The sequence below is a fragment of the Pocillopora damicornis genome, chromosome 13, assembly GCF_964200805.1.
Source record: "Pocillopora damicornis chromosome 13, jaPocDami1.2, whole genome shotgun sequence".
Lineage (NCBI taxonomy): Eukaryota > Metazoa > Cnidaria > Anthozoa > Scleractinia > Pocilloporidae > Pocillopora > Pocillopora damicornis.
This window is the reverse complement of record NC_142682.1, coordinates 18,173,225-18,281,365: the sequence shown is the minus strand read 5'-3', so window position 1 is coordinate 18,281,365 and position 108,141 is coordinate 18,173,225. Positions and strand designations below refer to the sequence as shown.

Here is a 108,141-nt window from a genome sequence, read left to right as displayed (position 1 = left end):
TTTCAGTACCGCTGTTCCGTCTGTTCTCGTTGGTACCCTGTGACACTTCCTTTCAGGTCTCTTGGATGGCGAAATAACTACGCGTTTGGCTCTACAACCTCGGTCAAAATGCGCTTTTTGGGCCGGCCATGGGGTCGATATTAGTGACTACCACAACAGACTTAGTGGTAAAAAAAAAAAGGGAAGAGAAAGAGAACCACAAATAATCTTTACTTTGAAGAGAAATTGGTGCAACGAAACAAGCAAATTTCCTGAAACGCAGAAAAACGTGGGTGACTAAGTCACTATTGGTTTTCGTTTTGCGTTAGATTGGTTGAAAGAATAGCGTGCGATTTCTGGCACATTCACAGAGCGAGGTAAAGTGAAGGCAAAGTAGCAGCTGATTACACTTATCACTGAATTAAAAATTTCTCCAGGGTTTTTTCATTCGCAAGAGTGATTTATAATCAGGTTGAGGGAGTAAAGACTGGCTCCATTACCAGCTGCTGTTCAGGAAATGATCCCGCTTCAAGAGACTCCATGAGCTCACACCCGTCTCCTGAAGAGATATTTTTATCGGAGAGGAACGAAGGACGAATTTGAGTTCAAGAGAATGACGAAAATCGAGCGCAAGGAATAGATGGAGTGCTTTTAAAACAATATTTCAATGTGTGAGAGGGTTTTAACTACAAAGGAGACAAGTTTTTTTTTAATTTTTAATTTTTTTTTTTTGCCATCCGTCTCAAGTTTGAACTGATACGTTTCCAGTTCATCTGCTCTTTAGGTCAACTTAAAGCCTAATTGTCGATCGCGAGATTTCAAGGATCCCCAGCTTTGAATACTATTGCTCTAAACAGGAATAGGATAACGCCACATCACAGTGTGTCAGTCAAATTTCCATGTCTGAACAGGCAGGAAAGCAAAGCCATCAGAATGAGTGCGGTTTAAGAAATTTTGTTTTTAGAAACATCGATATGCGTAAACTGAGTTATTCTTAACAGTTGATTTCCCAGCGACAGACTACCGAAGGCAACGCCCATCCTAAAAATTTCCTGTTCCAGTATAAAACGGAAAACGATTTAATTTATCGTTGTCGATAATGAATAATTATGCTCTATTACCACGGCCAGCCGTTTGGATATTTCAAGCCTTCTTTTTTTACAAGGAATGAAGTTAAACCATGCTAGTGAAAGGATCTCTGTTGATGGAGACATTTAGAAAGCACTCTGCATTGCTTCCAACTGTGTTCAAACGTGTTGAAAAGTTAGGTTGTTAGTTTTGCCTTCAGCTTCTGAGAAAGATGTAGATTTCTTGATTTCTGACATCCTTCCGTCGAAATATGGGTGAAAAAAAAAAGAATATATAGATTGATAAATAAACAAATAACAGAGTTATTTTGTCAAAATTGACAAATATCTAAGTTTTGGTGAATGTGATTTGTTAATTTGCTTCTATATTACAAGACGAAGATGTAAACTTGTCTACCAATCGCCCCAACCCCCACACCTGTTAAAAGAAAGTGTGCTAGCCAGACGAACCGTACAATAAAATTCAGAATGACTGGGTCTTTCGGTGTTTGTAACGATTTAAAGCCGACGCCATAAAATCCAAATCAAACCTCTCCAACGCTCCGAGAGTGGTAAAATTGGACTATGCTACGTGGCTAAGCCGGATCAGCTGATGTTATGTATATTAAGCGTTTTTAGTGTATAATTTTAGACCTTATTGTATAGTCGTCAAGCTGTGGTACTTCAGTCGCGGCGTGACGATTTAAGTTATTACAATAATTCAAGTCCTTATATCACTTGTACGGGTATCATGAAAGCGCATATCAATATGTTTTCGAGATATTTGGTTGGTTCATTTGCATAATATTTCAGAGGGAAAAAGTCAACGACAAATTAACACAATAAGATAAACAAGATACGTGTTGTGATTAGAATATACAAATGTTGATGTTCAAGTGAATGATGACTTTACCTATTTCAAGTTAACGGTACAGATCTTTTTCGTATTAGTTTGAAATACATGACTCCAGTTAATTTTTGTAATAAAGACGAGAGTAACTACAGAGTCGTTATAAATAAGTCGTATTATATACATAAATTTAATGGATGGCGTCTTTGGGTAATATTTACGTGGCTTTTAACGAGCGCATTGTTCTTTCAAAGAGAGCACGATTGACCTATCGCACCTGTTAGTTTTTTCCGGATCAAAATACTTTTTGTTTCAGAAACAATAAAAGATATTTGTCTTCAGAGTTCAAAGATAGAAAGTAGTGGTGATTTTTCGGTTTAAATGAGAAACATTTTATAATTGATATTTGTTTAGTTATATCGAAATAGGAATGGCCATGAATTTAGGTGAGTAGTTATGGAAACGTGAAGTTTTACCTGGAATGCATAGAAATTGTTTGGTTGGTTGATTTAGGTCTTTGAGCAGTTTCGGTTTGACAGATGAGGAAACTAATTCTTTTTGAAAAAAAATGAATATTAATGATAGGGAAAAAAATAACATCGAGGGAAATTGTAAGCCACGAAATCATATTTGTTAGCAAGAGGTTTCTTAAGCTGAAGAAATCTTTGTCAATCGAAAAGTGTTCAGTATTTTGATTAATGGACAACTGTCGCGTCTTACTGTACTAAAATTGTTCCAAAGGGGCTAAGGTTGCCTGGAAGCATTGGTATGAAAACAATAGATGTGAATTCACCATCAGGATATACTTTCTGAGCTTCGCAGAGTGTGGAGTGCATTCGGTATCAAACTGGTCTTAGACAGCAATTCTCGCTCGGAGTATATTTCGGTAAATTTATCAGATGGATGAAGTTCGTATGCCTTACCACATTGTTAATTTCTGGCTTTTAGACTTGACAGCAAGTTTCCTTGTATTTATGAGCGCGTGGTACGGCAAAATAAAACGGCGAAGGATACCAACAGATGAAGTTGGCGATTATGTTATCACTGTAGTCAAAGAAAAGAAAGTAGGCGAAGGAGAAGAAACATCGGAGTCACTTTGTCAGGGATCATTACGTCGGCTTTTTCTGTATACGACGTATTTTGTAATGATGGCTGCCTCTGTTGTTCTCTTTGATTGTTATCCTTATTTTATGATATTTTTCCAACACGTAACAGTGATTTTCTGCATTTTGATAACATTTTTTCAATGGTTTCAACCTCGGTTGGCGATGTTTATAGGAGGGACTTTCTCTACACTCTGGCTTTTGAGCGGGGCCACGACATTTCGTTGGGTCCTAAATGATATTATAATCGCTTTTTTCGGGCTGCTTGTTGGATACTTGCACTTTAAAAATTTCCCATCGCTTCAGATGTTTCTGTGGCTGGCAGTGGTCTATGATGTCTGTCTGGTGAAAAACGTATATCTAGGTGTCCCTTCTCTGTTTAGCGCAGGGAAAGGGGAGACAAACTGTGAAACGGTTTTTTGCAAGGCGTTCGAACTCAGTCAAGCTTGGGAATTGCCAACTATTTTCACATTCAAATTAGGCCCGCGGGAGGAACACGTCTATCTTGGAGCTGGTGATATAATTATCGGCTGCATGGTGTCGAACTTCTCTCAGATGTTTTTCAGGTCTTCAAAATACTTGTCTGCAACAGTTTTGACATACGCAGTAGCCATTGCTTTACTGAGCCAAGTCGGCGACGAGCCGTATCCAGCTCTTGTTACAATTGTTCCTCTGTGCAGCCTTCAGTTGGTCTTGTCCGCCATTCTTTCCCACAAAACCAGGAGTTTGTTTTCCTTAAAGTGCTTGGATAGCGAAAGAGAGCGGGAAGGACATGACATGAATATTCTTCTTTGAATCTACAAGGCATTAACAGCCTAAGGTACTTACGTCAGAATACTTTGACAATCGGCTTTCAAATAATACCGAATACGAATATGAAATAATTGCTTGCAAGGGTACGAGGAACTAATTGTGTGAGAATATGCGACAAAAATAAAAAAACACCACCCAAGGGAAGATTTGAGATGAGTCGTGAAAAGGTTTGCCGCGGGTTTAATAAATGCTAAACCCCTTGCAGACCTCGCGGTGGCTAGCGTTGATCAATTAAGGCATGATACTTTCCCGCGGGCCATCAGATGCTCCTGCCGAAGCCCTTACAATAGGAGTGTGCTCTCTGGCTAAGAAGAAAACCTCTACACAAAATGATTAGGTTGTTGTAAACTCACGGTCAATAGGGAGAGAGAAAAGGTTACTTGTAGGGAGAACGTTCGTGCGCTCTTTTGCTCGTATTTCATGACGGACTAAAAAGGTTTTTAAAATCTTCAGAGTAAACAACTTGTGGGTTTGACTCTGTGGTAATCTTAATGTGTCACATTTCATTTTCTTCACACAAATTAATTTTTTTAACAGAACACAAACAAATTTGATTTTCCCAGCTTCTCAAGTGACAGCTGATTGATGGGATTTCATTCTAATGACGACTTCTGATTTCACGGGACGATTAGCACTTGTAAACTTTCGGAAAATTCAAATAAAACTTTGACAAAGTGGCACGTACTAGTTATATTTATTAAGGGAAAAATTGGGAAAAATTATCTGCTGGTTGAAAAACCACCCAAATGAGAAAAACCTTAGAGCTGTCAGGGATAAACTATGGGGAAATAGTTTTACTTAGGGGTAGAGCGAGTTGAAGTAGCTGAAATGAGCAAGCCTTCTCCTTCGCATGTAGTCGTTCTTTGGAATGCCATGAAACGCGCCACTCAACAAAACGCTTACGTCCAAACCACAAGCCACATCTCCTTTCCCGATCATGGCCAGGGTTACATGTTTAAGAAATCCTGGGGTCTCTGGCATGGGAGAGGAGGGAGAGGGGGTGATTTGCGTGACATCCCATCAATCGCTGGCTACGAAGAAGACCATTGAAATCTCTTTCTCTTACCCAAAATGTTTCACTCCGAAGAAATTCATTCTCCCTTCCCAGCCACATGCTTTTTCGACGTTAACCAATAATTGCTTGGGTTCGATATGCAAGACACCATTTGCGCCAAATTCTTTAATTTCTGGCGGAGCGGAGGGGTGGGGGCGGGGAAGGGAGGTAAGAGTGATTTGATAGACATTTCGAAAAACGGCGGCAAAAAAGACTATCAAAATGGAGGCCTTTCTCATGCATGATTTTGACAGTGCTTGCATTGCTCGCGTGGCTATTTGATCTCTGACACTGTTTCAGCGTATTGCCCTATCGTTCCTGTGGGAGTTAACCTTATTAGGATGTTCGAAAATGAAAGTTATTTGACACCCAGCTGAATACCGTTGATGATTAACTTAGCGCAGAATACATTTCGGTTATACGTGTTTTGAAACCTGTTAGCTATTAACATAAATCAGCTATGTTCGTCCCCGAAGCAAGATAATTTGTAGACGCAGAATGTCAAGCTTTGTGATGTTGTTTTCAAACACACAGTAGGGAACAAATAATCAAGATTTCTGCCTGGATTTCTGTGAACTGAAGGATAAGGATTCTCAGCCATCAAGCTATCGGGCAGAAATTATGAACTCTGTAAACACAATCCTTCTCCTGATCGTGTACTTGATTCAGGTCTCTTTGGCGAATCGGTTTTTGTTGCCGTCTTTATCTTTACGACAGAGAACCCGAGGTAAGATACGATCCTTTTCCTCTTTTTTTAATGGAAAAAATTGTGAATTTAATCATGGCATTTGAAGGCGATTTTGGCGGAAAGTTTAGCATAAAGCCAGCAAAAGATTTGCTCTGCAGTTAAAAGCAAACAATCAGTTTATTGTATATGTATTTTAATTACTTATTCATTAGAATGGAATCATAGAGACTCCACAAAGAAGCTATAAAACGTTGTTATGTGTAGAGCAGTTACAACCTGACATTACTTGCGTGACGTGTAACTTGGGGTGGTGGATTTGCGTCACTCTTACATAATGTCATTCCCTCGTACGCGCGTAGGTGATTAAATTTTGAAAGACGATTTTCGTGAGGGAAAGTAAGTAAGGGGCGAGCAAACTTTTCCCCTCTGTTACGTTTCACGCTGATTCTTACACTCACTTGTCTTACTAACACCCTAAGTCGCTCTCACCTTGTTGGAACTGCGCGAAGAAGAACAGTAACTTAGGCTAAATGGGCAACAAAGTCCCGTAGATTGTTAAAAACAGGTCGAAAATACATCAGAAAACAGAGACAAGACAGGCGATTTGATCGGCTTCACCCTCAGCATGCCGATCGGCCCAGTGATATGATATAAGAGGATACAATCGAATTTCGATTTCTTAGTCCAATCGTTAATTTCTCGAAACTCCCGTTCCGTACAATTGTCTTTTTCTTCAGAATTTTCACTTAATATATATTCATTTGAAAAGTATACAAAAACTCATTAATGTGAAAGTGTTCAATAAACCTGAAAAAAAGAGAAACTCTGGATGAGGTTGTCACAAATTCATCACTTGGTCCTTCCTCAGTTAAAAAAGGCCCTCAATTGAAACAGATTGGGAAGAGAGATTTATTTCCACTGTCGAAAGCCGAGCCTGAAACGTTGCGTTTCGAAACCATGTTTCAAATATGGCATTTTTATTCATACTTCCTGACTATCACGAATCAAATCGCCACTAAGGTCTCGGATATTTGTTCCTCATTACAAAAAGAAAAACAAAACACACCTTTCAAGTTTTGATCACAAATTGCGTATCACAAAATTATTTAGTGTTTTGTTAGTTGATAAGTTAGTTAATTTAGAATTAATTCGTTGATTGGCCTGGATCTTATATCTGTCATTCATCTGTCTTATCTATTTACCCAATTTTTTCTTTTTGGCATAATCGTGATGCAAGATTTAGCATTTACAGCATGAAAATGTTTTTCCTCCTTTTGTGAGCTTTCCTCTTCCTGTGATTGTTGTTCTGGTTGTTCTTCTCATTCTTTTCGTTATTATGATTGTTATTGTTATTATTATTATTATTATTATTATTATTATTATTATTATCGTCACTATTATCATTATTATGGGGATAGTATCACAGATTAGCTGGACAATTTCCAGTGACATCAACTGTTCAACTGTGACATCAATTATTACTTATAGTATTTAATGTTTACACAATATTTAATATTTATATTTAATTGATATCTAAAATAGTTCTATGTATGCATAATGTAGAAGTATTTGTAAATTATGACCCGCCTTGTAATTCAGTTTCTACTGCAAGAAGGCTGAATAAACGATCATCATCATCATCATCAAGCCCCATCTTATGGACTTTTTTGTCTTAACTCTTTGACTCTTCTTTCTTCTTGTCAGATGTGTTAACATTTTCTTTAGAGTTTTTACCCCAGTAATTACATGTACTAGAGTAATATTTGTTCTCCTCGTCATTTCAAATCCTTCTGTACAGGTTTTGATGCTTCTCTCTTCTTTTCTATCAACATTTTAATTATTATTATTAGTATTATTATCATTATTATTTTTATTAATTTAATTATTATCGTGGGCCTTGTCATTTGTTATTATAATTGCCCTTGTCACCATCATGATTGTAATTTTTCATTATTTTTATCGTTATTGTTATTATTATCATAATTATTATTATTATTATTATTATGGGCTTTGTCATTTGTTATTATAATTGCCCTTGTCACCATCATAATTAAAATTTTTCATTCTTTTTATTATTATTATTATTATTATTATCATCATCATCATCTCGTTCCAATCCTCTAAGGGAGCGCCCCGACAGGAGCCAGAGGACCGCTGACACCTCACTCAATTCAGATTACTGATTGTCTGTAAACTGTTAATAAGACAGTTTTCTAGTTGGGCTCCAATTTCCTTTCTTCACAGGGAAAAAACGGCGATAGTAAGTTCATTTGCAGTGCTCGTAGGCTCGATCTTACTGATTATACTGAGTTTCTTAGGAGTGGGAGTAAACAATATAGAAAAGACGAGCAAAATTACTCACCCACGCTCAATTTATTAAGAAAAAATAGAAAGAGTTCCTTAGGGAGATTTCAGGCGACCATTGATTAGTCCGCGACGTCATCGCACGGACCTACGGGCATACGTGGGATTTACGAAAACGAGTTTACACCCACGTATGCACAGAGACAATCGTGGGTGGGATAAATTTTGCTGTGAACCAGCTGCTAATGGCCTGAATTGCTACTCCTGTGTGGTATGAAAACTTACACACGTTCGATTTTACTGTCCATTCAAGTTACTGACATAGCTAAGTAAGCCACGACTCACTCTAAATTTCACGATTAAAGATTGACCGTAAAGTTGAAATGCTCTTTTTAAATTATAGCTTCGCGTATGTTCATGCACTAATTTACGGTTTCTCTAAACGATCAGGAAAACCTTGTGGTACTGATAATTGTCGTTAATTCAAAGCGGTGTTCGGTCCGCTGGATTTAATCGATCAAATTCCGTAATTTATTACTCAGTTGTGCCATGAAAACTTTCATAAAACCTTCATACGCTATTGATGACGCAATCCAACACCTCGCAAAAACTTGAAAATTAGCAAGTATTATATCTAGCAATTTACCATAATCTTCTTTCATAAGTGTGAAAGTCGAATGATGTCTTTTTTGTGCAGAAAAGAAATAAAACCGTTGCTTGGAAATGTTCAGCTTGTGTAGATTTTTGACCGACCGGTTTTTCCAGTTTTGTTCTTTGTTTGGCGAAGAAGCGCAAATTTACGTTGCTACTTATTAAGTAAGATAGAGAGGTTCTAATGATTTCTCGACATGAAAATGTTTTTCGTAAGAAAACGAGATACCTATAAATATATCTTCGAGATTAAAGGCCAGATTTCTTTGCTTAAGACGAGTACTAATTGCAGAAGTTGAAAATTAAATCGTTTCTTACTTACCACTCTCCAAGGGATGTGGCACCATTTTTTGTTCGCATGACGTCTCTCTCTTTGATTTTTCCGATTTTAAACTTGAGGATATGCTTAAGTATTGCACTCATTTCTTAAACTTTGATATTACTTGAAGTGATTTACATCGAAAATGATTTTTTTGACACCCAACTTCAAGATGAAATGTAAACAATTGGGGCTAAATGAAGAAAAAATGGTTAAAATTGCTTCATCATAGGTTTGCCAATATGAGATTTTACCATAAGATTTACACACACGCTTGTACTATCAACTTAATTTTTGACCAATTTTGATGTGATTTTAATGAACTAAAAGAGTAGATCTGCGAATCTCCCCCTTTTTTCTTTGCTTCTTTTTTCTTTACATGTTTTTTACAACTGATATTTTCCCAGTTGGTTATAAAGACTCCTTCTTCAAAGCTGTTTTTTTTTACTGAAGGTTTCCAGGCGGTTTTCGGAGAGGATTTTGTCGCAGTGATATTTTATCTTAAATCATTATTCTTTACCCAAATAAAGCAAGAGTTTAACAATATGTTATCGATGAGGAAACGTCACCGCTGATGCAGCTATGAGCAACTGTTTAAACTTTGCGGCATATTTGCACAAATTGTTTTTCCTCGACACATTTTGGACCACTTTTCAAGTATTGATTATAACCAGTCATAATTAATGCTCTGTGTCAAATATCAGTGATGGAAAATTTTACGCTGCAATATTGCTAAGTTAGTGTTGTAAGCAGGAGGTGCATTACATTGGTTTTGGAAAAAACCTTGTGAAACGCAGAAGTAAATCCCTTAAGTTTACGCAGATTATTGCCGAAATTTTTTTACTCTCCATCCGCTCCTTCGAAACACGGGCGATTGAATTTACACGTCAAACAAATGGGATTGTTTTCATGTTTTGTTATGCAAATGAATTCGGATCAAAATTAGCATCAAAGAGGGAATTTGTAAATTTGAGGCCTTGTAGGCGCTTCGAGAAGATTTAAACGGAGCAAAGGGTTGTTTTGAAACGTTTTCTCTTGACGTTTGACGTCGATGGAATTATGTGGAAAGGTTCTAGGATCTCGCTTGTTTTATTATGTTCATGTTCAATGTTGTTGCCGGTTTTAACGAACGAGGGGCTATTCGGAAAGAAGTCTCCGTTGAAAGCGGGTAAGTTGAGTAAAGGCACAGAGAACTGCCTAAACACGTTCGTCTACGACTTATTTGAAAGTTCTAATTGTGAACATTCTTGATCTTAGGACAAGGATTTTACGACGAAAACCAGTATGATGATGGGTATGCTGAGTATACAGGTAAGAAATAAATTTTACAGTACATGTTGGATGATATTTGGGATGGAAGAAATAGGCAACAATCAGTAGTTATAACTCAGTGTTCTAATTGCATTCGTGCTCAAGATCAAACCAAGTTGAGATCAATGTATTTCACCTCCCTTCCGTGATCAAAAGATTTGAATAATTCTCAAGACTTTTTATTACATCCCAAATCTTTTGATAGGGAACTGGCTAGTTCTAATGAGAGAGGGAGAATTTGCATTTTACTAATATAAAAGCGAGCGGCTCCAGTGCAAACTTTATGCATGATTTATCCCGTCGCTACATCGTCAGTTCTTGCCCGCCGGATTCGAACTGATCTCCATCCCCTACGGAAACATTAGAGTTGTTAGAAGTACTCTTTGTAAGCTTACGTAGGCCCTTTTGTGAAGCTTCTAAGTTGCCTTACAGTATTTTACCGCAAAGACAGGAAATAGAGGCAAAATGTTTTGAGTTGTCGAGTTCATTTGCATCGGTTTTGTATGCAGCTGCCTTGCTGCGTTTTGTGATGAGAAGAATCGTATTTTGTTAATAATTAAAACATCAACTTTGGTGTTTTTTGCTTTCTCGGTGGTGTACAAAACTATCACAACGAGGCAACTGAATGTGTTTTCTTGCATTTATTCAGGTTGTTTCGAAACCAAAAAATATGCCTTCGTTTGATTTCGGCGTGTGAAGATCATTTTATCTTAAGGTTGAACGTACGTGTTATTCTGAAAGCGATCGTTTGTTAGAATTGATGGGGCCCAAGTGTGAAATTTCCGAGTATTTTCTTCGTCGAAGGACGAAAATTACAAACAATTCATTCCGCGAATCCCTGCCGGTTGCTCTGAAAACAGTACATCGGAGCGATTCAAAATCGAGATATTAATTTCCTTCGTGTTTCCATGCCTAACATTTCTCTTTCTTGCTTGTATCCCTCTGGGGCGAGACGCAAATGTTCATAAATTTTCCCTTTGTAAAGCGTAGTATGTTTAGCGACGTCAATGCATATTTTCCGCGTTTTACTTTCACCAATCTAAAGGCGGGTGATGCAAATTATAAGTTTAGACCAAAAGCTAAAATTTTGTACTGTGAATTCTTTTTTTAATTTTTCTCGTCTATTAATTTGATGCTTACAAGTCGTGTGGTCAACATGTTAAATTGTGGAAATTATTCGCTACAATCATGGCTCCAATTTCTATAGTTTTCAAATTCAGTGGTTTGCGTGGTTTTAAGTAATTTTAAGTTCTTAGTTGCATAAGGAACAAAGGAAGTAATCAGTCTGTTTTTTCTTTTATTCATCAACCGAGCAGCTTTTTCTGGAATTCATCTGCAATTCATTCAGACATGAACATCATATTTATGTCATGAAAATTCTTAAATTTTAATAAAAGTGCCATTTTTGCCTTCTTTGTATTTCTAAAGACGGGAAAAGGTCTCGCTGTATATGTGTATGGACTCATAATTTTGCCCGACCGGATAAAGGATTGCTCAGGATACTACTTATGAAAACGTTTTATAAGTTTTCACCTTTACGAGCACCGTTTAACTGTTATAAGCATAGGCCAAAGTATGAGTGCTAAAGGTTTATGTTCTTAATAAGTAAGATTTATCAACGTCTTAGACAGAGAAAGCCACGGGCTTGATTTATTTATAAACATGGACTTACAGACAAAATAGTCACCCCCTTGTGTTATGGCAAATAAAGAATTTCGTTTTTCAGTTAATCATTTCAGCCGTCAACATATTTCGATCGTTTCCTAACTTTGGCGTCAGATATATCAATCTATATTTCCGGACTCCCTACCTTAAATTTGAGATGAGACGATCTTTTACGATCGGAACTCTCCTTTGTCGGCGGAAAAAGTGTTTAGGCGATTTATCATAGTCGCGCAGCTACAATCTACATAATCAGAGGCGAACTGCTCTTAACACTGCTTAAAAAAAAGTGAAATATGATGGAAAATAATAATTAATTAGGCTTGCTGTTATCCCAACTACAGTCAAGAAACGCTCTGTACGCTTCATGGTTTCGTTTAAAAGGAAACTGCGCAAAAATATCACCATATTACAACAAAGGTTTTTACCTTTTTACGTCTTCCGCTATTTATTATCGCTTCCTTCTTTATCAGAGCACACGACGGTTCCTCTCGCAGATGTTTCGGTTCTGACCGACTTGAAGAAAATTTTTGTTAATAGGTCTCGCTAACTAGACATCAAAAGGAATAGAAAGCGCCATGTAAGCTTGCAAAGCTAATAGCATAGTATAGGCGCGAAAAGCCAAATTATCAAAAACAATTTGTTCTGTACGTGCTTTTTTTTATTAGCTATAATGTTGTTTATTTACACGACAAAACTATCTTAGGAAGATCGCGGGTCCTATGGGAATCTAAAACCAGTGTATTCGGAAAAATTTTTTAGGGCAAGCAAAGTGTGTTAAAGGTAAATCTCGTTAACACCCAAGCTTTTTTCTATAGTTAATCTAAGAGATCACAGAAGGGTCTGTGAACAGACATTGAGTGTGAAGTAAATCTGAGAATACTGAATTACGTTCGAACTGGAGCAACTTTTCTCCTTTTTTATGTTTCTCGATTAAGATATGGATAAGATTTGGGCGTGAAAAGGGGGTTTATGTGATTATTATTTAAACTTCGAGCAGTCACTCTTCTTTGGTGAAGTCCGTGGTAGGAGTTAAAAAAAAAAAATCGGTGAAAAAACAGTGATGCTAGCGCGCCAGACCCGCACGGAGCGCTAACATCATTTTCTGAACCCACAGTTTGAAAATAGCATATTGCATTTTTGTTTTGTTTTAATGGATTTAAAAAACCCCATTACCTTCATCTACATCTGTAGAGGGTCATGTATCGTGAACTACAACAGTAAATTGAAATTCATGCGTTTAATTCACAGGGGCTGAAAAACGGACTTATTCCGCAATGCAGCGGCGTCGAATGCAGATTCAAAATGTGATGCAAGACGAACCACTAGAGAGGAAGGAAAGCATAGAGGATGTTTTATTACGGGAGTTAACCAGAGGAGAACATGATAATCAGGGTAAATACTATCCTTTATCGCATGGAAATAGACCTGCGTAGATAGTATAATTATCTAGTGAGTCTCCTATTGGGATTTTCTTCCTATTTAAGCGGCTTATTGGTTCAGTATATAGCAACCCGTGAGAGCTGCTTCAGTGGTCCTTGCTCCATCAATCTGATGCCTAGTGTGAAATATGATTACACAAAAGTGAGGCATTCTCAATTTCTCAGCTAAACTTTTTTTATTGCAAGAACTTTTTCACATGCCGTGATGGACTTTGATTCTTAAACTCTTAAACAGTTTAACTTCCATTTTGCAGAAACTTACGATGAAGAATATGCTAACAAGATAGAGAAGAGCGATGGAAGATTTTCAGACTTTGATAATGAAAGAAGAAAGGAGAGTTTTGATCAATTGCCAAAGAGAACATTCCTGTCTGATGAATTGAAAGGTAAGCGCATGACTCTGAATGCAGGCCACAGGTTAAAAAAAATATTGAAAAGATCAAACCCATTCTTTGGTTTGTCAAACCACCTATAGGCGACAGCAGTTGAAATCTCATTGCGTCGTTTTGCGGAGCCGCATGTACAGTTTGGCATTCCTTTGTCAAAGCACACTGAGGTGTCCACTCCATTCTGCAAATTCGCTTTTGATTTGTTTATTTTCACTCACCACTGCTCCATTCTTGAAAAGCGATGCAATCAAGGAAATACGTTATATATATAATTATGATCTATTTTATAAGACATGAGGTTAATTAAAAGCTTGGCAGGGCGTATTGCCCAGAATTAAGCATTTTTTCAGTATTCATGCTCATGTAATCCATTTGCAAAATCCACAAGGACATTTCTAGGGGAGGAGGGGGGGGGGGGGGTTTGGGGATTGGTGGTCGAAAATATAAGGTTGTATGGTTTCCTATGACAGTACTGTAGAACTGATCAGAATCTGCTTAACTGAGAAGTCAATTTGATAATATAAACAAATAGTTTACCAAGGTGTGAAGTAATTACTGTATGTTGTTGATTTGCGGTTTGATGGAACCATCTATGGTAAATATATATGAAGTACGTTTCCATTTCCTTCACTCGTTATTCCGTACCTTTGTTAAATCCTTACCGGATCTTTTTTTTTTTTTAACAGAGCAAATTGAAGAAGGGGTTGGAGACGCCATTGATGATTTGGCTTTAAAGAGAGAAGAGGAGAAACTTAAAAAAGGACAGAAGAAGAGAAACTTTGATCATTTACCAGCTAATGGAGGTGGGCATTCATTGTAATTTTTGCAACATTTCATGTTCAAATACAAATTAGTTAGAATTGTTTTGCTAGTTTTCAGAAAGACTCTGCTTTGTCGCTTACTCGTTTTGGAAATGGTGCAAATCGATGTAACTTTAGAGGTGCCACTTTCAGCTAAAATATGGGCAAAGAATGTCGAAAAGACGACTTGTTTCCAGTTATGCAGATTGTTTAAATTTCAAATTTCTGTCCTCTTTTGTGTAATATCAAATATTTTACCAAAGGTCTAAAGTAATAATCCTATTGCCACTGTCGATGTTCACAGTCGGTGTTTAGCGATTATTCCAGATACCGAAAGGGGCAGCATTTATTGCAACATATGACATGCATGCAACATAGGAAATGCAAAGTCATCTTGTGATGGCTTTGCCCACTGTCTCACTTTTCAGTCACTGTTAGCGATTTCTTCACGGATTTTTCCCGTGTTTTCTCGCAGACCTTTTCGAAGAGGACATCGTCATGGACCGTCGCTTGCGTTCATGGGTGACTGGTCAGGTTGACAAGAGAGACGCCATCAATGACGTGTTTTATTTGTGGCCTACAACTATACAGGGTGGTAAAAGAATCGTTAGAGTACCCTACATGAAATCAGAAGAATTTAGCCTAGGTAAGAACAAAGTTTGGAGCCTTTTTGTAAATAAGTGAATTAACAGTTGATGCTTGGAGACCGCAGTTTTACGGTTTAGCTGTAATTAGTAAGCACTATGTGGTGTCTGTCATAAAAACATTCTCCTCCTTTCATCACGGAGGTTTTGAAAAAAATAAAAAGTGCTTGCTGGTGAAATTTGGAACGCTGTTGGAGATTTCGGGCAACCCTTCGTGTTACTCTCGAGATAAAACCTACAATTCTCTCAAACGATTTTAATCAGTCAGTCTCGAAGAGGCGATCTATACTTACAACTGTATGCTGCGCATCAGCGCTGAATTTTTCTTGAAGCTTCGTTAAAGAAATTAATTGTAGCTGTAAGTCATTATTTTCAAACTATTCGAATACAGTCTATACGTGCCTCATTTTTACTTTAAAAATGTTTTTTTTTAATTTCGCAGACCCTACCAAGATGGAATGCTTAAATAACGCAATTAATTCTTTCAACAAGTATACTTGTATACGTTACGAACCTCTGGCAGAGGACGCAAATGCAGACGAAGTGGATCACGCGCATTTTATAATAAATCAGACCATGTAAGCTAACTTATTCTTAAACTTAAACGTATCTATACAATAACTTCGTTTCATCGAGAAATTTCGATTCAATTTTGTGAAGGTCTCAATAATTATCTGTTAACATCTCAAAGATTGTTGACTGGGCTGAGAGTGACAGACGTTATTCTCTTTCTCTCTTCAGGTGTTACTCAAGTGTTGGAAGGCAAGGCGGGAGGCAGGACATATCCATTGGAAACGGATGCGAAAGGGTCGGAACTTGCATTCACGAGATGATGCACACGATAGGCTTCATTCACGAACAGTCTCGACCCGACAGAGATAAATATGTCAGGGTCTACTATGACCACATAAAGCCAGGTGAGTGCGTTGACTATATTGACTAAGTTGAGGTGACGCAATGTTTGCCACGCCGGGTTCTGAATCGGGAGGTCTGGGCAGGGGCGCTAAGCGGATCGCTGTGTCGCTTTCTTGCGTAATAAATACAATGACACACACTTTCCACCAAAGATTATATAAATGGGTACCAGCGAACTGCCGGGTTAACGTGGTAAGAATCTTCACCAGAAATTGCTATCAAGTGTTCACTGGCTTGTACTCAGCTGGCGGAGATTTCGCGTGGGAAATAGAAGTTATTTTAAGGGTTCCTGTTCTACCTTATGCATCCTTTTCAAGAAAAAGTATTACTTACTGAGAGAATCTTTGGCTGAACATCGGCACTGTTTTCCTTACTAGGTTTAGAACATAACTTTGAGAAGTATACAGTAAGGGAAGTAAGGACGTTGCCTACAAATAGAGATTACTACGACTATGATGTAAGTTGAGTAATTTTATATCATCAGCTGAGTTGATAACGTAAATTGGCCACCGTAAAGAGTTTCAAAGCTAACGCTTCGAGCGTTAGCAAAAGCGAAGGGCCCTTCGCCCTGAAGAAGAGCTAACGCTCGAAACGTCAGCTTTCAAACTCTTAACAGTGGCCAATTTACGAAATCAACTCAGTTGATAATACCATATTACCTTGTTTTAATCTCCTACCGACCCAGCACCATCTAAGGATCTTTAGAAACTTACCCCCTTTATGTTGTAAATTGGTTTTAACATTGTTTCAGCCAATTAAGGTTTTGTTTGTTTTTGGATTAAGCTCTATCATGTGCTTTGATTTTGAGCTATGCTGGAAAATTTTCTGAGTTCATAACACTGATGATGCGTATGATGCGCGTACAATGTGTAGGATGCGCGTACAATACGAATTGACCGTGATAAAAGTCCCAAAATCTGCGAGTAAACTTCATTCAGACTAATTAAGTTTACTCCAGAGGAATTTCTGTCACGATTTGGTACCAGAAGCGTCTTTCGGTTTACACAACAGTAGAATAAGCTATTAAAAAGATCTCAATTTAAACAGTGGGTTTAAAATTTTCGGAAACGAGAAAACCAGAACATTCTTATTATAATAATAAGAATTATAATAATAAGAATGTTCTGGTTTTCTCGTTTCCGAAAATTTTAAACCAACTGTTTAAATTGAGATCTTTGTATCCGAATATCTTGAACAGTTTTCTTGTTTAATTTTTTAATGTGTACACTCTTGTGATGCAGATCAAGTTCAAGGAAATATTTTGACAACTGTTTTGGCATAGTTGTCGCCGAATTTTTCGATCTGTGTCACCGTTTGAGAAGTCAAACTTTTCAAGAATGATTGATGAGTGAACGATTAAACATTTTGTTTGTGTTGAAGTCAGGCCAAGGTAGTCAGCTAAGTGTCATTCACGTTTTATATTACTCGTTTTTTTTCTTTTTTCAGTCTGTTCTGCATTACAATAATCACGCATTTTCTAAGGACTACCATGATACGATTGAATCGAAAGAGGACCCAAACAGGAGGTTTGGTCAACGGGAAAGCTTCAGCAGACATGATATAAAACAAATTAATCAGTTGTATGGATGCGACGTTAAAAATCTTAACAATCTTCTCCAAGATGTTCCATTTAATTAGACAACTACTTCCGCAAAACGATCCTTCAAGTTCTTGATAACCTTGTAACTCTCAAGGTCTCACAAGTTATTCTCTTCTTTCACTCTCCTACAATTTTCCTTAATGTAGTTGAGCCAATTTAGTGCTAGATATCCACCATGCGTTTTTCTATTCTTATAACCTGTGCGCTGGATATTGCATTACAAATTCGAAGCTGTTAGAGCAGTTTTTAATTACAATTTAGTGTCGAAACCGCAGAAGCAATGTAACTACAACTACCAATGAGAACTCAAAACAAGCAACTTGATTGAAGCGCGGGAAAATGCGAGTGACCAAGTTGTTTGTTTTGCGTTTGATTGGTTGAGAAGTTGGCGCGAGTTTTCTAGACCAATCACAGAGTGAATTAAAGCAAAACCTAAGCAAAATCAGGATCACCTTTGATGCTTCATTGAAAACTGGTCTAACATGTTCGTGATTTATGGGAGTCAAAAGTTTAAACAGGTCAGACGTCGCAATTTTCATGTGCTTAACTTAAATAACAATTGGGGTCGACCCAGTTAATAAAGATTAAATCATTTACTCAATCTTTCAACTTAACAACTCAAATTTTTACTTTGGTCAAAGTGCAACGTACAAATACAAATCTAATAAATTGAACAGATATTCGGCACATGGAAAGTTCGAGGTTTGAATCAAATTCGCTCCACGGTCGAACTTCCCGTGAGCACATGTCAAGCTAGAAGCTAGAGCTGGGCCTTAAACGACTTGAAGGACCGTTTTTGCTCTTATAGAAACCCAGGCCTGATACACATACTCATCGATCATGTGACTCTGTAACGCTTGTCACGTAATTTTAAATTTATTTTCAGAGTAAAGGGAATTTAAATAGTTTTTTACGGCTAACGAATATTAAGCTACTGGTTATGTATGTAGAAGGTACACTGGATTTTTGTCACCGGTGCTCGATATCCTTGCGTAGTGTTTTCTTCGTTTCCAGATTTAAACGTGAATAATTACTGCAAAATGTGATCATTTGTACTCGAAAGGCGACTGAGAATTTATGAAGATTTACGGAAACTTTCTTATGGTACAAAGGTTGCATTTTGTTTATTTGTTATTGTTTTTTTTTTCGGTGCTAGGTTAAAACTCTCCGATACGTTCCTTCTAATTAATACGGTAAATGTTAGCTGCCAGAAACAATCGATTCTCCTTAAATGGAGAATGATGTATCTGATGCTAATGAAAATCAAACAGGAAAAGAGAAGGAAAAATATGAAATGCAAGTGGCAATGTCTAATTGCTACTAATGTAGTCACAAAGACGTTTATTTGCGGCTTTGTTGACTTTATTTTCAAGCAAGAGTTAGTTGCTAGGAGTATGTCACCCTGAGGGTAACATGATATTTCATCGAATTCACTGGCTCGTAAAAAAGTCTTTCACAAACGGGTTATCTAAATTTAACACACCAATATGGCTGACGTTTCACTGTTGAGGTCAATCAATATATATATGTGATAATTCAGTGATGGCTGTCTGTCTTTTATGACAGCAGCTGTGTTCAGATAGATAATAAAGACAGAGTTTCTTCATTACTCAGTCTCACATCATTGCTTACTTTTTACATTTCCCGCGAAAGAACAATTTCTCCGGCAAATTTTCTTTACAAAACCTCCTTGGCAATGGAGATAAAAAAAAATAAATAAATAAAAAAAAAAAAACAGAACAAGTTGAGCCAGTTTTCCAACAAAGCATACTGCAATTTGCGATTCATGGTAGTAATACGCCCACCAACCTAATTTCAGTTTGAATTATCATCGATATAAATTTCTCTAATTATGTCCAAAACCTGCTTTTGTGTGTATTGTTGATAAAGATCGGGTAAACCTGTGCTTTTAGGAAATATAATGTTTTTTTTCCAGCAGTTTCTGCTGATGTCATACAACATCACAAACATTACGCCCTCAATCCCTTGTTTTGTAACTATTTTCTCTATTGGTGGGCGGTGGGCACATGAACTTGCGTTCGTACAAGCAGTTGGTAAAATAGAAACGTAGCACGTAACATGTTTGAAGTTTCTCAAGCGAAGAAACCCGAACGCACGTTGCATTGCTGCATGACTGCAGCCTTGAAATTCCAGCTCTGAGTTTGACTTCCGATTGTTTACTGTCAGAAATACTGTCATAAAAATATTGTGGAAGTACACAATTGTTCATTGATGGATAATGTGTTTGATTTCCGACTGTTGCATGGTAACAAAGATAACCCTACTCTTATCCTGGCAGTATAAGAACAGAAAACTTCTTAAATTAGGGAAGATAACATTATGATAACAATCAAAACGGATTATTTGCACATTGCTACTCGAACTCTCAGTGTTCAAATGGATAACATTAAGCTTCGTGTCACTTTGGAGATTTTCATAGAACACCCCGCATATCTGAGTGAACAGTTCTCTTAAATTGTTCTTTTAAAGATCACGAAATAGCACGTTGAAGACCTCGGTTGACTGAGAACTTCCCAAAGTGAAGCTCTGCGTAATTATACTGACCGAGCACAAAAACACTTCAGCTGAACCAGGTACCACTTTTCAGTCTCTGTAAGCCTGTTTAAATTGTTATAATTACAAAGAGATGTTTTTTCAAGAAACCTCATTTCTGTTCGCAGCCTGTAGTAGCACATATATTGAAAATTCTTTTGGGCTTTCGTGAACGGATTGAGCAAGTTGATTCAACATTTGTTATTCTCGCATACTGCAACCTGGTGTTTTATACAAAAGTAAAATAATTCAATGGTTCCTCCGAGTTTTAGTATATTCTTAAACGGTTTGATCAGTGCAACCATAATTGACATAAGATAATTATATCAGGCGGTCTCTATCGATCGAACTATTGTATTGTGTAAATTCCGATAAAAAGGTTGGCTCTCCTCTCTTTGGAATGACAAGTAAACGTAAATTTTTTTCGATTACAGAGTTCCCGTCTACCGCTTTTACTGTTAAAAGTAGGTTTTTTTTTCCTGCTCGGTCCGTCATTTCCAAGCGTTCGTTTGTGAACATTCAATATATTTACTGCCTCCTTAGTACACAGAACTACAGCTTAAAGTTACGTAGATCATTAGCCACCAGCTTATGAAAACTGTCCTTTGAAAGACAAAGTCCACTTAAACGAAAGGCATTTCATGCGCCCGCACATTATCAGTGAGCGTCATCCATCATTAGGCCATCGGCATGATCGCTATTTTATGGACTGTCCGAAAGTTCTTCCTCAGTTTGTCAGACCCTCAGGGTGTAATCAGGACACTGTATTATACAAGGATAATATCTCTCGTTACTTTGAAAATGAATACTACCTTAGAAGAACTGTATTCAGAATTAAAATTAACTTAAAACCTTGTCCAAGCGAGTGAAACTAAACTATAGTGTTAAAAAAGAATTCCAATTTGGTCTGTTGCCATTTTTTACTGTTGAAGAAAAGTGCACGGTGCTAATTGGGTGGAGTTTTTGACGCTATTATCAAACCGCGAACTATTAGTGTAAACTTATATTTCTGTCAGCTGTAATCACATTGTGACCGTCAGATTCATCTTGATGAGTGCACGACACAAACGGAAATGTTATGATTACGAATTTAAGTTGTATTCGACCCTATAAGAGGCTGAATGATTACCGCGACTAAAGCTATTTATTTCAAAATTGTGTAGTTTTCCGCTGCACCAGCAGTTTGCTAATATTTTTGCTTCGAATTCCTCGATGTGGAACATTCAACATATCTCTAGGTCTGGCCGAATTAACCTTGACATCGCTGGTGACCTTAACGATATCCAACATTTCTATTCTTAACTTTAATATAAAACAAATTTTTAAATCCATGCCTGAATCACATGACTAAATGATCACGATGAATTTCGGCTAAGCGCACGCAACTGCGTCACTTCGTGACAATCTGTTTGCATGTTAAGGGTTGATTACGGGATTCTAGACAGTGTGCAATATATCTTACTTATCCAACAGTCGAGATCACATACACGATAGCGAAAGAGATCACGAAACAGCCATTAAGCGATTATGTAAACGTTCACGGCCATTATCAGGATTGCCATACCTTGTTAGTAGTGACCGCTATCACCTAAATGAATACTTTTTATGTCTATCCTCGCCAGGTTGAATCTTCAGGGTCTCTCCTCCACACTCCTGAAAAGAGAGAGAGGGAGGCATTAGGAACGAGTTTGTCTTTGTTCCTCTAACCTGAGCGGAACGGGGATGCAAGTGATCAAAAGAGAATATGTCCCATCATTTTTTCTTCACGTGATACAAATTATCGTGACGTGCTGTATTTGCTTGAGAATATAATCAGTCCTCTCCAAAGTTAAGGTGATTCCTCACTATTGGACTGCGCATCGTGTACTGCACATACAAACCACGAACTCAGGGGAATGAGCGCGCGCGCATTCCAAGAACACTGTATTGTTTCCTACTAAATGGACCAGGTAAAGAGGTACCATGCCCTTTGGCTCTTGAACGAGTACGGTGTCGTACATTTTGTATTGCATAATTTTGGTGTACAAAATATCCCCTTTAAATAAGGGAAATTAAAAAAAGCCATGGTGCATGAAGCCTGTTACTCGATGGTGCAAATTATGACCTTTAAAGCAACGACTCGAGGAACGTTTGGAGTTGATGTCGTCTCAATTATATATCAGATTATTGTTCCATACTCTTGAGACGTTCAACCTATAAATTTTTTTCAAGTGTTACTTTAAAACATCCTTGCTTTCACCTTTCTTAAAATGTATTTTGAATCGATGAAGTGACGCGCGTGATTAATTCCAGCACAGGCATAAATAGGGTAAGTTTGGCCTATCATATATCCTAAACAAGCTCGGTGACCTATCTTTTTAATTGCATTTTTCAAAACAGACATTCATAGGGAATATTTAAGGGGAGTTTGAAAAAAAAATTTTGGAAATTTTTTTTTTTTATGGAATCACCTTAAAACACTTGCAGCTGCTCAAAGTTTGTCTTTGAAAGGATGCTATCGATACGCAACTGACCTATTTGTCATTATTCGTCTTTTTAAAAGAAATGTTAGCCTAAGTGCGATTTTTTCCATAAATTTACCGCAAATTTAAGACGTGTATCTTATGATTCAGTTTTGATACTGAAAAAAAAAACGGAGAAACAAAGGTTTCTTAGATATGACCCACATATTAATCTGAAGTGTTTATAATATGAAAGCTGATTTTCGGTGGTTTTTCTTTTTTTTTTTTTTTCGCTTCGGACAAAGGAAAAATGAAGATGTTCGGTTTTGAGGTCATGGAGAAGAAAGAAAGCTTCGAAAAACTGAATTAACATGTTGCAAAACGGCTGCTGTCAGAATTAAAAAATAAATTTTCCGTTTTCGTGCTAAAAGCCGGCAAGTTTTGTTGATGTTTGTTGAGATAATTATCACGGTAAAAGATGACTGCTCTACCTTCTAGTCAGAGACTTAGTTACCTGGGTGGCAGCTGTATCTGTTTCATTCCAAATAAGATTCTTAATACTAGCCAGTTTTGATAAAAACTTGACCATTTGGCAAAATACACCTTAGTTTTATTTTGGCTCTTTGTCTTAATATGAGCGCTAACCGAACTAATCTGCCAACTTAATGCAAATCACTTCGGTCGGTTTTAAACGTAATATCTTTTCTTTCCAGTAATACAACGTTGAATTGGTATTCTTTTGTTTAAAAAAGAAAACAAAGAATAAAAGGAAAAACGGGCTTTTTTTTTTTTGCAATATTCAAAGAACGTTGTAAAAATTAGTTTTACTTTTAGGAAGAGCAAAGTTTGCTTTCGTTTTATGTAAAAATTTGTTTTAAAAGTCTGTAATTAGCTCAGCTCCTCATTTGCACGTTGCCAGACATAAAAAGAAATACATTTTTTGTTTTTGAGTACTTTTTATGACTTCTTTGAGGGGTTTCATGTCATAAGGCATAAGGATTAAAGTTACGGTAGCAGACACTAAGTGGAAATTAATAAATCTTTTGGCAACGACCAAAACGACCAAACGACCAAACGAGAAATACGCAAATATTTTTTCTGGTTTTACTGAAGTGTGGAGAATGATTAAAAATGACTTCTTAAGCAAGTGAAAAGATCAAAAGTTTGATGCAATATCCGCTTAATTTTTTTTTTTTTTTTTTATCCGCTTAATAAAAATGACTCTTATAAGTAACATTCATCCCTAAATTCGTGCTTTTTCTCCATAGTTACTCTCCCCTGGACTCAGCGCTTTTTCAGAGTTGTGACCATGGAAATAGTTCGACTTGATCGATCTAATCAAAGTAACCAATTTAATTTGTTGCCTTGCAAGTTATTGATCGCTGCCTTTTAGAGAGTTTCTCTTTTAACCCGCAGCTGATAAAATGCAACAATCATGAGATCAAGTCAAGTATTCCAAAAAGCTTTTGTAACCGCCGACTGACAGATGGAAAACTTATAACGACAGATGATTCGTGCACCTTTATTTGGAGTTTTTCTTTCAATTTTAATTTGTAACAATTGAGTATTGTTTTCACGCTCTGTCGCCACTGAAAAATGTTGAAATTTTAATGGGGAACACGCGGAGACTTTGTAAAGTCAGAAGGGCTATTTCATGAAAAATAAAGCTATTAAGTTTCGTTGTGAAAATAACTTTTTGTTTCAGACATCGAAATCTACGGCACAACTCGAACAGTTTGATTAAAAAATTGCAAATTTACTGATTGAAGTTACCCACTGAAGACCGTCTCGAAATATATCATTGTTTTTTTATTCATTCATTAAAAACCTTAGCCTCATTTATAGCCGTCCATAAAAATTTTTTAGTCGCTGCAATGGCAAAAGAGGGTTGGGAAAAGGAACTCAGTCCCTGCTCTCTTAGGGCAGTAATAAGAGGAGTGCTGGTGAACGATATTTTGTTTACCTAAAGTCCCGACAAAACAAACGAGACGGAAAAAAAAGTTTACATATTTGGCGCACATCTGTGCCAGGAAAATTCATCTCAATGCGGACGCAGTTTTCCGCGCGATCTCTCGATTAATGTTCATGTTAACCTCCTTTACAATTTCCGCTATCTTTTAAAATCTTCTAGAATGAAATTTTATCCTTACTAAATTACCAGAGGTGTGAGAAGACAAAACTAATTAAACAGGTTTTCACATCAAATTGTTTTGGGTAGAATGCTATTTGCACATCACATCAACATTTCACTGACAATACCCATCGCTTTTTGCTTCAAGCGTTGCAAATTAATGACGATTTTAAAATCACACTTGTTTGATGTACAACTCTTGCAGAAACAGGCAGAATGTCTATTTTGTTAACAGAAGTTTTTGAAGGACTGCCCCTCTAAAGTTACGTTTGCGAAGGGCACAGTCAGAAATCATCATTAACGTCCTCAGTTCAAGGTGAAGGTTTGTCATTTATGGACATACGTCCATCCGTCGCCTATTCTTCTTTTTGACATCAAAGCAATCGATCTTGTGCCGCCTCCGCACATAACAAGTTAAATATAAACGTAACAGCACCAAAAAATTGATTTTAACTTCACTTTGTTGATGAACGGGCAGTTGATCTGATTTGCTGCAGCTCTAGATCGTAAAACAAAAAATAATACCGAATATATCGGGCGAAGTGCTACCAGAATGACTGCAAACTCGACAATTCACACGTGGAATTTGACGATCAATGCTAGCACCCGGTTTCCATCAAATTCAACATCAAATGCGCCACCGTTCGCAGGAGTGTCTCAACTGTACGTTATGCTTCGTACACTCTTCTTCTCCTTAATTATCGTGGCTGGTTTGTTTGGGAATGCTCTTATAGTAGCGACACTTTCTCGTTGGCGAGAAATGAGGACACCTTGCAGTTTACTGATCGCAAACATCTGTGCTGCAGACTTGGGAGTTTGTGTTCTTGCGGCACCACTAAGGATCATCGAAATTTATCATGGTTGGCCTTTCGGTGATGTGCTGTGTCAAATATTTTTTCCCCTCCAAGATGTTTTCGTATGTGTCTCAGTAGTCACACAGACCGTGATCGCTCTGGAGAGGCATCGAGCCATTGTCTCGCCCTTCAAGCCGACACTTACTCTCCGACGCGTCAGTATGGTAGTTCCAGCAGTGTGGGTGGCCTGTTATGTGACAGCCGGTGTTCCGATGCTACTTTTCATCACGGTCACTTTGTTTCCCGATGGGAAGTTCTATTGTTTTCCAGTTTTCTCCAATAAAGGTTACAGAATCGCGTACGAGATGTATCTGGTGATTTTGTTCATAACTTTACCCCTGGTGGTTCAGAGTCTGGCATACTTTGACATCATCCGTTTACTCAGAGCAAAAGACGAAATCGAGGCGAGAAGTGAATCCTTTCTGCCGAACTCTTCCATGAAGAAAACGATAAATGATCGCCTCCGACAGAAAAAGCACCTGGTTAGGATTCTAGTGGTGTTGATGTTGGCTTTCCAAATTTGCTATCTTCCTCGTGGTGTGATCATGTTACTGACTGAATTTAGCCCAGAAACAACGTCGAAGCCAGACTTCAACTATGCAAACCTTATTACATTGGCGATGTACTACATCAAGCACGTGATTAACCCAGTAATTCTTTTGGCGATGAGCAAAGATTTTCGTTCCGGTTTCTTAAACATTTGTTCATCGGGAGGCAAACAATTGCCGTTCATGCGAGGCAGCCGTTATTCGACTAGTCGTCAAGCTACGATGCGAAGCTCTGCGCGGACATTAACCGGTGTTCCGATGAGGATGATTTCCGGAGCAGGAGATAACATTTCAGATCACCTAACGAATAACATGCATAGATAAAAAAATATCCTTGGCAAGAACCAGCTCTCTTTAGAGTTGGCAAGCTATGTTATTGAAAGCTAGACTAGTGTCCGTTTAATTGACATTTCTTCTTAGTGATCAAGCAACTTCGGAGAAGCCGGGCTAGTCTCTAACCAGGAAAACTAATTGTAGTGATTTTCACAGTTACTTAAGTCTAAAGGGAATATAAATGGACGATAAACCAGCTTGAGAATTTGAGCGAGCGTTAGCTATAGGCTGCTAGTAGCCGATCGATCTACAATTTGTAACCTGGTTAATAACATATGTAAAGAAGGCGATCAAGCTCCACGAACTGATTGATAAATCTTTTAATCAAAACGTTCGAGAACAACATTGTATTGGCCTACAAATCCATAGGGTTATCAAAATAGATCGGTGATTTTCACTGAAACATTCGTGGGAGTAAAAAATGCAGAATTCAAAATCTTTTTATTATCCAAAATGATGATGGGAACGCGAAAGTGACGAGTAGAATTTAAATTTGGGCCGTTTTCAAAGTATCAGGATTAATTGTTTAAGAGAACAAATGGTTAAGAAAATTTGCATGTGTATGATTGCTTAGTTATAATTAAAAAAACAACAAATTTTCGCCAACTACAACTTATTACTTATAGAGAAGTTTTTGTGTCTTCAAGACTTTCTGGGACAATTCAAATGTTGAGGAGAAACCACTTAACTCCTCAACAACGTTGTAAGCGTTCAGAAAAATTGAAGATCAGAACAATCAGCAGGAGTAACACCAGGAGCCCACAGGTTCCTGGTAATGTATTTTATAACAAGTCAGTTGGGAAGAAACCGTTCTCAAAATCGACTTATTATACAGGTATTGGGAATTGAGAATTGTAAATTGCGTAATATATACCTACCCAACATCTTTAAAAAATCAAGGATATTGCTCTGATATTGATCTGAACTGCTCACGGTTTAGGAAACATAAAGGAATGATTCGAATTGAGACTCACATGTTAATCTAATTTTATCACATTAAAATTTGTTTAAAACTGTTCCATGGAGGAACTATTCTGACTATGCTTAAGTGTCAGAACTGATAAAATCTAAACAAATCTTATTTCACCCACGGACATTTTTTGACACTAGGTTTGTAAGGGACCGGTCATTATTTATCGCCTGGGGGGGGGGGGGTCGGAGTATTTTTGTTGTCACATCGGAGCATTTACTTGATCCCCCCGTAGAGTATCTAGTTTTTTAGAGATCCCCCCTTATCGGTAGTGGAAAGTTTCATGATCCCCCCCCCCCAAACAAGCCGGTTTCAAACAGTATCTCCTCGAGCAACAGCAAATGCGTTGGCAGTTAAACACAAAGATAAAAGCCCTTTCCGATAAAGAAAACAACTTGCTTAGAAACGAGAATTGGGGAGTGTGCCAAAACATCACGAAGTTCATGTCAGGCGTGGATGGATGTAAGGGCAGTGGTGATGTCGCGAAGTGTGAGTCCTCCTTGACCACTGTCAATGAGGCCTTTAATTCAGCATCCGATTTGCTCTCATTTATCGACAACAGACGAAAGAACCTTTATACAGAAGAGCATACCTTAAGGTCGTTTGCAAGTGATGAGCTCAAATATTTCCAGGAAGCTCAAGAGCGAGTGAAGGCCATACACCAAGAGCTGCAGAAAGCCTCCAATGCGCTCACGACCACCCTCATGAGCTTGAAGAGAAAGTTCCCATCTCCCATGGGGAACAACGGCCAATCCCGAAGAAAAAAAGAAAACAAGAGAAAAGTGAAAAAAATCAAGGAGAAAAGGTTGCATCAGCGAGCAGCAATTCTCCTAGAAAAACTTACCTCAAAAGAGGTAGCTAAAGAGGTTTTCGATTCACTCGAAAAGAATACTTACAAATGTGTCTCAAGTATTAATGCAGGATTCACTGCGAGATTTGTCAAGCGTCTCCACCTGGATCCTATGCTAGGGCTTTTGGAAAGAGGCGTGTTTGAAACAGAGCTGGCACGCAATTTGAAAGTGGTAGTGGCCAGAATGAACGAAGAGAATAGCAGTAATGGTGCTGAAAAAGGGTCAAGTTCGGGCGAGGATTCAGATGAATCTGACGAGGAGACTGTGCAAGAGCCAGTGGAGAGGGCTGCCGAAGATTCTGACACGGAAGCGGAACAAGATACAGCCTCACCAAAATAAACACTTTTTTATTTGTTGTTTTCATTCGGCCGCGTATTAAAATAATGAAAGTTTATGATTTTAGATTACGATTCTCTATAAAACAAACTGAAACGTTATGAAACAATTTTGAGCAATTGTAAGTATTCCATTCTCAAAATCTTGATTACCTTTCTAATTTAGATCGTGCCTGAATAAAAACGTGTATGTTAGACTACGATAGTGATTCTTTTTTACAAAATGGAGGGTCTGTAAAAGGGTTTGGGTTTTGTGTCTGGGCTAGAATAGAGTTTATATAATACAAAATACAACTGAACGTGGTCTTTAATATATGGTTGGGGGTTTAGAGTCCCAGCGGCAAATCCTACCAAAGTATTTACAAATGCAATCACCCAGGGTCCCGGCGCGACCTAAAATTCCTTTTTTTTTGGTCTGATCCCCCCCATTATGCTTGTCAATTACGGCTGATCCCCCCTAAAGGTCTTCAAAAAACCATGTGATCCCCCCCTAAATACTCCGACCCCCCCCCCCCAGGCGATAAATAATGACCGGTCCCTAAAAGCTTTATTTTAGTATATCTCAGAAAATTAGCCGTTTTTTTTATGTCAACACCTGTCTTTTTGAATTGGTTAAATTTTCGATGAGACTACAGTGTGCAAATGTTACACAAGTAATTTAAATCGACGAGTCATGTGCGATCAAAAGGTCCGAGTTTGTAGAGCTGCTGACTGTCACCTGCTGTAGTTGTAGCTCAAGCGAAATAATCTGAAACATTTTCATTCCACGCTTGAATAACAAAATAGTCACGTTAAAAAAATGTGCTTTTTGTTTGTTCTTTTCTTTCTTTCTTTCTTTCTTTCTCATTTTCTTTCTTTCTCTTATCTCTATCTTTTGAAGAATCAACTCATTCAGAGATCTATGTCTTTCTTCATTTTTTTTTTACTTGTAATAGTCATCTCTTCATCAATCGTGACACCATAGTCGTGCATATGACGAAATAGGTCATCTTTGGCCATGCAAAACTTCCAAAAAAAACGCAGCAACAACAATAGCAATCAAATCAACAACAACAGCAATATTTGGTATTTGATCCGTCTCCATCCTACGTAAAATCGATGGAATACTTTTGAAATTTGCAGTTTGCTACATCTTATTACAATTAAAAGAGTAAAAGTTTAGGCTCACTGATCATTTGGATTCCGAGATGATAATTTAAAGTTTCCTTGTTGTTCGTTATAAATGTTTTCATAAATTTGCTTCTAAATCAGTGGTGGTAAATGTAGACATTTTTTTAAGTATTTGTCTTTCATCTCTTGATGTTTCTCCTAAAAGATGAATCGATGTTTTAGCGCAAATTAACAGTGTATAATTTTTGTTTTATTTGATTTTGTTTTGTTTTGTTTTTTTTCGGTCGCCGTGACTTCTGCTTTTGGTACCTCCCGAAATATGATTTGTCGAGGCTATAGATAATGAATCATTATCTAATCAGGTTTTTTAGGAAGTTATCACGCAAACTAAATTACTGAACTCTTGAGAAACTTTTGTAATTTAGTAGCAAGATTCGCTAAACTACCTTGCAACTATGTAAAAGCAGCCGAGAGGTCAAATGCCTGAAACATTATACCTGTAGTTTGCCTTCTTGACCGGCTTCACTCAAAATCAAAACGAATTTAACATCTGCCATTCCCCAAACTTACAATTTTGTCATATAGTTCCAAAGTTTTACAACTCTAAACACAATTGCATCGTTCGATAAGTTCAGTTTGATCGAAATTTATACTGATTCAATCAAAATTTGTACAAAGTATAGTAGCTAGCAGTATTACACTACAAGACCATTCCGGAAATTCAATTTATACATGAGTTCTCAGTGATGCTTCAACTGAAATATCACGCTCACTCCTCAGGAGTTTAAAAAATGAGAGCTGAAAGTATTTTTACGTTGTTAGCTGAGTGTGCGTGGATGACTTCTGATTCCTAGTCCAGCTCAGTTTTAAACAAGTTAACCATGGCATTCCAAATATCCCTTGAAGTTAATTTTTATGTGTTTTTTTTAATGTCGTTAACTCGTTACGAGTGTCCTCGGGTGAATTCTGATTGATTCTGAAGTAATATCTTCCCGTATCCTGGTAACAAACTTCCTGAGGAAAACAGTTTATTGTAGAATTGCTTACGCGTAGGGGTTACTGCAGTTCATCTGCCAAACTGATTACCTCTGTTCGCAAAGGTTTCTCGTTGGCCTTGTTTTTGTTCATCTGTATTCTTCATCTTTGTATTTAACTCTACGTGAAACTTAGATAATGCCTGTTCGCTTCACAGGAAATATGTCCGCCAAAGGGCCGTCATAATATAGTAACTGTATAAGTTTGGAAAACATTTACCAACATGGTACATCGTGTTTGAATACTATGAACAAAAATAATTTTTTGTGCGTGTAATCTAAAGTGGTGAGAAACGCACAGCATCTACCAATTTTCTGTGGACCACCCAGCCCCGTTCAAAAGAGATTGACGAAGGAAATGTCAAAAAAATTCTATCCAAGCAAGAAAACAATTTATTTTAAAAGATAAGAAACGCAGCGTGCGTTTTGAGGAAAAATATTGGATTCACAACTCCTGTGGAACAGTATCAAAACATGCAGAGCTTTCGTCCCCACAGAATGCAAATAAACAGACGAAAGCTAGTCACTTTTAATCCGTTGTTTAAAATTGCGCTTAGATATGTACCGCAGAAAGGTTTAATTTCACTGATTTCATTTAAGTCTTAAAGTTGCGGTGGAAACCGAGCCGCGGTTTACAGTTTGAGTTCATCCCTCATTCAATAAAAAGAATCGAGAGCAGCAGATGTTGTCAAACACAATTATCAATCAGTGGGGGTATTTATTGAGGATATTTTCAAGTTTTGATGAGTTTCCTGTGTTTGCGAGCACTGAAGAAGGACAACCTGGACGATCACCCAGCTTTTCGGTTGAGTTCGTCGTTGGGAAATTTTTCAGAATAGGAAAAAATCTACTAAGAAATTTGAAGAAAACAAGGTACAGTTATATCCCCATTTCTTCATAACTAAAAATAGTGTTTCGTGGAGCTTTCTTGGGCAGATTCATATATATTGCATATAACCTGTTCTCCCACAAATCCAAAATTGAAGGTGAGAAACAGCGAGGAATGCTCAGTGCTTAGCAATGGTTCTTCGCATGGAAGACCCAGCGAAAGGCAGAATTACGCAATGTTCAAACCACAAAACACAAAACTCTGCTCGAACTCACATGCATTCTAGGATCACCCCAAGTGGTATCAATAATATTCTACTCTTTTTTCTCTGATATTCTCACGAGTAAATGCATCTCCTTCTCTGTCTTTACAACAGCAGCTCATTAATATATTATTAAGTTCATTTTATAGCCATTTTGGCACTCAAATCAATAGCATTCAAGGGAAGACGTGGATTTTCTAACACCTCAAAAAATCACTAAATGTTAACTTGGCAAAGTGATTGATATATCTTGCACCTGAGATCGAGCTATAACCTACCACAACTCATATTGGCATCATTACCGAAACAAATAGATAAGAAGCAATGACTAAATGCCATACTAACCGACATCAAAAGTTTGTTCAAAAGTAAATTAAAAAGGAATATTGTTATTGACAAAACTTAATGAAAATTTCCCTTTTTCAATTTTTGAGATTTAATTATGAGATCTCAAGTGCAAAAACTGTAGATGAAAGCGTTAATATAATGGAAGGCAACACATCTCAAAAGAAAGAATCACAGAAAAGAAAAGAAAAATATATGATTAGTTCGACACTTTCATTATCCCAAATTCATGATACACCCTTGTTTAAGTTTCAGATTCCTTGTTTCTTTTATTTATTGTTAAGATTCTTTTACTTGATAAGATAATCTTCCGTTTAATGGCGACTTTTCATTTGCACAAATCTACTGGAATTAGGAGGCATTTGATAACAATCCTGTAAAGCACACAGTGTTTACATAGAGCGAGTTGAGTGGGGCAAATAAAAAAAAAAATGAAAACAAAGCTGTAGCGATTTTAAAATATCGTGTCACGGATGTCTCAGGGATTGGCCTTTATGTTAAGTTTGAAGTAAAAAGTCAGAGGAAATAAAAAATAATAGAAAGTCATTTTAAATGAAACGAATAGGAAAGGCAGAGTTGATAAACTATTGAGTTTACTTAGGGATCTCTGCTTTGTACTTTCAATTTAAACTATTCGGCGGCGGCGAAAATTGAATGAGGCAGGTATGTTTCATTGAAAAAGTTTACCTTGCTAGATAATTAGATACACAACTATTCATTGACTGGTGGTGTGATTCCCGGCCTTAATCACAATGAGATTATGGTCTATAGTTCGAAATAAAATAGATTTTTCAGCAGTTGTAGTCCTAGGTGTTGCGCCAGTGTTTTTTGTCATGTTGTTGCATACCATATGTAACTAAAATGACGTCGCTGAAATGTTGACAATCTTTTGTTCAGATGAAATATCAGTAACCCGTTAAGTTTTTGCCACGAAACCAGGCCCTATCTTCTGCCAAAAATGCGTGTCGCTATCTACTGCAACGCAAAATTAATGCTGTATTTCACAACAGGCGGAAACCGAGTATTTGTTGGTTCTCCGGGTACAGCACAGTCGTATCGAAAGTCGTTCTTGTAATAATCATGTTGTCATTCTCTTTTTTATATCCTTCAGCTTACTGATTTGGACTCAACTTTAATCCAGAATACACGAGGTGAGAAGTCTTCTTACGGTCTTGCGCAATGGGCTTTCCCGGCTTTCCTGAAAAGAAAACGTATCTTATCGAATAGATTTGATATCGTTCATTAAGGTACAATAATAAGAGCACAAAAAATGAAAACTTTTAGTCCAATTCTCGTTTTTTATGTAAATGCCAAAATTATAAGGGCACGTATGAATAGGATCAGCTTAATTCCCATCAAATTTAAAGTGGCTAATAATCCCGCAACAACTGAAATTGTCTCAAAACTTCATCTTGCGACCGTTGCTAAACTTCTTTCAGAGCTGGAGCATGAATTTTCGAAAGCAATCGTCGCAATTTTTTCTGATTTATGTAAGAAGTGAAAATTTTCCAAAGTTATATATGTAACTAATTGAGTAAACAGGCAAATTTTATCAGAAGATGAGAGAACTGAGTCTTACGTGCGAAATCTTTGTCCAGTTAATGAAACATGAATCTGATGCAACTTGAAAATGACTTGTAAATTAAATGGCACCACACGGTTCTGAACGGCTGATTGCTGCCTTTGTGATACAGATCACAGACAGAGATAAAATAAAACAGCACTATCTTACAACGAAACAATAATTTTTCTTATTATTTAAAAAAAAGCGTAAATTAGAATCTCTGACACCTCATTCAACATGCAAATTGACCAAACTGGTATTCACTGTCAATCCCTCCAACATTTTCAACCATATGAATGATAACTGTGTCGGCAGTGTAAACTCCACATAAAGGTGAGGAGATGAAGAATTCTTTTTAGCTTGACCCATCTTGCTTAGACCATAGTTAATGGCTCTTCAGCGAGAAATATCGACATGATTTTAAATATGATAACTTAACTAAACAAATTACGATTGGTGGAAAATGAAAATAGAACTGACGCAGGTGCAGAATTCAATCTTATTTCCCTGGAGTAACTTCGAACTCCACTGAAAATTTTTAAAGTTATTTTCATTGAAGGTCGATTGGGTTAAAGCGATTTTTCATAAAGTTGAATATTTAATCATTGGTTCGAGCATGGTGCTCTCTCAACTTAACCTGGTTGACATGAACTGTTAAAAAATATGCGGTTAGACGACTTTTAACCGGAGGGCGCTAAATCAAATGAAAACAGTTCTGTTGGATAATTCAACAAGGAAAGATTGAAAACGACTGCGTGCTCTAGAATTTTGAAAACATATTCCAGACTTGAATTCCGAGCTTTGGCAAGTCAAATGTTTCGTATCCTTGTCTCCAAATGAAAAACTTTTTGATCGACCAAGTATTTCGTGGGCAGATTTAATTTGTCAAACTTGAGACGCGTTTATTGTTGAAGATCGTAAGCGTTTTAGTGTGGTTAACAGCAAATATGTGAAGTTAAACAGTAGTAACACGGTCTCGGTGTTTAGAGCTAGTCTCGTTGATTTTCGTTAACATTAACTGAATTTGATTGTGATGCAATATGAGAATGCAATATACGATAACTCATTTTTAGTCAGTTTGAAAACAAATCGCAAGTTTGATGGGAGAGATGACAATTAATTTCTGCTGTTTCAATCACATATTGATCACGATACACGGACTAAGACAATATTAAGAACATACAGGAATGTAATAGAGAAAAAGTCAATATCCTATTTGATATATATTTAAAAGATCCAATATTTGTGACTCAGACTGCAAAATCAGAATCGAAGGTGTGTATTCGTAAACGTTTCAATTCAAAAAGTCATTGTGATCTGAAAAAAATAAAACAAAATAATTCGACTCGGGTAATAACACAGCTTTCGTGGTTGGAGACTTGCCGTGCATTAAAAGTATGTTGTTTTCTCAAATAAATCAAAACAAAATAAAAACAAAAAAAAAGAAGATAAAGATATAACAACAAATAGAAATGGAAATCAAGTTCTATTTTTATCTATAGTCACTGATTAAATTACTGTTTTACCGGTCGAAGAACCGTAACATTTACAAACTAATGGGATATAATTTTACCTGAAATTCTATCTCTATACGATTTATTAGAATTTCGGTATTTAAATTTGGTACCACTGAATTGCACGTAGACAGAAAGTGAAAGTAAAAATCAGTGATTAGTTCTCTACGTGGGCGTTTTATTCTGCTACATGAAATGTACTCTCATTCGCTTAAAAAAGTCAGTGAGTCAACCAGCAGTACGCACTGAAATTGTGTCATACATAATTCTCATTTGTCTACGTTTATGAAGTTTTTAAGCTGAAGTTGGCTAAATTTGACAGATGTTACAGGTATGTAATGTGCCACTGATGATCAAAAACTAAAAAACTAAATTGAAAGCTGTTTCAATTAGTTTATCCGTTATTCTCCCTATTGTGTACCCTTCTTACGTAAGACTAAATTTTCACGATGTAACAATACCGTATTGAATTGGTTTAACTAGTGTTGTTTCTTCAAATCTTTAGGCATCTAATAATACTTTTACTCTAAGAGCTAGGAGGAGAAAAATTCGCCGAAAGTTTCACTTTTCAACTGATACTCTTCAATGAACACTGGCTAATAACGTTTCCAGTTTTTAAAAGTAGATTTTATTAATGATATATTGGATTAGGCCAAGATAATATCCTGGATATTCTATTCATTAAGCTTGTATTCCGTGGGCTAAATTTGTAGATTTTTCTTAATGAAATATGGGCTGTGGACACTTCCTTTTTTATTTACAAAACATATCGAACTATATAAAGTAGGTTTTTAATGATTAAAATCCAAATCTCACAAACCGGCTCTTGCGAAAAAAAGGTCTTTTGACATTATATTTATCGCATATTGTTCACTTAAAAGTTTTGAACTTCCAACAGGGAAAAATACAAAATTCTGCGTGAAAACATCTGACCTGTTTAAAATGAATAAAAGAAGGATTCGTAAGGTCTCTATAAAGTAATAGCTAAACCATACCGGCCGACACATTATCTAAAATAAATGAAAACCATTTTATTGAATGTTCAGAGTTCGTCTCATTGCTCATAATCCTTTCAAGCAGAGTGGAGCTGATCGTAAGATGGCAAGAAAGAATTTCATTTTCCATTATTTCTCGCTTATTATTTAAAAAGCAATACAGGAAACCCAAAACTGTGAAAACTTAATATTGCTAATTCCTTGAAAACCTCAGATCACGCAACAGAAAAATCGACAGAAAATGGTGGGAATTAGCAACAAAATTCCACTTGTGTTGTTATACTGAACGAAGGACTTAGCTCTGTGTCCAAGGGAAAGAGTTCTTTCTACATAATTTCCACTCAGAAACATCACAGCACGGGATAAGAGTCTGTGAACTCTCTAATTTGCTCTGTACGATAGCTAAATTTCCTTGTGGCGTCTGCGCGGAGCCTATCGCACTTTTCACCGGAACTTTACATTACCTAAAGTGATTTACATGATAAAATCACAGACTTCTCCGTAACGACTGTATCCTTAAGGCATTCTTCTCTGCAATTATTTCCGAGATGTTGAGTTAATCCTACTCATAGTATCTGACAATGGAACTTCGCAAAAACGGCCATAGTTTTCCATCTGGTAATCAATTTCCACTAAGACTGGCATAAACTTGGTTACGTGATATTGTTGGTCGTCCAATTATTACTTGTCACATTTGCGTAATACCAATGATTACTTTTGATTGAATATTATTTCCAGCTCATACGCTTAATCGGAAGATATCTGTTTGCATCATGTTTTTAGCCGAAGGAAAAATTTATAGCTGAACTTAACGCATAAACTTTACTAGAGCAACGGAGCCTCCTTAAGTGGTGGATTCGAACTCTTAAACTTAGGTAAGTACCCTGATACTTTCAATACGTATACTTTCAAACTATTAAAAAAATTATCTGACATGTTAAAGAAAGTTAATATGTCACCAAAAAACGCGACGAGACACGACATCGTCATATAGCAGTCGCAGCAATCGGTGCACAAAATTCATGTGGCAATAAGTGGTGCACAAACACATAGGTATTCTAGTTATGGCATTTAGCTTACAACGCACCAAGAAATCCATTTTGGAAAATTCGAGGACTTAAAACTTATCTTCCCAGCCTCAAGTATCATTTATTATTTCTTATAAGCCGCTTAACCTCAAACTCGTAAATATTCAGTTGTCACAATGTAATTACGATTCCTCTTGTAAAAAACCAAAAGTGTCCTAGAACCTTTTTCACTATGATTAGAAAAGGGAGGAGGCTCTCTTTAAGGCAGTTGTCAACAACTGGTATGTGAATTTACATATTTCGGGAATGGGTTAACACTGTAATTTTTTTCAATTAGACAGAGAATAACAAGGGCATTATTGCTTAATTCCATTATATTTTGGTACATTCGCAAATCCATCAAATGTAAGGTCCATGACAGAAGTGTAGTAATACACTTCGAGTTGTCAAACTTTTGAAAATGTTAGTTTGAAGAGGCGTCTTTTATTTTATGTTCAAACTGGGAATCATCTGAAAAATGTTAACAGAGGGAAAGGGAGATAAACGTTGGCGGATAAATAACAACGATTATGAGTGGGTCTGAATTTGAGCGGAGCGGAAAATACAAACGATAAATAATTAGAAATCAAGAGTTTTCATTGGGACTCAAAGCAGAGCAAGGTGTCCTTTTTCACTCAAACGAAATTAGATACAGTTTTTATTAAAAAATTCAAAATAGATGACAGACAACTGACCTAAGATAACTGAAGCCTTTTTCTAATCAAATCATTGTTCCGCGAAGTGAAATGAATAAATTACGTACATCGTTACTGCAATTTGACAAATAATTTTTTTGGCAAATCCTTAGCGGCAGTGGTGATAGCACACTAAGGAATACAGATAACATGCGCTCAAAAAAAGGGGATTTTTCAAAAGTAAGGCGGTAATAAATAGCGAAAAAATTAAAGAGAAGAGAAAGAAATAGAAAAAGTTGATCTGTTTTATTGCAACAACTGTTGTATTTATCGAAAAACCTGTGATATGCTATCAACAGCGCCTAATTCAAAGAGAATTCAAAACTAAAATCAGTTAATTCTGTGAGTATATCCTCCTTCTTGACGTGTCTTAAAAAACTAGAATTTTCATGAAATGAAGTTATTTTAATCCCAACGAAGAGAAGTGATAAGAGCTGTGATACAAATTCGCCGAAAAAATTGTACGTTATTTCGTGTAATAATATTTTCATACCCCAGTAATCCTTGGGGTGCCATTTTGACTATCTTGTAACTAACCAAAGATTATCGCCTTGTTTTATCTTCCATTGAAAGCGATAATCGCTTAATTTCATGTTCATCAAAAAACTGGTTGATCCATATTCACCATTCTCTTCAGTTATAGAGAGGGATCGCGTTTGAGCAGTTCTGTTTGCTTCCTCGGCATCTATTCTCTTCCAGTTCGCAATCAAATTACAGAGTGAGTTTTATTTTAACAAGTAACATGAATGAGAACAGCGTTTGAGGAATGTATGTAAATTGAATAAGCGACTAAACGAAATGGTTTGAAATTTTAGATTTATAAATAGCAACTGTTTTCTTTGGTCGGCCACAAAGCAGATGGTGATACGTTAGATGTGAATAACACCCAGATGAAAGGTAAATATTTTTTTAAATTCAACATGGATTTCTTCGTTAACGAATGTAATTATTTGGAGTTTGCTTGATGCCGTAGACCAGATAAACATAAACGATACTATCATTGTTTAAAATGATCGAATTTTTGGGCTGCAAAGGTCCTCGCCCGCTAATTGGTCGAGAACAGTTGTTGGTTAAATGAAGGCAGATATCGAGAGCGACGTTATATCTCGCCTTATTAACGCAGGCAAGTGAAGATAAAATATTATACGTGCATTGGTCAGAGCGAGTCATGTTCATCTTGCCAGGCGATCATTCCGGCTGCACGAACGCTATGAAAAAGCTGGCAGTTCTAGAGATCAGTTCGACTCAAATGCAAAAAATGGACGCAAAAATGACTCTCAGTTTCTTAGTTATAGAAAGTACGAAGAAAAGAGATAAAAAAACAGCAGTGAAGTCCACCGAAAAGAAAGTTTAGATTACGTAAAATTCCGTAAAATTATGAGGATATTCCGGTTGTCTTTATAGAGGCCCATTTCACTATTTACATATAGAATCTACGGTTAACATGTGTAATTTTATTTAACATCGCAATCATTACATAGAGAAGCTACATGTATTACATAGCTCAGTGAAATCCAAAACGTGTGGATTGCATAACAAAAACAAGGCCTGCAAGTCAACACAGAAATCATGGATGAAAAAAAAAAAAAAAAATTCCAAGAGCAAATTTGGGGTTTCATAGCAATATGAAGCTAGACTTTTTCAGGAGACAGTTAATATCTTCAGTTGAGGACAATTGTGGCATCTCTAGTTATGGCGTAATAAAAGGTTTTCGCATATCTCACCAATTATGTTCATTGAAAAACAAGTACACCAATTACCTTCAAAAGGCATTGTTGATTTAAGCAAGTCATGACTGTTTTTGAATTTTCCTATTGTTTACTCAGCTTTTTGTGGTATAACTGCTTTATTGTCTTTTTATACAATCAGTGTACACGGAATACTTATTGAATTGATCAGGACGGTGCAGATGTGAATTGTTAATTCAAAATGCATTGTGTAGGCTTGATAGGGCTCCAGGTGTCTGTCATAGCTGTTTCACCAATGGTAGCACGCGATCAGCTGACATCTATATTAGCAAGTCGATATCAAAGCTGCTTATGTGACACAGTTGTCAACGAAAGAGGACTCGCGCTTGTGGGAACAGCTCAGTTGAGGTTGTCGCGATTAGACTTGATATTTTAGTGAGTGTTCTTCAAATTTAGTTTGTGGCCGTTGCAAAGACCTACACTTAATTCCTGTTAATTCCTACGAACCTATTACAAGACTCAGTTGTCTTCAATGACGATGAATTTATGAGATCGCAGAAAGAAACACTACCACCAAGTTAGTCTCGACTCATATGCCGTCGTTGTTGTGTAAGTACACTGGACAGAAAAACTAAGGTAGAACTTTTCAAGAACTTTTTATTGCTCACTACAAACGATGTCGTTTCATTCCTTGAAATCCTTCACCTTCTTAAATCAAGCTATACGACAACAGAAATGTTTTTTAAAAGAACAGATACTGCATGAAAGAGCCTAAAGTCACAGTTTTGGAGCATGAAGGCATCTTCGTCGTGCTTCACTGACTTGCTAACTGCAGACTGATAGCGACAACAATTTCTATAGGCTCGAAAGACGTCATGCAGTTTAAAGCGATTTGTTCTTTGCTTAATATGCTGAAACGCAGCATAATACTCAGCATGAATTGACGTACGTAGCTTTTATTTCTAAGGTTTTAATTTTGTTTTAGTGGAGATCCATGTTAAAAGAATAACACTGCTGTGACTTTGTAAGGTTAAATTGTGAAAGTAAATGGAAAGTCAAGATTTAAAGAACCTAGTGCTTCTGAGAAAGGAAAAGCTCTTGATCAGTGTTTCACTAAATTTCCCTTCTTGGAGGAAAAGAAAACCGAAATTTATAGTTCAGTACAACTTGTTACAATTATTATTATTTTTTGCAGTAAACTTATAATTCAGTGTCCCAAACTAACTGGCTCGTTTCTTCGCTTCGAGGTGTTGGAAACAAACGGTAGAACATAATGGTTCGTGTTGAATCTAATTTATTCCTTGTTTGTTTTGTTTCACACATTATTTGAGCAATATGCTCAACGCATTTTACAGAGTGATTTGTTTTGATTTACCATAATTATGAACAAAGGCGATCTCTCGATACGACTGGCATAGCGTGGTTAAATAAGGCATGAGAATGCGTTAGGAATGGATCGGCAATTGTCAATAAAAGGAAGAAAGTGGTTTGTAAGTATTTACCTAAAATCTTCTTCGATTTTGGGAGCTGTCGCAAAACCAAAGGAAGCCCACTAAATCCACTAAGACTTACACAGTGGCAGCTTTAATTTGAGGGCATCCATTGGATGGAGAAATTATCCCATGGATCTGTCTGAGATAGAAGTATCCCTTAACTTATGATAAACATAACATAAATAAAGGCTTTTATCCACATTTTGAAGCTCTGGGACCAATCTCGAACGGATAGAGTTAACATAAATATATAAATGGAGAATTTTATCATTTTAAGTGTCATTTGGCTGGCTATACATGTCAGTTCTGCATGGATGTTTTTCCCACTCGTCTGTCCAGGATTTAATGTATATACATTTGGTACATCCTTCATATATGAGTTCATATCCGATCGGGTTTTCGTATACTTTATATTCAACATAGTTATATGTGTTTCGGTGGATGTTAATCAATCGGAAATTTTTATTTTTGACTGTTCACTTCTAATTTGCTTTCAAAATTTGCCAGACTTATCCAACTGATTTTTAAGTCTAACGGCAGGCTAATGCAACACTAATCGCGTCAATAACTGTTATTGCTGAGGATTTTTTTAAGCTTTGGCTCTCATCTAACACCTGACACAATATCATTTTTGTATTTCCTTTCTTTTGCATAAAATACAGACAATAATTACGCAGTAATGTAATACTGCACCACTAAATATTACTTATTTCCAATCAGTCCAACATCAAATGAAGATCAAAAGCTATATCAACGAAATCTTGCATAACTTAAAAAAAACAGTTTTAGATGGAAATAGCAGTAACAGGATCTACACAGAGGAAAAATTCAATCACTGTGATACAATTGTCTTTTTTCATAATCATCTCGCAAAAGCAGAACGCAAACTTCAGTCGTCTCGTGAGAAGAGAAGTTTACGAGCGTGTATTGAGCGTATAAATTAAGCATGAGCCTTGCTTTGATCGCTGAAATGTCATTTTCTTGCTAAGGATAAAAAGGTCATCAATCATTAGAGAGAATATTATTATCACAGAGCGTACAGAGTTTAGCTTACCAGTTATATAACGGCAGGCTCTGTGCTACAAAGTTAACTCGTAAATTATCGACTTGTAACAGATCAATGCCTCTGCCTCAACGAAAAGCCCTTGTGGTCGGTCATTCCACTCCACTAGGAAAGCGGTCAATTGTCCAGCAAAAGGAGTCCATAATTTCGTATATTAAGCGTTTTTCAGAACCTCGGCAGATTCAAAATATGAACGATATCAGCGAAATGTTTGTAGCTTTTTCAGATTGCAATCGATGTTTTTCTCCAGACAAAGCTTTTATTTTTGTCTGGTCTTACTACTTCCGCGTTGCAAAATTAACCACGGCAATTCGTTTCATCTGTCTGTCAATAGACTTATGCTGAATTTTTAGAGTCTGAACTTGATTGCGAGCTAAGAAACTAATCAAACTTAGTCAGAGCTTGTTGAGATTATGAACATGATGTATTTGGCAGTTTGTCTGCGACAAACAAAGCAATTATTTTTCATAAAAAAACTGGTTTTCTAAAAACAACTATGCTGTTTACACTAATCTCCTTATGCTGAGGTGCTTTAAGATACGGATTTTTATTAGCTGATTAATTCAAAGTCTAAAGATACAAAAATATTAAACTAAGCCAGACGTAAAGGCGTCGAAAAAGAGCTAAAAACTACAGTTCAACAATCCTTCGATTGTCAAGAAAAAACATAATCTTTTTCGGATCCGGTGCCGCAGGATGTTTGGTCTAAATCTTTACTTAAAAAAAATAACTTTCACATGATGGTAAAAACAATATCTAATCGCATCAGCATGAAATATGAATTTTGAACGAACACTCTTCAGTGAATATTGGGATAATAAAGGAACAAAAGAGATGCCAAGCTCTCCATTATTTGTAACGGTTTAAATCGCGAAGGATATTTGCACCTTCGCTCGAAAATTCCTTTCTAGTGCTCAGCACAGCAAACTTTTTAAGGTACTGTGAAAGAAATGTCAAGGTTATAAATATTTTTCTTGTAAATCGATTAAAATGTTAAATATACCACATGCAGGGTTTGTTTCCCTCAAAAGTAAACCATTAAGCGGTTTGCTCCACACGTAATAGAACATAGTACAACCCAGTAATTACCTTGAGGGTAATGGACAAAAAAAAAACATTTAAGTACTGAGTTTATCATATCATATGCTGTGATTTTTGCACGAATGCAAATGAAAGAAAAACACAGGCGTCTTAAGACTACGTAAACTTCAATTAATTGGGTATTCAGTTCGAGGGAAAAATTGGGAACACCAGCTATTTATTTCTTGTTTTCTTTTTATTTTTTCATCCAAGTAGGATCAGTTAAAATATAGCTTGCAATTTAATTTAAATATACACTAATGCACCTCACAGTTGGGGGTGAATAACTCCTACAGGGAGGTTCACTGTCGAAACTCGTTTTGTTTTTTTACTCAAACGATTGGCACATTTTAGATCAGTCCGGATGATTATCTAACTGGCTTTTTCTTGACGTGATTGAGTCATTTGCATGTACGCGCTGATGACTTGACGAAAATACTATATCAGACAAAAGGAACGTGAGAACCAGGGATCTGCCCAGATTTACACAGTTCAGGCGGAGTCGAGAGGATGTATAAAATTCAGTTCAAGGAGACAAAACGGGTACATGTTTTTGTATTTTCGTCAGGCTTGAGATCAGTAAGGCATCAAGAAGGTAATTTAAAACATTATGAACAATTTTTGGTGAATTGACTTTCTAAAATTATCAAATTAAACATTTATGTCGGAATGCGAGTCAAAAATATCAAGGGAAGTAGGTGTAAGCCACAACACAACCTGTGCTCGTGTTTTAATATAAAGTTACCCGCAAACGCAAAAATGGCTGGCTAACCGCTAACGTCCGACAGCACACACCCTCTTAGGCTCTTCGTTCCGTTTATCTAAGAGCATACTGGCTGAGTGTTTTCTTCACTGAATGTATACATTTCTTGCTCCTTCATCGTCCCACCGATTCAAACCAAAGACGAAATCGATGGACAAGTTAAAGTCGATGAAGTTCAATTTCCATTCTAGGACTCAAATTTGACAGCGTTCAGTTTAAAGGAAAGCCAGGATTTTCAGTGAGCCATATAGATGAAATTTATGGGAACCGCTTTGAATTTGAACATAGAGACTACAGACAGTTAATCAAGAAATCGGTGACAAATTTGTAGCGACTCTGCAAATTATCGTCAAAGTCTTACATAGCACTTACGCACATGAACGCAAATACCACGCATGCGAGAGGGCAGACACGCAAACATGCGTGGCCTCTCACTCACGCGTGGAGGTCAGCAAAATGAATGGCCTTTTATGCAAGCGTACTTCCGCTGGTTTACAACGCTGACTCACCCTCCTTGATAAAAAGCCAGACAGATCGGTAACATGAATGGCCAATGGCTTTTCATCTTAATCACTATTCAGTATTGACACAGGCCTATTAAATCGTACGCTAAACATGTCAATCTCCTTCTCTTCTGTCAACTAACAATTTAGAGTAAATACAAAGCATTAAAATTGAAAACTGTATATAAATAATTTTCCAGCTAACAACAGTAAATTGTACTTTCTTGCAGTTATTCTGGAGTGAATTTAGCCATCCTGGACGCTATGAACAACCTAACTGGGTACAGATTCCCGCCAACGGCGAACACATCTGTGTATTCTCCGACGCCAAATGCTACTCAGCTGGTACCAACAAACCAAAAGTCACCGAGTGGTAATTTCATAAATGTGGTTTATTCTAGCTTGTTTGCGTTCGTTATCACAGCTGGTGTAATAGGCAATATCCTAGTTATTGCCACTATTGCAGCCAGGCGGAGTATGAGGACGCCGTGTAATCTATTCATTACAAACATCGCCCTTGCAGACTTTCTTGTGGCTTTGATCCTTAGCCCGCTACGTATGGCCGAGTTGTTTATCGGTTGGCCACTGGGGGAATTTTTTTGTCGCTTCCTGGCGCCCTTCCAGGAGGTGATTGTATGTGTTTCGGCTGTCACGCATACCGTGATAGCTCTGGAAAGACACCGCGGCATCGTGACGCCATTTAAGCCCAAACTGAATGTTTCAACAGCCAAGATTGCCATAGCGATCATTTGGTGCGCATGCTTTTTGACAATAGGCTTACCGCTGGCCTTAGTTTTGAAGGAGGTAGAAGATAAAGGTAAAAAATATTGCAAAGCCTTTTGGCCCTCGATCCATGGTCGCCAAGTTTATGAAGTGTTCCTCGTCACAGCTTTCATACTGGTACCTCTTATAATGCAAACTGTCACTTACATCAAAATTGTTGCAACCATGAAGAAAGAGGACGCTTCTACGCAAACTATTACACGAAGTGGAACTGTGGAACAACGAAGAAATCAGATCCGAAAGAAGGCACATTTAGTTAAAATGCTGGTCATTTTAGTGGCTGTCTTTCAAGTCTGTTTTATTCCGCGGGGAATCTTCATGCTAGTTTATGAGTTCGCTAGTGCATCCTACAAGGAAGCAAACAGGGATGGTATGATGATTGGCAACGTCTCAACAATTCTCATATTTTATATCAAACACGTTTTAAACCCATTTATTTTATTTGCGATGAGTACTGAGTTTCGAAAAAACTGCTTCCCCCGGAGACTTTGCAAAAATGAGTCGGACTTTGCTTCAAGCATGTCGCGATATATGTCTAAGAACTCTCGAACTCAAGTGTCACGCAATAGCGAGATATTTGAAGAAAAAGAAATGAGTAACTTATGTGACAGCAGCTCGCCAGATGTGCTCGAAGGAAAAAGAGAAAAAGTAGTTTTCGTCTAGATTGTGAAACTAGTAGACATAGAATGAAAACGACTACTTCATATCCGGCTCTACAGGTTTGGTCACGTTTAGTTGTCACTTATCGGGTTTTTTTTTTTTTTAAAGGGAAAGATGGAACTTCCCAAACTATCCCACAAAAACAGTCAAACGTCTGCGCAAGTACGGGCGTTGTGATGACAAGGTGACGTGAAGACAACCAAGTTGTCTCACACAGTTTACAATTAATCACACAAGCCAAATAGTGGGCCGGCTAACGTTAATTGCCTCGCGCATGACTGACGTTTGACCGCTGTGTTAAACTACTCCAACCTCAGATATATATGGCAGCTCTCCGGTCTCTCAATTTTGGGACTCCTGATTTAGGACAGGTGTCTATTTTAGTGAGAAAGCTTGAAATAATCAGCAGCTATACGAGATACTTTAATAAGCTGTTGTACGTTGTACGGTAATGGCCGTGTAGATACGCTTTCGATCTAGAGCTATTGACATTTATCATATTTTAAGACTGGGATGTTAAAAATTGACGATTTTTCTTCAGAGAAAGCGTTTTTTTTTTCTTCAACGTTTAATTAAGCTATGGCCCTATCTGATACAATGTATCCTTCAGATATATTTGAATATTGCTAATTATCTCAGCTGCTCAATAAATGAGTTTGTTGCCTGCTCCTACAATAAATGCATGATTCCGAACTAAATCTTGTTATCAAGACCTGATTCTAACGTTTTGGAAACTCCCAATAACTAAATAAATAGTGAATGTGCTGATTGGAAACGCAAACAGAAATTAAGTTCAGTCTGCTTTTCTCACAAACGTGAAACCGTCATGAGTCCTTCATTCATTTCTTGGACGCTACGAGCATATCCGGCTCCACTGGTCTATCGCTGAAATGTAGTTCCAGAAGTGAAACCAAAGTTCAGCAGGTTTTCATCAGGTGCTACTCGCTAGTTTTGGTCGTGGTGAATGTGACAAACCTGCCAAAGACAAATTCATATCCGTTTATCAGCCCCTGTAAAAAGTAGAACCCATAACATGTGTGATGATAAAAGACGCTGTGGCTTCACGGTTCCAGTAAGGAGCTGGACGTCGGTTGAGAGCCGTCATCATAAAGAAGGTTCTATCTCAGCAGAAAAGCGAGATATTATTTTTCAAAGATGTTCTTGTTTCATGATATTACGATTGACTCACCATCGTTGGGGCCCGGTCATTATCTATCACTTGTGTGTGGGGCGGGGGGGGGGGGGGTGGGTGGGGTCGGAGGAGGATCGCATGGTTTTTAGGGGGACGGAGTGGGATCAGTCGTAGTTAGCAAAGTTTAAAGGGGGAAATGTAGAACATTGACCGCCAATAAGGGGGATTACTAGAATACTACTGGCTATCGGAAGAGATGAGGTAGTTTTAATGCGACACAACGAAAACCCTCCCACTGCCCCCACCCCGCGATAAAAATGGTTGTCCCCGTATTGTCAATGATTTAATGAATACGATTTCGAAAAAAATTAACTCAGCCCGTTAAGTCGACTGAATAATAAGGTAGGTGTGGCTCGTGTGCTGAATACCTACCCGCCTACTCACTTGGTGGACAACACATGTAGCCACAATTATAGCGGAACTCTGCACTCGTACCAAAGATGATGAATGGGTTGATCACGTGTTTAAGGTAATACACAATCAGAGTTATTGTGATGGCGTAATGGAAATCGAGGTTCTCTTTCAGGCCACCGCCGAATTCCCACAATAGCATGGTAAATACACGAGGAATGGAACATATGTAGAATGCACAAACAAGCAGGATTAACGTTTTAAGCACGCGAGCTCTGCTTTGCGCAAGTTTAACTGCGCGAATTTCCACGAACTCGTCTTTCCTGACAGCCGTAATTTCTAAATTAACTACTTTAACGATTTGTGAATAGGCATACGTCTGAATGACCAAGGGTATGAAGACAAATATGATGACTAGATAAAGTATAAAAAGTTGACGAGAAAGATCTGATGGCCACGAAACATTGCAAACTTGGTGTCCATGCTCGACGCTTTCCTTCACCACAAAAGCCACAGGAAGCCCACTTGCAATGTAGCAGGTTAGCCAAATGATTCCAATAACTTGCTTTGTTCGCTGAATGGTGAGCTTTTCTTTAAATGGCTGGACTATTCCACGGTATCGTTCCAGCGCAATGAAGGTGTGTGTGACTACAGAAACGCATACAATCACGTCTTGCAGAGGCGCTAAGAAATGACACAAGAAATTCCCGAGCGGCCAGCCATGGTACATTTCTACAAAGCGAAGTGGAGCTATAATGACAGCAACTAAGAGATCGGAAACGGCGATATTTATGATCAAGTAGTTACTAGAGGTCTTTAGGTTACGCTGGCGTTGGAATAGCGTTCCAATAACGGCTAAATTTCCCAAAACACCAAACACTATTACAACGGTAAGAAGTGCCACAATAATGGCGCTATATTCGTCTGTACCATATAATCCAAGTGAACCCATGTTTTCCTGAACCGTCGAGGTATTATTTGTATAAGAAGAGTCTGGTGTTGAACTGTTCATTAAATCCATGGTCATCCCTACAAATCGTACAAGGAGGCGTTTGGAATAAGGTGGCGCTGGTTTCTACCTTGAACCTTGCTTTACTTCCTGTAGGAAGATGTATCAAATGCATGAAAACAAATCCGTATTTGGCGAAAATGGCCTATAGAAGATTTCCCTACTAGCCTTGGCTCCTAACATGACGAGCTTTGCTCAAGAAAAGAATTCTCACCAGGGATGCGTAAAATGATCCATAGGCTTGTCAAAGTAAAGCGAGAGGGCTCAATTAGCAAGTGAAAGCGAGGTGTTTGGCTTCGAGCGTGAAATTAATTGAAGTTAACAATTAAAATGTAAACAGGCGCGAGGATCCGCGCGGCTTGCGCGCTAGGAGTACTACGTAAATTTAGGACTCTTTTGCACAATTTTCTCTTTGGAGATAACTACGCATTCTTGGCGTGAATGGCAATTTTCATAATTGTAGAATGATTCAGCGACAAGAACGGCTTAGCTAAGCCGTAGTGTGTCATGGCATTTGAAGATAGCCTGGTTGTAGCGCGTGACATGACTATCAAGTAACAGTTATTGTACCCAGCATGTTTTGTTCGTGATCTACAGGTTTATTGGTTTGTGACGCAAAGAGCGATTATCTGTTCTGTCACGACAATACCAAAATTAAATTGTGTTAGCCAACTTATATTTCACTCTGATCAGACCTTTGACCCTAAGTCAACATAGAAGCTGGTGAGCCGCTCGGTAAGGACCTTGTTTTCAAGAAAGATTTCGATTGCAGTATGTTCTGGAGATACAAGAGTATCATTTAACACTTGAAACGATTGGGTAGATATTTTGATAATAATTTTCTGGCGTCCATACTGAGGAGCTCTTTCAGTATAAAATATCATTTTAGTAAGTCCCAATCATCAGGTAAGCGCGGGAACTTGTCCCGCGAAAATCTATGCGAAGGTACGAGTATATTCGGCGGTATCTGCGAAAAGGGGCCATCGTTCTTTCCTTAAGGTAAGGTCTTAACTGTGTAAAACTTCGCGAGGAAGAAATTCTACTCGCTGGCCTGTCCAATTTGGCTTTTAGACAAGGTTGTATGCCTGATAATTTCTGTCTAGAGCTATATGATGACGCGCGATAAATCTCGCTGCTTAATAACCTTTGAGCGGAAAATGATGATGCCCAAACCATTTAATCAGCAAAGCAAGGTTTACCTTTACTTCTGTGCTTTCGAAGCATGAGAAGGAATTATTTCTGTGATAGTTAGGTGACAGATGCTTGAAATCACATAGTGTATTATCTAACTTTTGAAACCTAATTATGGAATGAACCCTGACATCACAGCTCAAATATTCCTTCCCTATAAGATGACGCGCTCTTGGCAGGTTAGTGTGTTTTCTTACTAATCGTACTGTACTATTTCGCAGTTTCGAAAGCAGAATCCTGAAGATACTCTTGTTCTTTTGTTATTTCTTACCCACTCTCTCGTGTAATCAGACTTATCTCCGTGAGGGAAGAACCTTCATTTTTGAATTTTTTTCCCGGTTTTGTCGTTCGTATGCGAGCTGTTCTTATCTGAAGGCAGAACCTTTCCCTTTTTTCACCCGGTTCTGTCTCTCTTGGGTAGTCAGTCCTGTTTGGGCTGTTGTTATCTGAAGGCAGAACCTTTCCCTTTTTTTCACCCGGTTCTGTCTCTCTTGGGTAGTCAGTCCTGTTTGGGCTGTTGTTATCTGAAGGCAGAACCTTTCCCTTTTTTTCACCTGGTTCTGTCTCTCTTGGGTAGTCAGTCCTATTTGGGCTGTTGTTATCTGAAGGCAGAACCTTTCCCTTTTTTTCACCTGGTTCTGTCTCTCTTGGGTAGTCAGTCCTATTTGGGCTGTTGTTATCTGAAGGCAGAACCTTTCCCTTTTTTTCACCTGGTTCTGTCTCTCTTGGGTAGTCAGTCCTATTTGGGCTGTTGTTATCTGAAGGCAGAACCTTTCCCTTTTTTTCACCTGGTTCTGTCTCTCTTGGGTAGTCAGTCCTATTTGGGCTGTTGTTATCTGAAGGCAGAACCTTTCCCTTTTTTTTTCACCTGGTTCTGTCTCTCTTGGGTAGTCAGTCCTATTTGGGCTGTTGTTATCTGAAGGCAGAACCTTTCCCTTTTTTTCACCTGGTTCTGTCTCTCTTGGGTAGTCAGTCCTATTTGGGCTGTTGTTATCTGAAGGCAGAACCTTTCCCTTTTTTTTCACCTGGTTCTGTCTCTCTTGGGTAGTCAGTCCTATTTGGGCTGTTGTTATCTGAAGGCAGAACCTTTCCCTTTTTTTTCACCTGGTTCTGTCTCTCTTGGGTAGTCAGTCCTATTTGGGCTGTTGTTATCTGAAGGCAGAACCTTTCCCTTTTTTTTCACCTGGTTCTGTCTCTCTTGGGTAGTCAGTCCTATTTGGACTTTTGTTATCTGAAGGCAAAATCTTTCCTTTTTTTTTATTTGGTTCTGTCTCTCTTTGGGAGTTGTTTCATTTTAGACTGTGCGTTTTCATCTTATGACAAACTAATTTTGAATTGCGACATAATTAAATTTACTTGTCTTGATTTTTTTTCCTTTGCAGATTTAATTGAACGTTAACCGCGAAAAGCCGTGATGAAAAAGCAATGTTTGTTTTAATAAAACAAGAGAGTTTTCCTGTTTAGATGACCAGCCAACCTTAACTTAATTACACATCATAAGTGCACGTTCCGTTGACTGGTAATTTTTACGTCGATGTTGTGTTTGCCTTGGTGGTGTCTGTCCTCAAATCCCGTGATTTTTCAATTAAAAATAAATAACGAATTTAGGAATAAAATTACCAACGAGTAAAATACCTCTTCTCGTAACGTATTAAATTGCATTTACATTTCCAACTCTTGTTTCAGACACGAGATGTAAAATCGGTCATAGATTGTAAAAGAGATTTGTGAGTAAAGAACTTTTTCTACTTGTCTTTGTTTATTTTTTCGCAGCCTTATACATGAGGTTCGCTGTGTTCGCAGTGGCGCGCCAGGAAACCCCAGCAGGAAAAATTTCTTTAAAGATTTTACTCCTTTAATGATCTCTTTAAAGATTTTACTCCTTTAATGATCTCTTTAAAGTATATTACTTCCTTAGCATTTAGCCAATTATATGGTGCCGGCGGAGGATACAAAAAAACTCCGTTATATATTTCTTTACAGGCCAATATTATCGGAAAAAACCCAAACAAACAAACAAAATGAGTTCTGTTGCGCTGTGTGATCCATGAGTGTTCTCATCGCGGTTAGGGCTTGCTGTTGTTTGCGGTATTATTTTCCGGAGTGGACATACCATTACTACATTTTTGTTAGCGTTAAAAAAATCGGAAATACATGGTTTTGGTAAAAAACTTCATCTTTTTTAACTCTTAACGACTGTCGAGTTGTGTGTATCAATAGAGTGGGTCAGCAAATTTGCATTCTATGTTGCGCAAGGGGCAAGAGAAAATGGTTGACTCCCCGCGAGTGAAGCTGACGCTCTAGGTCGATTTCGATCTATTATTATCCTTTGCAAACAAAATTTCGATCATGGAGTTAAATTATAAAATTACTTTGGCTTACATTGTGCGCTTTAAAGTAAACTTGAGTTGTTAGATCCACGCGAGGGTTTAACCTTGAAAAATGCAATCACGCGAGTGGAGCTGACATTAACGCGTGTCCCTATCTGGAAAACATTCGTATTGTGACAAGAAGGGTCTGCTTTAAGGTTTTGGGTTACTCTCGCCTTGCAATTTGGACGCCGAAAAGTGCCCAAAAAGTAATTACTGAAAATTCATCCGCAACACCTCGGTCGTTCTGTGGGCGCGAAGTCAGTTCTTCTCTTACAGTTAATAATTGCCAGGCGGATCTCAGATCCGCCTCAGCCTCATTTGCATAAATTCTTTTGGTGAGCAAAGCTCGTCATGTAATGCAGAAGCTAAATCCATCATCTACAATGAAACAGATGTTCTTTACCAACCTTGTTTTTTCTCAGCGGTAAATAATTCTTCCTTAGATCAAGCTCAACTGAGTGATTTGACCAACGGAGTTTCAGTCAATTGATTTAAAAAGTTCGATTATCTGCCTTAAAGCATAAAAAACCCTTATGGCTATCTCCGATCCAGCTCGTACGAGTAAACTTGCATAACAAATCACTTATCTCGAAAACCTGATGAATGGTCTTTTAACAACATGACAAGTGGACTAAAAAACAGCAATCTTTGGGTTTATCTTGCACACTTTTTGACATTTTATTTGAAAAGGCACAGATTTCTTTGACGATATATATTGGATCTGAGAAAATATAAAAGCTGTAATTTAAACAAAGCAGCCCCCGCAGAATTACTTCTATTATGACAAGCTAACAATTATGGCCTGTTAATCTCTTCTCACGCGGAAATTATGTCGGAATCGAAGTAAGTACAAAGGCATTAAAGTATTACCACTTTCAACAACACCATCACAGAATAAAGAAAGAATAAGGACCGTGCTGTACTGTTTGTGAATAAAAAAAATTAGATAAGTAAATAGAGTCGTTACAGTAATATGAAATTACAGTAAATTGTAAAATGTTTTGACCAAAAACCTAAAATGAATTAGAGTTAGCATAAAATTTTTTCCACCTTCTGCCGAAAACAAGACCGAAAACAAAAAAAACCCATGCACTTTTGCGATCTTCTTTACTGTAATAGCACTATAGTGCGTATTGAAGTGTTTTTACATCCACTTCCGACTAACTATCCGTGGATATCGTAAACAATGCACAGAATCTGTTTGGGGAGGGCAATCGAACTTTCAGTAATCATGGCAATTAAACTTTATTGACATGATGCAACTCAAACCACGGATCGAGTATGATTGAACTCCCTTTATCTCCAACTGAGAATTTTTAAAACTCCTTTATTCAAATTTCTGCCCTGAAGATCAAGATGAGTTGTTGATGATACTGAAGTTGCGTTTGACCAGGCCGTTTCCCCCAAAGAGTTTCGCATGCTACAGAAAGAACCCCCAAAATGTATTTCTTTCAGTGGTAACTACAAGAGGAAGCTAAAGGTGTTAATGAACTGGTGTTTGGATCTTACAAACCCATTAATGGAACAGAATCAAGCGACTGTTTTCTGCGAGTTGCGGGATACCAAAGAATCGAACTAACTTACTACTAATCACAATCCATCATGTTGTGTTCGATACAATTCGATGCTCAAACAAATTCCAACAGCTCCTTTTTTTCTGAGAGTTCGATTATTAAACCAAAACTAATCAAACGAAAATCGAATTCAATCGAACAGCTAAAATTGATGTCCACTGTTATCAAGCCCAAAAAAGCAGGTGCACGTAACAATAAAAGCAATTTTCTCATCGGTATTTAGATACTTCTGAACATTTCATTGAATCTGTTAATTTCGCAACAAAAGCTGATGAACTTAGCCTCTAACGGAAACTCCCAGAAACATTTATTAAATAACTTCCTTGTCTTCATGACTTCATTGAGTCACCTTCTATTCTGGAGCTGGTTCACGCTTCAAAATTTTCGTCTGTTTCCATGTCAAAATCGCCTTGTATTAACTTAACTTTGCACTTCTACAGACAACTTAACTTTGCCTGCAGCCCTTGGGCCGGAGGGGTGTAGCCGTACTCTTGTTAGTTTAGGAGCAGCCAAATCAGATTATCGCGTTAAATGAAGATTACGTACATATCTCCAAAGACAGCCTCTTCTGAAAATCATATTACATATTACACATATTACCAAGCGAGAGTTCGGAAATTGAAGGGTTGATCAAGAGTCCAATTACGTTCGATGATATTTGGATACTCAGCTCGTTTGGAATGATGAAATCCATGTTTTGATTTTAATTTCTTCTGCTTTACAAATTATCTTTTCGATTTTGTTCGACTGCCTAGCTACCCCGGGATGCATCACGTGCGTGCTTCTGATGCAAATATTTTTCCTTTTCAAACAATGCTGTCACAACGGTCTGTTTTCCTTTTCACGTGGAGCAAGACCTTTGGTCGAGAGAGACTGACGTCTCTCCTGTCTTCCCTTTCACGCTTCTACGACCGTGGAAGGGAGAAGGAGAGAGAAAACAGACTGCAACATACTTAAATCCCGCAACTTTTTTCAGTCGGCTTTCTCGTTCAAGGAAAGTATTCAACTACAAACAACTAAAATCTGGCTAACTTGAAAGAAATCATATCGGTATAAAAGTTTTACCTTGGGAATGTTTGAGAAAATGCTAAAGCCGTCAACCGTAGACTGAAATCTTCTCCAGCGTGTTATTATGTGATAGAAGCACTAGCTAACATGAAGAGCGACCAGACTGAAATTAGTTGACTGCAAACATGGCTTCAATTAGACAAAGCTTCAACTATAAATAATGCATAACTCTATAACCTAAGAGGATCTTTTTAATTCCCACGTCGTTATGATTCTTTTCACAGCTTCAATTGAAAAAGAAATCCTGCTAACTGTTAAGGCTCCTTAGAGTCGGACGTTTTTTATTTTTTCAGAAGGCTATTAATAGCCAGGCTTTGTCTGTACGTGTAAGATAATAAGTCTTTACGGTTTCTTAAACATGAATTAGACCATTATCTGCCGATGGGTTTCGTGGTCATCGATTCTTTTGAACTATTAACCATTAAGCAGGTTCTCTTAATGAAGGAACCCGCAAATTTGCTGCAATAAGTCTTTTTGGCAAGCAGCAGAGCACGGTCGTGTTTGACAGCGTTCATTAAAGTACCGCAGAAGTCAGAATATTCCGTGACACTTGTCTACTGAAAAATGATTTTTTTTCTGAATGGAATTAACCAATCTTTTGAAAAAGGATTTTAGAAAGGTCTAGAATTGAAAATAGCGGTTTCCACTTCAATTCGATACTATTTGTTACAGTTGTACTGAACTCAGCTCGAGCCATTGTCAGTTCTTATTTTAATCCCCGCAGGCGAAATTTGTAACAACCCTGTATATGTCGTGAAAACATTTCTTCGAAAATATTATCGCTGAAGCAAAGTCTAAGAATAGCCAAGGTTAAGGTAGTAAATAAACAAAACAATGGATACTGCATATTCTCAGTCAAACACGTGCTGTGCATGATGCTGCGTGACATCTGAGTTATGAATGATCTTATTGCAAGGTACAAATGGTTTTGCCAAGTTGGAAACTTTATCAAAGGGAACTCAGAAGAACTACCACACATTTCCCTTCCGCTCACGAGGAAATGAACTCACCAGTTCTAATAGATATCGAATTACAAGTTGTGAAGCCAATTTTTTTCAAGCGGGCGGAGTGAGAAACTAACCAAGATACAGCTCAAGACAGAGAGAACACTGGCCATGCGAGCATTTTAGCTGATTAAAACTGATTATAAAACTTTAAATAGTATATATTTTTCCAATATCATCCTTTTTATGGGCTAACCTCGTTTTCCCGATGATTCTTTCAGCTCATTCTCCTATATTTCACGTCCAGTTCGGCAGTTCGGTTAACCCTGGAGAAATGAAACGAAAGTAAACACTGTATAGTGCTCTTGGCAAGTACGACGCGACCTGAGCAAATCTCTCGAACTGAGCTTATGTCAACTAATACACGCTGTAAGTGGGCAAACAAGTCGTGTAGCTCATAGAAATTCAGTAAACGGTAAATAAAAAACAGCCGGCTGAAATAGTTCACCTCGTGTCAAATTTGCTTGAGACGCTACACATCTCCAGGTTACTGAGCTAACATTCTGACATTGTTTCAATCAAAAATTGAATAGAGATGCATTTTAAAAGGTTAGACCCACATTTTAGAATTTTCTTTACCTTGCGCCAGCTATGGGAATTAAAAACCTTTTTTTTCATACCTTTTCGTTCGGTACGGTTGCGAAGGAGTCCAAAATAAAACTGGTGTAGAAAACGCTTGCTGAGTTCGACTTTTTGTAAAGCGCTCGCCCTAAAAGCGGGCTGGGCGAGTTTCTACTTTTTACATCAGTGTGCGAATTGGAGGCGTGCAAAATGATTGTTTTGCTTGATTCAGGTTGTTTACTTACATATGACCGTTTGAAGTGGTAAAATATGACATCGATGTTTTTACGGCACAGATCACGAAATTCACAATTGGAAAGATGAGGAGTAGAACGGTGAGAGAAGACTGAAGCCAAGAATACAGACAACTTTATATAAAGACTAAGTTTAATTGTGCCCTTTCATCTTTTGCTAAAAGCGAAAGAATTAAAAGTTTAATTTTGAGCATCCTGCGATTAATGGAACGAAATGGCAGATAGCTAAGTTAGATAATTATAGACACAATTTACCCCTTGGTGTTCATAGATCGTTTGTTCTGCACGTACGTAAAGTTGTAGTTTGGAAGCGAAATTGTATCAAAGCTAGACGCTACTCTATACTGTGACGCAGTCCTTATTAATGCCTGAGGTGAAATCGGAACTGTTAAAAAAAAATTTTTTTTAACGTCCCTCAAATTGAGGACCTGCAATAGCAGATAAGATAACCGGTTGATCAGAATGTTTCCTTAAATTGCCTACAGTGTAGAATATCTTGCGTTTAAATCTCTAGTTGGGCTGTGAACTGGGTCATTGGACCTTTTTATAATCTTGTAAGGAGTTGCATGGTTACGATACGTGTCTTCTCAGCTTCCAACGCTCAGAATTAAACTGTTGTTCTTTCTTTAATAACCGCCCACACGCACACAGCAAGCTTACTTGGCCACGTCAATTTGACCAAGGGAAAAATTAACATTTACCATCATGAAAGAATTTGATTTTTTTTCAGGAGGAGCATTTTGAGCGAAGAATCAAAATTATTGCGTTTGTTAAGGTAGATTGGTTAGAAGATTCAGTTAAATGCTAAGGGGTTTCTCTGGCCACCGTCATTAATGTATACACATTTGTATTTTTAATAACATTACAAAGTCCGATGACGACATTTTTGTTTTATAGGCGGAAGGAAAATTTTTATATTTACAGCTGGTTCAGTTCCATTTTCTGCCCTTCCTTTATCTTTCATTCTCCCTGACAATTTTTTGTTTATATAATTTCTGAACATCTCTTGAATTAATTTTAGGATCGAGCAAAAATTGGGCCGTTCTCAAATCGAGCCGAATCACGCTTATAAATTAGCACGTACATATTTATTTGTTTATTTTGCAGATATCGAATGAAGAGTGCGAAGATTTGAAACCTTTCACCAACATAATTTTCACTTCTCTTTTATCCTCAACTAAATTTTAGGGCACAGAATGAATTTCAAAAGAGTAATTTGTTACTTGGTTTATTCCCGACTTTCCCAGGTGAAAATGTGCATGCAGTTTAATGAAGTTTGATCAAGCACGAGCAGCTGCTGAATGTATCCAAAAAAGACGAGTTCACTTCATTGAATTTATAAATCTTAAAAAAAATCGTTCATATCTTTAAAAGAAAGACATGAACACAAACCTGGAGAAACTTTCATACCCGAAAGATCTTTTCTTCGAGTTGAATTGAGAACTTTAATGAAAACTGTTCTTATTTTGATAAAAGCGAGAACTGGGTTGACATTGTGTTAAAATTAACATATCCAAAGTGACATATCAGACTGTCCGGATATAAATTCTGCATGGGACAATAAGACATACTGATGTTAAGAGGACAATAGCAAATCTACTCATAAAGTAAAATTTCCGACTGGTTCTAAAACCTACAAAGTATACATTACTTTTATATATTCGAGGCTGCCAGCGGTGACAACGGCTTCAAACGTTTTCTGTCCCCACACTGCAAGATTAAGTAATTGGGTGAACCTTCTCGAAAGAGTCTGCTCAGCGCGTTCTCCAAACGTCACTAGACGGCCATGTAGTTTGTTCAATACAGCTGACGATTTTAAATTTGAATATCCAAAGCTAACAGTGAGGTGTTCACTTTTTAATATCATTCCTCCTCCGCAGTCTGGCTGGTAAAATACCTAAATAGCCTCAGGCGTGGTGTATTTTGTCTCTGAATCCCCATAAAAAACGTTTTGTTTACCCGGTCGGAAACAATGCAAGAACATTTCAAGTAAATTCAAAGGAACGCTTGCTTAAATCTCTTAACGGTAACTCCAATTCTGCCTTTGTTCCCTAATCTCAAAGTATAAAGTTTGGTTGGGTTTATCCCGACAGCAAAGGCCAGCTGCATGTAGGGAGCTTATTTGCATGTCGACAGAAATGAACTATATATGCTTGGAGATACTTGTAAGAACATGAAATTGCGAATTTTTCGATTTCTATTTTCCAAACAACAGAAAATCTTTTTCGTTTTTATCTCATTACAAACAGTCTTCTATTTTAGGCTAAAAGTTTGGGAAAGTTATTTGCAAACCTTATCAACCTTTTAGTGCCAAGATAATGTCCAAAACACATCTCCGTGCTGTCTGCGGCTTTACCTATGTAAAAATTTAGCCCGAAGATATTTGTGTTGAACCAAAACTGCCGCCTAAAGATGGCATTTTCGTTCCTTCTCATCACCGTCTTATTTCATAGAGTATTAAAATCATGTATTGTTCATCCAAATCTGGCCCTCTGAGGGACAAAATTTTTTCCAGCATGGATGCAATACAAAAATTCAAGATCGACCCCGATAAGGAGGAATGATTTTAAAATATCTTGCCTTGATATATAAGATCAGGCTAACATTGATCGAAAATTAAAATAGGAAACTTGCCCCAAGAGTGCATGAAATGAGATTTTACTAAAGTGTTCCTACTCTTATTCATTCACTAAATATAAACAAGGTAATTTTACTATCATCACTTAACATAATTCATTTCAAGTGGCTCGGAAATGTACAAAGCTCTCGAAACATTCCAGTTTTGCCCCAAATAGGATCCGAGACCACAAATCATTTTTAAAGAGCACAAATTTGGATTTCTTTCTTTGGTCAGACTACCGGCTATTTTAAGTCTTCTAAAGATCTCGTCCACTGAGTCAGCATAATTAATTACTGGGTCAAAGTCTTTGCATCTCACTGTTAGATCTGAGGAAAAACCTTAGTCAAGTCTTCAGCATGACATCTTTCGCTTACCATTTGAAAATTTATGCCTGCACAATAATTTTATTCCCTCCTACCACTCAGTAACAGTTAGTCACAAGTATTACTATTTTCCACAGCACATTCGTCCGATATAAGTTCAGTTATATAGAATTACTCATAATTCATGTATCAGTAAAAAAAAAAAAAAAAATCGTGAAAATCAAGGGTGGGGGTGGGGAGGGGGGGGGGCTTGAACACCCTCCTTTGCTATTTAAAGTTAGACTGCAAATAACCCTTAGGGCCATGTCTGTTATTCACCCGTGATATAACCACGTACGAACCGTTAAAAGCACAATTTGCGTCATCAACTGTCTAACTTGATAAATGCACAATTTTTCCAACCGTTGATATGTCTCATGCAATTTTAAGAAACAAAAGTCTGCCTATCAATTTAAGATGGAGTTGAAATGTTAAGCACAAAATGAGAATAATCTTACTCCACGTATCATTAATGCTTGCGGAACAGATCTAGAGATATTTTGTAATGAGTGTAAATTTTTCCATATTCATAAGAACCGCAATTTGACACTGAAACTTATATGTTGCCATAAGACATACCTGTAATTGTGTGGGGAAAATGAAACGGATAAACGGAAGGTTACGTTGAATTAGAAATGCAATTAAGTTGTTAAGCTTCATACAAATAACTTGGTTTCGCAAGACTATAAAGATAATGTTAAATAAATCTTTTCTTAATGACATGCAATTACGTGCGTACTGCATCACTGAAAACGTTACAATGAAGAACAGAACACGTCGCGGTACATACAGGTAGCTTGAATCACGAAATGAAAGTGTTAACGTTGAATGCATGGCATGTGTGATTTGGCTGGATTTTGTGTGAAAGCGTAAGTTGGAGCTAAGAAAATATGGCCTTAATAACACCCACAGGCTATAATAGCATAAACTTCCTGGCCTGACTCTGAGCGGGCCGATTCATGAATCTTTCTACATGTTAAATTGTTACCCTGAGATTACTAGTGTTTGAATTATTAGTACCTAAGTGGAAGCGATGAAGTGATCCCAGTATCAGTCTTCTCGAGTCCTTCACCTGTGCTCGCCTTGTATAGCAATTTAGTCCGATCCGTTCGATTGATATTGCGGTGTTCATGCAGTTAAACACGCGTCATCACCAATAAAGCTGAGAGCGCCCATAAGCAATATGAAGTGAATCCTGTGTTCTGACTGGCTATCTGTGCGGGCAATATGGGTCTATCTTGCCCGCTCGAGATTGCCCGCTTTAATCCCGTACAGAACAAAGAATTGCGTGGAGCGGACTTACAAAGTTTAAAATTTTCGGACAATGTTAGACGATGGAATCGTAACAAGCGGTAGACATAGTCAAAATAAAGGAAAAATTATCAAGTCATTCGTGATTCTTATTGAAACGACATCTTTTTGTTGTATAAAAGAATCCTTCACTAACCAAGCTTGATCGATCAAGATGGCTCTACATAGCCCGGTTCCTTTAATACGACTTAGTGAACACCGACTTCTCGGTCCATAATATCGCGAAAGGAGAATTCGGCCTATATTCATCAGCTATCTTGACCTCACGCTTGGTTAATTACGCATATTTTTACGGGTACCTTTAAAGTTTTCGGCATTTCATGATATACAGTAAATGTGCTTGACTGGTTGCATGTGTGTGCAGTACTGTATTGAATAAATGTCGACTGGAAATCAATATAAAATAACTGTTTGAGTGAAATGAAGATTGCATGTTTTACTCTGTTGGAGAGTGACTCTGATAGATTAAATATCAAGTGAGTGCCTGAATTTAAAGCTTCTGTAGATGCCATGTCTGAAATAAGTAAAGCTGTGAGTTAACACTCGGTAAACCTTCACCCGGCTTTTAACAAAGGTCAATTTTCTAAGCTAATTATCATGACACGCATTCTATCTATGCACGTTAAAGTATTTTGAAAATCATTTCTTCATCCAAACGACTTAGAGATTTTGAAATCATCTGATTTAAAACGGACATACTTATCTTTTTGATAACAAGGGTTTTGAATGATACAGCGTCCCACATTCTTGCTGACTCTCAAAACATGTCTTCTTTTACAATTAATTTTGCTGTTGAAAACTCACTGAGGTATTACATCGGTAATAAAATAAGATACAATGCTACTTTAATAAATGGTTAAGTGTTTTTTCTTCTAAAGGCATAGCATACCCCTCAGTTATTCAAACGTCTGTCACTGATCAGCATTTCCTAATTTTGACCATCGCGTTTTGTAAAATTACCAGTGGAAAAACTCTACAACAAGGGAACACCGGTGATCGAAGCGGGCTCCAGAGAGAGTCCTGTGAATGTCCGCTCAACAGGTCCAAGAGTATAACAATGGCCTTATATGGTTATCCTAACGTAGCGCTAATTTGATTAAAATGTATGCCGACTAAGCGCGTTAACTTGCACCTGATTCAATTTTTTGACTTTACAAGCTGTTTGACCCAACACGGTCATACACAGGAAAGACTAAATGGATAGCGCTCACCATTGAATTTAATCAGCAGGTTTATTTAACAATTTTGGGCATGCATCATGTCGAATTAGCGTAATATCTGATATTTGGTCAGCACGAATTCTATTTGTGTTCAATTTCTGAATTACAAACCTCTCCAGACATCCTAAAAACTTCGATTTCGAATAAATGATTTATTTGATGATTTTGTCCAACATGTGTGGGAGTTTATTTGTGTTTTTGGGAAGAAAAGCAGTAAGGAAAGGTTTCCAAACAAGTAAATTAAGTTTGTTTTGTCGCCACCTTTGTTCTGACGACTTTCTTCTTGCAAATATTGCTGCTATTGCATTCATAACGCAAGTGGAAAATTGCTGAAAGGCGTTACTGCAGGCAATCAACTGATAATATCAAGAAAAATGAAGGAAAACTACTGGAAAGTTCTAAATTGGTTTCTCTGGCTATCGAGCGCTGCCAAATAACTCAGAAAGGAAATAAATTTCTGAGTATTTATGGTTAGACAATAACCTTCTCTCAAAAATAACCTGCATTCGCGAAAAGGCTTTTACTTCAAGAGGATTGTTATTGTTTTTTTTTTCCAAGCTCATTGTATTAAATTTGGTTTTCAGGTTAATCCCAGTATTAGAAGTCTGACAAGTGAAAATCAGCTCATGAGATCGCAGAAGCTTTGGGGAATAGCCTGTCAGAGACATTCTTCAAGTTAAAGTCAGCGTCAACCAGAATCATAGATCGGTTTGATTTTAAATTGAATACACTTTAGATTTACAGTTATCAAGAATTTCTATTTCCCTGATATTGGCTCAGTTATCAGCTTTCAAATGCTCTCAGGGTTTTAAATTGAGTGAGTTTAGTTTTCCATCCTTTTTATCCAACTCTACAATCCAGATCGCTCCGGGAAAGTTTTATATTTGATTATCTCCGAACCAGAAAAGCCGTGAAAATGGTGTTGAAATTTACAAAAAACGCCAAAACTCTAATTCAATTACTTTCTCTTAATTCAATTATGAATAAAACCCGATGTAGCCCGACTTACTGTTTTAATCCTCGCCCAAGTTGTTTCTTGATGATTTCTAGTGGATAAGTATTACAGGTGACTTGCCATACAATGCAAATCTGAAGGATTAAGAAAAAGTAACTAAACCAAAATCTAACCCATGCTTCCTACTTACCTTAGGCGCCTCAAAGCTCTCCGATTTGTTTCTTTCCAAATAGATCTAACAAGGAGACAAATAAAAGGAAGGAAACGTAAAGAATGAATTTTTTAAAAATATAACGATAGTGTTTTTCTTCACTTGTTATTAACACCTACGCAGAGAATTATAAAACTGCTGAAAAAGTGAGTATAGAGTTTAATATTTAATGTTACAACTATGATTGCAGCTGGTAAGTATGCAAATAATCTTGTTTCCGTAAATTTCTAGTGGCGCTTTAGGCCAAAATTTTTTGGTGGACCAATCTAGAGATCAAATGGACAAATAATAAGATGTTCTTCTTACACGGAAATTAACCTACGTTTAATCTTGATTGGGAATCGTATTTTTCGTGTGAAATTTATTGTTTACTTAATGCTTGTTGAGTGGGTCTCCTTCAATGATAGCACTATTTGTTAATCGTTAACGGGTACATGAATCCTACCGCATCTGCTAGTACCCAATACCATAACCACACTTTGCATTTGATAAGGTTTTATGCTAATTTTTTCCACTTATATTGATTGCACAAAGCACAGTTCTTACTTTGATGAATTTCTTTTTTACTACCAATTAATATCTTTAGCTTCGAAAAGGAAACCAGTTTGATCAGATAAAATTAAGCGTTAACTCTTTGTTTGACTGACAAAGTTTTATAGAAAAACAAGACAATTCGTGAATTTGTTTGAACTTTTTAATTCTTTTGAGATCGGCCACAACTATCAGATTTGATATTTGCCTTTATTGACTGACTTTGAGGGCCGATCGCTATTATCTAAGTCAGTGATAAAGTCTATGAAACGCAAGAGCTTAAGACTGAAAATTTCGACCAAAAGTGCTTCTCCCCTCCTCTCAATTTTTTGTTTACTTATTTAGGTGAACTTGTTTATGACCGAACAAGAATTTTTATTGTAGAAAAACAAGTTTTGGAAAAAATTGACGACAGAATTGTTTTTAAACCAGCATGTTTATACCGTTATCCGATTATACGGAATCAAAAATGGTTTATGCGACAACATCGATATGTTACTGCCAGTTGTCACAATTATATTTTCATAAAAATAACAACCCCTTATACCTAACGCCTATACCAAAATCAATTCGAGATATTGCAGAATTTTGAAAATAAAACTAACCTGCTAATTGACCCGGCGTGCCATTATGAACTATTCGGCAAAATGTTAATCTTTTATTTGAGCACTTTCCTATCACATTTCAGGGTCCCTCAAACTTCAAACTTGTCTGTCGTGTTCCCTCAGTAGTTAAGATACAATATAGTATCTTAAAGGCTGACGCAAAAACAAAACACTTTGTTAAGTGTCTGGGAAAATAACCCCCGTCGGGAAACCGACACATTCACTGGGGGATGCTTAGGGCTTGCGGGCCCGAACACGCCGGAAATGGATCTTTCAGAGCCAGAAATAAATGGATTAGGAAACCTATCAGTAACAGTACCTATCAGTAACAGAATAGGAATTTAGCTGAAAGTAAAAGATGGGTCAAAGCCGTGGGAGGAGACGGCGCGATGAAAAGCCGCGGAGTATACAGGAGAATATAGAGAGTGCAAAAGATAGCAAAAAACATGGAAAATGTTAGGGACACAAAATCACCGTGAAAGTAGACACTCGCAGAAAAAATGCTTCGCACGAGCTGCCACAGCGAGCAATAATGTCAATTATATAATATGCTGACGTCCGATCTCACCTCTCTGGTTCCTCCGCAATTCAGCCCTTGGCTGCAAGTGAGGAAAATTGGCACCATTCATCTATCTATCTATCTATGCTTAATAGCATTGGTTTCTTTCAGCTATCAATAACTGAATCTATCCTTGAGTAGCCTCTGAGAGTCTCCTGAACTCTAAGAGTCTGAGAGCCAAATTTAAATATGGTAAGTGACCGAGGGTATTATTGTATCCTAAATATGGTAATGTATAGATATAAATAGCACCATACGTTTCTATTCAGAGTTGCGGATGTCCTTTTTCAAGGTTTGTTTTCCATTGTAATACAATGGAATTATAGGCCGAGGTCCAAGCTTTGAAGTTCCCTTTTGATAAAGAGACAACTTCTCAGTTACAATATTCTAGCGATGGACTTTGAATAAACGACCCTTAAAAAAAATCTTTTTGAACATTTCCGTTTTTATATTCTGTAATCTTATCTTGAAAAGTTTAAGTTATTGACGCATGCCAAACAAAGGTCGAGGCAACCGGAAATAGCAGTGTTTACATGTTAATTTTTGCGGTCCGACGTGCAGCTATTTGCCAGACAGAACTTCAAAGCCGACATATTTTCCCTCCAAAGCGGTTCTGGTCAATAACATTCACTCAAGACAACAAATCCTGCAACAATTCATCAAAAAGAAATTTGTTCCGTTTATTCCAATCTATTCAACGATATTTCTGAGTGGGTTGGCAAATTTTTTTAAAATTTGCTTACCGTTCTACTCAACTTTCCTGTCTATTGCGAAATATCATGCAACTTCCGGCACCCAAATAGATGTGTTTCTGACCCAGTCTTTTAGGTTGTTGCTCGAAATTAAACATGGCGGCTTGGTAATTTTTCACGGGCTCAGCATATTTTAGTTCATCGTTCTCGCTAGCTAGAGTAATAGCGATAGTTATCGTCTTGTACGAACTCTTATAGTGTTTTTACAAGCATTAAGTCATGTCATCGAGTAATAAGTTGTTGTTTAAGTTACCTCCGCCACTAAAAGCGAAGACCACTCTCATTACAAACGACTATGACCTCTCGCAAAGGGTCTTAGGTGTGGGAATTAATGGCAAAGTTGTAGAATGTTTTGAGAAGAAATCAGGAAAACAATACGCCTTAAAGGTGAGTAAAACTACCATGATTAACTACCATTAACTGAGTCAACGTTGTCAGGATTTGTTGTTCTTAGCATTAAATATGCACGTTTTCTCAGGCGATCTTAATTGTGATGTTGAAAATCAATCGTGTGGGCGATGCGGTTAACTGATTTTGCACACCGTATGTTCTACATTTCTTTGCATCCGATCGTTTATTTCTTCGCTAATTTGTTTTCGGTGCATTGAACGGGAACTTTGTTCGATTCGGATTACGTAAGTCTTGTAGTCTTTCCATTACATGCAGCTTGTTAAAAAACTTCATATTTCGGTTGTTTCCCGTCAGATTATTTTCACTTACATGCATGAATGTACATAGTAACGAAAGTCACTGTCGGGTTGTTTTTCCTTATCCATGCATATGAATTGGAACTAGAAAATTGTGCGACTTCAGAAATCTTCGAGAACAAGGCAGAACCCTTGTTAACAGCAATATAGTCTTCATAGGATTGATCAGAGTAATTGTACATATTTCACGTACAGTGCCACAATGTCAAAAAATTGCATGCACCGTAAAAATGATATCCGTCGCATTTTTTAACAGTTTTGTGTGGGACTAAGTCCTGAAGGGTGGCCAGAACCTCTGACACAATTTACAAATATTTGAATCTGGCGATTCTTGTGTGCAAATTTCGGTAAAATTTCCGCACAGCCCCATACTACATTATGCATTCAGTTCTTGGATAGAGAAAACAATGTCAAAAAACAATAGATTGCAATTGGGAAAACAGATTTGTTTTACAATAGTATGGGGCTGTGCAAAAATTTTACCCGAATTTCTTATAATTATTTGCAAGATGTCATTTTATTTAATCTACACTGGTATGCTCTTGAACTAGTTTAAAGTTAACCTGACCTACATTGGTCCTCAAGCTTTGTGCTATTTTCTCAAGTTCATGTAGCTTCTAGTTAATGAGTATAAAGCTATTTAATATTCTCATTAGATGGATATTATATAGTCATTGAAATATACGATATAAGTATATTGAAGTATAAATATCAAAATACAGCTGCATTTGGTTGAGTGATATAGGTATGATGTGATTTTTTTACGTAAGACAGTAACAGGGAAAGGTGGTGCAGGGTGTGAAATTGATTTTTTTTTTTCTGATAGCCACTTGGCTCCTAAATTATTCAAAGTGGTAGCCAATTCAAAAAAAGTTGGTTGCCATTTTCAAAGACAAACAAACCCTTTTTTTACGCTGTCATTGTTCTAGAAATAAAGTTGACAATAGAATGGATGATATGCAACGTTCAAGCTCACCTAAATCCATCCTAAATCTAGTTATTGATTGAGATGCATCTGTTGTGTTTTGGAAACAAACTTAATGAGGAAGTTTGCTGCAGATTTATCTTTGCAAATCTTTTTAATTTACTATATCTCTAGGTAAGGTTATGATCAAACATTCTAGTTGCCAATTTGGTAACTAATTTTCAGGATTTGGTCGCCAAAGTAAAAAAAAATTTAGTCGCATTGGTGCCTGTATTAGGTGCAATTTCACGCCCTGGTGGTTGTGTACTCACCTTTATAAGATGGTTACCTCCACAAACTGATATAATTGTTCTTGTCATTCCCTGCTGTTTTACTATGACAGTACTTTTCGCTGGGTCTTCTGAATACAACCAAAATGAACTGATTAGTCATTACAGGAAATGAACAATGATTCCAGCAACCAGTTGTTTCATTGGCACCAATCAATGCTAAGGATTGTGTATGTGTCATGCCTGCATATTTGGGCAGTATATGTTGTGTGTGCTTTTTGTTGTCACTTATTTCTCAGAGTTAACTGTTAAATAAAAAACCAATGGCTAGATAGTTTCTCAATAATTTTGATTATTTGGTAACATGACTTTGTATCATTCAATTGTTTGTAAACATGCTGGTAAGTAAAATGGGACTCCTGCTTCATGGTTGTCAATCATTCATTATTACAAACCAAATTGTTCTCCATTCAGTGCTATTGCCATTACCTATTATCTTTATTGCGATGAAATATCTGTTTCCTTGTTTGCTAGTCACAAGAAGTTCGTATTCTTGTTACCTGTTTGCTGGATAGACACCTCTTTTGACCTTGGTTGCCAGTTCTGAAATTTTTTATCAGAATTCCGCACTCTCGGATAAGCTGTGTTCAATTGTTATGAGGATATAAATTTCAATTCTTCATGATTATCTACATTTTATCAAAACTCTAACTAGTCTTTTGATATTTTGAAGGTTCTACAGGACAATGCAAAAGCTCGGCGTGAGGTGGAACTTCATTGGAAGGCAACAGGATGCCCTTATATTGTTGGTATCAAGGATGTTTATGAAAACAAGTATGCCAGGAGTGATTGCTTACTGGTCATCATGGAATGGTAATTTTTTTCATTTCAAGGATCAAAATTGAAGAATTCCTAACCCTAAAGATATTAGAGACTTTGAAACTTTTGCTTCTTTTCGAAGATGTCCTAAAAGTTTTTTTCTAAATTGATAGATACTAGTATGCAAATTGGTGGTTTGAATGCATATCACTTATATATAAAGGTTTCTCTATTTATTTATTAATTTTAGTAAGGAGGCCTCCTTGATATAAGCCTCATGGTTTCTGGGGGCCCCCTTGCCATCTATTAAAAATTTGTTTTTAAAAAAGTAAAAAGTACTGAAAACTTATTAATTTTGTGATATAAACACCTTTCTTTTTAGGAATGGCGAGTAGGATTTGTATTGTATTGTATAACTTTTGGTAATCATTATTTTGTTTTGTGGCAGTTTTCAAATTTGAGGACTTAACTGTTGACCATTGTTAGAGTTTCTGTGCTGAGTGGTTATCATTATTTTGTTTTGTGGCAGTTTTCAAATTTGAGGACTTAACTGTTGACCATTGTTAGAGTTTCTGTGCTGAGTGGGTAAAAACCAAATGACACTCACACATATATGATGAGTGTGTTTCTACAAAACAGCAGGCAACCTTCTTTCTCATATTAGGCTACTGAGCAAAGCATCAGATAACAAATACAGTCTTTTTAATTAACCCAATTGGGCCATAATTTTTATGATATCAAGCCAATTTTGCAAAGTTATTTTTTTATCTGAGAATTGGAAACTTAAATGAAAAATTGAATCGGAAAATTTGAATTGAAGTCAAAGCTTGAAGGTTTTTAAAATTTATTTGGATTTTTTGCTAATTATTTTGGTGGCCTAATTATACACATATGTATGAGAGTCATCCCAAGGAGACATTGTTGCAATTTTAAAATACAGTGTTCCTCAAATGAAAGGAAAATTCACAGTTTGATGGCTTTCTGCTTGATAAGCCTTCACATACGCATACGATGTGAGAGGATTTGAGCGACTCAGCCTCCTGATTTGCATTTTCACACTGAATAATTGTTTTCTTGTAGCATGACTGGTGGAGAGCTGTTTGAGAGAATTCAACAGAGGGGCGATTCTCCGTTTACCGAGAGAGGTAGGTGTGACAAAGTGCAGATTTATTGGTGATTTCATGCTACAGGAAAGAATAAGTCACAGCATCAGTGTTCTTAAAACTACAAATTGTTGTAAGTTGAAAGTGCTGATAGTGTACAATTTATTGAGATGTTTCCCACTTGCTTTTTCAGAGGCAGCTGCCATTGTGCGGCAGGTCACTATAGCCATTGCTCATCTTCACTCACTTAACATTGCGCATCGGGACCTGAAGGTACAGTGTACCATAATATGTACTGATCTAACATTTAACATAAAGCATATTGTGAATAACACACTTTGAACCCCATTGGTATTCACTTCATTTATACTTTTTTTTTTTACAGCCTGAGAACTTGTTGTATTTAGATCGAACTCACGATGCTCTGCTCAAGCTGACAGATTTTGGTTTTGCCAAGGAAACAACAACTGGCTTGGATCTTAAAACTCCTTGTTACACTCCTTACTATGTTGGTAAGTTTGATCCCTAAAAGCCCTGAGCATCCTCGTACTGAACTCCTATGAGTGACCAAGACGGAATTTGTCCTTATCAAGGAGACAAGTGATGAGAAAAAGAAAAATATAAATTAAGGGATTTTTATTATCCAATTCAAAATTCTCCTTATTAACATCATAAGAATTTTATTGCAGGCCAGTTGGGAGAATTACTAATAAGATCTTAAGAGTGAAAGGGTTAATATCATAGATTATCTGTGTTCCTTGGAGACTAAGGTAGTATTTTCATCTAAAAGTTTAAATCCGGTCACTTCATAATTTACAAAGTCTTTACTAGATGAACAATTATATGCATGTAGCCAGTGCACTGTTTATGACTTTCCAAGTTTACTATCGGTAAGCAACAATTTTGTTGTAAGAGAGATTAAGAAGTAGCTTCACTTCGGCCAAAAAGGAACAGAACGTGTTTTCTGCCTTTCCACTGTTTTTTTTTTGCCAAATAATTGAATTTAAACTCGTTCTGTTCAGAAGGGAAATCAATAGTATCGCGAGAAAGATTTCGATATAACCCCATGCTTCATTGTACGTGACCGTGAAAGCAGTTATGCAGTTATTTCATTAATGAAAACAATGGTGGAAGTGACAGTTAACCTTTTGGACTTATGCTTTGCTTGAGAATAATATGCAGTTAAATGGAAATCTTTCGTCTCTTCTCAAGAAGCCAGTTCCTTGCCTCGGGGGAGAAAAATTTAATAGCTGTGAGCATCTTCAACTTCTGAGTATTGTCACAGACATAAAACGTGGGATACTGTTAATTTACATGTAAGTAAGGGCACAATTAGCGACTACTAATTTTCACTTTTCTTGGTCCACCACATTCAGCACCTGAAGTGTTAGGCCCAGAGAGTTATGACAAGATGTGTGATTTGTGGTCATTAGGAGTCATTATGTACATTCTGTAAGTATTTTTTAGATGAATTTTTCTCTGGATATGATAGCTTATGTTAATACAGTTTGAAACAGGAAAAAAGATTTCGAATTATTAAAAAATTGAATCACAATATATGCTTTTAACTTCGTTTGAGATATTGCGACATCCATTGAGGTACACGTACATTAAAGGTTGCGCCTAATTAAGTTTGTCTGTCTTTTGTTTATTTGTAGCCTTTGTGGGTTTCCGCCTTTCTATAGCAATCACGGAGCAGCCATTTCTCCTGGAATGCGGAAGCGAATTAGACAAGGCCAGTATGACTTCCCGAACCCAGAGTGGAGCAGGGTGTCTACACAAGGTATGGATGGGAATAACGTTTTACTCACCCGTTTTTCCTTTTCTTTTAAAAAGTCCTCATCGAAGACTAGAACATTCGAGAATAGCTGTTTAGTATAGTTACGTAATGCTTAACTAGCCAAGAATACCAGACACCTTAACCACCCCTCCCCATCTTATGAGGATCATCGCTCCAGTCAGGCCCTCACTGTTACGGTCTATTACCACTGAGCACGAGCGTTTCTTTTTTCGCGGGAAAGTATGAGTCTTTGAGCAACGCGAATGAGAGGTCTGCTAGGGGTCTGGCACTGAAAACTCTCCCCGGCGCGTCTCAAAACTTCCCGTGGGCGGAAAAGACGCGCGTTCTGGAGCGCATATAATCAGCACTTGCTTGCAAGCTGGTCCAGTGTATGTTACATTGTTACCTATAGGGTTGGGAAACTGTTTTTTAAAGCAAATCAGGAAAGTCATTTAATAAATAAAAAAGAATACTTTAGAGTTTTAAATTTGAAAAACGAAATAAGCACACTACTTCGAGTCAGAGCTCCCCTAGTGACTTTCGCGAAACTCAAGTTAACGTTATAAATGTGTCATAGTCGTTATTTACTTTTTAAATGAGTGAACAATTTTTTTGCAACAGCTAAGGAATTAATAAGAGGCCTTCTAAGGACAGATCCGCAAAACAGGTTCACTGTGGAGCAAGTTATGAACAATCCTTGGATTAAGGTATGTTAACAAGACTATTTTTATGCGATGGAAACTCGTCTGTTTTGCTCTGACTTTGTGCCCTTTTCTCTCAAAGTGAGTCACCCAGGGCCTGGGTAACCTGCCGTCATATCAATTAATGATGTGAACTTCTTTACAGCAATAATACATCTAAGACAAGAAATTATAATCTCTAGATCTAAGACTGTTTGCCCTCCTACTTCGTCGGCTCACACCATTATTTACAACTAAGCGAGGAAGGGCAAAGCAAGTGTGCAAGAACTCTTACTTGATCTGAGAGGAAATTTTGCGTCTTTTGCCTAGCGACTTAGAGTTGCATGATGGCTTTCGCTAAACCTTCATGTAGACAATACTTCAGTGCTGAGACATTTCATCAACTCGGGTAGCGACGTAAAGTTATAATTTCGAAGTCATCGTTTCGGTTTTTTTTTCTTAAAAATACGCTCGAGAGTTTCCAATGACTTGCAGACAACTGATTTCACTTAATTTTTAAGATTTATTTTTTTTCTTTCTACAGGCTTACACAGAGGTTCCATCCACACCACTGCACACGGCAGCTGTTTTGAGGGAAGAGGAAGAAAACTGGCAAGATGTCAAGGTAAGGAGTTCTTTGTCATGTGAAGAAGTTCTTTATCTCAACCGATCGTAATACTTCATAGGAGAACTTTGCGTGACAGCCATAAAAGCCATGACCAGCACGAAATGCATTTGGAGTGGTATAGAGTCGTAGTGTTAGACAAGTCCCCACTACAATTTCTTGGTGTTATCGATAGCCTTAATAACAAGAGTAAATTTTGGTAATTGATGAAATTTGATCTACGAAGATTTTGAGATGTGGCGATTGTTCTTCGCGCAACATCACCCAACGGAGATGAACGAGGGAACTAGAGTGGTTTGAGTCCTGTCTTCCTTTTCTTGTGTCCTAATTCAATAATAGGTGTCCAAGTTGTCAATGAAACTATCAGTCTAACTAAACGGCATCTAATCTTGCATTCACGAATGAGTTCTATTTTCTGGTTTTCAGGATGAGATGACAAATGCCTTAGCCTCCATGAGATTTGAGCCTGACAAGGTGACCAAGCTAAAAGATGTTGGCAAGTCAAGTAACGCATTGTTAAAACGAAGAAAGAAGTGATCTTCAACACGGAAGGAATGCACAGTTCATGTAAAAACTAGTTCCATTTGGAAGAAACAGATGTCCAATAAAGGTCGCCCGTTTTCCTTTTAAATTCGCGCCGAAAATATTCCCAAAAAACACACTTATTACATTGCTTCGTAAATTGTTGTGTTATATCTGTGATTGATCGTTGCTAAGTTACTTTTCTTGTTTTAACCAATTAGCGATGACGGGAAAGACGAGCATGCAACGAGAGGTCAGCGGTTGAGCGAATGTTCTTTTTCAGAGAGGTAGAGAGCAGAAGTATCGCTGCCTCTGTTGATTTAATTGCTGTGTTCAACTCAACCTCTAGCTTGGCTGATTTTCATTTCACCAGTTTATGATTACTTTCTGAGAAAAAGGAACGAAATAAAAAAGAAAGAAATAAGAAAGAAACGAAAAGAAAAACTATAAGCTTTTTATCTGCACCAACTGGTATGAACCGGAAGTGTATCGTCAAACCTGACTTAGTTATCTCTTTTAAACACTCTTCATTACTTCACTCGTTTCCTCTCCTTCAGAAAAAATTAAGCGAAACGCTGTTAATATAATTGCATCTCATTCATTTAATTTACAATCCTGGTCGAGAGTCCTTTCGGTACGTACTCAATACATTACCTATACATATTTATGCGCTGTTAGGGCCCTAACAATGGTTACACTCCCTCCCTTTCCAGAACCAATGTTGTCAGCAATCAAAGAGGATAAAATCAATATTGTCCGGGGGAAGGAGGGGAGGAAAATGACGTGATAAAGACGCGTTATTTTCCCTTGCGTTTGTGTAAAGTCCGAGGACTCTTGGCCATGATTGAATTTTTTTTTTTGTAACTATTACTTAATGATGTTGAAAGAAATGAATATTTATATATTTAGGAAGGGTGCTTTAATTGGTAAAATTCGTAATGTTTTTCGGTCTATCGATAGCAAATTGTCCCATTTCATCCAGTTATCATAATTCAACAGAATCCAGACTTGATGTTTTGTTAATCAGCATGTTGCACGCTTGCCCGATATTTGTGGGTGTTTTCCCTGAATAAAGTTAAAGAAAAAACTGAAAGGAAAGGCATTGAAGCTTTATTAACATCAGTTGTCATCGCGAAGAATTTTTAGAAGTTAAGTTAAGTTCTTTATCTCAGTCTTTCCACCCTAATATCAGTAAACGTATTCGTCATACTGTTTTCGTTACATTTACATTAGATGCCAGTCGCTATTACGGGCAAAAGGGTTATTTAAAAAATTGGAATTGAACTGATCAAAATGATTCGCAGAACCGAATGTTTATCACTTTTAATGAAAGTGACCTGCTGTGAACAGATTTCTGACACCTATGCGAGTGAACTTTTTCTGAGCACACTTCAAATACACCGAAAATAACTTGTACATAGTTGTTAACTAAGACTATGGTAGAGTGGCAGCTTCTTACTCGTGCACCAACTTTTGTAAAACTCTAACACCCAAGATCTGAATTTTAATTCTCCCTTCTAGCTGCTACACATTTTCCTATGAATTAGTTATGAGAATTTGTTGTCAGATCATGATAGAAACTCCTACCAGCTAAGTTGGAACACAAGTTGATCATTTCTGGGGGTTAAGGAGTTGATTAGATAATATATCAGGGACCTTAAGCAAACCACAACGACGACGACAACGAGGACCGGGCAAAACAAAAGATCTAATGTGCAGAAAAATAACTTATCACGTGCGTTTTAAAACTGTGTACATTTCTTAGCCGTCCTCTGCAAAACAACAACGTGAAAACACCAAATGCATCAAATGTTGCGTCGTATCCGTGCGGAAACCGCGACAGGAAATTATTTTTATTTCCATTTGGAACTCAACGCTGCTTATTTGCGTATGCTGAAGTTGACGTGTGGCGGGACGCGTGCGGCCATTTCCGAAATTCTAGCTTAAAAACTGAAATTCATTTTTTTATCGACGTCATCCATAGCGTTGCCGTCATGACTGATTAAAGTCCCTTTTGATGAATGGCTTAATACTTTTTCTCATAAAAGCCTATTAAAGGCATTGAAAAAACTCATTATCAGTGATTTGACCACACTTTTAACTGTAATTTGTGTTTTAGTAGTTTTGTTTTTCGAAGCTTTCTGTTTGATGAGTTAAATTGCAGTGCACCTATTGTAATCAATTCTTTGTCAATTTAATGTTATCTATTGCAGACTTTCCAGATTTGTGGTCGGATATGAGAGGTGAGATTACTGAACCTCAATAAAATTGTTATGATAGATAAGCTGATTGCAGCGGGTGTAAATATATTTTAAGCAGTTATCAGATGAAGTCGAGCAAGATATCATGAATTATTAATGCCGAGGTGTGAGTTATCTGCCAAAGTCGGAGGCTGAGACAGATAACACAGACAGGACAGTTCTCTCTGAGTTTGCTAAAGTCTGAGAACACTACGCGAACGAGGACCTAGGCCGGGTTTGGAAAGACTTTGAACTCAACATAATAACCCAATATTGGTTTATGATGTAAACTTCACACGCTACTGTATATTGACTGAATGCTCTCGATCAATCATCAGTGTTTTCATAGTAACTCAAATATATAATATTAAGGGTTTGCGCCACTACTCTTGGCGCGATCTACGCGGAACGTGATATAATTCAAAAGTGAATCTCGCCGGTGGTCAGAATGTGAACCATTTTGGGTGGTTGGAGAAAAATTAAGGAAAGGGCCCGGAGTTTCACATGCTTCAATCTCGGCTTACGATCACCACCACTCTGAGCCATCATGAATAACTTTTGTTCATCATTTCTTTTAGTCTGTTCTTACATTTCTTTACTATGCATTGTAAGGAAATTTAGCGGTAAAACTATCGCAACTTACCCTCTTTAAAACAGGCCTTACCGTTGTTTTGCAAACGCGCGCTCGAAACCATCTACAGCTAAGCCTCCGTAAGATTAAGCTAAACGCTGATTTTTCTAAAAAAGCGTTGAGAACGCTTGTAGCTAATCCTGGTAATCTTTTGTTTACCCCAGTTAAACCAACCGATAAAATAATCATGAGGTCCAGTTATTTTCTACAGCTGCACTCTAAATTAGTTTTGAACACTCACCCTCTTACGTTAGTGTTTGCATCGCCAGTTGGTAAAAGGAAATGGTACGATTAATCACAGCAGCGAACACGCGCGTGTTTCATGTTCGTCAACGAGATCGGGGAAGCTATTTCAAAAATTCACTTCGTTGAAAGGTAACTTACTATGAGATAACTTTTCCCCACCCACCCACGAATCTGCTGCCACGTGTTTTACCAGCTGGAAGTTCGTAAACTCTGGTTCATTTTCAGTAGAAATTTTCCGTCAAAGAGTGATACGTGTTGGAGAGGAATGTTTTCACAGAGACGACTCCATACTTGAACTTAGATATATGTTGACACTGGACACGCCATGTTTTGTTTTAATGTTTATTTTTTGTGGTCCATTCTTCATCTTAGTACTTGTATATGTCGGGTAGATTTTAATTACCTCGACAGATATATGTAAATCTCCCAAGCCAAAAATTCGCTTCGCTTTCTCTCAGAATGCAATGGTTATATCACAAAGTAATGGGAGATGTCTCGTGCAAAATTTATTACTACTCTAGGCTTTCTTTCAAAAATCTCAGGAGAAAAAAGAAAATTGTAGACGCTGATGTTTTAAAATTGACCCCAACTCAAATGTTTGTCTTTGTAGTGGTTTCGTTAAAGTTTCGCCTCAACATTAATAGGCTGTTTTTGTTCAGCTTCCATGAAGGGAGTACTCAGAGTTGATTTACGAGTTAAGAACACGCTTTTGAACATAGGAAAATTCCACTTTCCTACGTTGGTTAATCTACACGGAAATCGAGTGCGAAAATCTGTACTTACAGTGAACAATATTATCGGGTTGATGGCATGTTTGGCATAATATAGCGCCATGAAAAAAAGATCGATCCTTCCAAAAAATGGATGGGTCGTTAGCTCGCGCGCGAATTCGTAAAGGAGCATTAACACACCTCTTGGTATGTAACAAACTTGAAATAGTATCATCATAAGTATTGTCACCCGAATGAGCTTACGTTTTTTGCTCTTTCTTTTAACGCTTCCTCTCGTGGAGCCACTGAAAGATCTCTCTAATCCTTTGCGCCTTAGACAGTGAACTACACGAGAATATGCGTATGTCTGGAGGAGGAGTGGCAATATTATGAAAAAGATCACCAAGTAAGACTCATAGATTTGTCGAGTAATGTCTGATGTAAACGTTGCCAAGCATCGTGGTGTTCCTTGAATAGTATGCAAGTTGCAATGTAATGCAATTGGTAGTCCTGTGCTCAGGTATGAGACAATCCAAATGGAAACGGAGGCGATTGTTATCGTTCTCAATGTTAGCTTAGGTTTGAACGGTGTCAAAACAGCTCTGTGTCTCTCCCACGCGATCAAAGTGTAAGTTAGCACCGACACCACGACGAAAACATCTTGAGTTGGTGCAAGAATCTGGCAGGCTAGTTCTCCAAGAGGCCATCCGTGGTACACTTCAGCAATCCGCATAGGTGCTCCAATGAGAACCACACAGAGGTCAGCAGATGCGTTGTTGACGATCAGATAGTTACACGGTGTTCTCATTTCTGGCCAACGGAGCGCGGTGTAAATCAACATTAAATTTCCGATTAAACCCACACTTATGATAGCAGTGAACAATGGTGGAGCAAGCTCTGTATAGCTGGATATCGAGTCAAATTGAGTTACATTTTGCGGGTGCGTAAAATTTCCTCCCTGCATTCTGGTTGTGCGTCGAGCGAACTCAACCGGTGACTTTTAACGCCAGAGGGAACTGTCCAACAAGCAGAATGATGTGCTGATATAAGTTCTTTATCTAACAACCATGCATCTTGTATTTGCAGCTGTGTGTCACCACCTGCCCATTCAACACAAAGAGAATCATTTGATCAGTGTAATGCTTGTCAAAAACATAAGAGACGAAATTAAAGCGGCGCACCTCAATTATTATTTCTATTGGCTTAAAACTGTTCCTTAGATCTTTGACACTTTTTAATCAATCAAAATTGAGTCTCGGTGGCTGAAAAAATGTCTAGTTGTGTGTTTTAAAACAATCCATTTTGTGCAGCGGCACATTTGTCTCTGTTAGAGACATTGAGTCCGTAAAAAAAAGAAAATTTGTTCTGCTGCGTATCCTGAAATACATACTGCAAATCGTAAGAAATTACCCACAGCTCAACTGAATAGCTCGTGTATCGTTGACTAAAATGGTCCTCGCCATGTTTGCATTGGATTATTGTTCTGATCAGCAAACATGTTATCCAAGATTTGTTCCCATGCAGAAAGTAGAAAATTTAAATTGTCCTCATGTTCGCTTTTTAACCTTTCTGAGAAAAATGTAGCAGAACATGGAGCTCCTCTTCCACAATAAATTAGTTAAAAATAAATTAGGTAAAAAAATTCTTTGGACTTCAATGTATCACGTATTTCCGTCCATTTAACTGGTCATAAAGCCATCATGTCTTGATCCAGCATTGAGATCTGAATAAAAGGCTATGAAAATGGGATTTGTACTCTCTAGATTCCGCCATCCCTTTACATTTCTACTCAAGAAGAAGAGCTATTTACGTTTCTTACTTTGAGGCCATGTCAAAATTCGTGTACATCATCGGACTGCTATCATTTCAGTACCTTGATTGGAAACTAACAAGGTTAAATTATTTTGTCCCTGCATATGGATTTATTCGCGTTTCATGATAACTGAAAAGAAACAATTATGATCATTAGAATTTTGCAATCTAAATTGTTTTTCGCTATTTCACGAACTTTGAGCAAACTTCAGCCTTAACGTGATTTAGTATGCAAAGAGCTTTTTCATTTCTACCGGAAAGGCGGCAAATTCATTTACCTCCGTAGACTGATAGCAGAAGTATCCGGAGCGTCTGTGTGGAGATATATCATTCTATTTCTGTAAATCTATCATTTCATTACACGAAATCAAAAAGAGAACGAGATCTATCTGAAAAATGCCACATCAAGAGGAAATTATCGTCATGTTTTACGTATCTGTAAAGAAACCTTGAAAAAAAAAGTTTGGTCGCTAATTACTAAATTTGACAAATCCTTGCAATAAGTGCTTGTCCAGCGTTTACGGAATTTGGCCAAATAAAGATAAAATTTATTGCTCCATAGCCGAATCAATTGTTCACGGCTTTTGTCATGTGTCACATGTTGGAAACACATAAAGCATTCTTTAATATTTAAGGCATTGTAAATATTTTACAGGGCAAACAATGTTGTCTTTGCACTTTTTTTGACTGACAGGCAAATGAGGTTATCCGCAAACAAAGAAGAACCCACGCGAAACAAATGAAAGGTTTTGAAAGGCGACGAACTTCAATCTTGTTTTTCTCGTATGCTCCTCGATCGCTGTTTGAAGTTTCTACTTGATTTGAATTAAACATATAACTTCAGTTATTAACTCAGGGAAAAGCTAAAAGGCGCGATGTTCCAAAAACGTCGACAACATAAAAAAAATAATGATAATAAAAAATACGTATTTAAAATGAAGCTACAATTCCAAATGAGGAAAGGATATTGCTAGGCCAGGTCATTACAGTCTGAATAAGTACCTTGAGCGATTTGGCATTTGTCGAATTCACCAGTTGATAATTTTGACCCCTGAATTGTAACGATATAATAAAAATGCAAGAAAAAAGCTTACGTTGAGGCAAGTTATCTCAGACTCGATTTATCGAGTTATTTCCCCGCTGTTTCATCTTTCACTATCCAAACAAATAAAAATAAAGTAACAGCAGAACAAGAAATGTAGAAAAAACATTTCCTTCACGATAATTTTAGATTCCAAAAAATCGGAAGCACTTAAGCAAAGGAAAATAAGAAAATTTTCAAGCAAATCTTTGCAAAAAAAATATTTTAGTTTTACTTACCCTGAGGCAAGTGTTGTTGAAGAATCGTCTAACTCAGTCTAGAAAAAATAGCTACGTTCAGTATCTAGGATATATTCACGGTAAATATACGGACTATAGGGTCTGTGGGCAAATGCATGAGATACGATCTGATAAGTGTATATTTTGGTGGTGTAGGGTTCTTAAGAGGTTTTGAAGTCTCCAATCAACACAAAGCATGTATTGCAGGGTGTCCAAGAGCTACCATATAAATATCTCGCAAAATGCGGCTGACAGCTTAAAGCACCAGCACAGGTAACTGAGACACCTCGCAGCTCAACAAAATTTTACCCAAGCACGTACGATAACAAGAAAATTGAGGGGCTGGTAATCCTTGTCTGAAGGCGGTAATTAATGGCAAAAAAAGGCAAAATAATCTGCAAGAAAACTGCCAAGACTTACCATCGTTGAAGAACGAGCACTTCTGTCATAGACCCGAAACGAGGGGAACGTTCCTTTTCACAAAGGAAGGGCCATTACTTATTTGGCATGAAAATTTGGCGGGAGGTTTGTTTTGCAGATTGGTTCCTATTTGCGTCTTAAAATTTTAGATGGGATTAACTAAATTTTTTTTTAATTTCATGTTTGAGAAGCAGAACATGATTAGCCGTTTAACTCCCAGAAGTGACTAACATATATCTTCTCCCTTTGATATTCGTACATTATCCAGCAAACAGGTTGTTAGAATAGTCAAACTTATCAGTTGAAGCTGTTATCTTGATCTAACACCAAATTCTCGTTACCATTTTAAAAGGAGATGTTTAGCAGCTTAAGGAGAGGTCTCACATCCAGACCTTGGGAGTTTAAGTGTTACAATCAAGGAAGGACGTATAATTTTCTCAGATATTATAATTGTTTAGTGGCAAAGCGCACAGTACCAGTACTTCTCACATCAAAGACCTCGTTAAACTTATGCGGATCAAGGATCATTCGTAAAAATTGAGACCCGAAAATATTTCATGCTTTTACGAATTGAGATGATAATCCGTTTGAAAAAGTTTCTTTTTCCCATCAACGGAAAGGAATTTTACGAGTCGTGGTATAGAAAAGGATGACGAAAAGTGTGTGTCCTAAAGGATGAAACATGTGAAGTACTTGAAAAGGTTCAGAAACCAAGCCGGGGTTTTTTTAAAACTCTCCCTCACCCTGGTCTGCATCAAAATTTATCAGGTTAGAAAGACCTTCGTTTTTTGTTCTTCATCTGTCTACAGGGTCAAAATTTGCCACAGTTGACGAGGGAAGGATATCGTTACATGAAACTTGTTTTTAGTTCCCCCGCAGCCCCCCGCCCGCTCTCCCCTTCCCTGCCCCACCCTCCCCTCTCGCTCCCTTCTCTCATTAGACTCGAATTGTAAGCCCAGAATCATATTTAATAACTAAAAAATTAATGAACTATGATAAACCACAACATCCTATAGTTATATTGATATCGACGCTAACAAGAAAAGCCTAGATCTATCACAAATACGCTGAAGAAAGAGATAAACTTAATCTCAATTTTTCGCCTTTTTTTTTCTTTTCTTTTCTTTTTCCGTGGTTTGATGGCCTCTCTTTCCTTAGAGTTGAAACCTTCCGAAAAAAAAATTTCTTAACAAGCGATCGAACATCACAGCCGTTTACAAACATGAAATTAAACTGATTGGAAAATACATCAGTCTAAATAAACCTGCATGGGAGTTTTGCTTTTTTACAGAGAAGACGAGAAAATAAAAGATGCAATTAGAGAGCCATGCTTCGGTCCATTAAAATTACAACAAGCAGTCAGCTGCCGCCGCTGCTTTGGAACACAATGAAACTCAATGGGACTTAGACAACGTTAAAATTTTTGTAAAACTTCATTTATCAAAGAAACGAGAAAACAAAACAGCCGGGGAATATTTTCCGGGGCTATTTTTTTCCTTTTCCGCGGTAGATATTTCTTATCGTTTAATTTTCTTCCATAGCGTTATCAATCTATGAATATTTAACTCTTACATAAAAATACCTGCTATCTCGAGATTTAACAAGAGAGCTCCTACCCAAGAAAAAGATTATTTTCCTGATGACCGGTTTGCTTATTTTCCGTACATTTTACGTAGTTGAAAACAAATGATAAGCGTTTTTCAAATGACTCGCTGTCCCAACGGAGAGGTTGCGGATAATGCGCCCAAACCAAACAGACAAGTGGGAAAAAACAAAATCAACGGACAGTGTGAACTAGTGACTGGCTGGTGAAAATTGGGGTAAATATCAGGGCGGAGCGAATCAATTTAGCAAATGTAAATCATACATGTTTCCTGAGCATATACTCGGATTATTAAATTTGCTCAAAAATACATTATCATGTTTATTTTAGCGCGAAACTTGTTTTGAAGCAATTTTTCATGTTTAGTGACAAGAACAAAGTCGAGAAACGTACCGCAGTACTTTTAAATGTTTATCCAGCGACATTTTAAAATAATAACCAACCTCAGCCAAAATGACACCTTATACTTTCTGTTTTTTAATGTTTCCACAATCCCTGAATTTTGAATTTTGTAGTAGTGTCGATAAGGACGAGTGAAGAGGCGTTTGACTCTTCAACATTTCCTTCCAAGGAGTGGCAATAAAGGAACTTCTCCCTACAAATATCAATAAACTTTATAGCAGATAAGAGGTGATACAAAACATATATATATATTTGATTCATACATATTAAACCGGTGGATATTATTCGATTTCGCAGAAAATTCGCAGATAATTTCCTTTGTACAGTCTTGGGAAAAGCTTAGTCACAATATTATAGCGTCATAGAGATGTTTAAATTACATAAAAAAATCTTAAAATAAACTGAGAACGTGGACAGTTAAGGATGCAGAAGGCTGGAATGGACGGCAATGACAAACTGTGGCAAATGATAAATTTCTCAAGATGGAATTATCCTGTTGTACGTCGCACTAGAATAATTTCTTGTCATTTCTAGGAATCTAAAATCAAAGCGCTTATTTACGGTAGATCCAAAAAACTGGTGGCGAAACACTTTACACTTAAGGCGCCCAGGTGTCTCGGGAAAGAAGCGCGGAAGAAAGCCTTAGTTTTCGCTTCTTGTTACACGTATTTACCGAAAAAAGAGATGGCCACGTTTTAAAATTATTTTTGAAAACGTTCTTTTCCTCTTAAGTTCTAAAACTAATACCGTACTCCTCCTTTTGAAAATGCACTAAAATTATAATTTGTTTTTTTTGTGATTTTTTTTTTTGTTTCTTACGGAAGTGTTAAATAATTCAGAAATGTTATATTTTCTTTGTGTTCTCTGTTTTTCATTTAATTAACACTTTACCAAAGCAAACTCGTCAATCGTGAAAGGAATCTTAAGTCTTCCAGACCGGCAACGTGTTATTATCCTGTTCTTCAAACGAGGCAGCTTAAATTCTGAATCTATGACAGTTATCAATCATATAAATTATCCTTAAGTTTCTCTTTCGCTTCAAATGTTTCTTACCGCAGTGATCAATAATTAAAAAACATTATTTTGTGTCTATCCGCTGGTCATTTAATTAACACTTTTCAAACGCAGTAAGCCAATCATTGATGATATCTATAGCCGTCCTGGTCGGTAACGTGTTATTACGTTGTACACAACGAGGAAAGTTAATTCTGCAGGAATAACAATTGCTGAATCAGTTAAGACATCTACTAAGGTTGTCCGGCCACCCTCACATAAAAAGCCAACAAGAAAAGCTTTTCCCGCGAAGGCGTTACTTTGGTAAGGAAATAATCTTTTTACAGTTTTATTTCTATCAGTGGATTTATTCGAAATTCTTTAATTACTTTTAACATTCTTCGCTTGAAAGAAATGCGGACCCCTCGTAATTTTTTTTTAATTAAAAAAAATCGCCATCGTGGACGTCGTGGTCTTGTAATCAACACTTCAAGAAAGTAAACTGACCAATAGCTATAGTTAAACGAATCTGGAGCTTTTCCGATCAGTAAGGTGTTATTTTCTTATTTGTGCAGCAAGGTAGATTAACGCTCACTAATTGAAAATCACAGATTCTTAAGTTTAAGTCATCCTCGGGGGCTGTATTTCATCAGATGGCACGTTATCAGGAAATGGTGTTTCCACAAGGGCCATTTTTAGCCATTGCAACGGCTCTGTACAGTTTTATATCTTTTGGTGGATTCATTGGAAATTTGTTGATTATCGTAACGATCCTTCGCTGGAAAGAAATGCGAACTCCGTGTAATTTTTTAATCATGAACATCGCCATTGCCGATCTCGCTGTTGCCTTTGTAGCAGCGCCTTTGCGCATTTTGGAAATTTATTATCACTGGCCTTTTGGAGAGTTTATGTGCAAGTTTTTGACCCCACTTCAGGATGTGTTTGTTTGTGTTTCCGTTGTTACTCACACGACCATAGCTTTGGAGAGATACAGAGCAATTGTGAAACCCATGATGAAAAAAATAACATTGACTGTTACTAGAGCCGTGATTTGTGTCACTTGGTTTAGCTGTTATTTCGCCACAGCTCTACCCATTGCAGTTATCTCTGGCATACAACCGTACAACGGCAAAATGTTCTGCGTAATCAACTTTCCGTCGACAACATTTCGTCAATTCTTTCAAGTCTACCTGGTTGTCGTTTTCATTGTTTTGCCTATAAGCGTTCAAATCTGGGCGTATGTTTGCATGGGCCACAAAGTAAGCGAAAATATTTTTCTCCGTTTCGCGGCTCAGGAAAGAAAAGGTGATGCACTCGAAGATGACAATCATAAAACTGACCAGGTGAAAAATATTCCACATGATCGACGAGAAACTCTTCGATGGCAAAAGAGATCCTTCGACCTGGCCCGCGATAAACGAAGAAACAGTCTTGTTAGGACCCTCATCATACTGGTTGTTGTTTTTCAAGTTTGTTATATTCCGCGTGGGATATTGATGACGATACGAGAATTTAGTAATCTCTCTGATAGTCGGGTATTCGTGTACATGGATGTGTTTGCATTGATACTATATTATATGAAGCATGTCCTCAATCCGTTGATTATATTTGCCAGTAGCAGCGATTTTAGATCGCATTTGAGAAAAACATGATTATAGTTTATCATATATTCTCGCACGTGCAGGATTCAGGTTTGACGCGTCATATGACCAATGCAAATATGCCGCAGCTAAACCTGGGGAATGCCAAGTTTTACAATCCATCAGATTTCTTTGCTCGCGCGCGACTGATCTAGACGCATCGTGTATCCGAAAATTCCTCAGCTAAAAAAGGGAAATATCCCAGAATGTACTCCACGTGATATTCCCCAATTTTCAAACCTTACGTCCATTAAGATAAGTCTTCGTTTAAAATCTAGTCGGCAAGACGAGAGAGCATTTTGTGTTTGTTACAGAAGGGGGAGATGTTTCTTTTTTTATTAAGTCGTACCTGTTTTTTCATTAAGTCTGAAAAGTTACCATCCCACGCAGCAAAGAGTAAGGTGTTAGTGAAATTTTTCCCCGTGCGTTAATTGCAAAATATTTAAAGGATAATGAACACAATAGCCTCCATTTGATGCGAAAATGTGGTTATGTATTTGTCCTTGGACACTATTCACTCCTCGAAGCTCACTGACTTGAGCTTCGCTTTCCGGGAAACTTTCCTTTCTCAAAACGAACAATGTCCGCTAAGTAATAACCAAGTAAATTTGGCGTAAGTGGGGGCTTTAGTTGAGCTGAACAGTTGAGCTATGAATAGAAAAGAAAACTCAGTCACTGAAAAGTCGACACAAATCTTGTAAATGACCAGCTTTGGCTTAAAAGTCTTGAAATGGTGCGAAAAGCCAATCACAGCGCTAGAACCCAAACTTGGAGAAGGATAGGCCGTTGGTAATACCATGAAGATTTTTATGTGAACATGTAGACGAGCTGAACGCTAGCGTGGTAGTCGCACCACTGGATTGACATCACGTTTCCTCACGGTCAGTGCTATATTAATTGCAAGAAGTTGAGGAATTGCATATTTACTGTCCGTCATAGTTTTTACGAAGAACATTAAAACTGCTCCTAAATAACTGACAGAAACAGATCGTTTCCTTACCCCTGAATGCTGTAATTTATAACGTTGATGTAGAATGTGGGAAGCCAATATCAGTGGAATGTCCAAGATTCCGTAATGTCTCCAATTTCACTTCATAGCAGGTCTTTCCTCTTTTTGGTCTGTCTCCAAGCTTACGGTAACTATGATTAACGTAGTCTATTTACAAAAAAAAACCCGACTTTGCAAAGCCATTTAGTAAAGAGCACCGATTACAGTGAACGTCCAAAGTATCTCAGATATATTATTGCCATTACTGCTGTTTATTATCGTTATCATTATGATTATTTGGCATTTTTTGAAATCGTAGGACATACCTATAACGTTTTGCTCAAACCAAGACGAGATGAAGAGAATAACGTGAATATCGATGCCATCGATGATGCAGAAGATACAACTAGCTTTGCCTGAAATACACTGTTATAATTACTTTACGACCATTTTCCTCCGAAAGACCTTTGTCCTGGTCTAGGTGAAATAAATTTCTGTGCGATGGTAAACTTCGAAACAGCGAAGAGTATAGTTCAAAGAAAAGTTCAAATTGCAAGTTGTCGTTTTTGGCAAGGAATTTTGACGCAAATCATTACAAAAATGCGCAAACTTGATCTAGAACCATTGCTTTGGTTACAACACAATAGCCATTTCCATCCCATACAATAAGTAAATAAACGCAGTTCAGCGACCTTTATAACAAGAACTCTGTCATCCATAAAATGTAAAGCTTCGTTTCACAAACTAGGCCTATTTTTTCATTTGCTTGGTGAGCCAGATTAAAAGAAATGAGAATCCTATCCCTCAAGTTTTGATCAAACAATTTGGATTTAGTTTTATGAAAGAAAAAGATTCACGAAAGGTTTTCGCATCGACACAATTATGACCATCGTACAGTGCAAGTCAAATAAGAGAACTCGAACTGATTGAGAAAACACGAGACTTGAACAATTAGACAAGTTTATGTGTTTCTTACTAGTGACGAAATCTTCCAAGGATCATTTGCTATGACAAAAAGATAAGATGAAGAGCACTGCTAATAAAATCCAATAATAAAACAGGTTTTTGTCACAACAGCTGGTAATTTAAATCAGCTCAAGTATTGACTTAATGGTATACCTTAATTAACTCATCAAAACAACAACCGTTGAGAAGGGAGTTTAAATACCTTGTTAAAAGCTTTCATAATGCACAGGTCCTTTGGTGTGTCGAGTATCTAACCTACTTGTTGCATGGGGAATTAACGAGGCGCCAAACAGACTCTCGCAAACTAAGTCTGCATAACTAATTATAAAATAATGCTCTCCCAATTAGGCAATAACAACAACCATATTTGAAAAGTCTTTAGAAGTAGTTGTTATTGAAAGATATGATAATTAATCTTGTTTTGTTTTGAATGTCGCTCATTTTGACCAATAATTCTGACCATCTGTTTAAGGATTAAGGTGTTAATGCACTTTGATGTGAAAGGTTTTTTCTGTCCTGAATAGAAATTGATCTCGTGCAACAAAAAGTTAAATGAAAGGGGCGACTTTTGTAGCCATTAAATTATTTTTTTTTCTCTGTGTAGCCTCAGCTCTGACATAAAACTAATAAAACGTCAAGATATTTAAGAACAACTAACTAAACTAGCTAACTAAACTTTCTTTATTACATCAGCCCTAAAAATGATCCTTGTAAGTTGTAAAATAACAATAAGGAAATTAATTTAAAGAAGAAAAAAGACGGAAGGGTCATTTAAATCTTTGCCTCCTTCGTGAAAGTTCCCAGAATGATTGATTTCAAAGAAAAAAGTTCCCGAGAGTAACAACATTACATGTACAAACATCAGAGCAGGTGTTTTAAAATGCACAAAAATTTCTCAAATTTCCACTTCAACACATTTCAAGTATCTTTTACGCCTTTGCACGTCAAACTAAGTGTCAGCAAGGCTTGCTCTTTCTCGATGTAACACCTCCCCTCGCGATTGTAACACCTCCCCTCGCGATTGTTCTTGGTCCACTTTTATGGATGATACCAACATAAGTTAATTTGAAATATAAATGTTCGGATATCTTCATCATTTTGTTTGAGGAACATAAAAACAATAAATAAATATTTTTTTTTATTGCATGCAAAACTGTTCCTGTTATTCAACTATGAACACCCGTGATTTGATTCAATATCATACCTTCCTTTTTTCGCAGTGATAGAATTTAACGGCAAATCCATTCTCCACTTATTGCGCAAGGTTTCTATAGCATGTTAATTTATGTTTATCGGAGCGGAATCGTTGCGTGTTCCTCACCGCATTAATATTTGCGCGATAGACCCAAAGGGCGTTTTTTGTTTAATTACCTGACAATATTCCGCACAATAACACTACTTTTTAAGTTTCTGCTCAGTTCCTTATAACGCCATTCAAGGTCATAAAGGAGAGAAGTTTGCAATGAGAGACAGATTAGCGTAGACTAGGGCGAGAGCGGATTCCCGATATCATTATGAAAATTTTCCGTCGAATTCTACCAAAACTGTTGAGCTGACCGGCCTTGAGAATGTAGATAATTACTATCGAAAATACTGTTTAATTTCAAATTTTCCAGACTGAATGACTAGTTAACAGAGAAATGAATCACGGATGCTAGTTAGTTGATCAATCATTGCGAGTACAGTTATTCTTTCAGCAAATTCAAGTGGTAAGGCTGAAATTTCAGCCCAATTTTGCCCTTGTTCTTTAAAATATGATTAACATTAGGAACTCTTTTTCTGTCATAGATTACAATAATACCTCGTTTATTCCTATGAGGTTCTTATAACAGCTACTTCATTGCAGTCAGAGGAGAACTTAAAATAACACTACAAACTACATCATTTTACTGATAAATGAACACGAATCGAACGAATTATAAGGCTTTTTTGAGTTGTCGTTTAGTTAGTACAAACCGCTTTTAAAGTATGTAGTGCCTACTGATGTACTACAAGAATTCCATCTTATTCCAGCTTAATCCGTCTGGGAAAACAAAAAACCATAACAACAGCAAAAATTTGTAGGCGCCGCATTAAATCTTCAAGCGGCGTCTAAATATTTTTTCCTTTATTTCTGCTGCATTGTTCAGCTCAAGGTGACAAAGACTAGAGTAATTGAATGTTCGAGTTTAAGAGTTTTCTATTTTTGTTTTGATTGATTGACTTTTTTGTTGGTTTTTTTTTTAATTTTCACCACAATTAGGAATGCAAAAATGGCATGCATCTTTTCCCAGTTCGGGAGAAAAAGACAGATTACTTTCAACAGCAAATTCGAAACTCGCTGCTTGTGCTCCAAAGAATAACAGGGTTTATCATATGTTTGATATAATAAGCGAAAAGAGAAATAACGTCGGAATACCAGTAAAACTGGTTTTCCTCCATCGCTTCGTCGCCTTCAAATTCTCTTATCAGCATCAACACACCTCGAGGAATTGAACAGCACTGGAAAACCGCTACAAGAGACACCAAGACTTTGACCAAGCGAATCTTTTTCTTGCTTCGTTCAAGGATATCTTTCCTGATCGAGTTCTTCTTGGTAAGTCGGTCCAGTTCACGGTTGGCAACCATGAACACGTTTACGTAACACCATGACTGGATGAATAAAGGTACTGCGATGAACACTATTACGAGGTAAAATTCGTACACGCGGCGGACTTCATCGGATGGGAACTCCGGAATGCAGTATACTTTACCGTCGGGTTCTTGATAGAGATCAAGCATAACAGCTTGAGGCAAAGCGGCGCTTATATAGCAGGCTAACCAAATGACAGCCACCGTGATCTTTGCCATCTTCCAGCTCATTCGCTCTTTGAACGGCTGCACGATTGCGCGGTATCTCTCCAAAGCGATGGCTGTGTGTGTCATCACCGAAACACTGACGAAGAGTTCTTGAATGGAAGCGAGGAAATTGCACATGAAACTGCCAAAAGGCCAACCGATGTAATTCTCAATAATCCGCTGAGGGGCAGCAATGAGAGCCATGCCAAGATCGGCCACAGCGATGCTGAGGATCAACGAATAACATGGGGCTCTTAACTGCTGGCGACCGATGATCGCGATCACGATCAGTAAGTTCCCTGGAAAACCAGTGGCTATTACAAACGAAAAAAGTACTGTGGGTAATACTGCTGGCTGGTCTTCGGAATTCGTCGAGTTACTGTCGGGTAAAGACGAATTCACATCCATGCTGGGGTCCCGCTCTGCGTTTCAAACACTGAAACAACTAGGCTTTCAATCGCACTGTTCTTCAATGCTCGAAGACCAACAGCTTCGCGTTTTCGTGGCGGAAACTATTCACAACGGTGTCGTCAATTCATCAACAAAGGATTGAATAGAAAGCGATTGAAATCGATCTTTTAAATGCGTAAATTCATTGTAATGCTCCGATAAACGACTTCCGAGTTTTTGCGGCGATAGTCTGTTTTCTTGCCGACGCGAAATAACAATCTTGGGCACATTATCAGGCGCACGCAGAGAGCGTCAAATTTTTCAAAAATCAATGTCAATATGCTGGATGGATTTAATAATTTCAAATTCCAAACAGTATGTAGATCTACCGGTTTATGAAATTGAAAACGAAAATACGTCGGCGGAATAATTACTTTGTGAGATCATTGTTATTGTGAGGAGAACAATTACTTCGCGATTTGCCTAAAAGCTTTTTCCGTGACTTCCATTGTTTTGAAAGCAGGAGGCTGTTTACATGGGTGAACCATCGTGGAGGAGATCTCACCGTTGCTAACGAAAAAAAGAACGCAGCCCATTAGGTTATTACTAGCTTGGAGACTGCAAAAAAAAAAATGTGGTGATCTGCAAATGCAATGAAGGTTAATAGCAGCAAAAATAATCTTAATGAGTTTTAGGTACCTTATTTTGTACGATCCACTTTAAAAATCTTTGACACTTCAGGGTTGGAGATAGATTACAGAAACAGTTGAATTAAATTTTCAGCTTGATCACGCAAAGAACATAAATAAAATTTCATGCACTAGACATTTATTCATTTACGCCGCGAATCCCAGCAGGTTGTCATTTTAACCACTTGATTTTGTTTTCCAATAAAGTAATCAGCTTGTTTAAAATTTAATATAACAAACGATGCCAGCGGATTTAAAACCTTACCTCTCACATATATGACAGAAGTTTAGAATTTAAACTGCGACCCCAAACCCTTAGATGTGTTGCTGAAAAAGAAAGATGAAATTCAACTTGAATGATTTTTTATCGAAATTTAAAACGAATCGTTTCTAAGCTGCTCGGTAAAACTAAGCCATGAAAACTAATTTACTTAGTTCCGTCATATACATAAAATATTAGGTATTCAGTCATCAGTATATTATGTGTGAATGTTAAGTTTAGAGAACCAAAGAATATGTTGTAAGGACGTCCGAAATGATTGGAAAATTTTTTTTATGAAACATTTTGGCACACGTGCGCGTATATCATGCTGAAACCTGTCGACCTTGATCTTTTGGGGTGTTTTTATTTCTCTTCAAAATACAAAGGGAATTAAATCAATGAATTTTTTCATTTAATTCTTCAACCATTGCACGTATATTTTCAATTATTTCCCAGTGACTGTGACTGACGAAAGAATCGCTAACCCCCTGTGCCCACCGAATCCCCCTTATCGGATAAAAACGCTTACTCAGGAAATTGCTTTAGGAATAAACAAAATTGGAATATAGGAAAAAGAAAAATTCTAAGAAAGATTTGTACTTCAAATCCGAAAAAAAAACAGATCAAAGGCTCTTGTTCATTCCAAGAAATTTAAATTTCCTAAAATAGATGTGAAATGGTTGATAAGTCGCAAAGAATGTCCCGACTTAAACGATTCAATTTTGTTTTACTTCCTATTGTTTGTTTGCAAACACGTTTTAAAGCCAGTTCTGTATCAGTAGTAGTCGTGCTTTTACCTTTTTTCACTAGTATACAAGAATTCGAAGTGATCCGAATGACCCGCCATGGGGAAAAAAGCACTAAGGTTAACGCACGGGCACGCGCGCGTGTCATGCATGACACGGCACGCTAAGCGAGTTACAAATTTGCAAATATGCGCATATTTATTAGGCAAAACAAGGACAGACAAGATTAGGTGTTTGGGTTTGTGTTTCAAACAGTGTGCTATATGACACAAACATATCCACTAAAAAGGTGACCAGAGGAGACAAGCATATCAGCTAGAGACCCTTAATACCAAATTCTCCGATAATTTAAAGAAAATGAAAAGCAACTGAAAGGAAAATCAAGAAAACGGATTGTGATAATGACCGTTGCGCGTCTAAAGCCAAATCAGTCAGCCACCATACGAGATTGTTCCAAAGTCTTTGATTGCAGGTTTTCTCAAACCACTGAACCCGATTATAACGTGGTTCGTTTTTGTTACTCAGTAATAATCATTCATAACCTTTCATTAATTTTAATTTTAGTTGCTTTTTCTGTGATTTTCCGAGAGTGATGAGGTTGTGTAATCAATCAGTTGAAGCGCATCACTTAAAGTGCAATTTTACCTCGGGGTTTGTCGGTGTAGCTTTGGATTGTAAAAATATCACAGTGGTGACCAATATAGAAACTAGAATCCCTGCTATGCAATCGGCAAAGACCAAATGAAACAACCAGAAAATAAATTAATAAGTTGTAAGAAAAATGATAAAAATCGGGATGTATGCATTTGCGTTTGCAAAGTGGCTGGACATATTTTCTTCGTTCATACACCCTCTCAAAAACGGTATAAAACGAATCTAGTTTTGTTTTTTTTTCTTATTCTCCAGTATTTTGTATGCCTGTTTATTTTCTTATATATATTACAATGAACCTTTTTTTGATTCTGATAACGGGGGGTTTGGAGATATTTTTAGAAAAAAAATCTCTTAACGTTTCGGTAAAATTGTGACACCAAATTAACGACATAACATCAATCACGGCTTCTGAAATTCCAGTTCACCTGAGTTGTCGCTTTGCTGTTCACAATCAATCGGAAAATAATTCTCACCTGAACCTTTTTTTACTAGTCTTTACTTCAATAAATCTCTTATCATAACCAAAAAATTGGCGATATTTAGACGCCTTCTTAGTATTTTCATAGCAGCACTACCAAGTTCTTGAATGATGATGATAAAAAGTCGACAAAAGTGCATTTAAAAAAAATCACTGATCTTGATAAGAAGCGAGAGGGTGTGCGATTCGCCTTTATATGCTTTTCCATTCATTGTTGAGTTCTTACCATTTTCCCCTGGCTTTGAACTGTACAATGAGGAGGCCATCGTGGAACGAAAGTTTTCGGCAGCTAGGCCTCCACAAAAAAAACACAGTTGACAAATATAGGCGCGCTTTTGTAACAAGTTTAACTTTCTACGAAGCGCTCAAAAACCGCCTAGAGAAATTGGTGTTATGTACTATATGTACCACTGATTTTAAAATAAATTAAACCCAAATAAATTGGTGGAAATGTCTACTTAATCGAAATGTATTGTCTATATCTATACAATACTCAACTAAAAATTACCGCTCCAAACACGAAAAGGCCAAATAGAGCAAAGTAAGATCCGGTTTTTGAGGAATATTTAAATACGATGAAGTCATTATCAGTGTTCTATTTCGACCTGAGTTTACGGATTAATTACGCTCGAAAACAAGAAGTACGCTCTTTTCAGTTGATTAGTTGCTGCAATATTTCTGTTGTTTCGTTACGAATGAGTGTGCACAACATTCAACACCCACTATCGAACATTTTAATTTTGATGTCTTCCTGATCAGTAGAGGCTTTCATTTGCAAACACTGACGTTGTAAACAAGTCTTCTTCTTATCTTTTGTAGCCGTATCGACATCTACATGAAATAAAAATGCAGACTTGTTCTGTGGCACTTTGCAATAATCGTCTCACTTTGTTATGCTTGTCGTAGCTTCTCGGCACGCACTTTGTAATAAAAAAGTTGTGGCTCTATGTAGAGATCACTTTGTAAAAAAATAAAAAAGAAACAAACTGTCACTCTTTGTAATAAACTTGGTCTAGACGGTCGGAGAGCACGAAGACCCAATACTAGCCATCATCCTTGCCAATGATAATAAAAGTAACAAGAGTAATTATGTACATGAAAAAATTACGGGTTTCTGATCGGCTAAAAACGAGTGCATTCTCATGTCACACGAGTGCAAAGTTATAAAACAGTGCAAACTGCAAATCGCGCGCGCACGCTTCAAAATTTGGTCCGTCTCGACTTTCTTTGATGTTTTTTCATGTACATTATTAACAAGTACTTACATGATTTCTCTTGCAATTTGATGTAACAAGCACTTGTAAATTTTTCAAAAACTACAAATTGCACTTGCCCCTACAGGCTTGTGCAATTTTATTGTCTTTGGAAAATTTATTCATGCTTATTAACACCAAATTGCACTCGAAATTATCGGTCAATACCCATACAAAGTGCGACAGGTCTTACAAAGTGCGACAATTTTATTACAAAGCGCGACAGAGCACTGTACCAGCTGGTGAAAAAACTGAAATTACAGCATAGCTACCCAAGATCAACTTAACCTAGAGCTACTATAACTGTTTCAAAGCAGACGGAGAGAGCAGTTGCTAGAACAAAAAATTATCTTTCAAATCGGAAGTCATAATTCCCAAGGTATCCTTCAACTAATTTATTCTTGTTTCTCGTCCTCGTGTTCCCGTGTACTCCATTTTCTGCAGATAAACACACACACAACCCACAATACCTCCATTCGCTCGGACGAAGGGCTAACGCCCGAAACATCAGCTTTGAAACACTTTACGGTGGCCAATTTATGTTATCAACTCAGTTGATAACACTAAACTACCCTTAATTATAAGATCCTTGATTTGCCCAGTTTCCGATTACTTTATATTGAAATCGCCATAAATTTTCCGTCATTCTGTAGATAGTATCAAATTTTCCAAGAACAGACGGTTCATTTTATTTACGCCTCTTTTTCCACGCCTCTTGTGAGTAATGTTTCATTTGACGAAAGTTTTCTACGTTAGTCAATTTTAGGTCAACTGTATGTATAGTCCAGTTTCTGGCCATCATTACCGCTGTGGGAAGAAAATCGGGATGCCAGCTCGCAGATGCACTTCAAATCATTTTCTCTTTATTTCTTCGCAAAGATATTTAGCGACCGTATTTTAGACACTCGAAGCAAAACCATTTCTGCGGGGTGAGGGGACAAGCAACATCCCTGAAGTGGGTCGTGTTTGCTAATCGCTGTTTGTGCACTCTTTCTTTATATAACCACATAACAAATTAATTTGGAAATTATGCAATCATTTCATAAAAATTCTCCAAAGTAGGTTTTGAGCAATGAACTTTTTATTGACCGGAAAATTATCTGTCAGATCAAAGTTTAATTGTTGCTAATATCTCTCTTCTTAGACTAGATAACAGAGATAAACTAGTCTATGAGAACGGTTCGCTGCGCATTTTCATCTTTAATCTAACATTCCGTCTCTTATATTTCCAACTGAGTGTGTTAGTGTAGGTAAGAGCATGACTTGTAGTGATATTTGGCAATAACACCGAGAATAATATTAAAAGTTTTCCAAAATACCACGGGCCGCCAGGCGGTGAGTGGTATTTTTGACAATTTTGAAATATTACGAGCCGGTGTTATTTCATAGATAATTACTGAGGTTCGTAGCATTATACCCAATAATGCTGCGAACCTCAGTAATTAACTATTATAATTATTGACCCTCATAAAATCCTAATTTTGCCTTCACTACACAACCGAACACACTCAAAGGTTGAGGCATGGGCGCGTTGGTCAGCCAGGCCCAAGATAGATTTTAATTGTGACAATGAATTTACAACAAAGTGGATAAGAGAAGCATCAAGTAACGTCCTACATGCGCCAAAGCCGGACACGTAAACCCCAAAAACCTCTTGTTAGGAAAATAGGGACCGTGTACCCCCGACCAACTGCAGTGGCGCCACCTTTGGGGTTTTAAGGTTGATCTATAAACAATGAAGAGAATGAAGAAAACAAATCATATCAGGCTAATTACACAATAAAAATAAACCTTATGGGAAAGTGCTAGTGGCAAGGCTGACCGTAGAATGCCACAAGTTTCTCAACGATCTCTTCTTACAAACATACTACCCATGAGCCTTCGCGTACTACGCTCGCACCCAGTTCTCTGTTCCGTGTCGGCAAAATATTAATTTATGTCAATACCGATTATCACAAATTACATTTGTTCTCTCTCTGCATTACATCGACGATTTCAGTCGCCCCTTCAAATTGATGTTTTGGTACACCAACAATGCAACTGGCAAGCATTGTCCAGTAATAATACAAATTGCATAATCCTTTTTCATTCCCCAATTCAGCCACTGTTAACTACTTGCAAAGATGATATAATCATTGACTCTCATGAATTCCTACTATTTTCTCTCTCCAACAATGCAATTAGCACGTATTGTCTAGTAGTTATACAAATTACATAACTCTTTTCATTTCCCGGAATTTAGTCATTGTTAAATCCTTGTAAAGATTATGTAACTTTCCACATCTTTCAGGTGTGTGATTGAATTTCATGCAAACGTAATTTGCATTGTATATTAACGCAATGCACTTGGTTATTTGAGTTGTTTGTTGGAAGGCAAAGAGTTGCTACTGTTTTGAAGCTTGATGGAGGATTCTTCGGAAGACGAATCTGCCATTTTCATAACGCAGAGCCAGAGGTCGGAAAATGCCGCTGCCGTTGCCCTTCGACGAAGTTGCGCCACACGATTGTACGAAGGTGGTGTGCCAGAACAAGTTATTGTAGAAACCACTGGTCACCGATCATGTGATGGGGTTAGGGAGTATAAGTGTACCTCATCAACACTTAAAAGGAAAGCAAGTGAAATCTTGCAGGGAGCGACTCCTAAGAGGGCAGAAATAGACGTCAAGGAAAAAAATGAAAAACTGTTTAACAATGATGTTGAGCAAAAATATGATGGACAAAGGGAAGAAACAGGGTTACAGGGGTTAAGCGAAAAGGTTTTAGACGAAAACCAGAGCGAAGATTATAATCAGTCAGTTGTAATTAGTACTCACAGTACGAAAATTGTTATTTCTTACAAGTGAGAAAGACTGTCATTGTCAGATGTGCCCTAAATAAACTGTAAAATGTTTTCGTCTGTACGTCTCCGGGAATGGTACTTCTCATGGTGTATTCATTTACTTTTTAACTTCAGATCTTCATCATAAATTATGCGCGGACATTCGCGAATTTTCAAAAATTACTGAGTGGAAAAGTAACGAAGTAAATACCACAGTCACGCAGCAATATTAAAAATATTGCTGGAAGCAGGCTGCATTATTAAAAATATTGCAATGCAGCCAGCCCACTGCAATACGTTTTAGCACGTTTAGGATTACCCCTGATAATTTCCCTGCTACCAAAAAGGACCGCCACCGTTTTCCTCAGACAGTTGGACTTGACTGAATATGAATACTTTCTCAGGCTGAAATCGCCGATATAATGCTGAGAGAGAACAATAGGATTTTATGAGGGTCAGTAATTATTGAAAAATACCACGTACAGGTCATGCTATTATTTTTTAATAGTAGAAGCCAAGACATTTTCGGTGACGCCCAAGATAATTTTATTTTGTTACGGTTACAAAAACGAATAAAGGCGTCTGCATCCGTAAAAATATTTTTAACTCGATGAACAAAAAATGGACAGTTTTTTTGTGAAAACAGTACAAACCAATAAAGGCAAATAACATGAAATATTTTAATGAAAGAAATTTTTACATCATGGTTTTTGCAGTAACTGCAGCGGTGAAGCGAAACCACAAATTCGGTTTGCTACAAGCAAGCTTTTTTATTGCTGCTCTATTAATAAACACCAACACCAGCTACGTAATTTAACGTCACCTGACCATGAAAGTGGTGGACTACTGTTTGGCAGGCTGGAGTCGCTGTATGGTTGCGCTGAATGGGCAAACTACAATCGCTTTTGCGTATTTCGGGAAAGAATCGAGAGGGACGATTCGTCCTGTTCTTTAACTTCGTATTTGACAATGTCATCGTTAAGTCCCTTGCTTTCTACCCACGACTTCCCAAAATCCATTCACGTCTCAGTCGTTTTGATTGAATTTTTTTATATTGCTTTTTACGGCCAGCTTTTGTATTTCCTCACCGGTGATTTCCCGGAATCTTACCGGCAATTTTTTGGAATACAAAAGCAAAGACGTAATTGTGTTCAGTATTGTCATGGAAACCTTGTTCTATCATCCATTCTTGCTGTTATACCGTTATTACACTGAAATGATGATGCTGTCAACCAATCAAATCTCCCAAATTTCTCGATTTACATTATAATATGTGGTAACGTAGGTGTGAAAAGAAATACATAAATATCAGCAGCAGAACTTTACCTCAACTCGATAACATTACTTAGTCCTCCGCAGTTTCTTTGCCCAAAAGCTTGCCAAAACTATCCATCGGTTGCTGAGATATTCAGATTTCTTTCTGAATACTCCACTGTGAGGAAATTGAAATAACCAAAGAAATATATGGGCGGAAACATTTTGGCCCTTAACGTATAACGACCGGAAACTGGGAAACACACTGTAAAATTAAGGTATCGGATTTATGTCTGTCTTCATTAAATTTTTTTTAATTTTTTAACGTCGCTGAGTTAGTTACTCGTCACGGAGAATAGATATGAAGCGAAGGGCTTTTTGAAGGCAGAAAATTTATTGAGTGACGCATGCCCAATTCATCACACTAAACGTAATCAATATGCCGCGGTCAAGAAATCATAAATAAATAAAGAAAGAAAGAAATTAGCATTGACCATGGTCGCTCTATGTTGTCACCGTGTTTATGTTGGATAAATCATTTTTAAACTGTTTGATTTAATACAATTATGGTTTTACTAATTCATAATTACAGGTAACCACCAAAGGGAGAGAAAGAATATATAGTAATGATAGTGTTAGTGATAACAATAATCATTCATCTATCTCCGTTGAGCAAAGTTTGAATTAAAGTGAAATTTAAAATGCAACACAAACCATGATGTAAGCGCGTAGAGAGGACGGAGAGCTGTAAAATAAAAGTTTTATCATAAATTAAAAGACGGATTGTTGCAGGCCCTAGTCGGAAATCATACTCACTTATTCCTTTGTCAGCCCGTACAAAACATGCCTTTCAGAATTTGCTCACCGCAGCTAATTTTCCATGTTTACGATCGTCATTTCCTTTAACTGACTCTGGTAAATAATAAAGGCCAAGAATGCTGATTCGCCGCTTTTCTGTTGATTAACAGATAGCCTGAATAGGGGAGGAAATGGAACCAGGTGGATTGAACATACAGTGGCTAAGTTTCTCGTAACATCGGCAACTTAGCGTTTCAAACACCAATCACTCATGAGGATTATGAACCTACTCTGAAGCAACGTGTTTCGGATAGTCAAACCGGAAAATCTTGTGAGGTGGGCGTAGTTTAAACTTTTAGTACCGTTGGATAACTTGAGCAAAAGCATTCACTAAAGACAGGGGGAGAAAAAAAAGCATTTTAAATTGATTTTGTTTCTACGTGTTAAACCAAAAGATAAACTTCACGGCTCTTTTTAGATAAGCTGTTATTCGTCGTCCTACCAGAAGTTAGCGTAATTATAACCGCAGACGACGCAAGTATATTAAGTAGGTAAATTTGAGAACGATTTCAAAACACTTTAATTGAACCTCTTTAAAGAAATTGTGGGGGAGGTTTCTTTTTCTTAGAGCTTTATGCGATTTAGGGCAAAGTGCAAATATTTAAACGAATGATGCCCCTGACGTCAGTCTGCTTTTTTGTATATTAGCGGTTCGGTCTTTTATGGGTTTTACCGCAGCTGTTTATTTAGACAGCGGCGAAAAAACGATAAAAAATGGTTTTTAAAGATTTTATATCTTTTCCTCAGTAATTTTTTATGACAACATAATTTTGTTATAAGGAGGTAAGAAATAGCGGTCGAAGATCATGAACCATTTTTTCATATAATATAGCTTTGAACAGGTTTCGCAAAAGCGTCCGTCTTGAAGACTGCCGGAAACTTCTTCCGCATCAGAAAACCCCTTATGGGGTCGAGCTTGATTTTTTCTTATTTCACATGACGCTAGCCGATTTCTGTCCGCTGCAACGTTCTTTCCGCTGTTCAATTTTCTTTTCTATATTGACATCAGATTGCGTTTTTTAAAGCATGGTTAATCGTTACAAAGATTAGCAAGGCTAGCGTCTCCAAAAACTGATTAATATTCTTGCGTATAAATGTTTCCTACTGCTGTGTTTCAAAACGTTCGCTTGGTAGGGTTCCGGCGAAGAAATTTTGAATATTACCGAGGGCAAAATTACTGTAAGAAAAACAGGAATTCCCCACTTAAAGATTGTGTTCGTGGAGAAGAGTTTGAGTTTTAATTACTCATGAATATTTCAGTTTGACACAAGTACCAATTTTAATTTTGTCTTATGGCAGGATTTTTTGGAAAACAAAACGAGCTCGTAAATTAATGATACGCCGAAGTCATTGAAAGCTTGAACGAAGCGACCTAATCGTTTAAATAATATATGGCATCCTCGCCTTTAAGAAACTCCAACACCGAAGTTTCGCTTCTAAATCGAACCATGGAGCATCAAGGAAATGACAGCAGTGTACGAGGGCATCAAGGTGAACTCTTCGACCCTCTAACGTACAAAATTATGGTCATCACGTTCTTTTCTGTGATCTTTGCGTTTGGTTTTCTCGGTAATGTGTCAGTGCTTGGAACGATTTTAAAATTGAAACAATTAAGAAATCCTTGTGGCTTTTTAATTGGCACTATCGCTTTGGCGGACCTAGGTGTCGCCTTAATAGCTGCTCCCTTAAGAATTGCTGAATTGTACCTTCAGGGATGGCCATTCGGAGATGCACTTTGTAGACTTATCGTCCCACTTCAAGATGTGTTGGTGTGCGTTTCGGTGGTGACTCATTCAACAATCGCTTGGGAGAGGTATAGAGCCACTGTAACTCCGTTCAAGCCCCTGCTATCAGCGACGAAGATCAAATTTGTCATCTTGGGAATATGGGTATCTTGCTACGTCTTCAGCGGACTGCCACTGGTGATTCCGCTGAAGTTGCAGCCCTTTAAGGGAGCTCTGCATTGCCTTCCAGCTTGGTCCGACCTTTATCGCAGAATATATGTAATCTATCTGGTGCTGGTGTTCATCGTGGCTCAGCTTCTCATTCAGAGTTATGCCTATGTGAGCGTCATCCGAACCCTCAGGAAAAAGAGTGATATACTTCAGATGGCCGAAAAAGATCGGAAAATCTCAACGGCTTCAGGCGCGTCGATTCCGTTTAACTCGAGCGCCCCGTGCGCCGCAATGGTCGCGCGGATGAAACGGAAGCGAAAGCTGGTGAAAATGCTTCTGGTTTTGGTGATAGCTTTTCAGATTTGTCACCTTCCGCGAGGAGTTACGATGTTGTATCGAGAATTCGCTGATCCATCACTAATTACTCCTACGTTTTATTACATCGATCTTGTAGCTTTGGCGCTATACTATCTCAAACACGTTATAAACCCACTGGTTTTGTTCTCGATGAGTGGAGACTTTAGAAGTGGAATCGAAATAATTCTCGGCTGTTGTAAAAAGAGAGAGCGAAGTGAAAGTGACACCGAATCGACAAAACTTGTTACAAGGCGTTTAGAGGACACACCACCACTGGAGAGAGGAGTGAACATTTTAGAGACAACAGTCTAAAATCAAACTTTCTCGACGTAGTGTTAGCGACAAAAACAAAATTAAGAAACAAGAAAAATTTAAAATTGTATTCTATTCAAAATTCGAAATGCGAATGAAACCATTCGCGATGGAAATTGACCAATACTCGCTTCCTAGTCTAAATTATGGTTTTATTGACATGAAAAGTTTCATTAACTTGATTTAAAGAAAACTTTAATTCCTCCATGGCATAATATATTATAACAAACTGTTCAAAGACAAATGATTTCTACAATTTTCAAAGTTATGTAAGACCATAATCAAAAGCCATATTTAATTTCGTGTATGTAAAGAAGTTTGAAGTCGGACAAGAAGTTTGAGTGAAAAATTAATAGCTTGAAGGAAGTTTGTTCCGGTTAAATTGTGGTGAATTAATTAAGTGCTCACCTGTTTGTTGAAAGCCGCTGCAAAGCGGGGGTGGGAAGATAATTAGCGGATAAGACAGAACAATAAAAAGAAATGACATTGTTTACAATACAGGTTGTCTAAAATTTGAATGGTGACCATTAATCTCGCTGATTCACCATTGATAAGAGGTGCACTTCAATTGATTTTTCACGTGGTTTGTTGCTAATGGATGTCACTTGCATGACACAGTCAAGCAGGCTAAATCAATTTGTTTACTTGTTCCGCAAAAACCGCAGAAAGCTGGGGTGGTGTGTGTTAGACGTATACAAAACGGGAAATTAAAAGAAAACCCATAGCTGATAAACTTTGTATTCGAAAAGTCTTGAGTTGCCTTTAACCCCCCCCCTTCTTTTTTTTTGGGGGGGGGGGGAGGTGAGACAGGTTATTTCTGAAATTTACCTTTGAAATGTGCAGGGTGCTCGGATGGCTGGAGCTGATCCATTTGCGTATGCCTTTCGCTCGATCGCTGTCTGGATACCGTTTATCGTATCATCACGTTCATTGCTACTGCACATCACTTACGACAGTCGGAAGCGTCTATAGAGTTGAAAGACCTGCAGGTGGTCTGTCACGATTGTGCAAGTTGCACAAACAAACAGCTCCACCATAATATTATACACAGTAAGCTCGTTTGTTAAATTCGCTCCTAACTTCTATACAACAGGCTATGCTAAATCTAGGTCATCTTTGACTGATTATAATGCAGTGTCCTCTACACATTTCACATAAATGCTGAATTTTTTCGAGATTCTTGTGGCAATTCTATCTATTAATAATTGATGTCAAACGATTTGGTTTTGTCTACAAAGCCTCAGGGCAGAGGAGTTTTAATTTAGTTAGACTTTGAATCTTGCAAATATCCCAGACTGATTTGCGACCCCCCGGAGCTAAACGCCGAAAATCAGCCATGACAGCGCAAAAAATTCAAAGGAATAAAATAATTTAGAAGCGGGATAATGTGATCGCCTTAATGGGTCCAATCGTTTCTAAAATCATGGGTATATATCGCAATAATCCTGGCGATCATAAAGAAAGTAGTCCGGAGTCCTCATGCAAAAGAATGCAAAGTTCGCTGGGGTTAAGTTTTCAGCGTCAATCAGGGACATTTCATGGGGCTGCCACGCACAAGAAATGGAATTAAGACTATAACGAGCCTTGAATGAAACTATTAAGCCCCTGAGAGATTCAAGTTGCTGCAAGTGCACTTTAATGCCATACATGTGATCATAAAAAAAACTACTTTGTTAGCTCAAAGTGTTAACATATTAAACAAAGAAAATGCGTCTCATTGCGCTGTCCATGCTCTATTGTTACCCTTAACGATTGCAGAATTACAGATTAGAAAAATTAGAGCGCCATAGCATGACGACCGCGATAATCTGGAGGAAAAATTTAGTGAATTGTTTGCCCAGAAGACTGAAGTTATTGAAAGGTCTAATGCGTTATGTAATAGGACTTTCATCTGACATAAACTTCCTTCCTCGCTAAATTCAGACAGACAATCTCAGATTTATTCTTTTTCACCTCTGGGTTTTAGTTTTCTAACTTTTAAGAGTTCAAACTTTGACTCTGGTATTAGTTTACAACTTAATTTCGACCGCAATCGCCAACACATAAAAAGGCATTTTGCGGAAAAGAGAAGGAAACCAAAAACCATGGAATCAAATCGTATCCGGCACTAAGCGGCAGCCATCCGAATCGAACATGTCATTCCACATATAGCTCAAAACAGCTAAGGAAACACCATCCCGAGTTGTTTTAAATGTTTTTAACCATTGTTTTTTCGATGAAAAACAGTATCTGTTTGATTATAATAAATGGTTGCATTTCTTTGTCAAGTGTTGCTCGCTAAGTCAAGTTTCGAAGTAACCTTTAACCATTCATAAAAAAAATTAAATCGTTGACGAAAAGTTTCTGTCAGTCTTAAAAACATCCACGTGCTAAAGGTCACGAGCTTTTAAGAATGATCTCTTCTGCCGCATGCAAAGATATCAACGGCAAAAAATTTGAAGACAGCTCCAGCGTTGAAAGTCTCTGCTTGATGCAAAAAGAATGATCGGATTCAAGACGTGTTTTAAGTAATAGATTATAAGAATCACAAGATCAGCATATTTGAAGCTGGTCCAGTCCACGCTTTTTATGCCAAACTCATAAAACATAAGCATCACCGCTCGAGGAATATAACAAACTTGAAACGCAAACACCATAATCGCCAGAGTTTTGATAACACGTCGGCGCTTTTGGTATTGTATCGCGCGAGACAGTATATTTCGGTCTAACGCCATGGCACACATCGGCGTCAATCTGTTTTGTAGTGCCTTCATGATCCTAAAGTATGCCATAGTTTGTATGACAAGGGGAACGGCGATGAACAATGTCACTAAATATACTTGGTATATCGGACGATAGAGTTCAAATGGCCATTGTGGATAACACCGATCCAAACCGTCAATCTCTTGAACCTTTAAAACGGGGGCTATCGGAAGCGCAGAAGTTACGTAGCACGCCGGCCATATCGCGAAGATAACGAGCTTGGTGTTTCGAAGTGATAAACGCGTTTTTAAGGGTCGCACAATGGCACGGAACCTTTCCAGGGCGATAGTCGTGTGCGTGACAACCGATACAGTAACAAACATTTCGAGAAGAGGAAGCAGGACGCTGCATAGAAAGTTTCCAAACGGCCATCCCACAAACGCTTCGATGATCCTCAGAGGTGCTCCTAAGGAAGCAACTGCCAGATCGCCCACAGCTATGTTCACGATGAGGAGATTGCAAGGTGTCCTCATTTCTGGCCAGCGATACACGGTAAAGACAATGATAGAGTTGAGCAGGACCCCAAAAAAGATCACACCCGAAAAGAGAATAGCCAAGGCGGTGTTATACGTTTGTTCGTACGAATCCACGTCAAATCCAATTGTCGGCGTTGGCAATGATTGCGCTGACGTTTTCTCTGGAGAGGGGGAGGAAATATTCCACAAGACGGTCGAAGTGGGTGAAGCCATCGTCTTCTTCGGGCTAAACTGTTTTCAATCCTGAATTATCTTTTTATCTAGAAGTCAATGATGGCCAGTGAACTCAATTAGGCTGATTTGCAGCGGTGGCATATTTCATCAAACAAACATGATACTCTGCTTAATGACACATGGCGGTATAATTCGCCACAGCCAGCAGCAGTAAACCATATGAAAAACAAACACCCTGTGTTATTATTATGACTCTCTAAGAGCTCATTTTCAATTTATCATGAACAGAAAATATGACACGTTTTACATGCCACGAATACCGTCACTTCTCCATAAATTTTTCCCAGCGTGGGGGGGGGGCCCGTCAGTTTGCCTGACGAACTCATTTAGATTTACCTTTCAAAAAAAATTTGTCGTGAAAATTTGGCTAACTTTCCACCCAAGTCTTTTATCCATGCTTTTGAAGGTCAGATATAAAACTTTTTCCTCCCTATTAAGTTCGTCTCCTCTATTGCGACAATGTTTCCTTAAAAGAATGGCAAAACTCATTTCCTTTTCCGCCAGAATCTGTACTGTTTTTAGTAACTACATAGTAAACAAATACTAAGCCTCCCTCCCCTCTTAAAACCACACTCAAGACACCACTCCCCCCCTCCCTTATAATATAACAATTCGCCAAGGTCAAGTGTAACTAAACATGCTGGAACACTTCTCACCTCGAAATACGTGGCTACGTGTTCAATTTACTATGAGGATCCAAGTGCCAAGATTTATTTCAATTAACGCAATAATAAACAATTTAGAAAACCTTATTAGCACGGTTCTTGGTGTTTTTTGTTTTTTTTTTCTTTTTTGCCCCAAAAGGTTTCTCCATGGGTATGTTCGTTCAGACCCGGAAATACCTTAAATTATACACGATTGTAAAATAATCTTTAATGGCAAATGGTTCAATGATGTTGAATGCGCAAACTTTCGGGGCCACTTACGCAAAAGCATTGCAGTCAGAGGAGGAGCAAAACAAGAATCTTATCGACAGATCAAGATTCCTATCAAAACTTAAATATAAGTCTGGTAATCTTTCGTGTTTCTTGACAACGATGTTTTAGTGTTGACGTTCCTTAGCAGTAAAAGCGGTTTATACCCCAAAATCTAGCTCAAACCAGCTCGCTTACAAGTGGATTTATGTCATTTAGTCTTTACTTTGTATGTTCTGGCTCAAGAGCAGCAGAAAATTTATTAATTAGAAGGATAAGTCCTTGTCAGGCTTTATCTTTTGGTCTGAGGTCACTAAGTGCATTCACCCAACAGTAAATAGCAATTTTGTCTGCGTGCTCAGAGCGAAATCTATACAAGAAAGAGAGAGGGAGTGGTCAAAAGAGCTAGAAATAGTCCTAACAGTTTTAACTCAGGATCAAATTAAAAAAGAAAAAGATAGCCACGAAAACGATATCGGATAAGCTATGATTAGCTTTAATTTCGCATCAAGCCCGATATGATTTATCACCGTTTTGACTGTGTATAGTGAGTTCAAATTCCTAAACCACATATTTTTCCAATCTATCCGAAGCCTGCTAAGAATTGGTGATCATTTTCCCTGCGGGAAACTAATTGGCCCCTGCCATACTGAAGTTCGTGAGTTTGGAGTTACCATTCGTTAATCAATCATATTTGTTGTTAGCACTCAGAAATGCTTCCATGGAATGTCACCGATAGTAACCATGGAAAGCAGAGCTTTGCAGGATCGGAATCAAATGTAAACATAGGCATGCGTAGCATGCAAGTTTTTTTCTTGGCCGGGTGGGTTGAGGTGGGACAGTGTGTACTTAATGTTTTCATTTTTGTCATCGAAAAGGGCACAAGTTTCAAAAACGAAAATATCGAAGAAGGGTAGAAAAAACCTAATTTACCTGAACTCACACAGATATTATGTGGTCTACTGTCTCTATTGCCTAAATATTTCTACAGAAAAATTAAATGCATCGGTGCCACGCTTACTGTTGTCTTCTTCGCAGCCGTTTGGTCTCGTCACACAACGCCCTCTATTTTGAAAGAGAGCGCGTTGCGTGACGAGACCAAATAATTATTGCGAAAAGAGACTACGCCTGATGCCGTTTCTCCAACAGAGAGAAAATCAAAATTATTCGTCTACAGTTTGTTACCTCTAAAATAAAACCCCACGTTATTTTACTACGAAAAGCAAACTGAAACTCTGTTGTACCTCTAACAGACCCCAATGAAAGATATATTGCGATCTTGAATAAGTGAAGATACATTGAGCAAGAGAAAAATATTTCAAAGAGGGCTCCTTGATTGGTTTTTCCCTATCTGGACTTTGCCCTCTGAGTGTGAAATACGTGATAAAATGCAAGTTGTTTTTAGAAGGAATTAACACGCAATTGGGTTAAGTACAAGCTAACTTAAAGAGACCTTAATTGGCAGAAAAAGTCAAACGCGGGAGAGTTGCGTGGACAATTCAATATCAGTAGCATTTAGCTCCATGTGAATTTTTTTCAGTGGGGTTGGACAATGCAGTTAGAATACATGATAAAATACAGATTGTTTACAAGGAAATGACACGTGATAGAGCGAAGTATTATGTGGCAAAACGGAATTTGATTGGTGGAATACAATTCAAGCACGTGAAAAAATGCCTAATGTTCATGTGGTGCAATGATTAAGTATGTTCTGATTGGACTTTAAAAGCTGTTTTCATAGTAGGTGATGGAATTTAAGTTGTTTGGTGTGTACGTTGTGGGTAAAGGAACGGAAAAAATACGTTCTAACTTAAAAGATTTAAATGTGAACCTT

General features: G+C 37.5%; 10 protein-coding genes and 1 long non-coding RNA gene across 34 annotated transcripts; 7 read left to right on the top strand and 4 right to left on the bottom strand.

Annotated features, from left to right (window-relative positions):
• The first annotated feature begins 687 nt into the window (after nucleotides 1–687).
• On the top strand, nucleotides 688–4,492 carry LOC113673804 (uncharacterized). The gene has a single exon (XM_027190251.2). The coding sequence runs from the start codon at nucleotides 2,796–2,798 to the stop codon at nucleotides 3,792–3,794; it is 999 nt and encodes a 332-aa protein (XP_027046052.2). The 5' UTR covers nucleotides 688–2,795; the 3' UTR covers nucleotides 3,795–4,492.
• A 735-nt stretch (nucleotides 4,493–5,227) lies between these two features.
• Nucleotides 5,228–19,197, top strand: LOC113673902 (zinc metalloproteinase nas-4). 2 transcript variants are annotated; one of them, XM_027190379.2, is made up of 10 exons: nucleotides 5,228–5,593; nucleotides 10,086–10,139; nucleotides 13,053–13,196; nucleotides 13,498–13,629; nucleotides 14,319–14,435; nucleotides 14,908–15,078; nucleotides 15,519–15,654; nucleotides 15,818–15,993; nucleotides 16,369–16,448; nucleotides 17,438–19,197. In XM_027190379.2, the coding sequence occupies exons 1-10, from the start codon at nucleotides 5,488–5,490 to the stop codon at nucleotides 17,627–17,629; spliced, it is 1,308 nt and encodes a 435-aa protein (XP_027046180.2). In that variant the 5' UTR covers nucleotides 5,228–5,487; the 3' UTR covers nucleotides 17,630–19,197. The 2 variants fall into 2 exon arrangements, with proteins under 2 accessions (XP_027046180.2, XP_089047593.1); XM_089191467.1 differs by lacking the exon at nucleotides 5,228–5,593 and adding an exon at nucleotides 9,382–9,996.
• A 4,537-nt stretch (nucleotides 19,198–23,734) lies between these two features.
• On the top strand, nucleotides 23,735–27,468 carry LOC113673821 (prolactin-releasing peptide receptor). Its single transcript, XM_027190273.2, has one exon. It carries the CDS (start codon nucleotides 25,270–25,272, stop codon nucleotides 26,440–26,442), a length of 1,173 nt encoding a protein of 390 aa, XP_027046074.2. The 5' UTR covers nucleotides 23,735–25,269; the 3' UTR covers nucleotides 26,443–27,468.
• Nucleotides 27,469–31,496: 4,028 nt separating this feature from the next.
• On the top strand, nucleotides 31,497–46,824 carry LOC113674088 (neuropeptide FF receptor 2). Of its 7 annotated transcripts, XM_027190573.2 has the most exons (3): nucleotides 31,497–31,624; nucleotides 33,299–33,338; nucleotides 44,843–46,753. In XM_027190573.2, exon 3 carries the CDS (start codon nucleotides 44,877–44,879, stop codon nucleotides 46,056–46,058), a length of 1,182 nt encoding a protein of 393 aa, XP_027046374.2. In that variant the 5' UTR covers nucleotides 31,497–31,624; nucleotides 33,299–33,338; nucleotides 44,843–44,876; the 3' UTR covers nucleotides 46,059–46,753. The 7 variants fall into 7 exon arrangements, 6 of the variants coding, with proteins under 6 accessions (XP_027046374.2, XP_089047575.1, XP_089047573.1 ...); XM_089191449.1 differs by lacking the exons at nucleotides 31,497–31,624; nucleotides 33,299–33,338 and adding an exon at nucleotides 38,897–38,919; XM_089191447.1 differs by lacking the exons at nucleotides 31,497–31,624; nucleotides 33,299–33,338 and adding an exon at nucleotides 39,911–40,145.
• On the bottom strand, nucleotides 46,461–67,790 carry LOC113674112 (substance-K receptor). 15 transcript variants are annotated; one of them, XM_089191455.1, is made up of 5 exons: nucleotides 67,701–67,786; nucleotides 63,290–63,334; nucleotides 56,013–56,082; nucleotides 47,632–48,697; nucleotides 46,461–47,030 (listed from the first exon to the last, which is right to left on the bottom strand). In XM_089191455.1, the coding sequence occupies exons 4-5, from the start codon at nucleotides 48,623–48,625 to the stop codon at nucleotides 46,987–46,989; spliced, it is 1,038 nt and encodes a 345-aa protein (XP_089047581.1). In that variant the 5' UTR covers nucleotides 48,626–48,697; nucleotides 56,013–56,082; nucleotides 63,290–63,334; nucleotides 67,701–67,786; the 3' UTR covers nucleotides 46,461–46,986. The 15 variants fall into 15 exon arrangements, with proteins under 15 accessions (XP_089047581.1, XP_089047585.1, XP_089047588.1 ...); XM_089191459.1 differs by lacking the exon at nucleotides 56,013–56,082 and having other exon boundaries at nucleotides 67,701–67,790; XM_089191462.1 differs by lacking the exons at nucleotides 63,290–63,334; nucleotides 67,701–67,786 and adding an exon at nucleotides 60,634–60,798 and having other exon boundaries at nucleotides 47,620–48,697.
• Nucleotides 65,576–74,280, top strand: LOC113674071 (MAP kinase-activated protein kinase 2). Its single transcript, XM_027190541.2, has 10 exons — nucleotides 65,576–66,144; nucleotides 68,392–68,531; nucleotides 69,558–69,622; nucleotides 69,774–69,853; nucleotides 69,966–70,092; nucleotides 70,957–71,032; nucleotides 71,239–71,363; nucleotides 71,982–72,067; nucleotides 72,585–72,665; nucleotides 73,092–74,280. Exons 1-10 carry the CDS (start codon nucleotides 65,977–65,979, stop codon nucleotides 73,200–73,202), a joined length of 1,059 nt encoding a protein of 352 aa, XP_027046342.2. The 5' UTR covers nucleotides 65,576–65,976; the 3' UTR covers nucleotides 73,203–74,280.
• Nucleotides 74,281–76,630: 2,350 nt separating this feature from the next.
• On the bottom strand, nucleotides 76,631–82,329 carry LOC113674179 (substance-K receptor). Of its 2 annotated transcripts, XM_027190653.2 has the most exons (3): nucleotides 82,149–82,329; nucleotides 80,147–80,184; nucleotides 76,631–78,114 (listed from the first exon to the last, which is right to left on the bottom strand). In XM_027190653.2, the coding sequence occupies exon 3, from the start codon at nucleotides 77,976–77,978 to the stop codon at nucleotides 76,923–76,925; it is 1,056 nt and encodes a 351-aa protein (XP_027046454.2). In that variant the 5' UTR covers nucleotides 77,979–78,114; nucleotides 80,147–80,184; nucleotides 82,149–82,329; the 3' UTR covers nucleotides 76,631–76,922. The 2 variants fall into 2 exon arrangements, with proteins under 2 accessions (XP_027046454.2, XP_089047577.1); XM_089191451.1 differs by lacking the exon at nucleotides 82,149–82,329 and having other exon boundaries at nucleotides 80,147–80,285.
• Nucleotides 82,330–88,736: 6,407 nt separating this feature from the next.
• On the bottom strand, nucleotides 88,737–94,282 carry LOC113673760 (neuropeptide FF receptor 2). 2 transcript variants are annotated; one of them, XM_089191445.1, is made up of 3 exons: nucleotides 93,421–94,282; nucleotides 91,320–91,381; nucleotides 88,737–90,935 (listed from the first exon to the last, which is right to left on the bottom strand). In XM_089191445.1, the coding sequence occupies exon 3, from the start codon at nucleotides 90,381–90,383 to the stop codon at nucleotides 89,457–89,459; it is 927 nt and encodes a 308-aa protein (XP_089047571.1). In that variant the 5' UTR covers nucleotides 90,384–90,935; nucleotides 91,320–91,381; nucleotides 93,421–94,282; the 3' UTR covers nucleotides 88,737–89,456. The 2 variants fall into 2 exon arrangements, with proteins under 2 accessions (XP_089047571.1, XP_089047572.1); XM_089191446.1 differs by lacking the exon at nucleotides 93,421–94,282 and adding an exon at nucleotides 92,114–92,419.
• Nucleotides 94,283–96,583: 2,301 nt separating this feature from the next.
• On the top strand, nucleotides 96,584–97,343 carry LOC149035795 (uncharacterized). Its single transcript, XR_016182241.1, has 2 exons — nucleotides 96,584–96,902; nucleotides 97,170–97,343. It is a non-coding gene; the product is annotated as an uncharacterized LOC149035795 (long non-coding RNA).
• Nucleotides 97,344–99,522: 2,179 nt separating this feature from the next.
• Nucleotides 99,523–102,437, top strand: LOC113673842 (orexin receptor type 2). The gene is made up of 2 exons (XM_027190296.2): nucleotides 99,523–99,653; nucleotides 100,677–102,437. Exon 2 carries the CDS (start codon nucleotides 100,769–100,771, stop codon nucleotides 101,939–101,941), a length of 1,173 nt encoding a protein of 390 aa, XP_027046097.2. The 5' UTR covers nucleotides 99,523–99,653; nucleotides 100,677–100,768; the 3' UTR covers nucleotides 101,942–102,437.
• Nucleotides 102,438–103,859: 1,422 nt separating this feature from the next.
• Nucleotides 103,860–106,139, bottom strand: LOC113674334 (neuropeptide Y receptor type 2-like). Its single transcript, XM_027190816.2, has one exon. The coding sequence runs from the start codon at nucleotides 105,370–105,372 to the stop codon at nucleotides 104,362–104,364; it is 1,011 nt and encodes a 336-aa protein (XP_027046617.2). The 5' UTR covers nucleotides 105,373–106,139; the 3' UTR covers nucleotides 103,860–104,361.
• Between the last annotated feature and the right edge of the window lie 2,002 nt (nucleotides 106,140–108,141).

Bases quoted from the DNA above. Each gene is read 5' to 3' on its own strand.
- LOC113673902 (XM_089191467.1), top strand. From the start codon at position 9,888: ATGTGGAAAGGTTCTAGGATCTCGCTTGTTTTATTATGTTCATGTTCA. The intron at 10,140-13,052 runs GTAAGAAATAAA...TTTAATTCACAG, and splicing joins TGGGTATGCTGAGTATACAG to GGGCTGAAAAACGGACTTAT. The intron at 15,655-15,817 runs GTAAGCTAACTT...TTCTCTCTTCAG, and splicing joins TTTATAATAAATCAGACCAT to GTGTTACTCAAGTGTTGGAA.
- LOC113674088 (XM_089191447.1), top strand. From the start codon at position 39,952: ATGCATTGTGTAGGCTTGATAGGGCTCCAGGTGTCTGTCATAGCTGTT. The intron at 40,146-44,842 runs GTGAGTGTTCTT...ACTTTCTTGCAG, and splicing joins CGATTAGACTTGATATTTTA to TTATTCTGGAGTGAATTTAG.
- LOC113674071 (XM_027190541.2), top strand. From the start codon at position 65,977: ATGTCATCGAGTAATAAGTTGTTGTTTAAGTTACCTCCGCCACTAAAA. The intron at 69,854-69,965 runs GTACAGTGTACC...TTTTTTTTACAG, and splicing joins TTGCGCATCGGGACCTGAAG to CCTGAGAACTTGTTGTATTT. The intron at 71,033-71,238 runs GTAAGTATTTTT...GTTTATTTGTAG, and splicing joins GGAGTCATTATGTACATTCT to CCTTTGTGGGTTTCCGCCTT.
- LOC113674334 (XM_027190816.2), bottom strand. From the start codon at position 105,372: ATGGCTTCACCCACTTCGACCGTCTTGTGGAATATTTCCTCCCCCTCT.
- LOC113673842 (XM_027190296.2), top strand. From the start codon at position 100,769: ATGGCATCCTCGCCTTTAAGAAACTCCAACACCGAAGTTTCGCTTCTA.
- LOC113673760 (XM_089191445.1), bottom strand. From the start codon at position 90,383: ATGGATGTGAATTCGTCTTTACCCGACAGTAACTCGACGAATTCCGAA.
- LOC113674179 (XM_027190653.2), bottom strand. From the start codon at position 77,978: ATGCAGGGAGGAAATTTTACGCACCCGCAAAATGTAACTCAATTTGAC.
- LOC113674112 (XM_089191459.1), bottom strand. From the start codon at position 48,625: ATGACCATGGATTTAATGAACAGTTCAACACCAGACTCTTCTTATACA. The intron at 47,031-47,631 runs GTGAGTAGGCGG...TGTCTTTGGCAG, and splicing joins CTACATGTGTTGTCCACCAA to GTTTGTCACATTCACCACGA.
- LOC113673804 (XM_027190251.2), top strand. From the start codon at position 2,796: ATGGATGAAGTTCGTATGCCTTACCACATTGTTAATTTCTGGCTTTTA.
- LOC113673821 (XM_027190273.2), top strand. From the start codon at position 25,270: ATGACTGCAAACTCGACAATTCACACGTGGAATTTGACGATCAATGCT.